Raw genomic sequence first — 144,179 nt, forward strand, 5'->3', positions numbered from 1 at the left:
TCAGTGGTTCTGCAAATGTTGCATCCATGAAACCTTTATCGAAGACAGGAACTTGGCATATGAGATTAGGCCATATTAGTGAAAGGGGTATGGTCGAATTGGGGAAACAAAATCTACTTGGTGGAGACAAAGTCAAAAAGTTGAAGTTTTGTGAACCCCGTGTACTTGGAAAATCTTGTAGAGTGAAGTTCAATAAAGACAAACAAAGAACACATGGATCCCTTGATTACATCCATGCTGATCTTTGGGGGCCTGCGAGGTGTCTATCACTTTAAGGAGCAAGGTATTTTCTATCCATAATTGATGATTATTCTAGAAAGTTATGGGTATTCATCTAGAAGACTAAGGATGAAACTTTTGAGAACTTCAAAAGTTTGAAGACTCTGATCAAAAATCAGACTGGCAAGAAGGTCTAGAGGTTGAGAACTGATAATAGTCTTGAATTTTTCAATGAGGCGTTCGACCATTTTTATGCAACCTCTAGTATTGCAAGGCACCGAACTACTGCATGTACTCCCCAATAAAATGGTTTGGCTGAAAGGTTTAATCGAACCATTTTATAAAGAGTTAGATACATGTTTGCTGGTGTTGGGTTAAAGAATATATTTTGGCCAGAGGCTATTTCGACAACAACATATTTGATAAACAGATGTCCTTCGACTGCGTTAGATATGAAGACACCTGAAGAAATTTGGTCGGGACATCCACCGGATCTCGACAAACTTAGAGTATTTGGATGCATAGCATATTCTCACGTTAGGCAGGACAAGGTCGAACCTAGAGCTCTGAGATGCATGTTCATGGGATACCCTGAAGGAGCCAGAGCTTATAGGCTATAGTGCCTAGAGATAGATCACAAGAGGTGTATCATTAGTCGATATATAGTTTTCAATGAAGTTGAGATGAATTTCAAGAAAACTGACGACATTAGTCGAAGTACATAGATATCTAAAGAAGAGATGGAACAAGAAGAGATTCCTGTTGAGGTGAAGCATGTCGATGCTGAATTGCGTATCCCAGATCAAGTTGAAGAAGAAGCACAAAATGCTAAAGTAATTGAGGAAGATGAGGAAACTGTCGATGACTACCTGTTGGCAAGAGATAAGCCGAGAAGAGTCATCAAGCTACCTCAAAGACTTGGGTATGTCGACTCTGATTATGCAGGTTGTATGGATTCCAGAAAATCTATTTCTGGATATGTGCTCACTATGTTTGGCACAACAATTAGTTAGAAACCAACACTTCAGAAGGTTGTTGCCTTATCAACCACTGAAGCCGAATATATTTCCCTCATTGAAGTTGTGAAAGAAACATCGTGGCTTGAAGGTTTGGCTAGGGAGCTGCAACTTCAAGGTCGAGTTATCACTGTGAAATGTGATAGTCAAAGTGCTATACACTTGGCTAAAAATTCGTCCTAGTATGGTTGAAGGGTAGCTTCTTGGTTCGACAATTCGACATGACCTTAGCATGTCGTCGAAGTTTGTTCACATGCTATAGTCGAAGTATGCTAGGATTGTTAGCAAGTCGAATTGAGCCTGCTTGTTATGCCCATTTGTTTAAGTTAGCTTGTTGTCTAAGTTAACTTGTTTAATGGGCTGTAGCAGGAAATTCATGATATTCAAGCTATTGACAAGCTAGAGATCAAATAACAAGAGTCACCACTGCGCTGTTATTGTTTCCAAAGGGAAAGGGAAAAAGTACGAACAAAACCCAAAAGTAAGAAGTTTTAAAATCAAAACTAATAAAAAGTCAGATATCACAAGTAAGGGGGTTGGTTACACAGAGGGAAGGTGTTAGCACCCAAAGTGTCCTAGGTACTCCTAGGGAGCCCTTTTTGTGTGCGTATATATTTTGTACAAAGTGATGTTTACAAACAAATAGAATAGGGGGGATGAGAAAATAATTCATTAATTATATTTTTGTGTTTGACAATACCTTCGATCTTGTGCCTACGTACCAACATAAAAATGAGGGATCAAAACCTCGTAGTTCGTGATACCAATTTCAATGTGGATGCATTGTTTTTAACAAAAATTTAGTTTGAAAGGCACAAAGGCCTAAAATGGTTTGAATGAGTTAGTTCTTTTTGGCTTTTTGAAAGTTTAAGTCAAGTAAAGTTAAGTTTATTTACAAGTTTGATTTAAGAAAAAAAGTTTGAAAATGCAATGGCATAAGGCCAAAGTTTAAGTCAAGTATAGTTAAGTTTATTTGCAAAAGTGGTCAAAGTTTTAGAACAAAAATAGTTCACACAAAGAAGATTTTGAAAAATGGAGGGATAGATTTTAAAATTAAATAAATGGGGAGAAGATGAAGTAATTATCCTATGTACAAAATTAAAAGTCTAGAGTTGAAAAGATCTGACCAAGTGGGCAGCAATCCAATAGACAAGTATGTCAATAGAAACCCAGAATTCCCTTGGACTTTTAGAATCAAGTAACACACAAATGCACAATTATATTATCTTGAAGAGCAAGGCATCAAATAAAGATGGCCACATCCAAGCATATCCATTCCATGATCTTCTTCAAAATAGCCCATGTAACAGAAGAATTCCACAAGTCACAGGTTCAAAATAACAGCTTCACAATGATCATGTTGTAGATGAACTTAGAGATGTCTTCACAAATGTATCAGATGAATTTCAAATTGCAAGCACTTGGTTTCTCAGCAAGTTGGCATTGGCCAAGTCCTTTAGCTTAGGAAGGTTGCCTAGATTCTAAGTCCATTTGTCCAAGATCAAGCCAACAGTCCACTCAAAAGTTTTTTTAGGGTTTTTGTTATTATTATGTACATTAATGGTCAAAGACCACACAAACAAGCAATGTATACACAAACAAAATATATCACACAATATGGTCCAAATGGACAAAGGGAAAATTGAATTAACATAAACAATTAGAATGATATGAACAATGGCAAATGAAATAGAGTGCTAAAAGTAAATTGCATTAAAATAAAAGCTTGAAATTAAAAGTTAGTATTGTTTTGCTTTTGCTTTTAATTTCAAGACAATCTTTGGAGAACACTCAACCCACTTATCACAAGCATGAATCCTTGAACCAAAACATCTTCCAAAGGAAGGAAAGAAGGCCAAGTTTCCACACAATACCATGAAAGAGGGGAGACTTACAATCTCACTAACTAGAATGCTTATGCCTTTTATGTCACAAATTTAGCGCTATGTTAAGCAATCGTAATTGGACTTATGTAGAAGTCACAACTATTTGAGGTCGGACAATAGAATTTTGGTGTTAATGCATGTTAGAGACATAGTATAATGAACTATGCTCATGAAACATACCACACACAAAAAGAATATGCAAAAGGTGTGGCCTAATCTCATCCATACTCATGTCAATTTTTCAATCAACTAGCATTAGGACTTTGAGATGTCATAGGCCAAATGGAATGAATGAATGAAGAAGAGGAATGAGATGAAGAGGGAGGGGAATGGATCAAAACACAAATTGGTCAAAGGAGGACTTTTACGAAATTAATATCATCCATTCATTTTGGGAGATGGAATGTACATTCCATCAATCCCCTAAATCCAATGATATTAATTTGACAAAGTCAAATCAACCTTGACCAAGGCCCAACAACAAGTGTTAAACATAAACAAGTCATCACAATTGGTCAACAAATTTATTTGGCATTTATTCAAATTAAAAATACTAAAATAGTGCATTTAAATTAAATATGGTTTGTCCAATTCCTAAAATCTCATCAAAACACCAAAGAAACGGCCATGAGATTTATCATAGGTCAAGCAAGGTCAAAGGACCTTGGAGAAAAAATTTCATAATTTTTGGACATTTAAAAATATTTTTAAACAATTAAAAACAAAGCAAGATCAATTAATTCATGAAAAATATTAAAATGATCCAAAAAATAATTTTAATTCAGAATATGAAAGAGAAAAATATTTGAATTTTTTTTGTGAAAATCCAATATTTTTTGGATCAATATTGAATTTAATATGAATTATTGAAAATAGTGCAATTAAAATGAAAATTAAAATATCAGAAAAAAACGTGGACCACTTGATCTCCCTCATTAATTGAGGTGGCAGATCAAGTGGCTAGAAACGCGCGTTCCATCGTGCACCTGAGTCAGCGCGCCACAACATTGGTATTTAAAAAGAACGCACGAGTTTAAAACAACTTACATGGATCCTATGGCTGTGAGACATGCCAGCGCATGACTGGAGCTATAGCTCCGGTCTTCTTCTCCGGTGGACCTCACCGGACTGGTCCACCATCAACCATCACCAAAATTAAAAACAAGGGCATGATTTCAAAGTAAAAATGGCACTGAGCTCGAATCTGGCCTCAATTCACTCTAACTCCAAGTATATTGAGAGATACATGGAGTTGAAATTTGAGGTACATGAACTGAGTTGCTTCGATTTGACCTCAAAGCAACTCAATCTTTTTGCCTACATTGGTAGGACTTCAGACAACCAAAGAATCAATAGAATGGAGCAAGAATTTGAGATAATCTAAGAGATCAAAATTTCTGGAAAATACCTTCAATGGAGGTCTGGATTCAATTGATCTTGATCTTGCTTGTGCTTTGTTGAAAGAGTATATCTTTGGCAAATATTTTTGTATCGTATCCACAGAGATTAGGTGATATTACCGCCGTTCGATAATTCAAATGTTTTAAGTTTAGAAAGTAACAGGTTTGTTTTGTTTGGAAAAATATCTTGTTAATCAATTTTTAACATAAACTATTAAGTGGTTTTAGACAAATATAAAAGCTTGGCAAGATTGGAGTTCACTATTTCAAATATCTATGATTCCCTATGATACATAATTAGATTCAAGATTATTGATGATGTTCAAATATCCTCTCAAAGTCATTTATGTCTAAATGATATCGTGATAATTACTATATTGATCCTTAGACGATCTCTCCACCTAACTATCAATATAGTAACCTTGAATGTTCAATATCCAAGAATAGTAATGAATAAATCTATCTCTACAACTTATTCATTACTTGAAAATCTGTTTTATGTCTAAACTCGAGTAATCTCTCTCGACAACTACTCAAATCTGGTTTTCAAAGTAAAGCAAAAACAGTTCCAATACATCAACAATCTTTATCTCATATATAAATCAAAGTGAATACATAGATAGATGAGAATAGCTACTACCTCCAATCTTGACAAAAGGGAGTTTAGCTCCTCATCACCATTGTTACAAAGCAGAAAGATTTAGAAGAAAACTCTGGTTTTTCTCTATTACAAAAGCTCCACAGCACAATGTGTGAATCAATGGAATAATGTCTCAATACCCTAGGTTAAACTATTTTGTCTCTACCAAAAAGGTTGATATTTCCCCATTTGGACATTGTCATCAGCAGCAGAAAAGCACTTTCCAGGCAGACATCAAAATGGCAATTACTTTTTCTGCACAGCAGCACATTTGACCCTTGGTCAGCTTGCTGGATCCGCAGCCTTCGCGGCGCGAAGGGAGTTCGCGGCGCGAACTGTAGCTTTCCCAGCTTCCTTGTTTGGCAAGCTTCCTCCAAAATGCCATGTTGAAACCAAGGTCTTGCTTATCCAAAATTCTACACAACTAACAAAAAATGTGAAATAACTATTCAAAACAAAATAAATTAAACCTAATTGCATTTATACAAATTAATGAAGAAAAAAGTGTGTAATTACATCAAAACTTGGTAAAAGGGACCAATAAAAAGGTATAAAAAGTAGTACAAATTGGTCCCTAACAACTCTCCCCAACTTAGCATTTTGTTTGTCCCTAAACAAAAGTTTCCACCCTCACAACCAAGATCATGACACAAAAGATTTAAACAAGCATTTATCAAGGACATTCAAATGGTTCAAAAGTGTTTGGCCTCTTCTCAATTCACCTCTCTCAATTCTAGACAAACATGAATAAGGGAAATGGTAAAGTGCAAAAATCATTCCAAGTATCTCAAAGCTATACATGTCAAAATTGAATCAAGCTTACGCACACATCAATGTTGATGAATAACATGAAGGGTTACTTTCACTCATCCAAGCAGTTAAATCAACAACAAATCGAATCATGCGGCTATCACAACAAGTACCAAATCATGTGAAAAATGAGAATCAAGAGGTCTTTCAAAGGTTGTAATTTGGCTTAGGTTGCAAGAAAGGATATGATTAAGAGAATTCAAAAAGGTTGCCTATCCTAAGGGAGCATTCCCAAAGATTCAACTCTACCAATTTCCTTTTCCTTGGTTCCTATCTTTTCTTTTCAAATCCACACAACCATGAGCATATAAATTTATTTTTTTTTTTTTTTTTTTTTTTTTTATATGCTCTATGGTTTCAAGGGTGATTTCTTTTTCTTGTTTCTTTTCATATTCTTACCCTTCCAAAGAAACTCACTATTCCAAGTTCCCTATCAACTCTTCACTTTACTCTCCCCAACTTTAGATTCCACAACCGATTTATTCAATAATGCTCCCTACTTAAGAGTAAGCAAAAGGCAAAATTTTTGCAAACAACTCGGTTTGAGGTTTCAACTGATACGAAAGAAATTAGGATTCATTTATTCCACAATTTTCAATTGATTTTACAATGATCAATCAAATGAATCCTAACAAGCTCAAAGGGGGTTAACTAAGGATTACTCCTCACAAGGTTCGTTGATTTAAGCTTTTGGTCAAGTGGTTTTTCTCACAAAAATTGCCTCTATCATTTTCAAAAATTTCACACAACATTAGATTGATGCATGATTTAGCATGATAAGAATGAGTCAAAATAATGCTCGGTTTCCCGCTTTTTTTAGTGCACAATGGAAAGTTTCCTCACAAATGGTTAAGTCCTATTTTGATTCAAAACTGACATATACTTCAATGAATTTATGAAATGGAATTTGCACACAACATCAACCTACTCATGTTAAGTCTAGAAAGCGATAAAGTGTACCTTGAAATTGCCGACACTAATTCTTATCATCACCACTCGAAGTATCCTATGCTTCTTTCTTTGCGAACAACTCTTGGTTGCTTTAGGCTTGACTTAAGCGTAAGAACAATTAACTAGAGCTGTTGGTAAACCAATTTGATTAAAAACACACTTAAATTTCACAAAGTACTCATGCAATTAAAAAAAAACTAAAGAAAAATTAAAGTGCTAAGATAAAGTCACGGTGAACTAGAGCCACCAAAAAGTACATTACAAAATTCCCAAAACAAAAACAGAATTAGTCAAACGAAATTCAAACAAACAATTCTCTTCAAAACTCCACAAATTCAATTCTCTTCCTCTTCATCACCACCTACACCTCCGAGAACATCTTCCATCTCCTCATTTGGGTCAGCACTACCTCCTGCACCCCCCATAAAATTTGGCCTGCCCACAGGCCAATTAGCATAAGCTGCATAGTCAGCTTGCGATGGAAAAGTACGGGCCTCTGGTGCCAGAAACGTGTTCTGGAACTGCTGCTGCATGGCATCAAAAAGAAATGATTGAGACCTCCTGGAGGCCTCAAAGTTCTCACAGCAGTAGTTGGCAAAAGCCATCTGATCAAAACCTGGGGTACTCTGAGGTTGAGGTTGAGGACGGGACCTGGCTCGGGACCGAGAGGAAGAAGTACCAGATGCATCAGTCTTCTCATTCGGGTTCTGCAGAAACCTGTTCAAATAAGCGTCACTGATCACACTGGTGATCGAGTAGTGCACTTCCTCAGGAATGTGAACATTGGCCCTACAGCACAATCCCATGATGAGTCCTGGATAAGCTAGCACACCAGCTTTGCCCCCGAAATTTGTTCCACTTAACACAATCTTTCTCATCTCGCATGAAATGAGGGCTGCAACATCCACCGTCTTCCCGATCATGATGCAGTACAAGAGACACCCGACATCCATAGGAATTGTGGTAGTGTGGCTTCTTGGTCTGATATTGGTTAACAGTAGCACCAAAAAAGCTCTAGCGTCCAAATTGAAATTCTCCCTCTTCCATAATTTCGGATGCCCTTGGTCGTTCACTTCATAAGATTTTCCTCTGAGACAAAGGGTGGCATTGACTGCTTCTAGGTTCCATCTGTCAGCTGCTACCATGGTATTGTACTCACAACTCTCCCCCTCTCCAAGAGTTAAGGGATGACCTAGATAAGAATTAATGTCATCCCTTCCAAATGACACAATCTTTCCCCTTACCCTGGACTGGTGAATGAAGGTCGTACCTTCCTCACGATGCATCGCATTCGCGTAGAATTCTCGGACAAGGTCGTAGTTGATTGCGGCTTCCGGCTCACACAACTTCATCCATTTTCTTTGCTCGAAAACCTCAACCACTCTGTGATACACTCCAGTTGGAGCCAGGCGGATAAACCTTTCCGGTAGAATAGTCCTCTTGACAAGACTCTCAAAGCGCGCTTCGTGCTCCTCACTGATGAACCTTCGGGGCGCACGGGCCTGAGGAGGTGCTGTGGTCTTAGTTCTCTTAGACATCTGCAATCAAAACCAGCACAACCACAAAACACAAATAACAGCATTAGTCAAAAAACAAAAAGAAAATGGTTGCTGGAATTCACAGTTCACGGCGCGAAGGGAGGTTCGCGGCGCGAACCCTGCGATTTCAGGAAATCCCCAATTGCTTCCTAGGGTTTCTCCAAAGAGGGATTTAACATACCCAAACAGTCAAAATGCACAACCCTAACCTAATCCTATTCTATTTCACACAAGCATAGCAATTCCAAACAGCATTCACAGAAAAATACATCTCTAACCAACCCTAAATTGAAAAACCCCAAAAAGGGATTGGAAAAGAGGAAAAGAAGATTACATACCTTTAGAATCTCTACACTTGCAGAAAGAAGAAGATTGGAAGAGTGAAATACTGAAAAACGTTGAGAAATGGTGGAATTTGGGGGTTGGGATGAAAGCGCGGCAAAAGGGTTTGAAAAGAGGAAGTTTGAAATGAAACTGAATTGACCTAAACAGTATTTAAATGAATTCTGTCACGCAAAGTTCGCGGCGCGAACTGGGGGTCGCGGCGCGAACTGCAGAAAACAGAACCAATTAAAATTTTTTCATTCAGTTCGCGGCGCGAACAGGGGGTCGCGGCGCGAACTGTAAAAAACAGAAAGCACTCAAATTTATTCAATCAGTTCGCGGCGCGAACAGGAGGTCGCGGCGCGAACTGCAAAAAACAGAACTTCAAAAATTTTTTAAAACTTCAATCAGAGCTAAGAATCACACAACAGAGAAATTTAAATTGCACACAAACAACGTTGGGTTGCCTCCCAACCAGCGCTTTGTTTAACGTCGTTAAGAGCTCGACGGTACCTCAATTAACTTGATCCAGATAATGAAAGGACACACACATCACGGGTTATGTCACCGCTATGATAGACCTTCAGTCTTTGCCCATTGACAGTCCAGCTTTCTTGCGACTTTGGGTCCTCTATCACAATGGCACCATAATTCCGTACTTCTTTGACAACAAATGGTCCAGACCATTTGGACTTCAATTTACCCGGAAACAACTTTAACCTTGAATTAAAAAGCAATACCATCTGGCCAACATGAAACTCTTTTGGGCGGACCTTCCCATCATGGTAGGCTTTTGTCTTCTCCTTGTACAACTTATTGGAATGATATGCATTGTTCCTTAGTTCCTCCAACTCATGGAGTTGACCTTTCCTTCTCTCTCCAGCTAGAGTGGAGTCGAAGTTCAAGAACTTAAGAGCCCATAATGCTCTATGCTCCATTTCAACTGGAAGATGACAAGTCTTCCCATACACCAGTTGAAACGGAGTCAGCCCAATAGGTGCTTTGTAAGCAGTGCGATATGCCCACAAAGCCTCATCAAGTTTTAAGGACCAATCCTTTCTTGAGTTTGAAACAGTCTTCTCAAGTATCCGTTTGATTTCCCGGTTTGAAACCTCAGTTTGACCGTTCGCTTGTGGGTGGTAGGGAGTGGTCACTTTATGCTTTACACCATAATGTTGCAAAACTTTTTCTAATGGTGTATTGCAGAAGTGTGAGCCTCCATCACTCACCAACACTCGAGGCACACCAAAACGTGAAAATATGTTCTTCTTTAAAAATTTGATCACGGTTTTGGCATCGGCCTTGGGTGAGGCACTTGCTTCCACCCACTTCGAAACATAATCGACAGCAACTAAAATGTACTCATTAGAGAAAGAAGAGGGGAATGGGCCAACGAAATCAATACCCCAACAGTCAAAAACTTCTACTTCTAGCATGTTGGTTAGAGGCATTTCATCCCGTTTTCCTATTCCGCCACTCCGTTGGCATGCATCACAACTCTTCGCATGTTCGTGCGCATCTTTGAATAAAGATGGCCAATAAAAACCCGATTGGAGTACTTTAGTGGCTGTTCTCAAACCACTATAGTGACCTCCATACGGAGAGTTGTGACAGTGCCACAGAATGTCTCTTGATTCCTCTATTGTTACACACCTTCTCAAAATATTGTCTGCCCCTACTTTAAAAAGGTAAGGGTCATCCCAGACATAGTATTTTGCATCAGCTAAAAATTTCCTTCTTTGATTGCAAGTGAGGTCTTCCGGTGTTAAACTAGTTGCTTTGTAGTTAGCAAAATCAGCAAACCAAGGCCTCACTTGAATCGCATAGAGTTTTTCATCTGGAAATTCTTCTCTCACCTCTTCTTCTTTGTTTGTAATTTCCACATTGACCAATCGAGACAAATGATCTGCTACCAAGTTCTCGGACCCTTTTTTATCCCGAATTTCTAGATCAAACTCTTGTAATAAAAGGATCCAACGAATAAGCCTTTGTTTTGAATCCGGCTTGGTAAGCAGATATTTTATTGCAGAATGGTCAGTGTAGATTACAACTCTTGAACCAATCAAATAAGCTCTAAATTTTTCCAATGCATACACTATGGCTAGCAATTCTTTTTCAGTTGTTGCGTAATTAACTTGGGCGTCATTCAACACCTTACTGGCATAGTGTATGGCATGGAAAACTTTATCGCTTCTTTGTCCTAACACCGCACCCACTGCATAATCGCTAGCATCACACATGAGTTCAAAGTCAAGTTTCCAGTTTGGTGCTACGATTATTGGTGCGGTGATCAACTTTTGTTTCAAATCTAAGAAGGCTTTAAGACATGACTCATCAAAAAGAAAAGGCGTACCTTTGTTGAGTAAATTACTCAATGGCTTTGCGATCTTTGAGAAGTCTTGTATGAATCTCCGGTAGAACCCGGCATGTCCTAGAAAGCTTCTTATTCCTTTGATGTTGGTTGGAGGTGGCAGCTTTTCAATAATTTCCACCTTGGCCTTGTCCACCTCTAGCCCTTCAGAAGAAATCTTGTGACCAAGCACTATACCCTCAGTTACCATAAAATTGCATTTTTCCCAGTTGAGCACTAGGTTGGTCTCCACGCATCTCTCTAGAACTACATCAAGATGCTTCAAGCACACTTCAAAAGATGATCCATAAACAGAAAAATCGTCCATGAACACCTCGATGCATTCTTCTATCAGGTCTGAAAAGATAGCTTGCATACACCGTTGAAACGTGGCCGGTGCGTTACATAATCCAAAAGGCATTCTTCGGTAAGCAAAAATGCCGAAGGGACATGTAAAAGCTGTTTTCTCATGGTCTGCCGGATTTACTGAAATTTGATTATACCCCGAATATCCGTCCAAGAAACAGTAGAAGTTTTTGCCGGCGAGCCGCTCCAACATTTGATCCATGAAAGGTAGTGGGAAATGATCCTTCCTTGTGGCTTGGTTCAACCTTCTATAGTCGATGCACATCCTCCACCCTGTCACTGTTCTCGTCGGAATCAACTCGTTTTTATCGTTTTTAATCACCGTCATTCCGCCTTTCTTGGGTACCACCTGTACCGGACTAACCCATGCACTATCGGATATGGGGTAAATCATTCCGGCTTCTAAAAGTTTGACAACTTCTTTACGAACCACCTCTTTCATTGATGGATTCAAACGCCTCTGAGGTTGCGCAACCGGTTTGAAGTTCTCCTCCATCATTATCTTGTGCATGCAATATGCTGGACTAATACCTTTCAAATCGGATAAAACCCAACCTATCGCACCTTGGTTCTTTTTCAAAACTTGAATCAACTTATCTTCCTCTTGCGTGGACAATGTGTTGCTTATAATCACCGGTTTGGTGCAATCATCTCCAAGAAACACATACTTCAAATGTGACGGAAGCATCTTCAATTCTAACTTTTGCTCTTCAATTTCCTTCTTTGCATCCAAATCTTCCACTAATTCTTCTTGATAGGCCAGCTCACCACAAGATTCTAACTCGTGCAACATCGCTTCGATCTCTCGTTCCTCGTTGTCAGTTAGCACATTGTATGCTCCGATAAGGGATCTTTCCAAAGGATTAGAAATATGGATTTGACTCACGACCTCCACTACTTCCTCTTCACTTGCATCAATTCGAAAAGAATCATGCTTGTCAGTTGGATGTTTCATTGCTTCGAAAAGGTTAAAAGTCACCTCTTCATCTTGTACTCTAACCTTCATTAACCCATCATCTATGTCGATCATCATCCGAGCGGTCTTCATAAAAGGTCTTCCAAGGATTAGGGGTACATCGCGGTCTTCATCCATCTCTACTATTTCAAAATCCACAGGAAACAAAAATTTATCCACTTTTACGAGCATGTCTTGAGCAATTCCGTATGGTGAGGTTGTAGACTTGTCTGCTAATTGTAGGGTCATTCTTGTTGATTTAATCTCCACATTCCCAATCGTTTGACAATAGAAAGGGGGATTAAATTTATACTAGAGCCCAAATCTATCAAACCATTCCCAACGTATGTGCTTCCAATGGTTACCGGTAGAACAACCCGTCCTGGGTCGGATTCCTTCCGAGGTAAAGTCTTCTGGATGATTGCGCTACACCGTGCATCAAGAATGATGGTCTCATCTTCCACATGTCGCCTTTTCTTGGTAAGAATGTCTTTCATAAATTTAGCATATCGTGGCATTTGTTCTAGTGCATCAGAAAATGGAATGTTGATTTGGAGTTGCTTGAAAATGTCCATGAATCGTGCATAGTGCCTAGCATTGTCTTTCCTTGATGGAGCATGTGGGTAGGGTAGATGTTGAGTTGGGATGACATTCACTCCCTTCTCAGATTTCTTCTTTTTCTTCGATTCAGCATCTTTTTTCTCCTCACAATCAGTCTGTATAGCAGTGGGCAGAACCTGCTCTTTTCGCGGCGCGAAGGTGGTTCGCGGCGCGAACTGAGCATTTCCAGAATCATTTTTTCTCTCACCAACTATATCTGTTTCTTCCAGAATCCCATCAGTGGTGTTCTCTTCTACAATTTCTTCACCTTTTTCACTTACCAACGCTTTACCGCTCCTTGTGACAACTGCTTTGCAATGCTCCTTTGGATTTGGTTGAGTGTTAGCAGAAAAAGAAGGCCCTGCATTTTGTTCCGACAGCTGCTTCGCGAGTTGGCCTACTTGATTTTCCAGATTTTTAATTGCCGCCTCATTACTTTTCTGATTTGCCATAGAAGCTTGCATGAACTGTTGAAGAGTGTCTTCTAGCTTGGAATTTCCTCCTTGCGACTGCTGACCTTGAGAATTTGGTTGTTGGTAAGGGCTTTGCTGTTGATAATTCTGGTTGTTGAACCTTGACGGTTGGTACCCTTGATTGTTTCTCGGTTGATAACCTTGATTGTTAGGCTGTTGTCTTTGATATCCCTGGTTTTGGTTGTTCACATAACTGACTTCTTCTTGGGGTGGGGGACAAAACCAGTAGGATGATCCCCTTGACACAACTCACAACATGCTACTTGATGCTGAACTTGAAAACCTTGAATCTCTTTTATTTGCTGTGGAAGCTTGGCCATTTGTTGAGTAAGAAGCTCCACTTGCTGAGAGAGTAGCTTATTCTGTGCAAGGATGGCATCATTGGTATTCAACTCTAAAACTCCGGGCTTACGTTGTGAAGGGCTACGATCATGTTGACCTTGATGATCATTACGGGCCATCCGTTCAATAATGACTTTAGCCTCCTCCGCAGTTTTTGATATAAGCGAACCACCCGCGGTGGCGTCCAGAAGTGTCTTATGGGTTGATTGGAGACCATTCAAAAAGATGTGAATTTGAGTAAGCTCATCAAAACCATGTCCCTTACACTTCCTCAACATTGATTTGAATCTCTCCCAAGCTTCATTTAGAGATTCGTTTCCTCCTTGAGTAAATACAGCTATAGCCGTCTTGGCTTCCATGAATCGGGATTGAGGGAAGTATCTTTCTAAGAATTTTTCTTCTAATAGATTCCAATCCGTCATCACTCTCGATTCTTGATCAAGGTACCACTCCTTTGCTTTTCCCACTAATGAGTGTGGGAACATCCTCTTGAATAACGTCTCTTCACCCGCCTCATCTATTCCCGTAGAGCCCGCAATCTCATAGAATTTGATGAGATGGGTATACGGATCTTCGTGATCCATTCCGGTGAATGGAGTTGCATAGAGAAGTTGGAGGATTCCGGTCTTCATCTCCGTATTTCTTCCTCCACGGGCAAATTGAGCGTTCCTTCTAGGACTATTAGCGGACATTTCGGTACGATTATCCTCCGTCATGTTTCCTTCACAAGCTTCTACAACCACTTCTTCGATTGGAACAAGTGCGGAAGTAGATGCTTCTTCTCTCCGGTTCCTCTCTTCGGCTAGTTTCCTTCTTCTTCGTGTTTTGCTATTGAGCTTCCGAAGTGTTCTTTCAATTTCAGGATCGAATTGAAGTTGCTCCTCGGTTACTTTTCCTCGCATGCACTAGAATCTACAAAACTAACAAACCAAGTGAAACAAAAGAGGGATAACAATAAAAGTAACAAACTTAAAACAATGAATTATTGCAATGCTTGTAATATCGACACCAATCCCCGGCAACGGCGCCAATTTGTTGAAAGAGTATATCTTTGGCAAATATTTTTGTATCGTATCCACAGAGATTAGGTGATATTACCGCCGTTCGATAATTCAAATGTTTTAAGTTTAGAAAGTAACAGGTTTGTTTTGTTTGGAAAAATATCTTGTTAATCAATTTTTAACATAAACTATTAAGTGGTTTTAGACAAATATAAAAGCTTGGCAAGATTGGAGTTCACTATTTCAAATATCTATGATTCCCTATGATACATAATTAGATTCAAGATTATTGATGATGTTCAAATATCCTCTCAAAGTCATTTATGTCTAAATGATATCGTGATAATTACTATATTGATCCTTAGACGATCTCTCCACCTAACTATCAATATAGTAACCTTGAATGTTCAATATCCAAGAATAGTAATGAATAAATCTATCTCTACAACTTATTCATTACTTGAAAATCTGTTTTATGTCTAAACTCGAGTAATCTCTCTCGACAACTACTCAAATCTGGTTTTCAAAGTAAAGCAAAAACAGTTCCAATACATCAACAATCTTTATCTCATATATAAATCAAAGTGAATACATAGATAGATGAGAATAGCTACTACCTCCAATCTTGACAAAAGGGAGTTTAGCTCCTCATCACCATTGTTACAAAGCAGAAAGATTTAGAAGAAAACTCTGGTTTTTCTCTATTACAAAAGCTCCACAGCACAATGTGTGAATCAATGGAATAATGTCTCAATACCCTAGGTTAAACTATTTTGTCTCTACCAAAAAGGTTGATATTTCCCCATTTGGACATTGTCATCAGCAGCAGAAAAGCACTTTCCAGGCAGACATCAAAATGGCAATTACTTTTTCTGCACAGCAGCACATTTGACCCTTGGTCAGCTTGCTGGATCCGCAGCCTTCGCGGCGCGAAGGGAGTTCGCGGCGCGAACTGTAGCTTTCCCAGCTTCCTTGTTTGGCAAGCTTCCTCCAAAATGCCATGTTGAAACCAAGGTCTTGCTTATCCAAAATTCTACACAACTAACAAAAAATGTGAAATAACTATTCAAAACAAAATAAATTAAACCTAATTGCATTTATACAAATTAATGAAGAAAAAAGTGTGTAATTACATCAAAACTTGGTAAAAGGGACCAATAAAAAGGTATAAAAAGTAGTACAAATTGGTCCCTAACATGCTTGATCTTGCTCCACTTGCTTGCAGAAGAAAGGATTGGATGCTTACAAGGCTGTGGATTCCTGGAGATTTGAATTTAAAAACAGTGGAAATTCAACCTCAAATTCAAAAGAATTTCTCAGGTTTATCCTTTGCAAAGTGAGGGTTTGAGATGGGGGATCAAAGCTGGCGCGAATGTGTGTGAAATTCTGAGCATATGAGGCTCTATTTATAGCTGAAACCATTGATATTTGCACACTTGAAATCACTTTCCAAATTTGGTCATTGATGATGCATGGGTGCATGGGCACGCATAAGCCCATAAAATCATTTCAATAAGTCCATAAAATGAATGTTAGATAGTTTGAATTCAGCTTGGATTGCAAGGCAAGTGTGCATTTGAATTTGAAGTTGGATCATTGCCAAGTGATGTCACCACGTTCATGCCATGCACAACCTATGCATTCCTTGTCGAAAATTAATGAATTTGAGCTCTTTGAAAAGGTGAGATCAAGAGGAACAACTTTCATGTTCAACACTTTTTCATTTGGAGCTTGGAACTTGGAGAAATTTGAGGTGGAAGTTTGGAAATTTTTGACATATCAAAATTTTTCTAAGTGTCAAGTCATATGTCTCAATATTCCACCTTGCTTAACTTTTTTTATGAGATTCAAATGAGAAAAGTGTCTTTATCAGAGTTGTAGCTATCTCAAAGACATTCAAAATGGTAACCAATTTCATGTAATTTGGATTTAAAATGATAGAGTTATTCATTTTTGAAGTTTGGAAAAACCACTTGATCAATGGTATAGGTCAAAAGTGACCTATAATGTAACCTCATATCACATGCTCAAAAAAGTTGAATTAGCTCCCACTCCAAACATAAAAGTTGAAGTAGACACATTGAATGTGACTGTGCAACTTGGAAATTTTTTATCTCATAAAATTTGAGCAAGTTATGGCCTTGGGAAGTTGACTTTCAAATTAGGGTTTAGACAAAATGACCTATAATGTTTCAGCATAGAAAATGATTTTCCAAGCAAAACAAGCTCTATTTATAAAATTTAAAGTTGTTTGGAATGTCATTTAGAGTAAGTTTTATCTTTGAATCATTTTCATATGGTGAAAATTGTAGGAGATAGGGTCTAGGGAGGCCCAGTTTTGATCAGATGAATCCATCTGGCCAACCACCATCAACCAACTTGCTAACTTCCAATTCTTTTGACTTTATTGGCTCATGGTAGATCATATATGCATAAGATGATTAACTTTGAAGTGTCCCTTGAGAAATTTGATCAATTGGTGAGATAGCTTATTGGAGAAGTTACTCAAGATACCCAGTCAAACTAGGGTTTCCAAGGCAAATCACCCTCAAACTCTTGAAGAAAACTTGATCAATATAACATGTAGTAATCATTGGGACTCTTATATGATGCTTATAACCATTATTGGATCAATTCTTGGTTGTGCTCTTTGTTCATGAGGGTCTTAAACCCTAGATGTGAACTTGATGAATCAATGGAATCATGCCCTTCCTACAAAATAGTTAGACAAATGCAAAGACATATTTTTGGTATTTTAGTTAGTGAAATGATAAAATACAAGTATGATACAATCACGAAGTACTTGGTGATCTCTCCCAAAACAAACCCAATGAAAGAGGGGTGAGGAGGATGCCAAGATATGATCCCAATGCTAATGCTTATGATGGAATTACATGAGGGATATTAGGGTCAAAATTGGGGTCTTACAGCTGCCCCTATTTAAGGACATTCTAACTGAGGAGGCGAAGGTTAAAATCTTCATGTCGACTCGGTAGAATGGGCTTAAATAACAACATATAGAAACAAGTTTTGGTCCCTAAGAGACCTCATGATGCATATGACGTGAATGCAAAAGTTAATACTCTGTGGGGAAATATTTCCACAAAGGAAAAAGAAATCAGAGAGACCAAAAATCTACAAGAGCACAATGCATTCTGTACGAAAAACTCACTGGGGAGACAGAGACTCTAGGGAAAAAGGAGTTATGCATAGGCCAGGCTACGACTTAAAAGTACTGGGGAACTCGAGGGATTCCATGCAAACATGGAAAAGACTCATCCAGGGAAATAACAACATTTGCAGGGGATACGAGTAAGTCAGGATAAAACTGAAATACTCGACTCATGCAGGAAAAGCGATTTCACTAAGGAAATGCGCACTCAACTCAACTGGGGAAGATAAACTTCAACACAGGAGGAGCATAAATCTATTATCTACTACCTGTTACTGGATAAGGAGATAATAAAGATCTAGAAAAGAGAACATCCTTCATCGGTTAGGATGAATATATCAAGGATGACTCGCTGAGGATTCTAGGAGGGAATATTCATTACCGATTACTGGGTAAGAATAGCCTTGCTGGGAAAAACTGCAGAAAAGATAGGATTTACAACTACCAGTTACTGGGCAGAAGACCAAGGGTGAGAGTATTCATCATCGGTTAGGATGAACATATCAAGGATAAACTCAACAGGGAAGAAAATCCGTCACCGGTTAAGATGAACATATCAAGGATAGACTTTCCTGAAAATGCCAAGGAGGATATTCGTCATCGGTTAGGATGAACATATCAAGGATATACCAACTGAACAAAAAAGGGTAGGAATTACATCTATCAAAAGCTGGATAGAAAACCGTCGGAGAGAAAATCCGTCACCGGTTAGGATGAACATATCAAGGATTAACTCTGCGAGGGGACAAAGTAGGATTTACAACTACCGGTTACTGGGTAGAAAACCAATCAAAGAGAAAATCCGTCACCGGTTATGATGAACATATCAAGGATAGACTCTGAAAAGGGGATAAAGTGGGATTTACAACTACCTTACTGGGTAGAAAACCAAACAAAGAGAAGACCCATCATCAGTTAGGATGAACGGATCAAGGATCGACTTTGATGAGAAGCAAAAATAGGGATTATATCTATCAGTTACTGGATAGAATACCATAGAAGAGAAAATCCGTCACCGGTTAGGATGAACATATCAAGGATAGACTCCGCACAACTACCAGTTACTAGGTAGAAAACCACAAGGAGAAGAAAACCCGTCATCGGTTAAGATGAACATATCAAGGATTAACTCTATGAGGAACAAAATAGGGTTTACAACTACCTTTTTACTGGGTAGAATACCAAAAATGAGAATATTCATCACTGGTTAAAGTGAACATATCAAGGATAGACTCAGGAAGAGGAATGAAAGATATCTGTCACCGGTTAGGATGAACATATCAAGGATATACTTCCTAGGGACTCTACTGAGGAGAAAAAAGGGTACTTTTTCCGGGTGTTGGGCAAGAAGTAACAAACTACAAACTAAGAATAATATTACCAGTGTAAGACCCTAATTTTGACCCTAAGATCTCTCATGGAATCATATCATTGCTCAGTGCATTGCCTCAAGGATCATAGCATGTTTGGCTCCTTAACCCTAGGGTTAGGACTTGTGTGACTGGTTTGAGATCACCAAGAATGCTTGTATTGTATATTATGGCTTTTCTTATTTTTATTACTAACCAAAATCACAAAAATATGTCACTAACTCTTTTTGTTTTGAAGCTCAAGTGATCATATGTTCCCATGCTCCTAGGAGACTCCTAAGCCCAATGCAATGGCTAGATAAAGATGAGAAAAAGCATGACAATGGTCCACAAATCTCCTAGTCATCATATATATCTCCCAAGTATCTCAATTTTCCAATTTGATCAAGATAACCCAAAGGGCTTAAGGATTGTTTCCCAGGGAAATCCTAATTCAACTGTGCTTTGACTATGCCTTGCCCATGAAGCAACCTCAAATTATGATCAAATTTAATCAAGGTAAGTTATTTCATTCATTATTTTATGAATATGTGAGATTATTTGAGGATCCTCAATCATTCATTCATCAAGATTGGAAGTTTGGCCTTGAAAAGTTGACCATTCAAATCATCTAACTAAGCTGAGCACCATTGAGATATAACTTTTTATGTGTTTGTCAAATGAAGATTACCCCAATAGAAACAAATTTCTTAAGAGCCATATGAACAACTTTCATGTTCATCAAAAATCCATTTGAATCTTGGAAGGTCATCTTTCATTTCAATACATTATAGGTCATTTTGACTGAAACCCTAATTTTGGGTCAACCTACCAAGGGCACAACTTACTTATTTTTTATGATTTTAAAGTGATACCAAATGAATTGGAAATCTTGAGATGTCTACTTCAAATGTTATGTTGGACAAAATATCATAATCCTAAAATAAATACATGTGATAATACAAAACATTATAGGTCACATTGGACCTAATCCATTGAATTTGAAAAAGTACCCAACTTCAAATTCCCATAACTTTCTCATTAAAAATCCAAATGATTCAAACTTTGAGTCTAAATTGATCATCTTAAAAAAGATATACAACTTTGATGTTGGAGGTTTTTCCATTTGAAGCTTGCATCATGAAAACAGAGGGGTTTGAATAGGCTTACTTTTGGTGAAAATTTTCAAAGGTAACTTAAACATGTTTTGTACTTGGTTTTTCACATCCAGTTTTCATTAATTTCCAAATTCCAAATGAATTTTTTCCCAACATGACTTTTGTTCCTTATTTCAAGGGCTTTCCAACCATTACTCACATTACTTTTTTGGACTTACCATTGGTGAGTTTCAAATAGCTCTTCATTTATGTTCATTTTGGCATTTCATGATGAAACTTAATGTGCAAGCTAGTTCCACTTCATGTACACGTCCAAATCCATTCAAAATAACTCAGCATGGTTTTGCACCCATCATTGGGCCTCACATGCGCCTGTACAGGCCCATGCATGTCCATTTTCAAATGCCATGCACACGAGGGAAGCATGATGCACAACCAATTTCAGCTATAAATAAGCACTCCTTCTCATTTATTCATCAACCTTTTGGAGATCTGAAATGCTGCAGCATTGAAACCATAGCCATACCAAAGGAATTTTCCAGAAATTTTTCTCACTTTCAAGCTTGAAATTCAACATCATTAGTTGATTTTCAAAGGTCAAATCCTTAGCCTATCATCTCCACTGCATCCCTAGAGCAAAGAGGAGCCAAGATCTTGAAGGTTTCGTGGCTTGAAGAGCTTCAATTCAGAGGTAGAACTTCAAACTTTTTGGATCTAGAACATGCAATTCAATGTGATATCCTTGTGTTTGTGTGGTTCTCTGAAGTCCTCACACTTGAGGCAAACCAATGGTGGTTTCAATTTTCCATTTCGTGCACTTTCAGTTTGAACACCATGATCTTCCAATTCACATTTCTCTCAATATAGGAAGAGTGAGGAAGATCCATGGATACATTGGTGATCTACATCACACGAGCTTCAATTTGATGTCCTTTTTCCATTTTTGTTAAACTTCTTTCTCTGCAACTGGTGGCCGGATTCTGTTGGCTCACCGGAGAAGGCAGTGGTTTCCACCACAACCATTGACGTGTCTTACTTCCTGACCCTTGGATCTGAATGCCACGTTCTAATCTCATTCATCCATTATGTTTATTTTATTTAATTCAAAGTGTTGCGCGTTTGACATGGTTACACCGTGTTCCTCATGATCTAGATCGTTTCTCCGTGCCACGTCAATTAATGAATCTGATCCTGTGGCGCTGGTTTTTTCTATTATTTTTATTTTCTTGTATTTTCAGTTAATTCCTTTTATTTTCAAAAATTCATAAAAAATGTATTTGAAGTCATAAAAATATGAGACCAACTCCAAAAAAATTCTTAAAAAATCTAGTTTCATATTTTGATTTTTAATTATTTTTGTGACTTCATTTAATATTTTTTGTGAATTATTTGGTTTTTATTAGTTTTATTTCATTTAAAAATACTTTCTGATATTTGAAAAATCCAAAAATATTTTCCTAGCATTTATGGATCATGATAAGTCAATGAAAAATAGTCTCATCAATTTCTTATTTGATTTGAGATTTATTTGAGATTTTAATCCATTTTATGTTATTTTTAATATTTTTTAATTGTTTTTAATTGCTTTCTGATTTCAAAAATTGTTAAGAAAATTAGTCAAAGCTTGTTTGACCATGTTAGGTCTATGAGAATTTAATTGGACTTGTTTAAGTTGATTTGAATTGAATTTGAGGTTTGACCTTATTTTTTTATTTTTATTTTCATTTTATTTTAATTCAAAAAAATATCAAAAAAATTTTGTTGACTTGTTGACTTGTATTCTTCATTTATTTTCTGTTTGGTGTTGGTTGATGTTATCTTGGTTCACATTTGACCAATTGGAATTGATTGATGTATTCTTTTCCCCTCCCTTTCATCTTCATCCCATTCTTTCCATCAATGGCCAATGAGTTAAGTTCTTATGGTTGGTCTTGACAAATGAGAGGTTTAACCTTCTTTGATCCAAACCAAACTCAACTTGATCCATGATCAAGTGAGTTGTTTTGTGTCCAAGATAGGTTGCTTCTTGGTCAAGCAAATAACCTAAAGACAATACAAGGCCCTTCCCCTTTTGCTTTGGCATGACAAGTTTATGGAGCTTGGCTTACTAGTCATGATCTCTAACTTTTGTTCTTTGCCTATATTTTTATTGACCGGCCTCAGATAGGTGTGAGTACTACATTAGTCCACTTACGATTGCTTAAAATAGCTCTACATTGTCTTATGACAAGCTAACATAACTCCACTAATTACTAACTTTAATTTGAGCATTTAATTTCTTGCCATTTACTTTTAATGCCATTTATTTCTTGCTCATTATTCATATTGCTTTTCATTTTGCTCACTTGAACACATATTTTATGTTTATGTCATTTTTCTTTTGCTCATTTGAGCCCATTATTGTATATAAATATATTGCCATCTTGTGTTTGTTTTTGTGTTTGCTTTGTGTGAACCTAATGCAAAAGGAGAAAGGACTTAGAATTAGGACCTACCTATGCTTAAAGGAGTTCAAGAGCAACTAGGCCTCATGCTTTTAGAATGCTAAATCTGTTGAAGAGCAACTAGGCCTCATGCCTTTAGAATGCTAAAATCCAAAGTTGACTTCAAAGGACTTTCTCATCCAAACTTATTCTTTGTCCATTCCCCTTATATGTGTTGTGAACTTTTTGATGTTTTCTCTTATGTGATAGGGATCCTACCTTGAGATTATGAAAAGAGGACCATTGTCATGAGTAGCCAAGTTAAGAGACAAGCCAAATGGAGATCCTAGGAGCTTGATTTCAAATTGTTTGATTGCTTGATTGTGTGCTAAGTCCAAAAGAAAGGAGCATCTTGAATCATCTTTATGATTTCAAGAAAAGGAACTCCAAGGGTTTATCTTTTCTCTCTTATCGTTGTATGCTTTAGGACTAGCCCTTCTCTTCTTCTCTCCACTTTAACCCAAGCCAAAATCATTTTCTAAACTTTGACTTTGTTTCCAATTAGAAACCTAGGCCTTATGCCTTTGACTTTTTCAAAACTATTTTCATCAATACTCATTGTGAATAAATCTTAATCCAACTTTGACTTCATTTGGTAAATAAATCTAATTTGTAAATATAACTCATTTCAAGTTGTTTTGTGGTTCCAATGGCCACTTGTTAAAACCTTTTCAAAAACATTAGTCATAGGTTTGAGTTATCATAGTGGTTGATGTAAATCTCACCTCATCCTTAGTGATTGGATTATAAGTCTTCCATGCTTATTGTAGGGTTAACCCCTCACTAGTATGTTGAAGCCTTCCTCACGTGGTGGATTGTTGGTTTAGGTTGAGTTTTCTCCCTTTGATAACAAAAGACCTTAACGCTTTTGGTCAAATCAATTCACCAATCTTTGAGATTTTTACCCCGAAATATGAGGTTTTGATCCTACCTTTGTGATGGTACGTAGGCAATGGGTTCATCCATTCAAACAACAAAATTTGTAAATATAATTTGTTCTCTTCTCATCCCTCCAATCCTTTGTACAAATCTTTTCACAAATACCAACCTACAACACATATTTGCAAAAAAGGGTTCCCTTAAAGTACTAAGGATGTTTTGGGTGCGTAAAACCTTCCCATTTCATAACCAACCCCCTTACCCAGATCTCTGGCATTTTTATTAGTTTTTTATTTGAAAAACTTCTTACCTTGGCTTTTGTTCGCTTTTTAGCCTTTCCTTTGGACAAATAAAAGTGCGGTGGCGACTCGAATTGTATGTTGACTTTTGGTTTAGTCAATAAACCTAAAGGTAACGAAAACGCCGCTACAACCAGTTACTGGGTAATAGACTCTTAGGGGACCAAAGCATCTATCTAGGTAAGAGCTAGAAAGAAACAATCAATCAAGACTCAACCCAATAAGGACATAACTCAAGGGGTGTAATTCCATCCAGAAAATCTACTGGAGAGGAAACTGAAATAACAATCATCCACGAGGAAACAACTTAGTGGGGAAATAGAGAAAGGTTAAAGTCTTTCTGCTTAAGGGGTTGACACTCTACAATTGAAGGAGGACAGACACCATATTTGGGTATGGGGATAAAATACCGCCATAACAGAGAATAAGAATCTCAAACAAATATGAAGATGCAGGATATGCAAATTATGAAATTATACGAATGTATATGTATATGTATATGTATATGTATATGTATATATGATGATTATGCTGACAAAACAATCATAAAGGATACAAAGGTGTCGCAAAGAATTTGAACCACCGGTACAATCCTCGGTCAATCCACAAAACATGGAGACAACTGTTGGAAAACAGAGAGATCAACATCCCAAAGGCTCAAACTTGACTGGGGAAGGAGGAGATCTGCTGAGGATAGAACATCCAATCTGTAGGGAATTTTAGGTCAACACCATAAAAATGGGAGACAACCCTACAGAGAACAATCATAACAAAAGCTGCTAGAAACCAGGAGGAAACTCTGACTAGGAGCAAGTTGAATAGCGATTGGTGGGGACACCAAAGCAATCCAATGGGGAAGATCAAACATCTCTGAAGATCAACCTTGCTGAGGAAATACGAACTTCGCTAGGGAAGGCAGAAACTCTGTCGGGGAAAACAACACACCGCAGGGTATCTGAATCAACCAAATCAGTCGGGGACAAAGAAATTCCACTGAGGATCAAACACTCCACCGAGGAACTGAATCAACACTAATGTATAGGGATACCCGAAGGGTTAACTTCTTGGGGAACCTCTGATGCTTCACACTTAAGGACTTGCTATCCATTGAAATGCTGTTGATATTCCTTTTACTTGCTTTGGAAAAATTCTTGCTTTTATATATTAAAGAAAACTTGATTTTGATTTAAAAATTTAATTTCAAAATGATCATAATCAAATTTAAAACTATTGGCTGAAGTAAATAAGAGTAGAAACAATTTGGATAAAAACTCAACTTTATTTAATAGAATGGTAGTCTGTAAATGACAAGACTCCATAGATTTTACAAAGTTGAGAATGGTAATTTACATGGAAAAGGGTTACATTGAATACAAATGATCCTTAATCCTTCTACCAACTCTTGATATCCACTGTGCTCTTGACCGTTGCTGGGGTGATGAATTGATGTGAACCCCTTATGCTCAAACAAGCCCTCAAAATCACTGAAGATCAGCAGAATGCAGTTACTTTCCATAATCCCTAATTTTTGCATAAGTTGCCCCAAGGTGGGGTACTTAACTTATCGGGAAATTATTTCTGTTTTATGTCTCTAATTTTTGCCTGGATCGCCCTTTCGGGTTTTTAATCCACCGAGACGCTCATTTTTGCCTAAGCCACCCTTTCGGGTTTTCAACTTAGCGAGTTGTTCTTTTCTTTTTAGGCGAAGTATTTCTTGACTGCATCTGCATTCACATGACGAGGGAACTCTTCACCATCCATTGTTGTAAGAATCAATGTACCGCCTGAAAAGGCTCTCTTAACAACATATGTGCCTTCATAATTGGGAGTCCATTTTCCTCTAGAATCTGGTTTGAATGTCAAAATCTTCTTGAGCACAAGGTCACCTTCTCTGAACACTCGAGGTTTGACCTTCTTATCAAAAGCCTTCTTCATTCTCTGCTGATATAACTGACCATGACACAAGGCAGTTAATCTCTTCTCTTCAATTAAATTCAACTGGTCAAACCTGGTCTGACACCATTCAACTTCAGTCAACTTGGCTTCCATGAGCACGCGCAATGAAGGAATCTCAACCTCTACGGGGAGCACTGCTTCCATACCATCTACAAGAGAGAAAGGGGTTGCCCCTGTTGAAGTGTGGCCGGATGTACGATACCGATGAAAAGCAAATGTGAGCATCTCATGCCAATCCTTATATGTGACAACCATCTTCTGGATAATCTTCTTGATGTTCTTATTTGCAGCTTCAACATCCCCATTCATCTTGGGTCTGTAGGAAGAAGAATTATGATGTGCAATCTTGAAGACTTTGCAAAGAGCTTCCACCATATTGTTATTCAAGTTTGATCCATTATCAGTAATGATCTTACTCGGCACACCATAACGACATATGATCTGATTCTTGATAAACCTTACAATATCTTGCTTGGTAACATTTGCATACGATGCCGCTTCAACCTATTTTGTGAAGTAGTCAATTGCCACCAAAATGAAACGATGTACATTCGAAGCTTTGGGCTCAATCATCCCAATCATATCAATTCCCCACATGGAGAAGGGCCATGGGGTAGAGATAACATTCAAAAGTGTCGGAGGAACATGGATCTTATCAGCATAAATTTGACACTTGTGGCACTTCTTCACAAATTTGCAACAGTCAGATTCCATTGTCAGCCAATAGTAACCTACTCGCAACATCTTCTTCGCCATTGCATGTCCATTGGAATGAGTACCAAAGGAACCTTCATGCACTTCAGTCATCAACAAATCTGCTTCGTGTCTATCCACACATCTGACCAAAACCATGTCGAAGTTTCTCTTGTATAGTATATCACCATTCAATTAGAAATTACCGGCTAATCTTCTCAAAGTCTTCTTATCTTTCAAAGATGCCCTAGGCGGGTAAATCTGACTTTGGAGGAAACATTAGATGTCGTAACACCACGGCTTCTCGTCTTTGATCTCTTCAACAACAAACACATGAGATGGCCTATCAAGACGCATCACAGATAAATTGGGACCTTCATTCCAATACTTCACTACAATCATTTACGCCAACGTTGCAAGAGCATCTGTCATCCGGTTCTCATCTCGAGGGATATGATGAAACTCAAATTTTGTAAAGAAAGTTGAAATCCTCCTTGCATAATCTCTATATGGTATTAAACTAGGTTGATTTGTCTCCCATTCACCTTTGATCCGATTCACAACCAAAGCGGAATCTCCAAAGATATCCAAATACTTGATTCTAAGATTCATGGCCTCTTCAAGCCCCATAATGCAAGCTTCATATTTTGCCATGTTGTTCGTACACTTGAAAGTCAATCTAGCTGTAAATGGTAGATGTGTGCCTTGAGGAGTAATGATCACTGCCCCAATTCCCTTTCCATATTAATTAACAGCTCCATCAAATACCATGCCCCAACGGGAACCAGGTTTTGGCCCTTCTTCAAGCAATGGTTCATCATAATCTTTCATTTTCAAGTACAAAATCTCTTCATCAGGAAAATCATACTGCACTGACTGATAATCTTCAATTGGTTGGTGAGCCAAATTGTCAGCCAATATACTTCCTTTGATTGCTTTCTGAGATCGGTATTCGATATCATACTCTGATAACAACATCTGCCAACGGGAAATTCTCCCAGTTAAAGCAGGCTTCTCAAATATATACTTGATCGGATCTATTTTGGATATCAAACAAGTGGTATGATTCTAAATATACTGATGCAGACGCTTAGCAGCCCAAGCCAATGCGCAACAAGTCTTCTCAAGCATAGAATACCGAGTCTCACAGTCGGTGAACTTCTTACTGAGGTAGTAAATTGCAAATTCTTTCTTTCCAGTCTCATCTTGCTGACCAAGAACACAACCCATACTACCTTCGAGCACAGTCAAATACATGATCAATGGTCTTCCTTCAACAGGTGGAGACAAAATAGGAGGTTCAAGCAAATATTCTTTGATACTGTCAAAATATTTCTGGCAGTCTTCGGTCCAATCACAAGACTGATCTTTCCGAAGAAGCTTGAATATAGGTGCACATGTGGCAGTCATGTGGGAAACGAATCTGGAAATATAATTCAAGCGGCCGAGAAAACCTCTGACTTGCTTCTCGGTTTTGGGCGCAGGCATTTCTTGTATTTCTTTCACCTTGGCAGGATCAACTTCAATACCCTTCTCGCTGACAATGAAGCCCAACAACTTACTAGAACGAACACCAAAAGTACACTTATTGGGATTCAAGTGGAGTTTATACTTCCTCAAACGCTGGAATAGCTTCAACAAATGATCAACATGTTCATCTTTATCAATTGATTTAGCAATCATGTCATTGACATAATCTTCAATCTCTTTATGCATCATATTATGAAAAAGAGTAGTCATTGCTCTCTGGTAAGTTGCACCAGCATTCTTTAAACCGAAAGGCATCACTCTATAACAGAATGTTCCCTAGGGTGTAATGAATGTGGTCTTCTCCATATCTTCGGGTGCCATTTTGATCTGATTATATCCGGAAAATCCATCCATAAACGAAAAGACTTTGAATTTAGCAGTATTGTCTACCAACATATCAATTTGTGGTAGAGGGAAATCATCTTTCGGACTGGCTTTATTCAAATCTCTATAGTCGATACACATGCAGACTTTTCCATCTTTCTTCGGCACTGGCACAATATTGGCCACCCATTATGGATACTCAGCGGTCACAAGGAAACCGGCATCAATATGCTTTTGCACTTCCTCTTTGATCTTCACAGCCATATCAGGATGCGTTCTTCTCAACTTCTGCTTAACTGGCGGGCATTCTGGCTTCAACGGAAATCTATGCTCCACAATCTCAGAATCCAACCCAGGCATGTATTGATAGGACCAAGCAAACACACCTGAATATTCTCGAAGAAGATCAATCAACCCCTTCTTAGCATCTGGACACAGTCGAGATCCAGTCTTGACTTCTTTCACATCATCCTCGGAACCCAAGTTGACTAGCTCAATCTGCTCTTCAAACGGCTGAATAATCTTTTCATCTTGCTCAATAAGACGAGATAATTCATCACTCACTTCTATATCACTTTCCTCCTCTGCCTCAAACACAGGGAATTCAAAATTTGGAGAAGGATAAGGATCATTGTATTCAATGGGGTTAGGAACCAACCTGCATAATGATTTGATATTTTGATTTTAGAGAAGTGAATTTGTGACCAAATATTATGCAGATGGACAATTATATTGTTTATTTATGTTTTTTGTGAATACCATTTTCAGAATAAAGAAAAAAGTAAAAATAAACATCAAAGATGTGGATGAATAGAATTAATTTTATTGATGATCAATTTAAAATGCCCAAACAATGTTCACTTCTCCCTTAGGCATAGGAGAAGAATTTTAAAATATAAAAGCAATTACTTAGATCGATGCAAAATAACAGGAATATCAACAGCAGTCCAATTGTTGCATGTCTTTCCATGCGTTACAAAGTTGGTGTAGTCTTCCTCTTCGCTATCCTCTAGCACGACAACTAAGTGTTGTTCATTGCCCTGAATGAACCCTCCATTACGGAAGCTAAGTTGCATATCTTCAGATCTTGCAATTGATGAGCCTTTCTGGAACCCCAAATCGGTTCTGCCTTTATTATCGGAGACCTCTACCATGCTCCCCCACTGATCAACAGTGCCTTCTTCCACAATCTTCTTGGCATCTTTCAACGAGGACATAGGTGCCCCAACTCTCTTCTCAGCAACAATAGATAAGGCTTGTAACGGAGTTCCAACCTCATCCTCAGCTTCAACATACGAGAAAGACGACAGATGGCTAACCAACAACGCATTCTCTCCTCCAACAATCACAAGCTTGCCATTCTTGACAAATTTCAATTTCTGATGCAGAGTAGAGGTAACAGCCCCTGCCTCATGAATCCATGGCCTTCCCAATAAACAGTTGTAGGCCGGGTGGATATCCATTACTTGAAAAGTAATATGAAAATCACTCAGACCTATCTTGACTGGAAGGTCCACTTCACCAATTACTGTCTTGCGCGAACCATCAAAGGCTTTGACAATTAGACCGCTATACCTCATGGGAGCTCCTTGGTAAGATAGCTTTGACAAAGTTTACTTTGGAAGCACATTCAGTTACGAACCGGTGTCAACAAGAACATTTTACAAAGCATCTTCCTTACAGTTCATTGAAATATGCAAAGCCAGGTTGTGATTTCTTCCCTCCTCGGGGAGTTCTTCATTGCAAAAGCTCAGATTATTGCATGAAGTGATGTTAGCCATGATGTGATCAAACTGATCCACATTAACATCATGCTCTATGTATGCTTGTTCGAGAACTCTCTATAGTGCTTCTCTGTGCGCTTTGGAATTCAAAAACAGAGACAACACTGAAATTTTTGAGGGGGTCTAGAGCAGCTGCTCAACCACATCAAATTCGCTCCTCTTTATCAATCGGAGTACCTCATCATCATCATTGGCTTTCAAGTTGCTGGATCCACCAGACTTATCTTTTGAACAACCAACTGGATCTACATTAGGCACCTCCACCTTCTTACCAACAATTGTTTCCTCTTTGTTTTCTGGGAACACCGGCCCAAACACTCGACCACTGCGGGTCACCTTCGTTACATCGGCAATGCTCACTACTGAACTAGTCGTAGGTAACAGGACCTCTTGACCATTCTTTATCATTGTAGCATTGTACTAGTACGGTACAGCCTTATCAGATGAATACGGGACTGGGCCCGCTAACCATATTACCAACGGCGATACTGATCTTTGATTGACGTTATTATTATTGCTACTATCATATTGAACTACCAACCGCTCTTGTTGTTTGAAAACGGGCACTATGACATTGACGTCGTCATCTACCTGACGAGATTAAACAATTTGGATCATGCCTTCATCCATCAGACCTTGGATGTCCCTTTTCACTACATCACACCCTCTTGGGTTCACACTACAAATAACACAACCATCATAGTCATGTTCACAGTCACTCACCAAACAGATATCCTTGTGCATATGCACCAAAGATCTTCGGATAAACCGGACGTCAAAAACCTTGAATTCTCCAGGACAACTGTCCACCATATTCACTAAAGAGTTCCCATGAGCGGGAAAAGGGTTTGCTTTCACATTTGGCGCGCGGTCCTCAAAGGACACCATACCACTCTTCATAAGCTTTTGAACGTCATACTTAAATGGATAACAGATTTCAATATCATGTCCGGGTGCTCCTTGGTGAAAAGCACAAAGGAGTTCAGGTTTATACCACCAGGGAAGTGGTTCTGGGATCTGCGGTGGGTTCCTCATTTGAATTAAGTTCTTGAGAACTAGCGAGGGATACATCTCTGAATACGACATAGGAATCGGGTCAAAAGAGACCTTCTTCCTCTCAAAGTTCTGCTGATGATGATTGTTGTTGGTATTGTTGTTATAGTAGGTGTTCGTTCTTTCTTGCGGTTGTTGTTGTTGACGTTGATGTTGTTGTTGAATTGGTATTGCTTGTTGATTAGAAAATACCGAAATTACTGCTGACACTTGATGATGATGATGTTGACGGGGTGGTGGATTTCTTCTGATCTGAGCTTTTGCAATGCCTCCCACTGATTACTGCATTGGTATCACTATCCTTCTTCTTACCAAAGTTGCTATCATACCTCTTGCTTGTTGACGCCTCATCTCTTGACAACCGTCCTTCACGGACTCCTTCCTCAAGTCTCATCCCCATATTTACCATTTCGGTAAAATCGCTGGGGGCACTAGCGATCATGCGTTCATAATAAAATGAACTCAGGGTTTTCAAGAAGATCTTTGTCATTTCCTTCTCCTCTAAAGGAGGAGTGATCTGGGCAGCCAACTCCCTCAATCTTTGCGCATATTCTTCAAATGTCTCTTTGTCCTTCTGAGACATAGACCTTAACTGGTCTCTATCCGGCGCCATGTCCACATTATACTTGTATTGCTTCACAAAAGTCTCTCCCAAGTTGTTGAAAGTGTGAATGCTTGCACTATCCAACCCCATGTACCAACGGAGTGCAGCACCAGTTAGGCTATCCTGGAAGTATTGAATAAGCAATTGATCATTGTCAGTCTGAGTAGACATCTTGTGGGCATACATCATAAGATGACTGAGTGGACAAGAGTTCCCCTTATACTTTTCAAAGTCAGTAACTTTGAATTTCACCGGGGTTTTGACATTGGGTACCAAACACAACTCGGCATGATTCTTCCCAAACAGATCTTTACCTCTCAACGTCTTCAATTCCTTGCGCAACTCAAGAAACTGATCTTTCATCTCGTCCATCTTCTCATAAACATCCGTACCCTCAGACGGCTCGGAATGATAGATGGTATCCTCTACATGAGGCAAAGTGTGCACAACGGGAGGTGGCACGGACATGACCGGGCTAGATGTCGGCATGAAAGCGAATGTAGGTGCAAAGCCTTCGGGCACAAAGTTGGGTGACATTCCCCACGGGAATCCGGAAGGCATATTCGGCGCGAAGTGGGCGGTAGCAGCAGGCATGGTAGAGGTATCTACCTCTGAAATAACAGTCCTCGCAGGAGGAGTTGCAGGTGTTGAAGAGGCTTGGTTCTGAGCAGCAAGAACTGACTCCATCATGGAAGTCAGGCGGGCGATCTCGTCCTTCAGCTCTCTGTTCTCTTGCTCTAAATGTTCCATGATTTTCTTATGATTGGCTCGAGTATTGTACCGGTGAGTCAGCTTGGCTAAAACACAGAAGAAACACCAATCAGACATCTGGCAAAAACCTGCTTATGCAAATGATGCATGAAATGCAAATGCTTGATTATTTTTATTTTTAAGGAAATTACTATATCATTTGCAAATATATAATATTTGAATGGCAATTGCAACAATTTGATATAACCAAAAATCTCTTTTTATTTATATAAATTGGAAGGATTACACTGAGTACAATTTCAGAAACCAAAATAAAAAGATACAAGAGAAAAGGAGACTAGTCATCCTAAGGATCCCTAACAACAATGTCAGAAGATCTGGCTGTAGGCGCGTACTTCCTTCAAATGCGACGGATCTCGGTCTCAACAAAAGCCTTCATCTGAGTCTTCTCGAGGACAAGCTGATCTACAATCTTCTTCCAAGCAATAGAAGGCTGAGGCATGCTAGAGGATGGAACCTATGGCTCTCTCTCTCTGTCTCTTTGTTACTCGGTCCTCAAGTAGCTCAATAAGTGCATCTTTGTCCTTAGACTCCAATTGCAACTCTTCCTGCTTCTTGCTCAAAGCATGGAAACGCTCTTCCCGCATATCCTTCTCTTGCTTCATCTTGGCGAGCGCGTCTTCCAACTCCTCTACATCTTGGTTAGGGACAGTTCATGGCTCAACCACAACCATAGATATGGGTCTTTCATAAGGATAAGGCATCTTCAACTCCATAGCTCTCTTCTTCTCCCAAAGAGTGTAAGCTTCCAAAGCTACACAATTGCGCGGACCAAGCTCGGATCTTCCTTTCCTATGCATATTATGCCAAGCATGCACAATCTTTTGCTTCAAATGTTGGGGATCTTTACCCTCTTGATAGAAAAGACCTTCTAACAAAATGTTATTAGGTTTGTCTCTCAAGGGGAACCCAAGTTGACGACGAGCCAAAGCAGGGTTGTAGTTAATTCCTCCTTGTGTACCAATGAGAGGCACATTAGAGAATTCACCACAACTATCAATAATCTTCAAACTGCTTAAAGACGGATCATACCAAACTATATCATCATTAGTGAGAGACATAAGTCTCTGAGACCACCTTAGACATTGTTTGTTCTTCACAAAAGCAGGCGTCTGAGGCAAGTGCGAAATAAACCACTTGTACAGAAGAGGAATACAACAGACAATCATTCCACCACCCTTAGAATTCCTTAGAAACATGTATCCCCAAAAGATGAGAATACTCCTTCAAGGTAGGCACAAGCTGAAAATCTGGGAAAGTGAAACAATGGTAGAGAGGATCATAGAATTGCACTGGCACACTCAAAAGTCCTTCAACCACATTAGTAGACAAGATGGACAGAAGCTTTCCATGACGTTGTTTGAATTCCAAGGGATCTAATACAAAAGATGCTATCTTCCTTAACTCTTTCAAGTCGGGACATCTGAAACTGTACTTCTTAGTGTTCCTTCGTCCACAATCCATGATCTGAAAATATTTGCAAATGATACCATAGTTCCTTAAAATTTTCATGTGATGAATGTTATGATGCGCATGAATGCATGAATGCAACAATCACAAATAAGGTATCACACACAAGGCAAACAAAGGTCAAGGGATGAATCAAGTCATTGTCAAGATCAATCATCCATTTTGGTGGATTATGGCTTTCACCTTATCAACACCCAAGTTCCATTGATATTGACAAGACTTGATTGGATCAACCAAGAATCAAGGGTTTGTTGCAAGTCACGAGCATGAAGCCTGGGTAAGAACTATCCCAAAGGAGTGAACTAAGGATAAAAACCTGTAGATCATAATCTAAAAAGTTCCCAGAGTCTTAACTCCATCTATCAAATATTACCGGTTAAGATGACTGACTCATCGACCCATAATATTCTCAAGAAAAACTCGTCTGAGTGTAGTATCGCGTAACAATTGCTATCAAGTCTACGCTTGAACAGTTTCCGCACTACGTCCTAAAAAGGCCAAGATGGGTTAAATGTTCTAAGGTCCTCAGCTTCTCGGACCCAATTAGAAATAGTAATGCCTAACCACAAATACTTGTGTGACATTTCCATATCCAAAGGAGTCTCCACTGAGAAGATGGATCTCAAGCCAACTTGTTAAGGACTACTCCACACAAGTCGAACATGACTATACCATCCTCCTATCTTAATTGCACTCAAGTTCGGGTTAGAACTTATCTCACCACTCAGAGATCACCAAGCACAACAAGCAAATTATATCATACATACATATATACAAACATCACATATATACAAATATATTCACACAAAAAGTAGGCTAAACCCACTGGAGACTTTATCCCCAGCAGAGTCGCCACTTAATTTTTGTAGCGGGAAATTCATGATCATCAAGCTATTGACAAGCTAGATATCAAATAACAAGAGTCGCCACCGCGCTTTTATTGTTTCCAAAGGAAAAGGGAAAAAGTACGAACAAAACCCAAAAGTAAGAAGTTTTCAAATCAAAACTAATAAAAAGTCAGAGATCACAGGTAAGGGGGTTGGTTACACAGAGGGAAGGTGTTAGCACCCAAAGTGTCTTAGGTACTCCTAGGGAGCCCTTTTTGTGTGCGTATGTATTTTGTACAAAGTGATGTTTACAAACAAATAAAATAGGGGGGATGAGAAAAGAATTCATTAATTATATTTTTGTGTTTGACAAGACCTTCGGTCTTGTGCCTACGTACCAACATAAAAATGAGGGATCAAAACCTCATAGTTCGTGATACAAATTTCAAAGTGGATGCATTGTTTTTAACAAAAATTTAGTTTGAAAGGCACAAAGGCCTAAAATGGTTTGAATGAGTTAGTTCTTTTTGGATTTTTGAAAGTTTAAGTCAAGTATAGTTAAGTTTATTTACAAGTTTGACTTAAGAAAAGAAGTTTGAAAATGCAATGGCATAAGGCCAAAGTTTCTATCTTTTTGCGAAAGTGGTCAAAGTTTTAGAACAAAAATAGTTCACACAAAGAAGATTTTGAAAAATGGAGGGAGAGATTTTGAAATTAAAGAAATGGGGAGAAGATGAAGTGACTATCCTATGTACAAAATTAAACGTCTAAAGTTGAAAAGATCTGACCAAGTGGGTAGCAATCCAATAGACAAGTATGTCAATAGAAACCCAGAATTCCCTTGGACTTTTAGAATCAAGCAACACACAAATGCATAATTATATTATCTTGAAGAGCAAGACATCAAATAAAGATATCCACATCCAAGCTTATCCATTCCATGATCTTCTTCAAAATAGCTCATGTAATAGGTGAATTCCATAATTCACAGGTTCAAAATAATAGCTTCACAATGATCATGTAGTAGATGAACTTAGAGATGTCTTCAAAGATGTATCAAATGAATTTCAAATTGCAAGCACTTAGTTTCTCAGCAAGTTGGCATTGGCCAAGTCCTTTAGCTTAGGAAGGTTGCCTAGATTCTAAGTCCATTTGTCCAAGATCAAGCCAACAGTCAACTCAAAAGCTTTTTTAGGGTTTTTGTTATTATTATGTACATTAATGGTCAAAGACCACACAAACAAGCAAAGTATACACAAACAAAATATATCACACAATATGGTCCAAATGGACAAAGTGAAAATTACATTAACATAAATAATTAGAATAATATGAACAATGGCAAATGAAATAGAGTGCTAAAAGTAAATTGCATTAAAGTAAAAGCTTGAAATTAAAAGTTAGTAGTTAATTGGTTAGAAGTTAGTATTGTTTTGCTTTTGCTTTTCATTTACGGACATTCTTTGGAGAACACTCAACCCACTTATCACAATCATGAATCCTTGAACCAAAACATCTTCCAAAGAAAGGAAAGAAGGCCAAGTTTCCATACAATACCATGAAAGAGGGGAGACTTACAATCTCACTAACTAGAATGCTTATGCCTTTTATGTCACAAATTTAGCGCTATGTTAAGCAATCGTAATTGGACTTATGTAGAAGTCACAACTATTTGAGGTCGGACAATAGAATTTTGGTGTTAATGCATGTTAGAGACATAGTATAACGAACATGCTCATGAAACATACCACACACAAAAAGAATATGCAAAAGGTGTGGCCTAATCTCATCCATACTCATGTCAATTTTTCAATTAACTAGCATTAGGACTTTGAGATGTTATAGGCCAAATGGAATGAATGAATGAAGAAGAGGAATGAGATGAAGAGGGAGGGGAACAGATCAAAACACAAATTGGTCAAAGGAGGACTTTTACCAAATTAATATCATCCATTCATTTTGGGAGATGGAATGTTCATTCCATCAATCCCCTAAATCCAATGATATTAATTTGACAAAGTCAAATCAACCTTGATCAAGGCCCAACAATAAGAGTTAAACATAAACAAGTCATCACAATTGGTCAACAAATTTATTTGGCATTTATTCAAATTAAAAATACTAAAATAATACATTTAAATTAAATATGGTTTGTCCAATTCCTAAAATCCCATCAAAACACCAAAGAAATGGCCATGAGATTTATCATAAGTCAAACAAGGTCAAAGGACCTTGGAGAAAAATTTTCATAATTTTTGGACATTTAAAAATATTTTTAAACAATTAAAAACAAATGCAAAATCAATTAATTCATGAAAAATATTAATAATGATCCAAAAAATAATTTAAATTCAGAATATGAAAGAGAAAAATATTTGAAATTTTTTGGTGAAAGTCCCATATTTTTTGGATCAATATTGAATTATTGAAAATAATGCAATTAAAATAAAAATGAAAATATCAGAAAAAATGTGGACCACTTGATCTCCCTCATTAATTGAGGTGGCCAGAAACGCGCGTTCCACCGTGCACCTGAGTCAGCGCGCCACAACATTGGTATTTAAAAAGAACGCACGAGTTTAAAACAACTTACATGGATCCTATGGCTGTGAGACATGTCAGCGCATGACTGGAGCTGTAGCTCCGGTCTTCTTCTCCGGTGGACCTCACCGGACTGGTCCACCATCAACCATCACCAAAATTAAAAACAAGGACATGATTTCAAAGTAAAAATGGCACTAAGCTCGAATCTGGCCTCAATTCACTCTAAATCTAAGTATATTGAGAGATACATGGAGTGTAAATTTGAGGTACATGAACTGAGTTGCTTCGATTTGACCTCAAAGCAACTCAATTTTCTTGCCTACATTGGTAGGACTTCAGACAACCAAATAATCAATAGAATTGAGCAAGAATTTAAGAGAATCGAAGAGATCAAAATTTCTGGAAAATACCTTCAATGGAGGTCTGGATTCAATTGATCTTGATCTTGCTTGTGCTTGATCTTGCTCCATCTGCTTGTAGAAGAAGGATTGGATGCTTACAAGGCTGTGGATTCCTAGAGATTTGAATTTCAAAACAGTGGAAATTCAACATCAAATTCAAAAGAATTTATCAAGTTTATCCTTTGCAAAGTGAGGGTTTGAGATGGGGGATTAAAGCAGGAGCGAATGTGTGTGAAATTCTGAGCATATGAGGCTCTATTTATAGCTGAAATCATTGATATTTGCACACTTGAAATCACTTTCCAAATTTGGTCATTGATGATGCATGGATGCATGGGCGCGCATAGGCCCATAAAATCATTGCCATAAGTCCACAAATGAATGTTAGATAGTCTGAATTCAGCTTGGATTGCAAGGCAAGTGTGCATTTGAATTTAAAGTTTGATCTTTGCCAAGTGATGTCACCATATTCATGCCATGTGCAACCTATGCATTCCTTATCCAAAATGAATGAATTTGAGCTCTTTGAAAAGGTGAGATCAAGAGGAACAACTTTCATGTTCAACACTTTTTCATTTGGAGCTTGGAACTTGGAGAAATTTGAGGTGGAAGTTTGGAAATTTTTGACATATCAAAATTTTTCTAAGTGTCAAGTCATATGTCTCAATATTCCACCTTGTTTAACTTTTTATATGTGATTCAAATGAGAAACGTGTCTTCATCAAAGTTGTAGCTATCTCAAAGACCTTCAAAATGGTCAAAAATGTCATGTCATTTGGGTTTAAAATGATAGAGTTATGCATTTTTGAAGTTTGGAAAAATCACTTGACCAATGGTATAGGTCAAAAGTGACCTATAATGTAACCTCATGTCACATGCTCAAAAAAGTTGAATTAGCTCCCACTCCAAACATAAAAGTTGAATTAGACACATTGAATTTGATTGTTCAACTTGGAAATCTTTCATCTCATAAAAATTGAGCAAGTTATGATCTTGGGAAGTTGACTTTCAAATTAGGGTTTAGACAAAATGACCTATAATGTTTCAACATAGAAAATGATTTTCCAAGAAAAACTAGCTCTAGTTCTCAACATGAAATTTGTTTGGAATGTCATTTAGAGTAAGTTTTATCTTGGAATCATTTTCATATGGTGAAAATTGTAGGAGATAGGGTCTAGGGAGACCCAGTTTTGATCAAATGAATCCATCTGGCCAACCACCATCAACCAACTTGCTAACTTCCAATTCTCTTGATTTTATTGGCTCATGGTATATCATATATTCATAAGATGATGAACTTTGAAGTGTCCTTTGAGAAATTTGATCAATTGGTGAGATAGCTTGTTGGAGAAGTTACTCAAGATACATAGTCAAACTAGGGTTTCCAAGGGAAATCACCATCAAACTCTTGAAGAAAACTTGATTAATATAACATGTAGTAATCATTGGGACTCATATATGATGCTTATAACCATTATTGGATCAATTCTTGGTTGTGCTCTTTGTTCATGAGGGTCTCAAACCCTAGATGTGAACTTGATGAATCAATGGAATCATGCCCTTCCTACAAAAGAGTTAGACAAATGCAAAGACATATTTTTGGTATTTTGGTTAGTGAAATGATAAAATACAAGTATGATACAATCACAAAGTACTTGGTGATCTCTCCCAAAACAAACCCAATGAAAGAGGGGTGAGGAGGATGCCAAGATATGATCTCAATGCTAATGTTTATGATGGAATTACATGAGGGATCTTATGGTCAAAATTGGGGTCTTACATGGACCTGTGTGTAAAAGTCAATTAGTTTAGTATGTTGGTTTTCTTATAAATAGCATACTAGTCTCTCATCATTGCATAACGCAAATCCTAATTAGGGTGAGAGAGGTTATTTGCTATTCTGTAACACTTGTAGTCTTGTTTCAAAGAGAAAGTAAAGAATAGAAGTTTATAACAAATTTCATTGTGTTCTTATTGTTTTTCTTCGTTTCTACCCTTGTGAGTTTCTTACCGATCAAGAAAACAATTATACTTTGTAATTTCAGCATCTTTTTCACAACAGATAAAAATGTATAAAAGAGATTGATTTGATTGATTGTGTATTTGAAATGACTATGAAGTCTAATATTTTTAATCAAACACTAGACATATTTGTCGAATCATGTTTGGACTATAGAGTTTTGTCTTGCTCGACTATTCATACAAGTAGCGCATAAATCCTCTTTTATGAGAATGTTGGCCCACATTCAACTCATTGTATTTTATTTCTTGAGATGTTTTGTTGATATATCCCTATGTGCTCAACCTTTTTAAGTTTGGCTTTCCTCAATCCCTATGGAACATTATTGTAATGTCCATTTGACCAGTTTTATTTTGTTGTAACTAGGTTTAAAGTCTTGGTGCCTATGATAGACCTAGTAAGCTTGATAAATATCCGATTGAATCATGTTCAATTGTGTTCATACTCGTCAAACTTTTGTTATAGAACGTAGAGAGTTTGTATAACTATTAATCGCATGGCATACAACTTTTAACGTACAATAAAATTATTTCATGTGTAAACAAAATTTTCACGCGTTACATTAATCATTAATAGATGATATCATGTAATCAATAATTACTCATCATAATTAAGATTAATGTTAAATAAAAAATTTAGTCGTAAGAAATCCTACGTTGGCTTGTGATCGTTCAAAACATCCTAACTATAGCTGATTCAATTATGCAATGGTAATTTTGACTTTTCAACTTCTAATTCAGAATTGTCGTTGAATAATTCTTACTTATAAATATTACTTGTCGAGTACGTTTTTCCTATTCACTCTGTGCTTTCTTTTTTCTTATTATATTCTTCTTTCATACTTTCATTTTCCCTTATCACTCACTTTTACTATTTAATAAAGTTGTGAATTCTAATTAACTATTTTTCTTAGAGGCAAAAAAAGATTACATATACCTAATTTGTATCACTTGGACCAACCACTTTTTATATTGTCAAGTTAAATGAATAAGAATATTGTGCAAATATGATCTCGATAGTAAATACAAAATCCAAATCCAATGTTAATGATAGGCATAATGATTACTTAAGAACTTAGCATACGAACACTAGCCACGTATCTATCCAATGCACAACAATTAGATATTCTTGGTTGATTGAGTTATGTTACAATTAGATATGCTTATGTACAAATTTTCTTAAGATAATATTCATTTGAAAAGTAATTTAAACATGTATATACCAGTTTTGAATTTGAGATATTTGTCGGGATTGTGTTACTTCTGTTGATTTCAACTAACTCTCTTACTGGCTACAATTTTCATAAAATAATACGATTGAGAAGATGGTTTTGTATGTATATAGCAAAATGATGGAAATCCATGTGCAAGAGAAGATAAAGTATAGATCTGTATGTAGTTAATATGGTGAATCTTAATGCAACGTGATTGAAGGGATTATATGACGAATGTGCGGCTACTTCAGCCTCTAATGTTGAGACAAGTATCAAACAATGGTCTCACCATATATGTATCCTACCACACTTTTATTTTATTCTTGTTTTATCATAAACCTATAATTGAGACCTAGTTGTGGACTTCATACTAGCTCCTAGCTAGAGTCTAGATCCTTTATTTAACTTGATGATGAAAATAACATATATGTATCCAACATGCATGATTGGCTGGAAAGAATCCAAATTGATCTATTTGTTGACGAAAAATAATATTTATTGCATGACTCATCTCATACATTAGAATTAATTGGCTATTTTTCTATGTAGTGGAACATATATGAGATCATAAATACGATGAGACCATCTTCTTAAATGAATCTTTAGATGACAAAAGCATAATCTAGAGGAGAGAGAATAATAGATTGGGAAAAAGGTATGACTAATTAAGTTATAATAATTTTCAGTCAAGGACTGCATTAGGGTTAATTCTAACACTTAATTGTGTGTTAGGTGGAACAAAAAGCAAAAGTTGGTAAAGAAGCTCAATGTCAAGAAAGTACTCTTCCTATACTAACTTAATATTTACCAAAATGTAATAGAGGCAGCCAAGAAATTAATGACTAATTGGATTATTGTCTACAAGGACGTTTACAAGGACGTGGTTGATCAATTGACTAATATGCATCTTCCCCGACATGAATAATTTTTAAAGAAGGTATGGGGAATCTAGAGTAATTAATTTACTACTACGTGAGACAGGAATGTGATGATGATCTTTAATTGTTAACAGCTGTGACAAATCAAAGTGAACAAGTGGAGAAGAGCCAAGATAAATTAGCACTTTTTCTTTTGTTTAAAATAAGTTATTGTACCAATAATAGATTGATTCAACTAGTAAATATTTGAAACTATTTATAAATAAGTAGTTAGATGTGGAAACGAAAATTGGGAATGTGTTGGTGAAATTTGTCGTGATGTAAATCTAGTAGATAGAGGTGTGTATATAATTTAGCATTACAACTCTAAAAGTTAACGAGATTGGAGAGATATAACTTGTAAGAATAGAATAAATATTCACTATGTTGTGGCATATATATATATATATATATATATATATATATATATATATATATATATATATATATATATATATATATATATATATATATATATATATATATATATATATATGAATCGGTCTAGTGTAAAATATGAGAGATACTATGATTGACTCTAACAACTGAGATAAGTGTGATGCATGAATTTAGAATAAATATTCACTATGTTGTGGCATATATATATATATATATATATATATATATATATATATATATATATATATATATATATATATATATATATATATATATATATATATATATGAATCGGTCTAGTGTAAAATATGAGAGATACTATGATTGACTCTAACAACTGAGATAAGTGTGATGCATGAATTTAGTGTACAACTCTTCAGTGGGAGTCTACTTGTAAATCAGTTTAAGCGTGCGAAGTTCTGGATTGGGCCTTTATTGGGGGGGTTCTTATTTGGTCGTTTGACCGGTACATAACAGTTTGTCTCCAAAGTCCTTGTTATTGGATACATAACTAGGATTGTTATATAATTATTTAGACTGACCTTAAGAAGGCTTCACTTTGAAATTTCGTGGTCTTTGTTCGGTTCCTTGAGCCGAGGAATAGATTAGTGGTAACTTGAGTAAGTGCAAGTGATCTTGGGAAAAACATCAAATGTCTTTCTTGTTACTGAAACGTTTCATTGTGGAAGTTCCCCACGTGATCTTGGACCTCTAAGATAATAGGACGTCACTAGAGCACTTAGTGTACAAGAGTATCGCTAAGGAATCAAGATTGAACTTGGATCGTCGATTGCTTCTTTTATTGTCCCATTGATTCCATACTATAGACCTAGACACCTTTGACTTCCTATAAATTGGTGGAATGTAATCATTCGCTCGTCTTGCTTCTTTTGCTTCAAATTTTCACATCCCTCTGTCTTTCCTGCAATCTTCATTTTCCAGTAATCTTCCCACTTTCTTCAATCTTCACCTTTGTTTGTGCAACATTTATAGGTCTTCGCTGGTTTTATTTCTTATTTCCTCAAATCGAACCCTGCAAATAATCAAGGTACCATTATGTTTCTTTAGCTTTTTAGTTGTTTGCATTTATTTCTATATATGACCAATATACAAAACCCAAACATTCCCTTCGTAGACTTACTGAGTTACAATGAGACACATGATGCCTCTTCACCAACCACATTGATAAACAAGGAAATATCATAAGTGTTTTTTGTAGATGTAAGGCGTAAATCTAGAGATTTTATAGAGATCGGTGAAATTTAAATTATTGTAGAAAGTTCAAACGAGTATGCTAAGGACTTGGAAGGCCCCATGGAAGCGGAAAATTCTGGAACAAGTATGGTTGATAGGAGGAAGTTTCTCCCTTTAGGATTGACACCAAGCAAGTTGATCATAATTTCTCCTTCCCTAAGCTCCTTATGCTAAACAAGGAGATTGTAGATGTGTATGTGGATGGGTCAAAGGTATGTGTTGATATTAAGGCTTATATGTGCCTTCATGGCCATGAACTGAGCGAAAACAAGGTTAGGTGGTGGGTAGAATCCTAATCACACTTTAATACACATGTTCGTAGTTTTTTTATCAGTTAATAGTGAGGCCAAGATGTTATGAAGGGGACATCTAACTCTTGAGCTCTCCGTTGATGGATATTAGTTCTTCTGGATGGAACGAGATGTCTAAGGTACAACATTTTTTCTAATAAGGTGTGTATGATAAACAAATGCCTAATGGGATGTAGGCTCATCCTGTGACCGGGTTATTTCACACATCGATCCCAGTAAGAAACTATGCAGTCGTTTTGACGGGTGCAAGTTTCCCCTTCATGAATGTTTGTTCTCTAGAGCGGAGGCTAAGCTTCTTTTCAACGAGTTCGGGGTCGGAGTCATGAATTACTTGGGAATTTCCACTTCGTAAGTGCACCTCGTGAGTTGGTCATATGTTCAAGCATGTCAGTATTAATGTGAATACATAAACAATGTCCCCACCCTAAATTTCTTCTCCCACCTTTTAAACATACAACCCACATCGACTATGACAAATCAAGATCAAGTATTGTTCTCTTTCAAGAAGGGGAATAGGATGTCTGAAGTTTATATTGATAGTTTTAAGAATTTTAAAGATAAGTACTATCTAGTTACCCCATCAACCACGATCAATATGAAAAATTGTCCATTATACTAGAGGATCATATGGACTTAAGAGACTCCGTCACATGGTGTACATCTTTTTTTTCCTCAATATGTTTGACGACTCCGAAGTGTTTGGACAAGTTTCATATGTATTGAAGGAACAATCAAATTTTGGAGAGTCTGGACACATATATCTTAATGTTTTATTATATTTCTCTAGGGGAGGAAAGCTTAAAGACCAATCTTGTCATGTTTTGGGAAGATCTAGGCTTTTCCACTGAAGTGGGTCCTTCAAACTTCAAGACTCCAACTATGAATGTGTGGAAAATAGAAAGCCAATTGTTGGTAGAGGCGACAACCAAAGAAGAAATGCAGTAATTTTCGGTGAGTAGAGGAACTTTATATCACTCATTACTTTCAATATTGCATGTTTTTCCATATATTTTCATCATTTATTATTTTTTCATGCAAATAACATGAGTATTCATAATGTGATGGTGGAAATGAAGAGGAATTTTAGAAAAAGTATGTCTCATCCTATGCATCCTCTTCTAGAGTAGCTCGTGGAGGTGGCAATAAAGGCCTAAAGAACGGATGAGCAAGGAGATGTACAACATGCTTCAGAGCTTCCAAAAGGTTAACCCAAAGGAGATAAATTAAAGGGTGTACATAACCAAGACCCTCCAATTTCTAAGGGTCAAAGTAAAAAGTCTCATGATCAATTGAAAAACCATGATTATATTCGATCTACTTCTAGGAAAATTAAGGAGGACTCTTCCACACGGGCTGACCAAAAAGAAGCTTAAGTCGGATGTGCTAGAGTCAGGAAAATAGATGATAGGTAGGACTCAAAGTACGTTGCTTACTTATGCCATTAATTTTTTCCCTCTAAATATTGGCCACAGGACGACAAAATACATTCAATTTAACCTCTTAGATAATGACTATAACTACTTTGCTCGCTTGACTGAGTCGAGCAACCGAGAAGAGATAGTGGAAATGCCTTATCATTTGTATCGAGTAGACAATGCGATATTTATTTGTGTTTCCAGAAAAGGGAGAGGTCCTAGCTCTAGACAGTCTTAGGAAAGAAAAAGAGGTTATGCGAAATGGCCTAACTTTGACCCTTTGAAAATAGATAGTCTTTTGGAAGAGCTTGCTCATGTGAGGAAGCTCTTAGAGGCTACACAAGAAGAGATGAAGGAGTATGGCTCTAATAAACTTTTAGAAATTGTAATAAATCGTATCGAAGTAATAAAATTAAATTTGTATCCACAAAGATTATTTTATTTTTATTAAAATAATTATCTTTATATGACAATAAAATTGGGGGATTTTCAGGATTTATATTTGATACAAAAATGCATAAATAAAAGAATAAAAATTTATCAGATTAAATGTAATTAGGATTTGTTTCGAATCAGATGTATGTTGTTGTTAATGTCGGTGTCTATTTGTCCTAAGTTGATTTATCAGAGATTACGATGGTTTAACCCAACCGTTTTACCCAATCCCTTGGTGTATAACTCATTATTCTACACTACAACTCCTTAATCCCTTAGGTCAGTTTGCAATAAAAATTGGAAATTAAAATGTTAAACGTTTAAGTCACAAGTTATAATTTTGTATTCCTAACCAATTACTAAGTTGAAATGTTAATCTCGATCGGAATCACAGAGTTAGGGCCAATAATCCCAATAACTCTAGGTTTGATATATGAGTTCGTCAACACATACAACAATTAACTGAATAACAAATATTGATTAATCAATATGTTCAAATAGTACAAACTCAAACATATGTCCCAACAGGTTCATCTAAAAAATTTCTAATCAAAAGAAATTATCTACTCACATTGAAATAAGTCATAACATTAGAAGTATGTAAAAGTATATGAATTTTTTATAGAAGATTGTCTTCCAATGATAAAAAAAAACCTTTTTTCCTGAAGCTCTACTTTGGTCTTCCGTCAAAAAAATCCGTTCCATGAAAAAGATCAAAAGATTCCTCTAAAATGCATATTTTCCATTTTATAGAATTCAACATGCGTCCAAATCAGAGTCATATCACTTTATGATACCTTTGGATCGTGACACAATGTAATGTGTATTGGTTGGATTGCGCCACAGTCACTTTACATCGTGGCGTGATCTGTCTCTTTACAGCAGTTCATGCCACTATCCTGGCATGATTTTTTCATGGATGGGTGTTTATTTTTCTTCACAAATTCCTTGTTTTTTTCTAAGTTTCTCACACTTCATTGTATTTCCTCATTTTCTTCACTAAACTAAAGTAAATTAATCTAAAACATGACTAAAACAACTGTAAATGCTTAATGAACTTACATAATTACATGGTGTCACCAGGATCCCCTTCTTCTCTAGATGAAATGGTAAAATATTTGAAGAGTATGGTGAAAGAGGGGGAGAAAACCCTAGGTGAGATTCAGATCTATTTGTCCGGCACTAAAGTTGTTTTGGCCGAGGATAAGTAGTCGCTCAAGATGGCCAACAAAGCAATGGAAGATACGCATATCATTGCAAAAGAGGTGAAGGAAATCTATTTAAAAGAGGTTAAAAATATGAAGGGGTAGTTGAAGAAGGTGAAGGAATAAAGAGACTACCGGAATAATGAGTTTATCAGAGCAATTCATCGTGGTAGCCATATCATGCAAGCCTCATTTCATAATTCTCTAAACCAAGTGGAACTAATTTTTCCTATAGTGAAAATCCTGAGGGATAAACTCCATGTTAAACAAGAGGTTGTAAAAGGAAATTTGATCCCTCTCAGCGAAGTTACAACATTATATTTTCTACTTCGGGTTCCCTTTTATTATGCAACCATGTTGGTTTTCTTTGTTTGATTTTCATCAGCTTGCATCGTATTAGAAAGTGGTTGTGCTTGTTGATTATTTTATGAATGATTTTATTTTATTATTTATCATGGTATTATGTTTCCATTATCTTATCTTTGGTGGTGGTTGTCCTTTGGTTCTTTACGACTGTTTTAGGGAGTCAACCTTTAACTCATTTGACACTTTTGGGGATTGCACCTGCCCAAGGGAATTTTCACGTTCCCTTCCCCTATATGAAAACTTGGTTCAAGGCTTACATGAATAGGGCTCCACCACCTGCGCTCTAGAGTGTCTAGTTACCAATAAGGGGCGTGCCTAGTGCGACGTTCCGCCTTTGTCATATGTGACGTCTTTAAACATTCACTATTGTCACCTTCAAGGTTCGGTGCTCCTTTCCTTCACTTTTGAAGATTGGCGTCATCGAGGATAAAGGTGTTAAATATTTTCCCTTTAGTCTACAAAAGTGATAATGCTAATCAAATTTAGTGAAAATCATATGCAATAAATTATTTTTCAAAGGGTTACATTTGTAGATGTTTAATAAGTGTTCTAAATTTAAAACAATGAAACCATTTGTCTATAGTAACACTTCAATTTTGTAGCATTTTAGATCCATCAGATAAGTTCCATGTGAATGGTGTAAGATCTCTTGTCTGTGCTAGTTCAGACTCGGTACAATCTTTCCCGATTGGGAGCAAGTTTCCCTTCTCCGAAGTTTCATCCCCAATGTCAGCCCTTTGGAGTATGAGGTCACTAGGATGGAAATACATGGGATTGGCCTTTTTGTTGCACTTGGGAGCAATGACTTGTTTGAAGTCGGATTCTGCGAGAGCCACGAATCATCTATTATTATCTAAGAAATTTAGATCTTCCCTTATTTCTTGTGAATTATCTTCTCCTTGTGGATATGTCCTCCTCCATCTGATTTTCTTACCTCGACGGGAATAACGACCTCAGTGTAATAAGTGAGTATGAAAGGTGTCTCATTGGTTGTCGCACAAGGTTTAGTATTGTATGCCCAAAGAACGTATTGGAGTGTCCTCTCAAATACTCTTGACAATACCATATTGGCAGATTTAGCTTTTCTATTGGTCTAAAGACGCTCTACTGATGTGAAATGGTGTTTAACTCTGAGACCCTCGAAGAGATTCTTTAAATTATTATCTATAAACTAAGTTCGGTTATATGTGATTACAAATTAGGAAATGATATATCTTTCTAGAACATTCCTCTTGAAGAATTTTTGAATATTGGTTATTGTGATATTTTCTAGAGCTTTTTGTTTGATCTACTCTGTGAAATATTTTATAGCTACAAATAGGAATGACAATGGGCAAGGTTTGGGTAGGGTACTATAGTACTCGTTCCCATACCCATAGTTGAAAAAATTCTTCGTACCCGAGCTCATACCCGCTTGGGTACCAACATTGGCACCCGTGTCCGTACCTTATGGGTATGTAAGTGCCCGTACCCGTACCCGTTACCCGCATTTCTAATAAAAATAAATATGTCAAGTATAAAATATCATATTATTTTAAGTTTTTAGCAACATTAAAAAGTTTTAAAAAAAATTTACGGTTGAATTATGAAATAAATGATCACTTATATTAAACATGTAGTAGTTTAAAATTGATGTATTTTTAAAAATTGACACACATTTATTTTTATATAATAATATAAATTAAAATATATAAATATATATTGTGCGGGTATGGGGCGGGTTGGGTACTAAGGTGCCCATCACCGCACCCATCCCTGCTTATTTAAGTGGGTAATTACCCGAACTTATGCCTGTACCCATGTATGCGGGTTTTTATCCTACCCGTTGTGGGTACCCACTGGGGATGGGTCTCAAATTATCATCCCTAGCTACAAACAAAAAATTTATCTACGCTGGAGCTAATGGGAGGGTCCCAAACATGTCTTATTGGGAGAATAAACATGGTAAAATTAACGTGTTGAGATCTAACAAATGGGCGACGTGAACATCATTTTTCTTTCGAAATTATTCACATTTCATGACGTAATTTTTGGAATCTTGGACTATTGAAGACTGATAGTGTCCAATCATGAGAACCATTTTAGCAAGGATTTCCCCCCTGGGTGTTTCCCATACATACATTCATGAACTTCAGATAGGGTGTACCCATATTCCTCCCCTATAGACATTTTAGTATGAGATTGAGAGAAATCTTTTATGCAAATTTCCTCCTATGAGTGAATATGAACATGCTCACTTCTTCACCATACTGGCTTCAGAAGGATATGCTTGAAGGAATGTGGTTTCAATATATGCGAATATCTATTTTGTCAATGACATATGTGTGGTACCGCATGTCATGGTGGCCACATCGCCCAGTGTCACAAGTATAGGTTTTTAGAGTGTCTTCTAGATGAAAGAATAGTTGATGCCTCCCACTCTCATACATTTAGTTTGGAAAGAACATTTGCCCTCGTGTTCTATTCCTGAGGTACGTGTGCAATATGATATTCTTTAAACAATATCATATTATCTTTTATTAAGGTGACATATTTCTGTAACAAGGGGTCCTTGTCTTGTTCTCCCCCTCATGAATTGAGAAACTATGATTTATGAGTACGTGCACAATTTAACTTCCTATGCTCCTATATCAGATGCCAAGGTAAGGCTGGCGGTGAAGGCTTCATACCCGACCAGATTGTTTGTAGTAGGGAATTTAAAGCGCAATGATGGTTCTACTACCATCACTTCATCGCTCTCAAGGATAAACCATGTGTCGCTTTCCCTATTGTTTGACGACAAGATGATCTACTTGATGTACAGTTCTAATGTTTGTGGTTTCATTTCTATAATAAAGTCTGCGAAGACTTGATATTTAACAATCTTTATGGGTGTGAAGGAGATGTCAAACTTAGAGATATCAATAGACCACTTCGTCATTAGAGTTTAGTCTGTTTATACTACTATTAAGTGTATAAAAAGTAGTGTCATAAATTTGAATGCTTCATATTTCTCTGACGAGAACATACTACCTTGGCATATATATCAAGATAGAGGAATAAGGTATCCCCGACTAAGGTTCTGGATAGGACCAGAGGGATGAAAATGGAGATATTTAGTAACACGAAGGCTTGCTCATATACTAGGGTCCAACCGGACTACACTTCTTTCCTTATGGAGTTTGTAGAATGCAAGATCATGTTGGGATGACCTTGAAATTATTATTTTTAGAGTAGCGAGTATTCCGTTCAACTTCATTATCTTCTCCTTTGTGGTTTGGGGTTTCCATCTTGATAATTGCATCACATTTTTCAAGGTTAGTTTTGATGCCTCAGTAAAATATAATCCCAAAACTTTCTAACTCTAACGCCAATGGTGCACTTCTCTAAATTGAGTCTCATGTTATATTGTTTAACATAGTTGAACATATTACTGAGGTCAAATTTGTGTAACTTTTCTTCCTTGGATTTGACGATCGTGTCATCTATATAAACCTCTATCATTTTATTGATATCTTCTTCAAAGATCATGTTTATCATTCTTTGATATGTCATGCATGCATTTTTTAGCCCAAAGGGCAATGCATTTGTATCTCTAATTGATGTACCCCGTCATGGAGATGGTATTGTTCCTGTCTACTTCATGCATAGGATCTTTATTGTACCTAGAATAGGAATCCATGAATGATAACAATTTATATTTGTCATGAAGATATTAATGAAAACCTTGAGAAACTTGGCAAGGTTTCTTTCCATGGAGTCAGGGAGATTGGTGTATATATTTATCGTTCTAGAAGGATTTCCATCTAGTTATACGACTATGAACTCATCGTCTAGGATTCGTCTAGAAATACTCATTATAGCTTGCACCGAAAGTTTGTGTTCAACATCCGACATGGTTTTATCTAAACATGAGTATAAATGTTTTATGTTGACGTCTGACGAGCGTTGCTTAAGGCTACCTCTTTTCATCTTCTTTTCTTACTGGACGGTTGTTGCAGTATGGTCTTTTAGCGGTGCTTCATTTTTTTAAAGGCTTTTGTTAAGTCATCATGGATGGTTATAGGTTCGTACATAACTTTATGATACTTCATATTCAAGTGGATGGGAGAAGCGGTCGTGTAAAGATTTACTAAGAAAGTTCTCCCCAAAATACAATTGTAAATATTTTTGCAGGGGACCACTATAAATTGTATGTCTACTATCATCACAAATCTTCCTTCTCCAAGAGTGGTCATCAACACTATGATGCCTCAAGGGTGTTTTAGAGAGTCATTCAAATCGTGTAGACAGGTGCCGGCGTAGGGAGACTGATCTCTCCAGTAGCTTGGACTTTGATCCTGCGAGGATCTATTGATCAGTAATGTTGATGAATTGTTTATGTTGTATGTTTCTTTCTTTGGTAGTATGTTTTCTTCTTTTGTTCACTACGCCAAATAAGGGAAAAGAGGGCGCTTATTTTGGCCTATAACAGCGCTTTTAAGCGCCCTCTAATCTGGCGCTGGCATAGGTAAAGACAACGCTTTGTTTTCCTGGAGAAAGCGCTGTCTAAAGTGGCCACATTATAGTGCGCTTTCAGAAAAAAGCGCCCTCTGGAGTGGTCCATAAAGGGACACCTTAGAGGGCGCTTTCTGGAAAAAGCGCCCTCTAAAGTTGTCAATGTAAAGTGTTTAGAGGGCGCTTTCAGGAAAAAGCGCCCTCTAAAGTTGTCAATGTAAAGTGTTTAGAGGGCGCTTTCAGGAAAAAGCGCCCTCTAAAGTTGTCAATGTAAAGTGTTTAGAGGGCGCTTTCTGGACAAAGCGCCCTCTAAAGTGTTAGTTATTTTAAAAAAAATTGTTTGAAAAACAGTGGATATTTAATTGGTAACCTATTCGCATGCTGCAAAAGTGTAAAATTCATATTGATTTCATCCTTTAATCCAATGTTATACACCATTAATCCATTGATATATACAACATGAATCCATTTATATACAACATTAATCCTCCATATATACAACATTAATATATGATTCTTTGATCAACAATATACAACAACATATTCATGATTTAGTAAAAGTACAACAACATATATACAACATATATACAACATATTCTTCATACTCGGATATTTACTCCAATCACTCGATAACGAATCGAGATAATACACTATTAGTCTCGAAAGATCCATAGCAACCAACACCCAGTGACCACTGTATCCAAAAGCTGTCTAGTAGTTCTAACCAATACTAAACAAAATAACGCCCATCCACCCATGGTGAATAATAGCAAGTGTGCATAATAGGCAGGAGGAACTGCATACAAGATAACATTTTTGTTAAACTAAAGTTTTGTATAGCCTAAAACAAAAACAAGCAAAGGGAATCGAGTAACAAACCTATTGAGACAGATCGAGTACACCTCGCATAACTGAATGGAAAAAAATAGTATCAGAAGGCTTCTAAAATTAAATGAAAACAGTACAAGTTTAGAAAACATTAATTAAGATTAAAAAAGCAAATCATATCATTACGTGTAGCACAAGTTATTGGTCAAACTCTGTAGCTGGTCTGCAGTGAATTTATTTTCATCATACAGCACATGATAATGCGTTGGTCGACTAGTCCCCTGCAAAAAGAACACGTCCAAATGCAAATAACACAGAACTGTCAAAAGGCGATTGAGCAACAAATAGTAAACAATGGCATAAAGTTAAATGACATAGCTAATATTACCTGAATTCCTGCATGGCTGTTAAGGTAAAAATCAAATTCCCTAGGGTGACAAATGCTGGTGTCTACCACGGTTCCTTTGACAATTTAGAACAACAAAATCAGCAAAAAGTGATAAATTCAAATGATAATATATACCAGTTGCGTTGAGAAATATATTGAAAAAACCTGGCATAATATTTCCACTTCTATCGGTCTCTTTGGGGTTGACAGGAAAGAGACGGGTGTGATGTCTCTTTTGGACCACTACAAAAGTAACTTTAGGTAGATACCCATCCTCTATTGAGACACAAGCCTGATGAAAAAAATTAGTTGGTCTTCAGCACTCCAATGTACTTCAAATTTTACACCCTTGTCTCTTGCACGAATGATTGACTTCATAATAGCCATTTTACCTGTAATAAAGAAAATAATTAAAATCAGATGACAAATGTAAAAACAATTAAAATCATAAAAGTCATTTTACCTGTAATAAAGAAAACATTTAAAATCATTTGACCTGTACCTTTTTCACTAAGTTCTCTTTCTTTTCTTGGTTGGAATATGTTCTACATGTCTCTTAGCAACACGGACGGTTGGATTGATCCAAATACCCTCATTATGATCATTTCTAATATATGAATCATTTGATATAATATTCTCATCTTGATCATTTCTGGTAAACGATTCAATCTCAACATCAATATCACCTTGATCTCCAATGTTTTCATCAATTACTTTGTTGGAAAAAAGAACTATAGACCATTTCGTACTTTTCAGATCATTGACATAGAACACTTGTCTAGCTTGAGAGGCTAGAATAAAAGACTCATCTTTGTATCCCACCCTATTAAGATCCACTTGCAAAAATCCTGACTTATCCATTCGAATGCCGTTATTATTTTCAACCCACTTACAACCAAATATAGGAATCTGAAACTTCTCATAATCAAACACCCAAATGCGCTCGATAACACCAAAATACGACAGATTTGCAAATTTGGGGTTTAAGTCCTTCACACTTGATATGTGCATTGCTTCAGCTACCACGGTGACACCACTATTCTGCATAGTACTTTTATCATCTTGTTCTTTGGTATAAAATGTGTATCCATTAATCGCGTATGCGCTATAAGAAAAAACATGGAAACTTGGACCATATGCTAAGCATCTCAACCTTTCTGTTATTGAAGCGGGATCTGAATAATACTTTGAATAAATATGATCCTTAAACCAAGGTATAAAACATCGATTGTGCTCTCGTACTATCCAATTTTCATTTCTATTGGGATTTAAACCTCGGAGAACATCCTTGTGAATTTCAACATACGGCTCAACCTCATTCTCATTGTGCAGAACATACAAATGCACTTGATCCCGTTTGACCCTTGATACTGTCACGATTTTATTTCCAATTAGATTTTTTCCTTCTTTCTTTTCGACAAGCTGAGACTTGGGGAGTCCGATTGACTGAACATTAGACAAATATTCAGTACAAAACTCAATCGCTTCTTCAACAATGTATCTTTCAACCATACAACCTTCTGGTCGACTTCGGTTCTTCACGTACCCTTTTAATATTTTCATATAACGTTCAACAGGGTACATCCATCTCATATAAGCTGGTCCACACAATTGTGTCTCTTTCACAAGATGAACAACTAGATGTACCATTATGTCAAAAAATGATGGAGGAAAAAACATTTCAAGCTCACACAAAGTAATAACGATATCTTTTTGCAACATTGGTAAGATCGCAGGATTGATCACCTTACTGCAAATTGACTTGAAGAAAGAACACAACTTAGTTATAGAGCTTCTTACTTTTTCTGGAAGAATAGAACGTATACCTATTGGGAGAAAATGTTCCATTATAACATGGCAATCATGGGTCTTTAAACTCTTTAACTTGAGGTCTTTCATAGACACAAGTCTTCTAATATCTGAAGAGTACCCTTCTGGAACTTTAACTTCACTTAGAAACTTACACAATGTTTTTTTCTCCTTTCTAGATAGAGTATAAGCAGCAGGAGGTAGATATGTTCGTTTTCCTTTCTTCAAGGGTCCTAATTCAGTTCTTATTCCCATCGCTATCAAGTCCTTTCTTGCCTTAAGGTCATCCTTAGACTTTCCTTGTATATTGAGTAACGTGCCAATAACACTTTCAAATACATTTTTTTCAATATGCATAACATCAAGAAAATGTCTCACATACAAGGACTTCCAATACGGCAATTCAAAAAAAACTGACCTCTTCTTCCACCCACTTTTGACAAGTGTGTAGGCAAAAGGCTTGCCAAACTGAGTATCCAAATCTTTCACCTTTTCAAAAATTTGATCACCCGTCAATACAGGTGGAGCTTTGCCTTGTTCTGTCTCTCCATTCAACGCCTTTCTCCATCCACGGTAGTGATGATTTGAATTTAAGAATCTCCGATGACCGAGAAAGACATTCTTCTGACCAAAATCCAAGCGCTTCTAATCTATTTTATCTTCACAAATAGGACACGCACATTGACCTTTTATGCTATACCCTGATAGATTTCCGTATGCTGGAAAATCATTAATTGTGCCAAACAACATCGCCCTCAAGTTGAAACTTTCTTTCCTATATCCATCATAAACCTCCACACCGGTCTCCCACAAAATCTTTAAATCTTCGATTAAGGGCTTCAAGTACACGTCTATGTCATTCCCTGGTTGTTTAGGTCCAGAAATCAACATAGACAACATCATGTACTTACGCTTCATACATAGCCATGGAGGTAGGTTATAAATCATAATAATCACAGGCCATGTACTGTGTGAGATACTCTGGATACCGTGTGGGTTCATTCCATCAGTAGATAATGCCAAGCGAAGGTTTCTTGATTCTTCTCCAAATTCAGGATAATCATTATCAATTTTCAACCACTGTGGTGAATCTGCCGGATGTCGATACTTTCCATCTATAATTCTTTCATCTGCATGCCAGGTCAAGTGTCTTGAATCGGTTTCACTACGAAACATGCGTCTAAATCTCGGAATAACAGGAAAATACCACAAGACTTTTGCTGGAGACAACTTGTTCTTATATCGCGAGACACCGCATTTAGGACACTCATTTAACGATGCATACTCATTTCGAAACAAAACGCAATCGTTTGGACATGCATGTATCTTATCATAGCTCATGCCAATAGAGCACAACATCTTTTTGGTCTCATATGTTCGATTGGGAAGAACATTATCCTCAAGAAGCATATCTTTCAAAAGGGCTAATAACTCTGTGAAACTTTTATCCGACCACCCATTGCCCGCCTTTAAGTTGTACAACTTTAATACCGCAGACAATCTTGTGAATTTTTTGCAACCATCATACAAAGGTTTCTCAGCATCACTTACCAACCTCTCAAACATTTCGGGACAATCCTTAAGATCTCCTTCAAGTGCTTCTGCAATCTCTTCAACTCGATCACAATCGTATGTATCTGCGCCACTATAGTTTGAGGCATAGGTCGTACTATCCCCCGGTTCAACATTCTCGTTACTTTTCTCACCATGCAAATTCCAACATGTATAACTTCGATCAATTCCATGCCTCATTAGATGCGATGTCAACTGAACTGCGTCAACCCGTTTCCCATAACAACAACCCAAGCAAGGACATATCATTCTACTGGGGTCTTCGGCGTGCGCAACGGCAAACTTAACGAATTCTGATACCCCATTCTCGTACTCTCTCGACAATCGATTGGAAGACATCCATGTATTATCCATTACTAATTAGAATAAACAAAAAACAATTTCAGAAGAGTTCAAACACATTCGGACCTAGGTTTCTAATGATACTGGTATTGACACAAAATCATATGTTCATAGGTCGTATAACCCTAACTACTGGGTAATGTAGTCCCATTGCATGCGCTATCATGGTCACTAAAAACCAACCGTCAATTTCCTATTGCATGCGCTATCATGGTCGAAACAAACGTAGAAGGAGGAAACGCGCAGTAATAATGTAAAACAGAAATTGGGCAAAGCTAAAACAAAGCAATAACATAAAACAGAAATTGGGAAAAGCGTGTACCTTTGATTGGTAGAAGGAGGAAACGCGCAGTAATAATGTAGATCTAACAGAGGTGGAAGGAAAACGCCTTAGAACCCTAACGTGAAAAAGAACGAAAATAACAAAACGCGCAGTATGTTATAATTTTAATGTTTACTAAAGGGGACATTAGAGGGCGCTTGTGGAAAAAAAGCGCCCTCTAAAGGGGGCCTAAGAGGGCGCTTATGAAAGCGCTCTCTAAGGCTTTCCAGAAGCGCTTTATAAGCTGGAAATGCACATGGACTTATAACAGCGCTTTATTAAAAGCGCCCTCTAAGGGTAACCTTAGAGGGCGCTTTCTAAAAAGCGCCATGTATTGTTGTCCCTCTATCTCCTCCTTATTTTTTCGTTTCACCTTAGAGGGCGCTTGTGGAAACAAAGCACCCTCTAAAGGGGGCCTAAGAGGGCGCTTATGAAAGCGCTCTCTAAGGCTTTCCAGAAGCGCTTTATAAGCTGGAAATGCACATGGACTTATAACAGCGCTTTATTAAAAGCGCCCTCTAAGGGTAACCTTAGAGGGCGCTTTCTAGAAAGCGCCATGTATTGTTGTCCCTCTATCTCCTCCTTATTTTTTCGCTTCACCTTAGAGGGCGCTTTGTTACAAAAGCGCCCTTTAAAGTGCGCTGTCTATTGCTCCTTATTTTTCGCTTCACTTTAGAGAGCGCTTTTGTAATAAAGCGTCCTCTAAGGTGCGCTGTCTATTCCAGTTTTTGGCATAGTGGTTGCACTTTGGCACATCTCACGCGCTTCGTGGTTTCCTTTGTTGTATTTATGTGATTATTCCCTCTCATTATATTATATTATATTATTATTTCTATTTAAAAATACTTATGTAAGAGATCCAGATTAATTTTTCCAAATACTTAGATAATTTTTTTGCCACCAATTAGATTGATATATATTGTCGAATTATTACTCCTCTTTTAAAGTTTGCTCTGTATGAACTAGGCTCAACACAGAAATTATTGGCACCTAGCAAGATTTGCATTCTAACATGTAGTCTATTATCTGATCTTTCCCTTCACTCTGCCTCTTTTTCTAGATGGGGACTTGCGACTGGTTCGCCGAGCGGGAGTGACATGATTTTTTCTATCTATGTTGGTTCGGGAGTCAAGCAACACTCGTGAGATCTTGAACACTCTTGAAATCTTGAGAGTAATACACTTTTAGAATCCAAGTCATCACCACTAAATCAATCTCTATTTAAATATGGGTAATGCTAACTTGTGCCCGAAGGGCACATGTTAAAAAACTCATAAATAGAAAATTCATATTGAAAAAAACAATAAAAATATAGTTATAAAATTTTATTAAATTTAAGACACAATTTCCAATAATTTTTTATTATATTTATCTCTTAACTTGTGCCCCTTAGCATTACCCTTTAAATATTTACAAATTATTATGGTTTAATTTTTATAATATTGAACCATGACCTAGTATATATAAACATTAAGAAATGGAGTTCATATTTGTACTTAAGTGTACTTAAGTATCTAAGCACGGCTTGACCTTGATCATGTGACCCGCTAAATACTATGTTAATGAATTATGATTAGTGCTAATCATAATCTTCTCAATTAGAGGGCATATGAATCTTCTCAAAAGATATATAACCAATAAGAGGAAGTATTTGCTCAAGTCATGCTAGGATTGTGTTTAAGAGAAATAAGTATAGAATATTGAGTAGGTAGAATAATAGACATGCATATTAATATTTCTAGATTCTGTTTTATTCTTTATTTTTTTCTTTTAAACTATTTGCTTTGTTTTAAAGAGTCCACCAATAAAACTCACGACTCAATATTAAAATAGAATTACGGATTTTAAATGCGTTTTAGCATATTAAATATCTCTAAAACTTTTATTATTTGAGATATAGTTATGAAGCTTTCCTTTAATTTATATTTGTTTGATTTGTATTGATCTAGCTATATATATATTTTTTAAATAATTTAGTGACTGAATTCTTATTAAAAGTAACAAATATTTAAACACCGTCTTTGTATCCGATGTCTCTATATTATTAAACTACTAAAAAAAGCTATATATATTTTTTGAAAGTGTTGAGTTGCACCTTGTAAATTAATATACTAACAATTATCTTGCATGTGTTTGTATACACGTTTGAATGGACAAATATTAAACGGAATACTATTTGAGAAAGTCCAACAAAGCTCCCAATTTACTCAAACATGACAGCCAAATGTCTATGGACGATAAATGCATGCTACATATTAATTTCCTCTTGGTTTATTATATAATGCATAACTATACACTACCACACATATGGACAAATTTTGTTGTTAATGTCTCATGTTTTTTGCTATTATTGTAAACCAAAAAGTGTGGCCTAATCTCTTCCACATGTTATTTTTTTACCCTTAAAAATATATGGATATATCTAAATCATTAGCTCTTCCTATGTGGTAAATGGTCGACCATTACATTTATACGTAGATTTTTTTTTCATGTCCAATATCAGTTTTTTAAAGATTTTTAACATTGGAGGCAAATGGTGGTTTTGAGTTTTGAGAAGATGAGTCAATTTGAACAGTGTGTTTAATTTTATGTTATAAAGTTAATTGTTAGACTAATAATTGAAAATTCAGTGTTTTTTTTAATGTATTCGTATTTTGTGTTGAGCATTGTAAATGATTTGTTGCAACTTAAATGACTATTATTGATATGAGAATCACACCAGAATTATTCTAAATATACCTCATTTCATTTATGATCAAAATATATGGTATAATTAATAAAAGAGAAATGTTAACTAGCGTCTGAGATACAGATTAAGTATCTTTAATTATAATACGGCTCTTTGAGTATTAAAAAATTTATTTAAGACAACAAAAAATTATTTTTTTCTAAATCAATAATAAATAAATGTTAGTCGTTAAAACATTAACTGATATTATTATTTTATATTTTTATTTAATATTGTTTAATGCTTATCATATTTAATTTCATTGCCTGTAATTTTTTAATTTCAAAAAAATACTATTTTTCTTTCCATAGCTAGTCTAAAGAATGATAGTGGATCAAATGTATATTATGTCGGCTAAACTTTGATGTTTTACGTATAGGTACGTTTTATTTGTTCTTTTTTTTTTTGGAATATATTCTATTTGTTTTTTTTAATATTATATCTATTTGTTTATTTATAATTTTTTAATATGATATGTATTTTTATTTGTTTATTTTTTTAAAATATGATTTATTTATTTTTAGATATTTTTTTTATTCTTCAACACTTACAATAGTATTTTATAATTTATTTGTAATTATTTTCATTTGTAGCTAATAAACAATTGATGTTATTAATAAAAAATAAATTTAATTTGAATGAATGTCGAGTAGAAGATTTTTTTTTAGAGAATGGTTATTCCGAAACAATTGTAGACCATTTTGATCATAATATAATGGAGAAAGACATGTTAAAAGTTGAAAAAATTTGGAACTTTTGAAAATGGAAATCCTATACTAAGTCAGAATATTGTGATTAATAATTTTTCAGAAGAAGTCGATAAAGATGAAGTTTGTGGTCGGACAAATATGGTACATTTTATTGGTCAAATTTTTCTTAGTAAAGAAGAATCATTTATTTTTTTTACCAGAGACATGCATATTATCATGGATTCTCAATTCTAAAAGGTAGATTCGTAAAAAAAACAAAGATGGAATTATTGGTCGGTATGATTTTTTTTTGTCATCGTAGAATTTCCTCGAAAGACATAGATCCATCAAAAGAATAGAGAAAAAGAGAATCAATAAAGTATGAGTGTAAAGCTCATTTACGAATTAAACTACAAAAATCTCAAGATATATTTCCAAATGAGTGGCGAGTTACAGCGTTTGTTGTTGAACATAATCATAATTTACGAACCCAATCAGAGATGCGTTTTTTACCATGTTATCGAACTATCTTAGAAAATGATTATGATTGCATTTTCTTATTAAAAGAAGGTGGACTTTCGGTCAGACAAATAATGTGTGTCTTAGAGTTAGAGAAAAATGTTAAGCATGAATATCTTCTCTTTATTGAAAAAGACGTTCCCAATCTTTTTTTGAAATCCAGTAAAAAAATGTTGAAGGAATTGATGTATGGATCTTCTAAAGTATTGTGAGAATGCAAAAAGGAGTTGCTTAAAGTTTCAATATTCTTATACACTTGATGAAGAAAAAAGGTTAGACATATTTTTTGGTCATCTTTTTCTTATTTTGATTGGTATAAAAAATATGGTGATGTTGTTGTATTTGATACTACATACAAGGTAAACTCTTACGAAATGCCATTTGGGATTTTTGTGAGTATCAATAGTCATGGAAAGACTATACTATTTGGATGTGCACTTTTACGGAATGAAGCAATGTATGTATTTCGTTGATAAATGAAGGTAACTATTGCTTTGTTTCTTTGTTTATTCGATGATTTGATCTCTTTTCTTTAATTTGTTTATTTGTTCCTTCTTATAGACTTTTATAGATTTGATGAAGAAGTCACCGATGACTATATTAACGGATTAAGATCCGTGGATGAAAGAATTAATCACAAAAGAAATGTCATTAACAAAATATAACTTTTGTATATGGAACATAACTTTCAAGTTTAGTTCTTGGTTTAATGCTATACTTCGAGACAAATATGCAAAATGGTGTTCTGATTTTTATGGATTGTATAAGTTGGAAATATGTGAAGAATTTGAGCATCAATGGCCCGAAGTTGTTTCTAAGTATAACTTCCAGACAAATAAACATGTGAAAGGATTGTACGAGATTAGAAATTATTGAGCACTCGCTTATCTTCGTGAATATTTTTTTGGTGGAATGACAACCAATGGAAGATCAAAGAGTACTAACACATTTGTTAAGAGATTCATCAATTCTCACACAAGTTTAGCTGACTTTGCAAACCAGGTATGACATATTTTCAACTATATTAGTACTTATCATTTATGAATTTTTGTATTAGAAAATTTAAATTCATTTCAGGTTGATATAACAATTGATGATATTAGGCAAAAAGAAGAGCTTGATATAATGTTAGAAAAGTGCAAAAGGTCAAATATGAAGATGATGTCACCATTACAAGAGCAAGCTTATAGTGTTCTAACACATTTTTCTTTTCAGATGTTTCAATACGAGTTTGAAAGGTCCATACAATATTCAATTCATCATAAGAATGATAATGTGTTAATATTGGAATATTATAAAGATGATAATAATCTGAAACATGAAGTCTTTTGGGATGGTAAGATAGCTACATGTAGTTGCAAGCTATTTAAATTTTGGAGGATATTGTGTCGCCACGTTCTTAGTATTTTTCTTCATAAGTATTATCATGAAATTCCTTCTGACTACTTGTCATCACGGTGGCGGCTTCAAGCATTACACAAAGATGATGATGTAGTTAGGGATCAAATAATGGATTGCAACAATGAAGTTGATTCACAATAAATTGTTCATTGTCCTCCATGTAGCACCTCAAATTTGCACCTCCCATTTTGTATATACATTTTCATTTTAGGTCATTAACATTGCATTGACATTGCATAGTCCATCATGCCATCAGGCAAGACTGGTTAGGAGATTCAACTGTGCAAGGCAACAAGAGCATTCTCCATGAGATCAAAGCCCTAGGGTTGGTACAATGAGTTCATGTAACCCAATGATCATTTTGAAGTGATTTGGCCAAGAATTGAAGGCTCAAAGATCATAAGTACATGGGCAAATCATCTGAAATCCTAAAAAGTCAACAAAAGTCAACCGTCAGTTCAATTGTGGATTTGGAGGTGGGAGATGGTTAGAGATGCCTCATTCATGTGCTAACAAGTCTCATTTGACATTCCAAACATCAACATTGAAGAATTTGAAGTCAGATCAAGACTTTCCAAAAATAGCAGGTGACCTGTAATTTGAACTTTCCAAAAATGGAAAGGTTTTGGACCAACTTCAACTCAAGATTACATCATCAATAAGGCTTCAAATGAAATTTTGTCCAACATGAAAGTTGAAGATCTTTCTCTCCCATTTCCAAAAAGTCCAAGATCATGAATTTCTCATGTGTGGTTGAAGAGATATGATCAAAACATGGCAAGGTGTACTTGAAGATTCAAATGGGCATAACTTCTCAACCAAAGCTCCAAACTGGATGGCTCTTTTTGCATTCTTCTCCTTGTGACCTCTAATTTTCAAATCTTGCATCACATTACATAATTTGTCTTCATATCATCACTTGCAAATTCTTGGAGGGAAATTTCAATATTCAAAATTGGTGCATTATTTAGACATTTTGCCTTCACCAATGATTTTAAAAATGCATTTTAGGTGAAAATAAATAGAATTCGTGTACTGTTCATTCATGATTTTCATGCATAAGGGTGAAAAACCAAATTTGCCAAAACACCTTGAAACTTAATCCATTCCATTAGCATTTGGTTTAGGCTTAATTAAACATGATTAGGGAGAGGTATAAAAGCCAAACCCTAACTGTTTTTCAGGGGAGGGACTCATAATTTCAGATCTAGATAAAAAATTTTCACACTTTTTCTCTCAATTTTTCTTTCAAATTCTTCAAACAAATTGCATTTCCTTTGGTTGAATCATCATCTGGAAGCATCTTTGAGCAAGTTTGAAGGAAGAACCAAGAGAATCCCTGCCTGTTTGTTCATGCTTGAAGCTTGGAAGCAACAATGGTGAATCCAAATTCTGGTTGAATCACGAGCAATTGAACCTCAAGCCTTCATCCAATCAACTCTACAAGCTGCATAGAAGAAGTTTGGAGCATTGCAAGGCCTGAATCACACGAATTCCAAATCTGCACTTCAAGAGGTCACCAAATCGAATTTCTCTTTTCTCAAATTTGTTATGTCATTGTTGTAGATCTTAATGTGCTGATTAAACTGAGCTTTGAACCATGAAATTCCATACAATATTCACTGAGTTAGGTTGATTTAAAGTTCCATGCATGAAATTAGTTTTGCTCGATTTGATCTTAACATGATGATTTAAGCTTAGCCATGCGTTGATTTGTGATCTATGATGAATATGCAACATGATGATATGCTTAATCTTGAATTCTGGAAAAAAAATTCTTGATGATTGATGAACTTCAACTGTTCATGAGCTGTGCGTTGAAGAAGATGAAATGCAGGCTTTAGGCAACGCTTTGTTTGATTCAATTGCCACGCAAATCCGTTGCTGAAAGTGTTTTAGGGCTTAAACGCGATTGGCTCATGCGTTTAGCCATGCACGCATCTGATTGGTCCATACCTTGCCTTGACCGCGCGTTGACTTGCCAACAAATAAATGAAATGTCACGTTTAGCAGCCTAGCGCCTTAATTCAAATTTTCAAATTAATATTTCACTTAATTCATTTTAATTGTCACATATTCATTTCATTTTATTTCAATCTTTAAAAAATCATAACAAATTGAATGTCGATCCAAAAAATACCAGGTTTTTTGTATTGTGATCCTTATTTTCTCTAGTTCTTTATCATCATAAGTTTGCAAGTTGTGCTTGGCTGGATATTTTTTGGTGCTAGGATGTTTGAGTACATGTCCATACTTGACCTTGCCATGCTATATCATTTGTGAAATGCTGGTTTTTGATCCACTGATTATGAAATTTTGCATGATGAAAATAGACATCTTGCTTGACATTTTGGTGTTGATTTGGTATTTTTATCAATTACCATTGTTGTTTTATGAATGTGCTAATTTAGGTGTGACAATTTGTGTCACACCTTGTGATGTTCAACTTGATTGATGAGTTTGCCATGCCAAATGATATCCAATTGCCTTGATTTTTTGTATGATGCATAGTATGGATGTTGTGATTGAGCATGACTTTTGTTGGAATTTTTGGGATCATTTCTGATTTAATTGAGATTTTTCCTTCTGGATGGTCACATTTGAGCTTTAAAATTGCTTTGAACTTCATTTGATTGTGAAATGCTTGTTCCTTATCCAATGCTTCTAAATTTTTGCACACTATTTCTAGACATGTTGAGTGTTGTTTTGGTTTTGGTTTGAGGTTTTTATCATGATCCATCTCTGTTTTATGCCTATGCTAACTTGGTGTGATAATTTGTATCACACATGTGCTTGTCTTGTGCTTGTCTTGACTTATGCTATGTGATTGCCATGCCTAACGATGTCCAATGCTTCTAATTTTTTGTGTGATGATCATGTTGTATGTCCTATTTACTCATGAATTTTGCCAAGATTATTTGAATCATTTTTGATTTAATGTGCATTTATTTCTTCTGATGTCACAATGTGGTCACAATTTGCATACCTTGCCATGTTTGGTTCATGAAATGCTTTTGGTTAATGGTACTGATATGGGACCTTTTGGAATTTGTTCTTGATTGAATGAAGTTGATTCATGTTAAATTTCATGTTCTGTTTTTGAATGTTTGACCCTCTTTTGACCCTAGGCTTGGACCTAGTGGTTTGGACTCACTGTTTGGATTGTGGATTTCAGGTTAAGAAGCACATTGCCATGATTGGAGTTGCTCACTCATTTGAGTTGATTAATTGGTTGATGTTGGCTAACCTTGAGTTGTTTTGTAGGCTTTGAGACCAAGTGGCTTAATAGCTTGGGCCTTGCACATTGATGCTTGATGCTTTGTCTGTCTGTATGATTGACTGTTGTCTGTTTGATTGATTGAATTGTGTACTGATTGGGTTAGATTTTTTCAGGTACCTAAGTTGCTTTGAGTTCTTTTGAACTTGCTTTTGCTTTGCTTGGTTGCTTAACCACTGAGGTATAACTCTCTGACTTCATGTAGTCTGGAAGACCTGTCCTGTTATGTGGGCAGGCACCTGTCTGAAGCCCTCCTTAAGAGGCAATGCTTGTGAATGTTTATCTTTGTGCCAAGCAGGTAAAGACCTCTTAAGAGGCAATTGGCAGATAAAAGAGATGTGCAATCCATCTCCTGCTATTCGTTGTGTCATTCACCTTGCTCACACCATTGTGTTGATGCATTGTGGATAATAACCCAAGATCTTTGTTGTGTCAGTCATATGTGGAGAAGAGTTCCTACTTTCTGAACTCCCACACTTTCATTTGTCTGAAGCTCTCCCAGACCTGGGATAAGAGCTGTGAGGTCTTACCCTCACTTCCCATTTCATCTGCTTCACCCTAACTCTCAATGTTAGGGTTAATAGCTAACTACACCCGATTCCAGTTGGCTTGTGTTTCACAGCCTAACCTTGTATGAGCCCAACTGATTGCATATAGTGTGTGTGATTGTTTATTGTGCTTGTGTTGTTTGACTGTGCTGTTTAGGATAGCTTGCTCCCTGTGCAAGTTAGATAGAAACCTCAACCTAGGACCATGGTGAATTTACATAATAACTATTAGGCTCGAGTCAGTCTCCCTTCTAGTTTGTCATTTCCCAGTCTCTGGTTAGGTTAGAAGTTCTTTCCCTGCGTAGGGGAACTACGTCGCCCTAATCCTCATACCAGATGAGGTACGTAGGTAGGAGATGAGCTGATCTCTCTGGGCGCCCTTAGTCTTTTTCAACCTCTTTGTGTGTGTTTGGAGTCTGACGTAAGTCCAGCGATTGGCAGTCGGTTTCCTGTGTCTTGTTTGCCTGTTTGTGTGGAGTCTGACGTAAGTCCAGCGATTGGCAGTCGGTTTCCTGTGTCTTGTTTGCCTGTTTGTGTGGAGCCTGACGTAAGTCCAACGATTGGCAGTCGGTTTCCTGTGTGGTTTTGTTTGGCGTGCGTTAGCCGAGCTACGAGTGCTCTGATTCTTCTCCGGTCAGAGAAGATACGTATGCATGGGATGCGACATCCTAGCGAGCACGTTTCCCCTGTCCCGAACTACGTCGACTCTGATGTCTGTGCCCTTCAGACTACGTAGGCCCAGGATGCGATATCTTGCCGAGTTAGTTTATGTTATCTTTCTGTGTCTCCTTCCAGCCTGTGTGCGCAGTTTGTGATCAATTTTTAGCAACCTTATCCTTTCTTTTGAGCGTGGATCTCGTCGAGTACGACGGATGCGTAGGGGTGCTAATACCTTCCCTTCGCATAACCGACTCCCGATCCCATCTCTCTCTGGTCGCGAGACCATGTCTTTTCCAGGTTTACTTCGAGCGTTTCCTTTCCCGCCTTTGGGATAAATAACGCACGGTGGCGGCTCTGTTGTTTCGTTTTCCCGCCGGTTTTTTCGCGTAATGCGACAGCTGGCGACTCTGCTGGGGATACTAGAGAAGTTGACCTCTTGCTGGTCCATCTTCCCTAAGTGAGTCAGTCCTAGCGCTCTGTAGGATAGGGCTTGGTTGCTTTTGCTGCTTTATTTATTGCATTTATTTGTTTATGTTTGCATTTATGTTTGCATGCATCATATTATCATCATGTTGGATTCTGTACAGGTTGTTCCTCTGATTTGGGGTGGGTGTTCTGAGTGGGGCTAAAACCCAGGCCCGAGTATACACCTAGGATTAGCGTGGTCTCATGTTGCCTCTCATGTTAGGTCAACATGTTTTTTGGCAACGTGACATACCACAAGCCGGACGAGGTTCTTTTGAGGGAGCTCTTCCTTTGTGGAGTATCCACTATGGTTGAGTCACTTCATCTGAGCTGTTGACTTCGGTGACCGTTCTTTCCCGGATCTTTGGTTTAGATGATCTCAAGAGAGCTGCAACGGCACACCCGAAAGGGCAAACCCGTTGAGTATCTTTGCCCGATTGTCGAGACCATTATCCGCCTTAGGATGACCTTGTTAGAATTCACCTGTGAGGGGAGGGTTTGATCCTTACAGATACAGTTTCCGTCAGTGGTTATGTGATGGTGACTTTGGTACAGTGGATTTTTGGATCTTTATTTCTGGACGCCGGAGGTTTGTCCGTGGTATTTATCAGCGGGTTCCGTTTATTTCAGATCCCCAGGTTGAAGTTGAAGGTACTTGTTCAGAGGATTGTGATGTCATCCGTTCAGTGGATTCCCTGTGATGAGGGTGATATAACCTCCAGTTCCGTTTATTTCGGAACTCCCCAAGTTGGATTTGTGGTTACTCGGGCCCTCAGATGATTGTGATTAGTTCAGAGACCGGTCTAGTACAGTTGATCCTCAGATGACTTGGAGGATGCACAGTGACTTGCATTCATGCATCTGCATCATTCCCATTTTGCATTCATCCACATTTAACTCACGTCTATCCGTACTCAGGGTCTGTTTTTGATTGAGATTCTGATCGAGAGACATCCTGATGTCAGAATATTATTGTTAAAATATTATTTGTCTCAATGAAACCAGAATCAAAGGACAATGCCTCATACGGATAGACATTGCATGTGTGAGTCATATTAACCTGTTTGCTGTTTTGTAGGTGATAGCTATTCCGTTCAGATATCCAGCCAGACTCAACAAACTCAGACTGATGGATCCGTCTAACGCCGACATTCTCGAATTGAAAGAGATGATGAGAGAGCGGTTCAAAGTCGTGCAAGGGCTCGCCTTGGGGAAGAAAGCAATTGCTGAGAGGTTGGAGAGGATTGAAAGCTGGATGATAAAGGAGAAAGTTCAGGGAAAGGCTCTGTCATCCGTAGTAAAGAAGCCCTCTGATAATGGTCAGCTCAAGAAGGAGGTTGAATTAGGTGGTATGCAGGCCAAAGAAGAACGCGGTAAGGATCGTTACCACCCTTATGCTACCACTGTAACCACTCCTGTTGGTAATCCATATGTACAGCAACAACCGCTACCTCAACAGAAGGCACCGAAAGCTAAGGGCCAAGTGAAGAAGGGGACGACGGATCATCAGTTTGATAAGCCACCCGTGACTTATGCCTTTCTGTTCAAGAGGTTGAGGGATCTTGGGTTAGTTCGGCCGAGGATATCGGTTCCTGTAGAATTGCATCGGAGGCTTGCAAATTACGACGAGAATGCCAGGTGCGAGTTCCATGCTGGGGCACCCGGACATAACATTGAAGGTTGTAGAGCTTTTAAGCATGCCGTCCAAGATATGATGGATTCTAAGGCTATCAGTTTGGCACAGATACTGAATGATAATGTTAACCCCGTGCCAATGCATGATACTGTAGAGATGAAAGTAATGTCAAAGGACAAGAGAGGAATAGAGGTGACTAATGGAGATCAGTTAAAAACCCCAATGTCTGTGGTCCTGAAGCATATGATAAAGAGTGGAGCTTTCCCTGATGGTGGCAATTGTTGTGCGACCGTCGCTACCAATGGGTGTGCAATGATGAGGGAAACAATTCAGGGAATGATTGAAGTAGGAATGGGCGGTGTAAAATTTGAAATGCCAAGTCAGGCAGTTGAAACCGTCGAGGCTGAGAAAGAGAAGAAGTTGTCCATTTCTTCTTACAAACAGGCCATGGAAGTGGTGAAGAGCGGAGAAGCCCTAGGATGGGGGAAGATCATAGACATTGTGGTGAAGGCGGATATGTTCAGGATTGGCTATCAGCCAGACCAAGAGTCGTCTAGACAAAACAGAGGACGTCGTCAACCGTTCACATTCATCAGTGCCAGAATGCTGGATCCAGGTCACGCCTGTACAGCGGGTGAAGAGATTAACTGTGACCGCGAGCTTGAGTCGTGGATAAAATCGTGCATACCAGGGAACTGGAAGGCCTCCAAGATCATCACCGTCACTCATCATGAAGAGTAGTATTTCTGTATTTCAATTCTGTTTGCATGAAAGCCATACGTTTTGCCCGAAACGTAATGGTCCATTGTAAGGGCCATCTCATGTGTTTCATTGTGTAACATTTTGCATCATTAATAAATGGATGTTTTGTAGTAAAAGCGGTGCTCCCTGTCTTTCATTTATTTTTGCAGTTTAAAAAATAAAAATGGGAATGTTTATTTTCATTTTTCTTTCCTTTTGATTTGTCTTGTTCCGACCTCAAAAGCGACTATCCTCCTGATCTCATTGATAACAATTCGGTTACACCGCTGTATGACTTCGACAATCCGATCTATCATGCCGAAGAAGAAGGCGAAGAAGATTGTGATCTGCTGGAAGATTAGCCAGGTCGTTGAAACAAGAGGAGAAGGTGATTCAATCGCACGAGGAGCGATTCAAGATTGTTATTCCAGGCACCGCCGAGGGCAAAAAAGAAGTAAAAGTTGGGGCCGCTTCAGAGGCAAATGTCAAGAGCAGAATGGTAGCACTGTAGAAAGAGCACGTTGATATCTTCGTCTGGTTGTATTAGGATATGCCAGGGTCGGATACTGATATCGAGGTACACAAGCTGCCATTAAGAGAAGACTGTCCTCCAGTGAAGCAGAAGCCGATGCCAAGAAAGGATGAGAAGGTGAGAATGTGTGTGGACTACTGAGATGTGAGCAGAGCTAGTCCGAAAGATGAATTCCCGGTACTTCACATTGATGTATTGGTGGATAATACTGCTCAGTTCTCGGTTTTTACCTTCATGGATGGCTTTTTTGGCCAAAATCAAATTGGATTGTTGCCATGGAGTAAACAATGTTCATCACACCAGGGGGCCCTTTGAGTTATAAGATGATGCCATTCAGTCTCAAGAAGGCCGGTGCCACGTATCAAAGGTCTATGGTGACTTTGTTTCATGATATGATTCATCATGATGACATGACAGCAAAGTCCCAAACAGAAGAGGGGCATCCGGTAGACCGGGGCAAGTTGTTTGACCGGTTGAGACAACTCAGACTGAGGTTGAGTCCGAATCAGTGCACTCGTAAAGTGTTGTCCGGCAAATTGACGAGGCATATTATGAGCTGATAAGAGGAATCGAGGTCGATCCTGCTAAAAAAAAAAGAAAAAGAAAAGAAGAGATATAAAGAAGAAAAAGCAATGCAAGAAATGCCTGAACCAAAAACAAAAGAGATCAAACGGTCAGGTGGATAATGATTGCCAAGGGGCATTGAAAGATAAAAGATTAAGTTGCAGGAACCTCTGATTCTGATGCCTCCCGTGGAAGGAACAACTATTAATCTGGTACTTGACAGCCCTCGAGGGGTCTATGAGGTGCGTATTGTGTCAGCATGACGAGTCTGGTCGAAAAGAGCACGCAATTTACCTTAGCAAAAAGTTTATCGACTGTGAAACAATACATTCACTGCTCGAGAAAACTTGTTGTACTTTGGCATAGGCTGCTCGCCGACTGAGACAGTATGTGCTGGTTCATACCACTTTGTGGATTTCCAAGATGGATCTGATCAAGTATGTGGTTGAGAAGCTAGCATTGACCGGACGGGTTGCGAGAGGGCAAATGATGTTGATTGAATACGATATTCAGTATACCTCTCAGAAAGCAATCAAGGGGAGTGTACTGTCTGATTACTTCGCTCAGCAACCCGTTGAGGATTATCAACCAAGGAAGTTTGAGTTCCCTGATGAGGACATCTCGAGGTGCTCAGATCGAAAGATTGTGAGGAACCGATCCCGGAGGAGGGGCCTGACTCTGAATCCGAACGGATTCTGATGTCTGATGGGGGGAAGTTAATGTGGATGAGTTAGTGCCGTTTTGGGTTACGCCAAAAAGATCCCACATTCCTTTTGTTGCCCGGATAACATTTGAATGCACCAAAAATGGCGGCTGAGTACGAAGCTTGTATCCTGGGTATCGATCTTCGGTGCGTACGTCTACTGGGGCAACGCCACGCTCGCTCGTGTATGGGATAGAAGTGGTATTACTTACTGAGGTCTAGATCCCATTGTGGAAAGTCCTAATGGATGAGAAATTAGAGAAGGCTGGGTGGATAAGGACTCGATATGACGCGTTGAGCCTGACTGAGGAAAAAGGGCTGACAGTTACTTATCATGGGGCAGTTGTACCCAGTGAATGAAGCGCGTTGTTAACCGAGAAGTGCGACCTCGTGCGTACCACGTGGGGGAGCTGGTATTGAAAAGGATCCTTCCTCCTCAAGACGATCATGGGGCAAGTAGATATACGGTTATGAATGTCCATCCGCGGTCAAGAAGGTTTTCTCTGGCAGAGCTTTGTTGTCAACAACCACGGATGACGAAGATTTTCCATCCTTGGGAATGCGGACGCAGTTAAAAGATACTTCGTAAAAGAGACCCGCTGGACGAAAAGAACAAAAGAGTCCAGGCAAAAAAGGGCATCCCGGCGAACCAAAGAAAAAGGAAAAGGTTCGGGCAAAAATTAGGGATAAAAGAAAAAAATTGTACACCCGGCAAGTCGAAAACCTGAAAGGGCGACTTGGGCAAAAAAAGAGTATCCCGGTGGACTCAAAACCTGAAAGGGCGGTCCAGGCAAAAGAGGGAATGAAACGAACAACTTCGTCTAGCATGATCGTTTGTGCTTTGGATATGACTTGGATAATCCCTGACAGAGATCGATCGTAAGCGTCTTGTTCAGAAGACAGAAAGTGCGGAAAGTCTTGAGGACATATGGGGTGTAACCGGGTTGGAACCCGATGAGATCACGGTTTCACATTGCCATTAGGATAGATTTTTCCTTTTGTGCGCGATCACCTCTTTTCAGGGATTACTTCCTGTGTGTTGCTCGGTTCTGTGCGAAAACATCCGTTTATTTTTTATAAGAATATTTGCATTTTGAAACATAGAGGTCCTTTCCGATGCATGCTTATAAGATTGGAATCTGGAAATCTTATTCGGAAGTTTGAGTGACCTAGGTGTTGAAATGTTGGCACGCCTGGGGCACGCTTTTATCTAACGATCTCTTGTGCAGGTGCTGTTAGATATCTTCATTCACTTACAGTTGGTAATAGGTAACCTTTTGACAAGAGATCCCCGCAGAGTCCAATCAGGGGCAAGGGATAGAAGAACGGTGAAAAGAAGGCGAAAGAAGGACGACGATCCTAGAGGGTAATCAAGAAGACTCTTCAAAGTCTGAAGATTAAAGTAGCCCGGATCTGAGGAGCAATTGTCTCGAAGCAAAGAAAAGACGAGAATACTAGGTGATGAATCAGAAAAGACCCGATTAATCGGGGAGTCCTCAAGAGAGGAAAGTTGACACGGTGGTTGGATGGGGAAGGCCAGTGTTCGTCGAATCGAAGGGTGTTCCATGTCAAATAAGTCGTATCTCCCCAGTGGATTTGGGAGTGTTATCTCCACAGCAGACTCGAGATTGGGGTCCCCCCCAACGAGCTTGAAGATTGCCATATCCCCAGCGGGGGTGTCTGTAGGACTTGTCTCCCCAGCATAGTCAGGATCAGGGATTCCTCAGCAGGGTTGAGAGTGATTCTCCAGCAGGCTTGAGAGTGGCCGTTTCCCCAAGCAAGTCTGAAAGCTATTAGAACTATTTTTCCCAACAGAGGTATCATTGAGTAGTTTATTCCCCAGCAGTCTGGGTTGAAGTACTGCTATCCCCAGCGTGGTCGTGAACGCTTGTCCCCGGCAGGGTTGTGGATGTCTATCCCCAGTGTGGCCTAGTATATTATTTCCTCAGCAGAGTGGTGTAGGCCTTTCCCTAACAAAGTTATGCATTTCCCCATCAGGGTGTGGAGTGTTTTCCCCTAGTGGATCTCCATAGCAGAGGGTTTGTGTTGATGGTTTTTTCCCAGCAAGTTCCCCGAGTGGATCAGGTCCGGTGAAAATTATCTCCAGCAGAACTTATTCTACGTGGATGGGTCGTCCCCTATAAGTCGCATTGGTTGTGTCCCTAGCGGAATCCCCGAGTGGATTGGGTCCAGTGAAGGTCATCCCCGGTGGGATTCTTTCCCCAGCAGCAAGGCTATTCTCCAACACGGTTGAGAAGTTGGGTGTTCCTCAGACAGAGTCTCCCCGGAGTTGACTTGGTTTCCTCTACCGTCTCCAGAGTATCAGATCAGCAAAGCACCCCTAGCAGTGCATCTCCCCACCGAGTCGGAGAATCTAATCAGATGTGTGTACTCAGAGCAGCAACATGTGCTCCCCAACAGGAGTTTTCATCATTTGCATCTTGCATGTAGTGATCATTGCATCCTCAAATAGCGTAGCATTTCCATTCAACATGGAGCATTACGCCATAGAAAAATTCAAACATATGCATTCATGTGTTAAACCCGATTAGACCATATCCCCGGCAGAGGTGAATCATTGTTCAACATCTATACGGCACATTTGCTACAAGTGCTCTTGACAGATAGCATTCAAGAGTGGTAATTCCCCAGAAGTTTATTTCCTCACCCGCAGGTGAGAGGAAAGCTTGATTCTCCCCAGTGAGATCCTCAGCAAGTGTCTGGCCTTGCCTTGACAAACGTAGATTTCATCCTTGTGATACCCGTGAGTGTCGTGGTTATTCTCGTGTGGGTTTTGTTTTGGTGTCCGTAGACATCATCTTTCGATGTGCGTAACATCCTCTATCCCTTTATTCCATTCATCCGTTGATGTCTGGTCACCTCTCCATTGGTGTCGATAAACGTCGAGCTTCTCCCGTTTGTCCGTTGACGTCTGGTCGAGTCCCTTCCCAGTTCATCCGTTGATGTCTGGTCACCTCTCCGTTGGTTTCGATAAACGTTGAGTTTTCCCATTCGTCCGTTGATGTCTGGTTGTACATTTCTTTCTCCATTCATCCGTTGATGTTTGGTCACCTCTCCGTTGGTTTCGATAAACGTTGAGTTTTTCCCATTCGTCCGTTGACGTCTGGTTGTACATTTCTTTCTCCATTCATCCGTTGATGTCTAGTCACCTCTCCGTTGGTGTCGATAAACGTTGAGTTTTTCCCATTCGTCCGTTGACGTCTGGTTGTACATTTCTTTCTCCATTCATCCGTTGATGTCTGGTCACCTCTCCGTTGGTGTCGATAAACGTTGAGTTTTTCCCATTCGTCCGTTGACGTTTAGTTGTACATTTCTTTCTCCATTCATCCGTTGATGTCTGGTCACCGCTCCGTTGGTTTCGATAAACGTTGAGTTTTTCCCATTCGTCCGTTGACGTCTGGTTGTACATTTCTTTCTCCATTCATCCGTTGATGTCTGGTCACCTCTCCGTTGGTTTCGATAAACGTTGAGTTTTTCCCATTCGTCCGTTGACGTCTGGTTGTACATTTCTTTCTCCATTCATCCGTTGATGTTTGGTCACCTCTCCGTTGGTTTCGATAAACGTTGAGTTTTTCCCATTCGTCCGTTGACGTATTGTTGTATCTCTTTCTCCCAGTTCATCCGTTGATGTCTGGTCACCTCTCCGTTGGTGTCGATAAACGTCGAGCTTCTCCCTTGCATCCGTTGACGTCTGGTCGAGTCTTCCCATTCATCCGTTGATGTCTGGTCACCTCTCCGTTGGTGTCGATAAACGTCGAGCTTCTCCCTTGCGTCCGTTGACGTCTGGTCGAGTCTTCCCATTAATCCGTTGATGTCTGGTCACCTCTCCGTTGGTTTCGATAAACGTTGAGTTTTTCCTAGTCGTCCGTTGGCGTCTAGTTGTGATTTCTGTTTCTATTCATCGTCCTTCTATGTCTGGTTATGGTCCTTTTTTCGAAAAAAATCAAAATCCCCGGTGGAGTCGTTGGTAAACATCTTGATTGGTTCAGTGACAAATATCAGACCCCAGTGGAAGCTTCCGTTGGTGAATTTTCCTTTCTTGGATCCTCGCAGAGTGCAAATTTCTACGGTTCTTCGGTATTCAATCCCTGCTTACCTTGAAGGTCTGACAGTTGTTGCTCTCATCCGTTCAGGTTCCCAGTTTATTGAATAGGGGCAGCTGTAGCACCTCAAATTTGCACCTCCCATTTTGTATATACATTTTCATTTTAGGTCATTAACATTGCATTGACATTGCATAGTCCATCATGCCATCAGGCAAGACTGGTTAGGAGATTCAACTGTGCAAGGCAACAAGAGCATTCTCCATGAGATCAAAGCCCTAGGGTTGGTACAATAAGTTCATGTAACCCAAGGATCATTTTGAAGTGATTTGGCCAAGAATTGAAGGCTCAAAGATCATAAGTACATGGGCAAATCATCTGTACCCTAAAAAGTCAACAGAAGTCAACCGTCAGTTCAACTGTGGATTTGGAGGTGGGAGATGGTTAGAGATGCCTCATTCATGTGCTAACAAGTCTCATTTGATATTCCAAACATCAACATTGAAGAATTTGAAGTCAGATCAAGACTTTCCAAAAATAGCAGGTGACCTGTAATTTGAACTTTCCAAAAATGGAAAGGTTTTGGACCAACTTCAACTTAATATTACATCATCAAGAAGGCTTCAAATGAAATTTTGTCCAACATGAAAGTTGAAGATCTTTCTCTCCCATTTCCAAAAAGTCCAAGATCATGAATTTCTCATGTGTGGTTGAAGAGATATGATCAAAACATGGCAAGGTGTACTTGAAGATTCAAATGGGCATAACTTCTCAAGCAAAGCTCCAAAATGGATGGCTCTTTTTGCATTCTTCTCCTTGTGACCTCTAATTTTCAAATCTTGCACCACATTACATAATTTGTCTTCATATCATCACTTGCAAATTCTTGGATTTTTGGAGGGAAATTTCAATATTCAAAATTGGTGCATTATTTAGACATTTTGCCTTCACCAATGATTTTAAAAATGCATTTTAGGTGAAAATAAATAGAATTCGTGTACTGTTCATTCATGATTTTCATGCATAAGGGTGAAAAACCAAATTTTCCAAAACACCTTGAAACTTAATCCATTCCATTAGCATTTGGTTTAGGCTTAATTAAACATGATTAGGGAGAGGTATAAAAGCCAAACCCTAACTGTTTTTCAGGGGAGGGACTCATAATTTCAGATCTAGATCAAAATTTTTCACACTTTTTCTCTCAAATTTTCTTTCAATTTCTTCAAACAAATTGCATTTCCTTTGGTTGAATCATCATCTGGAAGCATCTTTGAGCAAGTTTGAAGGAAGAACCAAGAGAATCCCTGCCTGTTTGTTCATGCTTGAAGCTTGGAAGCAACAATGGTGAATCCAAGAGAATCCCTGCCTGTTTGTTATGTCATTGTTGTAGATCTTTATGTGCTGATTAAACTGAGCTTTGAACCATGAAATTCCATGCAATATTCACTGAGTTAGGTTGATTTAAAGTTCCATGCATGAAATTAGTTTTGCTCGATTTGATCTTAACATGATGATTTAAGCTTAGCCATGCGTTGATTTGTGATCTATGATGAATATGCAACATGATGATATGCTTAATCTTGAATTCTGGAAAAAAAAATCTTGATGATTGATGAACTTCAACTGTTCATGAGCTGTGCGTTGAAGAAGATGAAATGCAGGCTTTAGGCAACGCTTTGTTTGATTCAATTGCCACGCAAATCCGTTGCTGAAAGTGTTTTAGGGCTTAAACGGGATTGGCTCATGCGTTTAGCCATGCACGCATCTGATTGGTCCATACCTTGCCTTGACCGCGCGTTGACTTGCCAACAAATAAATGAAACGCCGCGTTTAGCAGCCTGGCGCCTTAATTCAAATTTTCAAATTAATATTTCACTTAATTCATTTTAATTGTCACATATTCATTTCATTTTATTTCAATCTTTAAAAAATCATAACAAATTTAATGTTGATCCAAAAAATACCAGATTTTTTGCATTGTGATCCTTATTTTCTCTAGTTTTTTATCATCATAAGTTTACAAGTTGTGCTTGGCTGGATATTTTTTGGTGCTAGGATGTTTGAGTACATGTCCATACTTGACCTTGCCATGCTATATCATCTGTGAAATGCTGGTTTTTGATCCAATAATTATGAAATTTTGCATGATGAAAATAGACATCTTACTTGACATTTTGGTGTTGATTTGGTATTTTTATCAATTACCATTGCTGTTTTATGAATGTGCTAAGTTAGGTGTGACAATTTGTGTCACACCTTGTGATGTTCAACTTGATTGATGAGTTTGCCATGCCAAATGATATCCAATTGCCTTGATGTTTTGTATGATGCATAGTATGGATGTTGTGATTGAGCATGACTTTTGTTGGAATTTTTGGGATCATTTCTGATTTAATTGAGATTTTTCCTTCTGGATGGTCACATTTGAGCTTTAAAATTGATTTGAACTTCATTTGATTGTGAAATGCTTGTTCCTTATCCAATGCTTCTGAATTTTTGCACACTATTTCTAGACATGTTGAGTGTTGTTTTGGCTTTGGTTTGAGGTTTTTATCATGATCCATCTCTGTTTTATGCCTATGCTAACTTGGTGTGATAATTTGTGTCACACATGTGCTTGTCTTATGCTTGTCTTGACTTATGCTATGTGATTGCCATGCCTAATGATGTCCAATGCTTCTAATTTTTTGTGTGATGATCATGTTGTATGTCCTATTTACTCATGAATTTTGCCAAGATTATTTGAATCATTTTTGATTTAATGTGCATTTATTTCTTCTGATGTCACAATGTGGTCACAATTTGCATACCTTTTCATGTTTGGTTCATGAAATGCTTTTGGTTAATGATATTGATATGGGACCTTTTGGAATGTGTTCTTGATTGAATGAAGTTAATTCATGTTAGATTTCATGTTCTGTTTTTGAATGTTTGACCCTCTTTTGACCCTAGGCTTGGACCTAGTGGTTTGGACTCACTGTTTGGATTGTGGATTTCAGGTTAAGAAGCACATTGCCATGATTGGAGTTGCTCACTTATTTGAGTTGATTAATTGGTTGATGTTGGCTAACCTTGAGTTGTTTTGTAGGCTTTGAGACCAAGTGGCTTAATAGCTTGTGCCTTGCACATTGATGCTTGATGCTTTGTCTGTCTGTATGATTGACTGTTGTCTGTTTGATTGATTAAATTGTGTACTGATTGGGTTAGATTTTTTCAGGTACCTAAGTTGCTTTGAGTTCTTTTGAACTTGCTTTTGCTTTGCTTGGTTGCTTAACCACTGAGGTATAACTCTCTGACTTCATGTAGTCTGGAAGACCTGTCCTGTTATGTGGGCAGGCACCTGTCTGAAGCCCTCCTTAAGAGGCAATGCTTGTGAATGTTTATCTTTGTGCCAAGCAGGTAAAGACCTCTTAAGAGGCAATTGGCAGATAAAAGATATGTGCAATCCATCTCCTGCTATTCGTTGTGTCATTCACCTTGCTCACACCATTGTGTTGATGCATTGTGGATAATAACCCAAGATCTTTGTTGTGTCAGTCATATATGGAGAAGAGTTCCTACTTTCTGAACTCCCACACTTTCATTTGTCTGAAGCTCTCCCAGACCTGGGATAAGAGCTGTGAGGTCTTACCCTCACTTCCCATTTCATCTGCTTCACCCTAACTCTCAATGTTAGGGTTAATAGCTAACTACACCCGATTCCAGTTGGCTTGTGTTTCACAGCCTAACCTTGTATGAGCCCAACTGATTGCATATAGTGTGTGTGATTGTTTATTGTGCTTGTGTTGTTTGACTGTGCTGTTTAGGATAGCTTGCTCCCTATGCAAGTTAGATAGAAACCTCAACCTAGGACCATGGTGAATTTACATAATAACTATTAGGCTCGAGTCAGTCTCCCTTCTAGTTTGTCATTTCCCAGTCTCTGGTTAGGTTAGAAGTTCTTTCCCTACGTAGGGGAACTACGTCGCCCTAATCCTCATACCAGATGAGGTACGTAGGTAGGAGATGAGCTGATCTCTCCGGGCGCCCTTAGTCTTTTTCAACCTCTTTGTGTGTGTTTGGAGTCTGACGTAAGTCCAGCGATTGGCAGTCGGTTTCCTGTGTCTTGTTTGCCTGTTTCTGTGGAGTCTGACGTAAGTCCAGCGATTGGTAGTCGGTTTCCTGTGTCTTGTTTGCCTGTTTGTGTGGAGCCTGACGTAAGTCCAGCGATTGGCAGTCGGTTTCCTGTGTGGTTTTGTTTGGCGTGCGTTAGCCGAGCTACGAGTGCTCTGATTCTTCTTCGGTCAGAGAAGATACGTATGCATGGGATGCGATATCCTAGCGAGCACGTTTCCCCTGTCCCGAACTACGTCGACTCTGATGTCTGTGCCCGACAGACTACGTATGCCCAGGACGCGATATCCTGCCGAGTTAGTTTCTGTTGTCTTTCTGTGTCTCCTTCCAGCCTGTGTGTGCAGTTTGTGATCAGTTTTTAGCAACCTTATCCTTTCTTTTGAGCGTGGATCCCGTCGAGCACGACGGATGCGTAGGGGTGCTAATACCTTCCCTTTGCATAACCGACTCCCGATCCCATCTCTCTCTGGTCGCGAGACCATGTCTTTTCCAGGTTTACTTCAAGCGTTTCCTTTCCCGCCTTTGGGATAAATAACGCACAGTGGCGGCTCTGTTGTATCGTTTTCCTGCCGGTTTTTTCGCGTAATGCGACAGCTGGCAACTCTGCTGGGGATACTAGAGAAGTTGACCTCTTGCTGGTCCATCTTCCCTAAGCGAGTCAGTCCTAGCGCTCTGTAGGATAGAGCTTGGTTGCTTTTGCTGCTTTATTTATTGCATTTATTTGTTTATGTTTACATTTATGTTTGCATGCATCATATTATCATCATGTTGGATTCTGTACAGGTTGTTCCTCTAATTTGGGGTGGGTGTTCTGAGTGGGGCTAAAACCCAGGCCCAAGTGTACACCTAGGATTAGCGTGGTCTCATGTTGCCTCTCATGTTAGGTCAACATGTTTTTTGGCAACGTGACATACCACAAGCTGGACGAGGTTCTTTTGAGGGAGCTCTTCCTTTGTGGAGTATCCACTTTGGTTGAGTCACTTCATCTGAGTTGTTGACTTCGGTGACCGTTCTTTCCCGGATCTTTGGTTTAGATGATCTCAAGAGAGCTGTAACGGCACACCCGAAAGGGCAAACCCGTTGAGTATCTTTGCCCGATTGTCGAGACCATTATCCGCCTTAGGATGACCTTGTTAGAATTCACCTGTGAGGGGAGGGTTTGATCCTTACAGATACAGTTTCCGTCAGTGGTTATGTGATGGTGACTTTGGTACAGTGGATTTTTGGATCTTTATTTCTGGACGCCGGAGGTTTGTCCGTGGTATTTATCAGCGGGTTCCGTTTATTTCAGATCCCCGGGTTGAAGTTGAAGGTACTTGTTCAGAGGATTGTGATGTCATCCGTTCAGTGGATTCCCTGTGATAAGGGTGATATAACCTCCAGTTCCATTTATTTCGGAACTCCCCAAGTTGGATTTGTGGTTACTCGGGCCCTCAGATAATTGTGATTAGTTCAGAGACCGGTCCAGTATAGTTGATCCTCAGATGACTTGGAGGATGCACAATGACTTGCATTCATGCATCTGCATCATTCCCATTTTGCATTCATCCACATTTAACTCACGTCTATCCGTACTCAGGGTCTGTTTTTGATTGAGATTTTGATCGAGAGACATCCTGATGTCAGAATATTATTGTTAAAATATTATTTGTCTCAATGAAACCAGAATCAAAGGACAATGCCTCATACGGATAGACATTGCATGTGTGAGTCATATTAACCTGTTTGCTGTTTTGCAGGTGATAGCTATTCCGTTCAGATATCCAGCCAGACTCAACAAACTCAGACTGATGGATCCGTCTAACGCCGACATTCTTGAATTGGAAGAGATGATGAGAGAGCTGTTCAAAGTCGTGCAAGGGCTCGCCTTGGGGCAGAAAGCAATTGCTGAGAGGTTGGAGAGGATTGAAAGCTGGATGATAAAGGAGAAAGTTCAGGGAAAGGCTCTGTCATCCGTAGTAAAGAAGCCCTCTGGCAATGGTCAGCTCAAGAAGGAGGTTGAATTAGGTGGTATGCAGGCCAAAGAAGAACGCGGTAAGGATCGTTACCACCCTTATGCTGCCACTGTAACCACTCCTGTTGGTAATCCATCTGTACAGCAACAACCGCTACCTCAACAGAAGGCACCGAAAGCTAAGGGCCAAGTGAAGAAGGGGACGACGGATCGTCAGTATGATAAGCCACCCGTGACTTTTGCCTTTCTGTTCAAGAGGTTGAGGGATCTTGGGTTAGTTCGGTCAAGGATATCGGTTCGTGTAGAATTGCATCGGAGGCCTGCAAATTACGACGAGAATGCCAGGTGCGAGTTCCATGCTGGGGCACCCGGACATAACATTGAAGGTTGTAGAGCTTTTAAGCATGCCGTCCAAGATATGGTGGATTCTAAGGCTATCAGTTTGGCACAGATACTGAATGATAATGTTAACCCCGTGCCAATGCATGGTACTGTAGAGATGAAAGTAATGTCAAAGGACAAGAGAGGAATAGAGGTGACTGATGGAGATCAGTTAAAAACCCCAATGTCTGTGGTCCTGAAGCATATGATAAAGAGTGGAGCTTTCCCTGATGGTGGCAATTGTTGTGCGGCTGTCGCTACCGATGGGTGTGCAATGATGAGGGAAACAATTTTGGGAATGATTGAAGTAGGAATGGGCGGTGTAAAATTTGAAACGCCAAGTCAGGAATTTGAAACCGTCGAGGCTGAGAAAGAGAAGAAGCTGTCCATTTCTTCTTACAAACAGGCCATGGAAGTGGTGAAGAGCGGAGAAGCCCTAGGCTGGGGGAAGATCATAGACATTGTGGTGAAGGCGGATATGTTCGGGATTGGCTATCAGCCAGACCAAGAGTCGTCTAGACAAAACAGAGGACGTCGTTAACCGTTCACATTCATCAGTGCCGGAATGCTGGATCCAGGTCACGCCTGTACAACGGGTGAAGAGATTAACTGTGACCGCGAGCTTGAGTCGTGGATAAAATCGTGCGTACCAGGGAACTGGAAGGCCTCCAAGATTATCACCGTCACTCATCATGAAGAGTAGTATTTCTGTATTTCAATTCTGTTTGCATGAAAGCCATACGTTTTGCCCGAAACGTAATGGTCCATTGTAAGGGCCATCTCATGTGTTTCATTTTGCAACATTTTGCATCATTAATAAATGGATGTTTTGTAGTAAAAGCGGTGCTCCCTGTCTTTCATTTATTTTTGCAGTTTAAAAAATAAAAATGGCAATGTTTATTTTCATTTTTCTTTCCTTTTGATTTGTCTTGTTCCGACCTCAAAAGCGACTATCCTCCTGATCTCATTGATAACAATTCGGTTACACCGCTGTATGACTTCGACAATCCGATCTATCATGCCGAAGAAGAAGGCGAAGAAGATTGTGATCTGCTGGAAGATTAGCCAGGTCGTTTGTTAGATACCCAAAAGTGCTTATTTGAGCTATCAAATATGGGTATCTTTCACTCCATTTCCTTGCTAAAGTGTTCGAAACCACCTTTGTTTTAGATGAAATGCAATACAATGATAAACGATCTTGGTACCTTTGATTTGTGTGTTATTGTGCAGGAAGTAGGCATGAAATAATAGAAAATGAAGACACAAGAAATTTGGCAAAGGGATCAAATAAAACAAGCATTCATCAGCTTGCTCGCTAGGCGAGGGCTATGGCGAAGGACTCGCTAGGCGAGCGTCCAGCGAGAGCCCAGCGAAAAGCTCCAGGATTTTACAGTGGCAAACATCACCACACTCGCTAGGAGAGCTTCCAGCGAGGTGTGTGGCGAACACGTCCAGACTTGGTGAAAAGCGCAACCAGCACTCACTCGCTAGGCGAGCCTTTAGCGAGCTCCCAGCGAGCATTCCAGTAGCAAAACCTCTCAAGCTCGCTGGAGCGAAGGTTGAAGCGTGACCTTCTCTAGGCGAAGGTTTTGTTCGCTCAGCGAACATGACAGTCTGGAAATGGTTGTTTCTCTGGGCGCAGGTGCCTCAGGTGCCTCATTTAGGGGCTCGCTAGGCGAGCCATTCTGCTCGCCTAGCGAGCATGACAGCTCAGTAGCAGCTCTATAAGTAACAAGGGCTACTTTTTGGAGCCATACCTTACTTTCCATACTTTTGTACTTTTTTAGATATTTTCCAGCATTGCTCTAAGGATCTTTTGTGACCTAGAAACCATTTCTCTTCATCTCTTAACAATCTTTCACAAAAAGAAGGTGGATTCCCATCCAATCTCGATTATTCGACTCGGATGTTGATCAACCTTCTTCCGAAACTTGTTGAACAAGCTACCATGAAAATGAGTAGCTAAGTCCTTCATTTTGTCAAGGTTAGATGTAGATGATCATTAGCTTTGTGTGTAAATGTAAGGATCTTCATTTGTAAACTCTTTAATGGTGAATATATGGTGAAAACTTTGTTCTTATTGAAAACTCTTTGTGTTGGTTTATGATCGAGAGATGTTTACCAACTCTTAACCTAAGTTTTCATCCAATCTTGTTTGTTAGCTAGAGATAGTAATGAATGATTTTGTTCACCATAAGGTTGAACCAAAAAGTTGTCATTTTGATAGATTGTGTTAGAGATAAACAATGGATCAAAATGGGAAAACTCACAATGTGTGTTAGAGATAAACACATTGGGAGGACTTTGTGAAATAGTTTATCATCTAAAGGAGTTTATACTTTTTGTTGATCGAACATATACATGCAAAGTGATCGTCGAACCCTAACTTTGGCAATATTTCTCAAATATTCAAACCAAAACTTTTACCGCATTTTATTACACTTTTATGCAAGATACCCTGACAAACACCAAAACCCCATTGTTACCTTAAGCTAAGAATTAAAACAACTATCGAAAGGCGGTGATATCTCACAATCCCTGTGGAGACGATAACAAAAACCCGACACTTAAAATTACATTCAACAAAATGGCGCCGTTGCCGGGGATTGTGAATTGATATTGCGAGCATCGCAATAGTTGTTTAAGTTTTAGCTTTCGAATTTTTGACTTGTGCTTGTAATTTGTTTGGTTTAGTGTGCAGCTTACGTTTTATGCGAGGGCAAATCCCTGTGGACGAACTTCTTTTTGATCCCGAGATCGAGAGAACCGCAAGGAGGCTTAATAGCAAAACGAGACGAAGGAGGCAACAGGCTAGACAACGTCAAGAACAAGGAGAAAGTTCTTCTACCATACATCCACCACCGTTCATACCTACCATGGAACCACCACCACCGCCCATTTCCACTCCATGCATAAACAGTCCAAGAAACACTACTCAGTTTGCCAACCACACGGGAAGGCAAGCTGAGATGAAAACGGGAACTCTCAATTTATTATTTGGAAGTCCATTCACCGGAATGGACCATGAAGATCCCTTTGCTTTTCTCACAAAATTTTATGAGATAGCATTGGCGGCCGGAGTGTATCAGGCTCAGGAGCTACCGTTGTTCAGAAGATTATTTCCCCACGCTTTGCTCGGCAAAGCAAAAGATTGGTACTTAGATCAAACACCAGCCGTCATGACAGACTGGAACGTGTTAGAAGAGAAGTTCATCGAAAGATTCTTCTCCAATAACCGGTTCATGGAATCCAAGACGGCCATCTCGGTAATTGCACAAGGAATCAATGAATCCTTAAATGAAGCGTGGGAAAGATTCAAATCCATGCTTCGGAAATTTAAAGGGCATGGATTTGATGAATTGACTCAAATCCATATTTTCAAAAATGGACTTCAACCAAATTGCAAGACGTTGTTGGATGCTACCTCGGGTGGCTCTTTATTGTCTAAAAGTGCCGAAGAAGCTACAAATATCATAAATCGAATGGCTCTAAATGATCTTCAGAGTCAAAGTCGAGGCAACTCTTTGAAAAAGCCGGGAGTGCTTGAACTTGGGACGAACGATGCCATCCTTGCCCAAAACAAACTCATCTCACAACAAGTGGAACTCTTAACGCAGCAAATAAAAGAGTTGAGAGAACCTTCTAAAGCTAAACAAATAGCTTGTTGTGAGCTTTGCAAAGGTGAGCATGACACCGGATTCTGTCCACCTCCGGGGTTCAAAGACGTAAACTACATGGCAAACCAAAGGGACTACCAACCGAGACAACAACAACAACATCCTTATCAACCACACCCTCAAAATCAACAACAACATTTCCAAGGGAACCAAGGGTTCCAACCTAGGAGTAACTATTACCATAACCAAGGTTATGGAGGTGGTTCTTCTAGCCGTCAAAATCCTCCCCAAAATCCTTATCAACCTCAACAACCGCCGGTCGTAACTTCTAAGTTGGAAGAGACATTGACACAATTCATGCAAATGTCAATGGCTAACCAAAAGAGCAATGACGCGCCATAAAAAATCTCGAGACTAAAGTTGGGCAACTTGCTAAGCAACTCGCGGAACAACAACCCGGTCCTTCCTTTTCGGCAAACACGCAAATAAATCCTAAGGAACATTGTAAAGCGATCATGACGAGAAGTGGGAGGGAGTTGATCAGTGAGAATAAAAAAAGAGATGAGAAAGAAAATGAGGAGGAACTATTGGAGGAAAATATTGATGGTGAAGTGGGGGAGTGGAGTGAGGAGGAAGAAGTTGAAAAGAACGAAAAGAATGGTGAAGTTGAAAAGAAAAAAAGTGTGGAAATTGAGAAAAATAAAAGTGATGAAATAAGGGGGGAGGAAGTGAAAAAGCCTAGATGGAGGAGTTCTAGAATTGCAAAGGGAAAGGAGGTAGTGAGCACTACTCCAATCCAAAACCTTCCTTATCCTCATGCCCCGTCCAAAAGGGAGAATGAACGGCATTACGCCCGGTTCATGGATATTTTTAAACAACTACAAATCAACATTCCGTTTGCCGAAGCCTTGGAGCAAATGCCCAAGTATGCCAAATTCATGAAGGACATACTTACAAAAAAGCGGAGGTATACGGAGCCGGAGACCATCGTCCTAGATGCGAGCTGTAGTGCCATTATTCAAAGGACGCTTCCGAAAAAAGAGGTTGATCCGGGAAGAGTCACTTTGCCGGTTAAAATTGGTGATATCTATGTCGGGAAAGGACTAATTGACTTGGGGTCAAGCATTAATCTTATACCTTTGTCTATTATAAAGAGGCTTGGCAACATTGAAATTAAGTCCATCCGAATGACGTTGTAATTGGCAGATAAGTCGACTACCCATCCTCATGGCTTAGCCCAAGATGTTTTGGTTAAAGTCGACAAATTCTTTTTCCCGGTCGATTTTATTGTTATTGATATAGAAGAAGATGATGATGCTCCGCTCATCTTGGGCCGACCGTTCATGAAAACCGCGCGAATGATGATAGACGTTGATGACGGTTTGATGAAGGTGAGAGTCCAAAATGAGGAAGTTACATTCGATCTATTCGAAGCAATGAAGCATTCAAAAGATAGAAATGATAGCTTTCGCATCGATGTGATCGAAGAGGCAATTTTGGAGGTTTCTAAGCATATTCATGAGATATCTCCTATGGAGTTAGCTCTTGACGACTCATTGGAAGTTTTCACAGTTGAAGAAGAGCAAGCTCTGGAGGAATGCTTAAGGGAACTTGATGGTTTAGACGAACTACAACCGTGGGAAGTTGAGGAGGAAAACTTGAAGAAGGAGGTTAATGACGAAAAAGCGCCTATTGAATTGAAAATATTACCTTCTACTTTGAAGTATGTATTCCTAGATGAGACCGAAGCAAAGCCGGTCATCATAAGCAACCTTTTGTCAAATGATGAAGAAGCCCGCTTGATCAATGTGCTAAAAAAAATCAAGAAGCCATGGGTTGGACTCTTTCCGATCTAAAAGGAATTAGCCCTTCCTATTGCATGCACAAGATCTTGATGGAAGAGGATTTTAAGCCGGTAGCTCAACCACAACGCCGCTTAAATCCTACCATGAAGGAGGTTGTAAGAAAAGAAGTTGTAAAGTTGTTGGATGCGGGAATGATTTACCCGATTTCGGATAGTCCATGGGTTAGTCCCGTGCATGTTATTCCGAAGAAAGGTGGAATTACCGTGATCCGAAATGACAAGGATGAATTGATCCCTACTAAAGTTGCAACGGGGTGACGAATGTGTATTGATTATCGGCGGTTGAATACCGCAACTCGAAAGGATCATTTTCCACTCTCGTTCATGGATCAAATGCTCGAAAGACTCTCGGGGCAAAAATACTATTGTTTCTTGGATGGCTATTCCGGGTATAACCAAATTGCGGTTGACCCGGCCGATCATGAAAAGACGGCTTTCACATGTCCGTTTGGAGTTTTCGCATACCGAAAAATGCCCTTTGGGTTGTGCAATGCACCGGCGACTTTCCAAAGATGTGTGCAAGCCATTTTTTCCGACCTTATTGAGAAAACAATGGAAGTCTTCATGGATGACTTCTCGGTATTTGGTGGATCCTTTAGTCTATGCTTGGCAAACTTGAAAACGGTGCTTGAAAGATGTGTGAAGACCAATCTTGTGCTTAATTGGGAGAAGTGTCACTTCATGGTGACCGAGGGGATAGTGCTTGGCTATAAAGTCTCTTCAAGAGGGCTTGAAGTTGATCGTGCTAAGGTTGAAGTGATTGAAAAGTTACCTCCTCCGGTGAATGTGAAGGGAATCCGAAGCTTTTTGGGGCACGCCGGGTTCTATCGGCGCTTTATCAAAGACTTCTCAAAGGTGGCTAAGCCTTTGAGTAATTTGCTAGCTAAGGACCAGGTATTTCTCTTAACCGATGAATGTTTGCAAGCTTTTGAAACTTTGAAAGAAAAATTGGTTACCGCTCCAATTATAGTCGCTCCAAATTGGAATTTAAATTTTGAGCTAATGTGTGATGCAAGCGACTATGCAATCGGAGCGGTACTTGGCCAAAGAAAAGAGAAAAATTTTCATGCGATACATTACGCAAGTAAAGTTCTTAATGAGGCTCAAATTAACTATGCCACAACTGAAAAAGAATTACTTACGATAGTGTATGCGCTTGAAAAGTTTAGATCTTATCTTATAGGGTCTAAAGTCGTAGTGTATACCGACCACGCGACGATTAAATATTTGCTCACCAAACCGGATTCGAAGCAAAGGCTCATCCGTTGGATCCTCTTGTTGCAAGAATTTGATGTTGAAATCAAAGACAAGAAAGGATCGGAAAATTTGGTGGCGGATCATTTATCCCGCTTAGTGAATGTGGAGGTTACCGCGTCAGAGAAGGAAATCCGGGAAGAAATTCCTGATGAAAAACTGTTCAAAGTTCAAGTTAGGCCGTGGTTTGCAGACTTTGCGAACCACAAGGCTAGTGGTTTTGTGCCTCCCGACCTAACTTCGAACCAAAAAAGGAAGTTTCTTTCGGATGCCAAGTATTACGTATGGGATGACCCGTACTTGCTTAAGTTGGGTAGTGATAACCTTTTAAGGAGATGCGTTACTGGCGATGAAGCGCAGAGCATCCTTTGGCATTGTCACAACTCGCCTTACGGCGGACACTATAATAGGGTGAGAATTGCCACTAAAATCCTTCAGTCAGGATTTTATTGGCCCACTATTTTCAAAAACGCACATACCCATGCGCAAAGTTGTGATAGTTGCCATAGAAACGGTGGAATTGGTAAGAGAGACGAGATGCCTCTCCAAAACATCCAAGAGGTCGAAGTATTTGATTGTTGGGGCATTGATTTTGTAGGACCATTCCCACCCTCTTATGGTAACGAGTATATGCTTGTCGCAGTTGATTATGTTTCTAAGTGGGTTGAGGCGATTGCCTCACCTCGGGCGGATGCGAAAACGGTGATAAATTTTTTGAAGAAAAACATATTTTCCCGTTTCGGAACCCCCCGAGTGTTGAAAGTGACGGAGGGTCACACTTTTGTAATGCACCGTTGGAAAGCATTTTAAAACATTACGGTGTATCACACAGAGTGGCAACTCCGTATCACCCACAGGCTAATGGGCAAGCTGAGGTCTCTAATCGTGAGATTAAGAGAATCCTCGAAAAAACTGTGTCAAATTCGAAAAAAGAGTGGTCACAAAAATTGGATGAAGCGTTATGGGCATACCGTACCGCCTTTAAAGCTCCAATTGGCCTAACTCCTTTTCAATTGGTGTTTGGTAAAACTTGCCATTTGCCGGTCGAATTGGAGCACAAAGCCTTGTGGGCTCTGAAATTTTTAAATTTTGAGAATGATTTGGCCGGTGAGAAAAGGAAGGTGCAACTGCTTGAGTTGGAAGAGATGCGCAATGCTGCATATCACTCAAGTTGGTTGTACAAAGAGAAGGTAAAAAAATACCATGACAAAAAGCTCCGAAAGAAAGAATTTATGCCCGGACAGTTGGTCCTCTTGTTCAATTCCTGGTTGAAGTTATTCCCCGGAAAGTTGAAATCAAAATGGTCCGGGCCATTTCGGGTCAAAGAAGTTAAGGAGTACGGAGCTATTGTCATTGAGGACCTGGAAAAGAAGGACAGTTGGACCGTTAATGGCCAACGTTTGAAGGTTTATCTTGGCGGTCGTGTGGATCGCGAGAGCTGTGCTATTCCTTTGGATGCTCCTCTGTGAGCATCACACCGTCGAGCTTAGCCGACGTTAAACAAGCGCTTGTTGGGAGGCACCCCAACATTGTAAGTATTTACAGTTTTTCCGTTCTGTTGTAGTGGGATTCCAATTGTTAAAACTTGGCTGAATGTACCAGGCATGCTGTCTTTGAAATGCCAAATGCTGTCATGCTCGCTTGATGCTCGCTAGGCGAAGCAGTAGCGAGCAGATTCGCTAGCTGCTCGCTAGGCGAAGCAGCAGCGAGCGCTGCGTGACAACACTAATTTAATTCTCAGCAGGCCACTCATTTTGGGCCCAAACACATTTTCTTTTTTGCAACTCTGCGCACGAACACTCACCACACTCTCTCATTTTTCATTTCTCTCATAAACACCCAATCCCTAAACTGAAGCATTGCAAACTTCACTGCACTTCAAATTCAATCAACCCATTTTGCTAAGGTTTGCCCTAATGCCATTTCTTTATGTTTGAACTTTGTGAATTTCTGATTTGCATGTCATTTAGGGTGAATTTGGGGGAATGGGGATTGTAGGTTTTGCATGTAGGAAATTTTAGGTTTTGCATGTGGGAAATTTTAGGTTTTGCATGTGGGTTTGTAATTACATATAGCATAGAACGATTCTTTTCTTGATAGATTGTTTTGTTCTGAAATTGACACCTTGAGAACGTGGGTTTTGGGAAAATTTCACTGTAAACATTGCAGAACCCAAAAACCCGTAAGGTTCGCTAGCAACTCGCTAGGCGAACCTGGGGCGAGCATTCGCTGCCACTTCGCTAGGCGAAGCAGCAGCGAGCATGACAGTACTTTGAATTCTGGTTTTGCTGTCTAATCTATTTTGTGTGTGTGTGTTGTTTCCTCTTTATGTTTTGCAGATGGAATCCAGATCCGGAGCTTCGAAGAAGAGAAAGGGAGGGAACACTTCCCGTCCCGTAACAATACAATTTGACACCGACAAATTTGTCGGGCCGAAGCAAGCCGCAAGATACGTTGCTTTGGAGAAGCGAAAAATTCTACCGGAAAAGAGATTCATCATCAACCCTGAAGGCACGAACCGAACATTCTCCGGGTTGATTGACACCAAAAAGTGGGATCGGTTAATTTCCCCCTTGGAGCATTACGATATCGCAACGGTGCGTGAGTTCTATGCGAACGCACTTCCGGATGATGACGAGTCATTTACATGGACATCTAGAGTGTCCGGTCATCCTGTTGCTTTTGATCGGGATGCTATTAACCGCGTCCTTGGTGAACCGCTCCAACTGGGAGCCGAGGAGAGAGACACCTACCACACAGAATTAAGGCTTCACCGGGATACGGATGCAATTTCTGTTGCCCTGCTTTTGAGAGGGAAATCAGTTGAGCTGAACCCATCTGGGGTTCCCATGAGATACCATAGGGAGGACATGACTCCCTTGGCTCAACTGATCCTGTTGTTGGTTCTTACAAACATCAAACCTAAGTCCCACACTTCTACCGTGCCGATCCCAGTGGCACACTTGGTACATTGTATCCTCACTAACGTCCAGATCGATGTGGTGAGGATTATTGCTTTGGAATTAAAGTCCGTGATTGAAAGCGGGCTAAAGTCGGGGGCACGAGTGAATTGTCCCCTGGCTTTCCCTTGCCTAATCATGAGTTTGTGCATGCAAGCGAGGGTGAGACTACCCTCTAGGGGTCAAGTAAGGATCCCGCCACCCATTGATGACCGTTACGTGGCCAAGTATTGCATGGCTAAGAATGTTAGAGGTAGTTCAGCTACTGAGGGTACCCGGGCTTCTGATGGTCCTGGTACTTCTGCTCTCGGACCCGATCCTTACCAGCAGGTTGTCTGCAATTACAACTGGGACTGGATGGCGGCAACTCAGCGTGCCATGCTCGATATGCACGATTCTATGCAGCTGTTACAACTGCAGGGACGTGACCCCACCGGTGATCACTCATTGATGATGCGTGAGCAGTTTCTGCTTAACGCTAACTGGCCTGTGGACAGGCCTGTGTTTGGAGAGGGGGCGGGTGCTGATGCGTCTTCTGGTGCTGCTGATGGAGATGATGATGATGATGATGAGGCTACCGGTTCTGAGGCCGGTACTGATGAGGGTTATGAGTCCGTGGAGGGCTAAGTTATTTTATTTTTCATGTTATGTTTTATTTCTATTGTATATTCAGAATTATGTATTTTGAGTTTGGCTATGTACTTTTGGGGTGTTTTGTCCCCCATGAACAATTTTAAATTTTGAAGTTAATATTATTATTTACGTTTTAAATTTTGTTTGTTTTAATAAATTTTTGGTTGATTGAGTGGCAAACTTTCTAGATTGGTTGCTCCTCAAAGAAGTATCCAATGAAGGTGCATCCGAGCTTGGATGGCAATGATAAAAATAAACAAGTGAACAAGGCTAAGGTACATGGTTACCTCCGGCTAGAATTTTAGAATGCACTAAGAACTTTACTCTTTTTTGTAATTGAGTATTGTCTTTTTGCAACATAATTGAATGAATGTTTCATCTAGGACTTAAAACCACAAATTGTGAGGAAACCTCCATTTTACACTTAAATGCTGGATTCTAATAAGCTTTGTTGATTCATTTGATTCATGCTTTGTCTTTTATTATTGTGAATATGTGGAAGCAATTAGAAATGATCAAGGCACTTGTTATCTATCGAGCACAATCGGTTCCAAATACAACTTACCTGTGAGCAGAGAGAGTATTCGTTAACCCCTTTGAGCTTAAACAGTTGAATCTTAGCTTGAAATAAAGCGAGATTTCAAAAATCTTTTTCTTGAAACCCGGAAAATTTTGATAATTGTTCTTTTGCCATAAAAAGTCAAGAGCATTCACTTAGGGTGAGTAAGAAATAAGTTGGGGAGAACGAAAATGAGAATCGGTAAGTGCCACAACTCTTGAAAAACCGAGCAAGCATAAAAAAAAATATATATAAAATATAGAAAAGAGAAACATCTGTTTTGTAAATATGATGTGAAAAAAAATATAGAGAAAATAAAAATGAATGCTTGCTTGGAAGAAAAATAGTGAAAAACAAAATTTGAGTTGTGAAATAAGAGTTGTGAAGGTTTCAAATGAGAAATAAATGGAACGAAGTTGAGATGTGTGAATAATGTACAGTGAATGTCTCTTTTGCATCGGCAATTTCGTTTTCAATGGCCTTAGAAATGACCCTTGTTTGTTAACCTAACCAAGCTTCAACCGAAAAGCCCTTAGTGATCTTCGTGCTTCCACATTACCATTTATAATTGTTAGACATTGTATGAATTGAATTGATTTCTTCATTGTTTGTTAGAGAGTGAGATTATTCCCGCGGTTGCAAACGCGTAATTTCTTCAATCCTTATTCGAAGAGGAGAGATAGGGTGATTCATTCAAGATAATATTGTTGTAGATAGATACATATTTCGCATTGCTACTAAGTCTTAGTTCTTGTGTATTATTTTATTCGAACCGTTGGAAAATTGTATCTGCTGATTCACTTGTGTTTGAGCCGTTTTATCCAACTTCGGAGAAACCTTTCTCTTAAAGCAAATCCTCTTGTCCTTCAAGAGGCATACTTTGCTTGAGGACAAGCAAGAATCTAGTTGGGGAGAGTTGTTAGATACCCAAAAGTGCTTATTTGAGCTATCAAATATGGGTATCTTTCACTCCATTTCCTTGCTAAAGTGTTCGAAACCACCTTTGTTTTAGATGAAATGCAATACAATGATAAACGATCTTGGTACCTTTGATTTGTGTGTTATTGTGCAGGAAGTAGGCATGAAATAATAGAAAATGAAGACACAAGAAATTTGGCAAAGGGATCAAATAAAACAAGCATTCATCAGCTTGCTCGCTAGGCGAGGGCTGTGGCGAAGGACTCGCTAGGCGAGCGTCCAGCGAGAGCCCAGCAAAAAGCTCCAGGATTTTACAGTGGCAAACATCACCACACTCGCTAGGCGAGCTTCCAGCGAGGTGTGTGGCGAACACGTCCAGACTTGGTGAAAAGCGCAGCCAACACTCACTCGCTAGGCGAGCCTTTAGCGAGCTCCTAGCGAGCATTCCATTAGCAAAACCTCTCAAGCTCGCTGGAGCGAAGGTTGAAGCGTGAACTTCGCTAGGCGAAGGTTTTGTTCGCTCAGCGAACATGACAGTCTGGCAATGGTTGTTTCTCTGGGCACAGGTGCCTCAGGTGCCTCATTTAGGGGCTCGCTAGGCGAGCCATTCTGCTCGCCTAGCGAGCATGACAGCTCAGTAGCAGCTCTATAAGTAGCAAGGGCTACTTTTTGGAGCCATACCTTACTTTCCATACTTTTGTACTTTTTTAGATATTTTCCAGCATTGCTCTAAGGATCTTTTGTGACCTAGAAACCATTTCTCTTCATCTCTTAACAATCTTTCACAAAAAGAAGGTGGATTCCCATCCAATCTCGATTATTCGACTCGGATGTTGCTCAACCTTCTTCCGAAACTTGTTGAACAAGCTACCACGAAAATGAGTAGCTAAGTCCTTCATTTTATCAAGGTTAGATGTAGATGATCATTAGCTTTGTGTGTAAATGTAACGATCTTCATTTGTAAACTCTTTAATGGTGAATATATGGTGAAAACTTTGTTCTTATTGAAAACTCTTTGTGTTGGTTTATGATCGAGAGATGTTTACCAACTCTTAACCTAGGTTTTCATCCAATCTTGTTTGTTAGCTAGAGATAGTAATGAATGATTTTGTTCACCATAAGGTTGAACCAAAAAGTTGTCATTTTGATAGATTGTGTTAGAGATAAACAATGGATCAAAATGGGAAAACTCACAATGTGTGTTAGAGATAAACACATTAGGAGGACTTTGTGAAATAGTTTATCATCTAAAGGAGTTTATACTTTTTGTTGATCGAACATATACATGCAAAGTGATCGTCGAACCCTAACTTTGGCAATATTTCTCAAATATTCAAACCAAAACTTTTACCGCATTTTATTACACTTTTATGCAAGATACCGTGACAAACACCAAAACCCCATTGTTACCTTAAGCTAAGAATTAAAACAACTGTCGAAAGGCGGTGATATCTCACAATCCCTGTGGAGACGATAACAAAAACCCGACACTTAAAATTACATTCAACATCGTTGAAACAAGAGGAGAAGGTGATTCAACCGCCCGAGGAGCGATTCAAGATTGTTATTCCAGGCACCGCCGAGGGCAGAAAAGAAGTAAAAGTTGGGGCCGCTTCAGAGGCAAATGTCAAGAGCAGAATGGTAGCACTGTAGAAAGAGCACGTTGATATCTTCGTCTGGTTGTATCAGGATATGCCAGGGTCAGATACCGATATCGAGGTACACAAGCTGCCATTAAGAGAAGACTGTCCTCCAGTGAAGCAGAAGCCGGTGCCAAGGAAGGATGAGAAGGTGAGAATGTGTGTGGACTACTGAGATGTGAGCAGAGCTAGTCCGAAAGATGAATTCCCGGTACGTCACATTGATGTATTGGTGGATAATATTGCTCAGTTCTCGGTTTTTACCTTCATGGATGGCTTTTTTGGCCAAAATCAAATTGGATTGTTGCCATGGAGTAAACAGTGTTCATCACACCAGGGGGCCCTTTGAGTTATAAGATGATGCAATTCAGTCTCAAGAAGGCCGGTGCCACGTATCAAAGGTCTATGGTGACTTTGTTTCATGATATGATTCATCATGATGACATGACAGCAAAGTCCCAAACAGAAGAGGGGCATCCGGTAGACCGGGGCAAGTTGTTTGACCGGTTGAGACAACTCAGACTGAGGTTGAGTCCGAATCAGTGCACTCGTAAAGTGTTGTCCGGCAAATTGACGAGGCATATTATGAGCTGATAAGAGGAATCGAGGTCGATCCTGCTAAAAAAAAAAAAAGAAAGAAAAGAAGAGATATAAAGAAGAAAAAGCAATGCAAGAAATGCCTGAACCAAAAACAAAAGAGATCAAACGGTCAGGTGGATAATGATTGCCAAGGGGCATTGAAAGATAAAAGAATAAGTTGCAGGAACCTCTGATTCTGATGCCTCCCGTGGAAGGAACAACTGTTAATCTGGTACTTGACAGCCCTCGAGGGGTCTATGAGGTGCGTATTGTGTCAGCATGACGAGTCTGATCGAAAAGAGCACGCAATTTACCTTAGCAAAAAGTTTATCGACTGTGAAACAATACATTCACTGCTCGAGAAAACTTGCTGTACTTTGGCATAGGCTGCTCGCCGACTGAGACAGTATGTGCTGGTTCATACCACTTTGTGGATTTCCAAGATGGATCTGATCAAGTATGTGCTTGAGAAGCTAGCATTGACCGGACGGGTTGCGGGAGGGCAAATGATGTTGACTGAATACGATATTCAGTATACCTCTCAGAAAGCAATCAAGGGGAGTGTACTGTCTGATTACTTCGCTCAGCAACCCGTTGAGGATTATCAACCAAGGAAGTTTGAGTTCCCTGATGAGGACATCTCGAGGTGCTCAGATCGAAAGATTGTGAGGAACCGATCCCGGAGGAGGGGCCTGACCCTGAATCCGAACGGATTCTGATGTCTGATGGGGGGAAGTTAATGTGGATGAGTTAGTGCCGTTTTGGGTTACGCCAAAAAGATCCCACATTCCTTTTGTTGCCCGGATAACATTTGAATGCACCAAAAATGGCGGCTGAGTACGAAGCTTGTATCCTGGGTATCGATCTTCGGTGCGTACGTCTACTGGGGCAACGCCACGCTCGCTCGTGTATGGGATAGAAGTGGTATTACTTACTGAGGTCTAGATCCCATTGTGGAAATTCCTAATGGATGAGAAATTAGAGAAGGCTGGGTGGATAAGGACTCGGTATGACGCGTTGAGCCTGACTGAGGAAAAAGGGATGACAGTTACTTATCATGGGGCAGTTGTACCCAGTGAATGAAGCGCGTTGTTAACCGAGAAGTGCGACCTCGTGCGTACCACGTGGGAGAGCTGGTATTGAAAAGGATCCTTCCTCCTCAAGACGATCGTGGGGCAAGTAGATATACTGTTATGAATGTCCATCCGCGGTCAAGAAGGTTTTCTCTGGCAGAGCTTTGTTGTCAACAACCACGGATGACGAAGATTTTCCATCCTTGGGAATGCGGACGCAGTTAAAAGATACTTCGTAAAAGAGACCCGCTGGACGAAAAGAACAAAAGAGTCCAGGCAAAAAAGGGCATCCCGGCGAACCAAAGAAAAAGGAAAAGGTTCGGGCAAAAATTAGGGATAAAAGAAAAAAACTGTACACCCGGCAAGTCGAAAACCTGAAAGGGCGACTTGGGCAAAAAAAGAGTATCCCGGTGGACTGAAAACCTGAAAGGGCGGTCCAGGCAAAAGAGGGAATGAAACGAACAACTGCGTCTAGCATGATCGTTTGCGCTTTGGATATGACTTGGATAATCCCTGACAGAGATCGATCGGAAGCGTCTTGTTCAGAAGACAGAAAGTGCGGAAAGTCTTGAGGACATATGGGGTGTAACCGGGTTGGAACCCGATGAGATCACGGTTTCACATTGCCATTAGGATAGATTTTTCCTTTTGTGCGCGATCACCTCTTTTCAGGGATTGCTTCCTGTGTGTTGCTCGGTTCTGAGCCACCTTTTTTTTTTAGTCAATAAATGCATGTTCAGTCAAATAATTTTGTTTTTGTCTTCATTACCGCTTTGATTGCGAAAACAACCGTTTATTTTTTATAAGAATATTTGCATTTTGAAACATAGAGGTCCTTTCCGATGCATGCTTATAAGATTGGAATCTGGAAATCTTATTCGGAAGTTTGAGTGACCTAGGTGTTGAAATGTTGGCACGCCTGGGGCACGCTTTTATCTAACGATCTCTTGTGCATGTGCTGTTAGATATCTTCATTCACTTACAGTTGGTAATAGGTAACCTTTTGACAAGAGATCCCCGCAGAGTCCAATCAGGGGCAAGGGATAGAAGAACGGTGAAAAGAAGGCGAAAGAAGGACGACGATCCTAGAGGGTAATCAAGAAGACTCTTCAAAGTCTGAAGATTAAAGTAGCCCGGATCTGAGGAGCAATTGTCTCGAAGCAAAGAAAAGACGAGAATACTAGGTGATGAATCAGAAAAGACCCGATTAATCGGGGAGTCCTCAGGAGAGGAAAGTTGACACGGTGGTTGGATGGTGAAGGCCAGTGTTCGTCGAATCGAAGGGTGTTCCGTGTCAAATAAGTCGTATCTCCCTAGTGGATTTGGGAGTGTTATCTCCACAGCAGACTCGAGATTGGGGTCCCCCCAACGAGCTTGAATATTTCCATATCCCCAGCGGGGGTGTCTGTAGGACTTGTCTCCCCAGCATAGTCAGGATCAGGGATTCCTCAGCAGGGTTGAGAGTGATTCTCCAACAGGCTTGAGAGTGGCCGTTTCCCCAAGCAAGTCTGAAAGCTATTAGAACTATTTTTCCCAGAAGAGGTATCATTGAGTAGTTTATTTCCCAGCAGTCTGGGTTGAAGTACTGCTATCCCCAGCGTGGTCGTGAACGCTTGTCCCCGACAGGGTTGTGGATGTCTATCCCTAGTGTGGCCTAGTATATTATTTCCTCAGCAGAGTGGTGTAGGCCTTTCCCCAACAGAGTTATGCATTTCCCCATCAGGGTGTGGAGTGTTTTCCCCTAGTGGATCTCCATAGCAGAGGGTTTGTGTTGATGGTTTTTTCCCAGCAAGTTCCCCGAGTGGATCAGGTCTGGTGAAAATTATCTCCAGCAGAACTTATTCTACGTGGATGGGTCGTCCCCTATAAGTCGCATTGGTTGTGTCCCTAGCGGAATCCCCGAGTGGATTGGGTCCAGTGAAGGTCATCCCCGGTGGGATTCTTTCCCCAGCAGCAAGGCTATTCTCCAACACGGTTGAGAAGTTGGGTGTTCCTCAGACAGAGTCTCCTCGGAGTTGACTTGGTTTCCTCTGCCGTCTCCAGAGTATCAGATCAGCAAAGCACCCCCAGCAGTGCATCTCCCCACCGAGTCGGAGAATCTAATCAGATGTGTGCACTCAGAGGAGCGACCTGTGCTCCCCAGCAGAAGTTTTCATCATTTGCATCTTGCATGTAGTGATCATTGCATCCTCAAATAGCGTAGCATTTCCATTCAACATGGAGCATTACGCCATAGAAAAATCCAAACATATGCATTCATGTGTTAAACCCGATTAGACCATATCCCCGGCAGAGGTGAATCATTGTTCAACATCTATATGGCACATTTGCTACAAGTGCTCTTGACAGATAGCATTCAAGAGTGGTAATTCCCCAGAAGTTTATTTCCTCACCCGCAGGTGAGAGGAAAGCTTGATTCTCCCCAGTGAGATCCTCAGCAAGTGTCTGGCCTTGCCTTGACAAACGTAGATTTCATCCTTGTGATACCCGTGAGTGTCGTGGTTATTCTCGTGTGGGTTTTGTTTTGGTGTCCGTAGACATCATCTTTCGATATGCGTAACATCCTCTATCCCTTTATTCCATTCATCCGTTGATGTCTGGTCACCTCTCCGTTGGTGTCGATAAACGTCGAGCTTCTCCCGTTCGTCCGTTGACGTCTGGTCGGGTCCCTTCCCAGTTCATCCGTTGATGTCTGGTCACCTCTCCGTTGGTTTCGATAAACGTTGAGTTTTTCCCATTCGTCCGTTGACGTCTGGTTGTACATTTCTTCCTCCATTCATCCGTTGATGTCTGGTCACCTCTCCGTTGGTTTCGATAAACGTTGAGTTTTTCCCATTCGTCCGTTGACGTCTGGTTGTACATTTCTTTCTCCATTCATCCGTTGATGTCTGGTCACCTCTCCGTTGGTGTCGATAAACGTTGAGTTTTTCCCATTCGTCCGTTGACGTCTGGTTGTACATTTCTTTCTCCATTCATCCGTTGATGTCTGGTCACCTCTCCGTTGGTGTCGATAAACGTTGAGTTTTTCCCATTCGTCCGTTGACGTCTGGTTGTACATTTCCTTCTCCATTCATCCGTTGATGTCTGGTCACCTCTCCGTTGGTTTCGATAAACGTTGAGTTTTTCCCATTCGTCCGTTGACGTCTGGTTGTACATTTCTTTCTCCATTCATCCGTTGATGTCTGGTCACCTCTCCGTTGGTTTCGATAAACGTTGAGTTTTTCCCATTCGTCCGTTGACGTCTGGTTGTACATTTCTTTCTCCATTCATCCGTTGATGTTTGGTCACCTCTCCGTTGGTTTCGATAAACGTTGAGTTTTTCCCATTCGTCCGTTGACGTATGGTTGTATCTCTTTCTCCTAGTTCATCCTTTGATGTCTGGTCACCTCTCCGTTGGTGTCGATAAACGTCGAGCTTCTCCCTTGCGTCCGTTGACGTCTGGTCGAGTCTTCCCATTCATCCGTTGATGTCTGGTCACCTCTCCGTTGGTGTTGATAAACGTAGAGCTTCTCCCTTGCGTCCGTTGACGTCTGGTCGAGTCTTCCCATTCATCCGTTGATGTCTGGTCACCTCTCCGTTGGTTTCGATAAACGTTGAGTTTTTCCTAGTCGTCCGTTGGGGTCTAGTTGTGATTTCTGTTTCTATTCATCGTCCTTCTATGTCTGGTTGTGGTCCTTTTTTCTGAAAAAAATCAAAATCCCCAGTGGAGTCGTTGGTAAACATCTTGATTGGTTCAGTGACAAATATCAGACCCCAGTGGAAGCTTCCGTTGGTGAATTTTCCTTTCTTGGATCCTCGCAGAGTGCAAATTTCTACGGTTCTTCGGTATTCAATCCCTGCTTACCTTGAAGGTCTGACAGTTGTTGCTCTCATCCGTTCAGGTTCCCAGTTGATTGAATAGGGGCAGCTGTAGCACCTCAAATTTGCACCTCCCATTTTGTATATACATTTTCATTTTAGGTCATTAACATTGCATTGACATTGCATAGTCCATCATGCCATCAGGCAAGACTGGTTAGGAGATTCAACTATGCAAGGCAACAAGAGCATTCTCCATGAGATCAAATCCCTAGGGTTGGTACAATGAGTTCATGTAACCCAAGGATCATTTTGAAGTGATTTGGCCAAGAATTGAAGGCTCAGAGATCATAAGTACATGGGCAAATCATCTGAAACCCTAAAAAGTCAACAGAAGTCAACCGTCAGTTCAACTGTGGATTTGGAGGTGGGAGATGGTTAGAGATGCCTCATTCATGTGCTAACAAGTCTCATTTGACATTCCAAACATCAACATTGAAGAATTTGAAGTCAGATCAAGACTTTCCAAAAATAGCAGGTGACCTGTAATTTGAACTTTCCAAAAATGGAAAGGTTTTGGACCAACTTCAACTCAAGATTACATCATCAAGAAGGCTTCAAATGAAATTTTGTCCAACATGAAAGTTGAATATCTTTCTCTCCCATTTCCAAAAAGTCCAAGATCATGAATTTCTCATGTGTGATTGAAGAGATATGATCAAAACATGGCAAGGTGTACTTGAAGATTCAAATGGGCATAACTTCTCAACCAAAGCTCCAAAATGGATGGCTCTTTTTGAATTCTTCTCCTTGTGACCTCTAATTTTCAAATCTTGCATCACATTACATAATTTGTATTCATATCATCACTTGCAAATTCTTGGATTTTTTGAGGGAAATTTCAATATTCAAAATTGGTGCATTATTTAGACATTTTGCCTTCACCAATGATTTTAAAAATGCATTTTAGGTGAAAATAAATAGAATTCGTGTAGTGTTCATTCATGATTTTCATGCATAAGGGTGAAAAACCAAATTTGCCAAAACACCTTGAAACTTAATCCATTCCATTAGCATTTGGTTTAGGCTTAATTAAACATGATTAGGGAGAGGTATAAAAGCCAAACCCTAACTGTTTTTCAGGGGAGGGACTCATAATTTCAGATCTAGATCAAAAAATTTCACACTTTTTCTCTCAAATTTTCTTTCAATTTCTTCAAACAAATTGCATTTCCTTTGGTTGAATCATCATCTGGAAGCATCTTTGAGCAAGTTTGAAGGAAGAACCAAGAGAATCCGTGCCTGTTTGTTCATGCTTGAAGCTTGGAGGCAATAATGGTGAATCCAAATTCTGGTTGAATCACGAGCAATTGAACCTCAAGCCTTCATCCAATCAACTCTACAAGCTGCATAGAAGAAGTTTGGAGCATTGCAAGGCCTGAATCACACGAATTCCAAATCTGCACTTCAAGAGGTCACCAAATCGAATTTCTCTTTTCTCAAATTTGTTATGTCATTGTTGTAGATCTTAATGTGCTGATTAAACTGAGCTTTGAACCATGAAATTCCATGCAATATTCACTGAGTTAGGTTGATTTAAAGTTCCATGCATGAAATTAGTTTTGCTCGATTTGATCTTAACATGATGATTTAAGCTTAGCCATGTGTTGATTTGTGATCTATGATGAATATGCATCATGATGATATGCTTAATCTTGAATTCTGGAAAAAATGTTCTTGATGATTGATGAACTTCAACTGTTCATGAGCTGTGCGTTGAAGAAGATGAAATGCAGGCTTTAGGCAACGCTTTGTTTGATTCAATTGCCACGCAAATCCGTTGCTGAAAGTGTTTTAGGGCTTAAATGCGATTGGCTCATGCGTTTAGCCATGCACGCATCTGATTGGTCCATACCTTGCCTTGACCGTGCGTTGACTTGCCAACAAATAAATGAAACACCGTGTTTAGCAGCCTGGCGCCTTAATTCAAATTTTCAAATTAATATTTCACTTAATTCATTTTAATTGTCACATATTCATTTCATTTTATTTCAATCTTTAAAAAATCATAACAAATTTAATGTTGATCCAAAAAATACCAGGTTTTTTGCATTGTGATTCTTATTTTCTCTAGTTTTTTATCATCATAAGTTTGCAAGTTGTGCTTGGCTGGATATTTTTTGGTGCTAGGATGTTTGAGTACATGTCCATACTTGACCTTGCCATGCTATATCATCTGTGAAATGCTGGTTTTTGATCCAATGATTATGAAATTTTGCATGATGAAAATAGACATCTTGCTTGACATTTTGGTGTTGATTTGGTATTTTTATCAATTACCATTGCTGTTTTATGAATGTGCTAAGTTAGGTGTGACAATTTGTGTCACACCTTGTGATGTTCAACTTGATTGATGAGTTTGCCATGCCAAATGATATCCAATTGCCTTGATTTTTTGTATGATGCATAGTATGGATGTTGTGATTGAGCATGATGTTTGTTGGAATTTTTGGGATCATTTATGATTTAATTGAGATTTTTCCTTCTGGGTGGTCACATTTGAGCTTTAAAATTGCTTTGAACTTCATTTGATTGTGAAATGCTTGTTCCTTATCCAATGCTTCTGAATTTTTGCACACTATTTCTAGACATGTTGAGTGTTGTTTTGGCTTTGGTTTGAGGTTTTTATCATGATCCATCTCTGTTTTATGCCTATGCTAACTTGGTGTGATAATTTGTGTCACACATGTGCTTGTCTTGTGCTTGTCTTGACTTATGCTATGTGATTTCCATGCCTAATGATGTCCAATGCTTCTAATTTTTTGTGTGATGATCATGTTGTATGTCCTGTTTACTCATGAATTTTGTCAAGATTATTTGAATCATTTTTTATTTAATGTGCATTTATTTCTTCTGATGTCACAATGTGGTCACAATTTGCATACCTTGCCATGTTTGGTTCATGAAATGCTTTTGGTTAATGATATTGATATGGGACCTTTTGGAATGTGTTCTTGATTGAATGAAGTTGATTCATGTTAAATTTCATGTTCTGTTTTTGAATGTTTGACCCTCTTTTGACCCTAGGCTTGGACCTAGTGGTTTGGACTCACTGTTTGGATTGTGGATTTCAGGTTAAGAAGCACATTGCCATGATTGGAGTTGCTCACTCATTTGAGTTGATTAATTGGTTGATGTTGGCTAACCTTGAGTTGTTTTGTAGGCTTTGGGACCAAGTGGCTTAATAGCTTGTGCCTTGCACATTGATGCTTGATGCTTTGTCTGTCTGTATGATTGACTGTTGTCTGTTTGATTGATTGAATTGTGTACTGATTGGGTTAGAGTTTTTCAGGTACCTAAGTTGCTTTGAGTTCTTTTGAACTTGCTTTTGCTTTGCTTGGTTGCTTAACCACTGAGGTATAACTCTCTGACTTCATGTAGTCTGGAAGACCTGTCCTGTTATGTGGGCAGGCACCTGTCTGAAGCCCTCCTTAAGAGGCAATGCTTGTGAATGTTTATCTTTGTGCCAAGCAGGTAAAGACCTCTTAAGAGGCAATTGGCAGATAAAATAGATGTGCAATCCATCCCCTGCTATTCATTGTGTCATTCACCTTGCTCACACCATTGTGTTGATGCATTGTGGATAATAACCCAAGATCTTTGTTGTGTCAGTCATATGTGGAGAAGAGTTCCTACTTTCTGAACTCCCACACTTTCATTTGTCTGAAGCTCTCCCAGGCCTGGGATAAGAGCTGTGAGGTCTTACCCTCACTTCCCATTTCATCTGCTTCACCCTAACTCTCAATGTTAGGGTTAAGAGCTAACTACACCCGATTCCAGTTGGCTTGTGTTTCACAGCCTAACCTTGTATGAGCCCAACTGATTGCATATAGTGTGTGTGATTGTTTATTGTGCTTGTGTTGTTTGACTGTGCTGTTTAGGATAGCTTGCTCCCTGTGCAAGTTAGATAGAAACCTCAACCTAGGACCATGGTGAATTTACATGATAACTATTAGGCTCGAGTCAGTCTCCCTTCTAGTTTGTCATTTCCCAGTCTCTGGTTAGGTTAGAAGTTCTTTCCCTGCGTAGGGGAACTACGTCGCCCTGATCCTCATACCAGATGAGGTACGTAGGCAGGAGATTAGCTGATCTCTCCGGGCGCCCTTAGTCTTTTTCAACCTCTTTGTGTGTGTTTGGAGTCTGACGTAAGTCCAGCGATTGGCAGTCGGTTTCCTGTGTCTTGTTTGCCTGTTTGTGTGGAGTCTGACGTAAGTCCAGCGATTGGCAGTCGGTTTCCTGTGTCTTGTTTGCCTGTTTGTGTGGAGCCTGACGTAAGTCCAGCGATTGGCAGTCGGTTTCTTGTGTGGTTTTGTTTGGCGTGCGTTACCCGAGCTACGAGTGCTCTGATTCTTCTTCGGTCAGAGAAGATACGTATGCATGGGATGCGATATCCTAGCGAGCACGTTTCCCCTGTCCCGAACTACGTCGACTCTGATGTCTGTGCCCGACAGACTACGTAGGCCCAGGACGCGATATCCTGCCGAGTTAGTTTCTGTTGTCTTTCTGTGTCTCCTTCCAGCCTGTGTGCGCAGTTTGTGATCAGTTTTTAGCAACCTTATCCTTTCTTTTGAGCGTGGATCCCGTCGAGTACGACGGATGCGTAGGGGTGCTAATACCTTCCCTTTGCATAACCGACTCCCGATCCCATCTCTCTCTGGTCGCGAGACCATGTCTTTTCCAGGTTTACTTCGAGCGTTTCCTTTCCCGCCTTTGGGATAAATAACGCACGGTGGCGGCTCTGTTGTTTCGTTTTTCCGCCGGTTTTTTCGCGTAATGCGACACTCCAATTTCCAAAACAAAAGGTCGTCCCAAACGAACACGCATTAAAGTTGGAAAAGAGCTATCTCATAATATGAATGTTTGTGGAAATGCAAAAGTCAAGAACATAATGTTGTTACATGTCCCCTAAATAAATAAAAAAGAAGATAAGCAAGAAAAATAAAATTTGTGCTGATTTCAAATTTAAATCAAATCCTTCTTTCAAAAGTTTAGGTACACATTTATTTTTAAATTCATTAAATTTCTAATTTTAATAAGATTATGCGAATTTGTTACTAATTAACATTAACTTTTTTACTTACTTATTTTTTGACACAGGAATATGGTTCTGATATATTGTAGATTAATAAAAATTAAAGTTGGTGATACAAGTACGAAGATTAAATCATATTTGATTTTTTTTTATCAAAATATTTGAATCTTTGTATTTGAAATTTAAATTGAATATAAATTTTTATTTGAGTTTTTTTAGTAATTATTTTATTTTTTCAGTATTTTATTATTAGTTTATTTTAATTTATTTTTTTGTTTAATTTATTTCAACTCTAAATATGATGTATTTTGACGTGTATAAATTGTGTATAAATTTTATACCATGAGAAAGAAAGTGAGTGAATAAGTTATATGTTAATTTAAGTCAACTTAATATTACATATATTTAATTACCTTTTTTCAATATAATAAAATTATGATTAAAGACCATTTAATGTTTCTTATCTAGTGCCCTGGATTGCAGCACCCTTATCAAAATAGGAGATGAATCTTTTATTTAGGAAGAAAAAGTATTAACTAATCTATTAAACTAAACAACAAAGATATAAATAAATGGGTCGAAATGGATAAGTACAATAACTCTTCACAAGCTAAACTACGAATATAGTTAAAATTTGAAGATAGGGTTACAAATAACAGGACTATGTGTGGTGAAAACATTTACGATTTGAGTTATTCTAATAACCAGAAAAATGTTTGATAATGTCTTGATTGATTTGCTCTCTAATGATGAATAATTGATTTTAATGTGCTAGCTTTGAAGGTAAAGAAAAACATAAAAATATGAGAGGTTTGAATTATGTTAGTGTTTAAAAATTTCTTCTATTTTATTAAAATAAAATTCAAATAAAACACAAATCCTAAATATAAAGAGATAATGGAAAAAAGATAGATGCAAAAAATACATTCTGATTTATTCCACAACTCAAAGTTAAGTCTAGTCCTTTCACTTTTTTTCTTTTAACCCAACTAATTGACATATATTTTAGATTTCTCAAATACATTTTAGATTTCTCAAATACGACGAAATGACTTTAGCTAAGTCTATTTATTTTCTCAAAAAAAATTAGCTACAAATTAACTTCTTGAAAAAATAAAAAATAAATAATTGTTTGTGTTTATAAATATGATTCAATAGAGGATGTAAAAAAAGTTAAACACTAATAAAACTCTTTAATCTATCAAGAGAAAATGTATACAATGAAATCAAGTCACTTGATAATTTAGTTGGTTCTTTTATCAAAATATTGTTCTATTAAAAGAATTTCTTCAGTGTAGTGTAATCTTGTGTAATTTTCACTTTCTTGTTGTATAGAACTTTTTTATCACCTTCATTCTAAGAAATTTTTATTTTTTCTTATTCTATATCATTGATTATCATTTTAGGAATGTAAGGATCATTTTCAACAACATGCCACATTTATTCTCCTTGCGCTTTAAGATGTGCTTGCATACGGATCTTCCAAAAATCATAATATTCACCCACAGAATAAAAGAGGCTTATTGTTGCTACCACCATCTCTAAAACTAAATATGCGGAAACCATCTTCTAGATCTAAAGAGAAAGTTGCATATAACCTGCTCTGATGTCAATTGTTAGTATTAAGCGCGTAATCTAAGAGGGGGTGAATTAGATTTTCTGGAATTTTAGAGTGTTTAAATGATGGTTCTTATGTTATTAATTTTATGGATATATGTCGATGACCTTATGAAGTAAAATGCAGAATTTAAATGCAGAAAAATAAATAACACAAAGATGTATATTAGTTCTTCTTATCAACCAAGTGTACATCTAGTCCCATCATATCATGTGAGATGTTTTCACAATGGTTAGATCTTTGTACAAGTTTCACACCAAAACTTCTCCTAAAATATTCTAACAATAACAAAGAAACACAACACCTCCTTGAATTTAACCAAAACACTAACAAAATGGTGGACTTTGAATCTCCCCTATTCAAAGGACTTTTACACAAAAAATAGAAATTTAAGACTTCCTATTTTCCAATACTGTAGAAAGTACAAACACTTTCCTTACTGTAAAAATACCACACACTGGGTGAGTACAAGTTACAGATAAATTTATGAATACAGACAATCTATATAAATTCAATATATGAGAGTTTGGCTATTCTCTTTTCCAAATAACAATTCAATAATGAATGAACTCCAAGTGCTTATTATATGTATGAAACTTTTGTCTGATGAAATTACATTTATGCAATAAACAGATTCTGTCAAAAATGTTATGAACACAAGAATATTTTTGAAAGAGATAACTTTGAAAAACCTGATAAAATGAGATTTTATAGCATCATGATACCTTTAGAAAAAGCTGCAATGTTATGAAACAATTTTATGAAAGATTGTAATGAAGGGGTATCATGTTTGTCTCAGGTTTTTAAAAAATAATGAGAGTCCAATCAATTGAGGTGTTCCGTATAATTGATTGTACTAAGTGTAACAATAAAAAATAAATAAAAAATTTACAAAGGTGAAATCGGTTGTAGTATTCCATACAATTGATTGTATTTACTGCAACATTTAAAAATATTTTAAAAAACAAAAATATCTAATTGATTGCATCCCTCATACAATTGATTGCATCTAAGCATATTTTCCAACTTTTTTTTATTTATAAGTGTTGTCGCACCTCAAAAAATGATGAGAACACGACCTAGCGAAGCGCAATCGCACGCTCACAATGATGGGCTGAACAGAGTCGCCACCAAACTTTATTTATTACTAAAAAGGAAAGGGGAAATATTAATAAAACCTAAGAAAGAATGACAATGATTATGAGCGTCGCAACCAATATCAGGATTCGAGAGTCGATTACGTAAGGGGAAGGTATTAGCACCCCTCACATCTGTTGTACTCAATGTAAACCGTTAGGTTAGTTGTGCGAGTTAGTGTTAGCTTGAAATGTTAGGCTTCTCGAGTTATTAGGTGGGAAAGAGGAAAAGAAAAAGGAGAAAATGTTTTTGGGTTTTTAACGAAGAGGACTAAACCTATGTTTTTTATTAATTGGCCTGACAAGATTTCACAATCCTGCTCCTATGTATATCAATAGAGAACTCAAGGCACACGTAATTTTAGGTATAAAATATTTGTTTGTTGGTCGATTTTAGAGAAAGCTATCTTGTATTAATTGACGAGAAACATTGTTTTACCCAAAACAGATGAGGAGCGGACACATATATCACATTGAATGGATTTACAAATCAACATTCGAAAAAACGTCACTTATCTCAACTCAACAATTATAGCTGAAGCATTGCTTTAAATCATCTTAACAGAAGATGTCTCTCATTTATTAAAAGGTTTTTTTGATCAATTGCACGTCGGAAAAAAATAATTTGTTTGGTTGGATGTATTTTTGGGCTCGAAAGATGAGTATTTTTGACTTGCAAGCTCTTACAACTTGGGTCTAATACTCGAGATTACGTCTGGACCTTTCACCCAGGTAATCTTTTTCTTTCAATTTTATTAAGAAAACGGTTTGAATATTTATGAGTGTTTTGGAGGGAAGAAAAATACTTATGGCTTGCAAGCTCTTACAACTTGGGCTTAGCATTTGGGACTACAGTTGGACCTTTCACCCAGGTAATCTTTTTTCTTCCAATTTTAATTATGAAAATATCCTGAAATTAAATTAAAATGATTAATGTACAAAGGTTTGAAATTATTGAAAGTTAAGTTGATATTTCTTAAAAGCTCATTGTATGAAGGGTCAAGAGTAAGCCTGGGATCGAACTCATGGCCTGGTGGGAAGTAATGAATGCCTCAACCACCTGGACATCGGTGACTAGTTAACATAAGCTTACACTCATTAATACATATATAAAAAAAATACTATCCGAAAATTAAAAAAAAAGTTGGGCTAGACGATGGATCAGAGGCCCAACTAGAAAAAATAAACATTGGTCACAAGTCTGGGGCGGGTCGGATCCGACCCATCTCAACTTAACTAAAATCATTATCAGGCAAAAGGAAACCCTATAGCCCAAAATTGCCTCCCTCTTGTATGCTTCTCTTCAAACGAACATTTTTTAGAGAGAAAGAACATCAATGAAGTTCAAGCGATGGCAAACACCCTCCCTCACAATTTATTTCCCTCGTCTCACACTCGTTTCCCTCGCCTCACACTCATTGTTCTCTCTTTCTGGTCGCTTTCGTCCCTCTACACACCAAACTCGGATGAATCAGTGGCACAAACAAAACCTAAGGTTGAAACCGACTATGAATCGAGGCGACGAAACAAGCAAGTCGCACGCAACAAATCGTAAATAGGTAGTTATGGCAAACATCAACAGGCAAAGAGAGAAAATACGGAATCGTCAACCATAAAAAAAGTCTTATTTCAAATAGTCTCAGACCCTGACTTTAATATGGCCATGGAGTGAATAAAAGATTCAAAAAAAGAAAAAGATTAAAAGGTTGAAGCAGAATGTCTACCGGATGGTATGTTGCTTTGATTACTTCTCCCTGAAATGTCTTATGTTTTCTCTTCTTGTGTGCTTGTTTGTTGATTGAGTGTGGCGTATCAAGTATGTGTTACGGTCAATGGTGATTCTGCTATGTACGATTATGGTATCTTTTTTTGGAAGAGTTTCAATGCTACTAGTATGTATTCTATGCTTGGCTTTTTTTTTGTGATAAAAAAATGTGGCAATTGTTATTGTGATGTATATTTGAGAATTATGGCCAGGTTTCTCAATATGTAGTAAGTTTAAATGTTTGATTGATGGTGGCTTCGGGTCCTCTTGAGATTTTTGGTCCTGTCTGTTTTTATAATGTAGCTTCTCCTCCCCCTTTTGTTCTTTTCAACTGATGGATTTATGTGTAGAGATTAGGGCTTGGTGTGCTTATTGAAAAATGTTATTAAACCTTTTTTATAGTACAAAATTTTTTGATCAAACTAGTGTAATTCCCTGCTAAAACGTTTTTTTGATAACCTGCACCTTTACTTTTTCCTTTTGACCTAAATGGTTTACGTTCGTTTTCGGTAAAGGTGCTACTTTGCTGCCATTGTCTTAGTTTGGATAGGTCAGACATGAAAGAGAAAAGATGTTTCTACATAGAGTCTTGCACACATGAAGACAAAAGCCAAGTCAAGACAAAACAGAAAAGAGACCTACACATGGAACTGCCTTTTTTTGTGATTTTTCTATAAAATACCTCTTTCATGTAATAGAAAAATAAACTAGTATTTAAAATCTTTTTTTTTTGGTTTTATGATGTAGAAATGAAGTAAGATGTAACTTATTGTGTAATGAGAAGATTCTTTTGAAAATCAAAACTGACCTTTTTTGAAAATTGGTTTGTAACTTCAATTCAAATTTGTAAACCACACAATAAAAAAATAAAAAAATAGTTAAGACCTAAACTTGTTTTTTTTATGGAATATATAAATACAAAAAAAGTTTGACCTAAGCCAAGACTAAACTCTACTCACACAATTATTCAATGGAATGCCACAAAGTGCAAGATGCATGAATGAAATCACAAAATCCAATGATCGAAAATTATTCAACCAAAAAGATCATTAACTATCAAAATCATCAATCTAATAACTTTGATGATGTATGGTAAGAGTGTATGAACTTAAGAAAGGTAACACAACCAAATCCATCTAGTTCTTGATTAGTAGACTTGACTTATGCATGACAATGAAATATTTTATGACCGGATGAAATGGTCATAAGATATTAAATTCGAACAATGGTATGTAGATGAATAGGATACTTGCAAATGAATGAAAAATAACTGAACCCAAATGAACTTAGTGCTAATGAATGAATGCAGATAAAATAATGTCGAGCGGATGGATTCAAATGAAATAGTTAGGGAAAATTTTGGGGTGTGACAGTTGCCCCTATTTAAATTTCTTTACCTGATAACATGAGCGATAATAGTCCTCATGGAATTAGGGTAACAAGTATTTAAATATAGAAGACCCGAATTTTGCCCCTAGATGTGATGACATGTCGTGATATATGATGAAGGACTTCTTTTTAGTTTGTTGGGGATATGATGAACCCTAACATGATTTTTATGATGGATGATGAACGGACCTGTGGGGAATGATGGAAATACGTAATGGTGATATACAAGAAATGTCAAAGGCAATGGGTGAAGGCTCATTGGGGATGACAATTTGCTAGGGAAAAGACACTAGGAACATTCAAAGTACAATTTATCAATAGGTTCAGACATGACCTGACACTTTAGAATGTATCTGATAGTTCTATATATATCTCATAAAAATTCATCCAAGGTATGTTTTATCAAACAGGTTCAGACATGACCTAACCCTTTAGAATATAACCGAGAATTCTGGAGGCTTCTCGTAGAAAACTCATTCAATCAAATATTTTTGGAGATTCCTAACATGGAATTTATCCAAGGAAAAATAAATGGGAGTCTTCTTACGAGAAGATCATCCTCACAACATAATGGAGTTTTCTTACTTGAAAATTATCCACACAGACCATATTAGGAGTCTTCTTACGAGAAGATCCTCCATGTAAAAAGCTAAGATGACTCTTTAAAAAGAAATCAATCAAGGCAAACATCATTGGAGTTATTTCTAACTAGAATAACATCCAAGCTTCTGGGAACTCCTTAAAATGACGAGTCATATATGAATTTATAGGAAATATCAGGAAAGACAGGGTAATCAATCTCTCTATATATGCCAACAATAATTGGACTTGGACCGTAAGCAATGGGTTACAACCATCTTATAACAAATTGGTGACAACTTCAACTAGACTTTAAATGATGTTGGCGATAACCAAACTTCAGGTACTAATTATGCTTGGATTTTCAAATGGAGTGTCGGTTATAACTGGACTTTTGGAGAAAGCCAACAACAATCAGATTTCAAGAATAAAGCGCCAGTTACTACCGGACCTTAAATATATACCGATGACAATAGTATTTTGAAAAGATACTAGTAGCTACTGGATTTTTTATGATAATTCCAGTAACAACTGGATTTTGGAGATGCCAATGATAATTGAATTCTTGAAATAATACTAGTGACAACCAGATTTTAAGGGTACCAAATAACAATTGGATTTCTAACAAGATACCACTGACAATTGAACTTTGGGTATACCAATAACAATTGTATGGTAGACAACACCAGGGAGAACTGACTTTTCATGTTGCCAATTGTGATTGGACTCCTGACAGAGTGCCAACAAAAACTGGACTTTGGGTTCAGGGATAACAATCAACAACGAGGCCATGGGTCAATGCAAATGAGTGTAAAGTACACTTTGAACCATGCATAATTTGACTTTGGTTTTATGCATGGTATATGAATAATCATGATATGTAATGCTGACGCTAGGCAGATTGGCAGTTTGTAGAGACTATTTACAGAGGTCCTGATTCCTCAACACCAATAGCTCAACCAAGTACAAGTAATAGGCGCATTCAAAGGAGAATCTATCAAGAGACAATTACAACTAGCCAATGGGATCCTTCTATAGGATTAATAGGTTGTTCTCCATGGAGATTCTTATTGGTGATCTAGGAGTGCTTCTGTAATCTTGAGACTTTCGGGAAAACAAATGATTTTCTCTTGATTTTCACATATGTCAAAGCAATTTTGTGTTTTTTTTCAATACGTTTTTTAATTCTTTTCAAGTTTCAAAATTTCATTATTAACAAATAAATGACATTTTGCATAACAAAGAAAAATAAATAAGAACATAATTGACAGTGATTGATAGGCAAAATTTTTATTTTATTCAAGAATAGTAGCATACAAATGGTGTAGCTCCATGGAATATTACAAATCTTGAAATGGCAATGGGGAAAGGTTTACATTAAACCCAATGACTACTACCATCCCTAATAAACATGATTCCACAAAACCTTGCTTCTAAAGTGAGTAACTGGATTTATCTTCAACCTCTGATTCTTTTGTGTTGATCAGTAACAACTGATGCATTTTATTCCTTTTATCCCTAATTTTTTTCCTGAATCGCCCTTTCGAGTTTTCAATCCACCAGGACGCTCTTTTTTTTGCCTAAGTCTCCCTTTCGGGTTTTTAACTTAGCGAGCTATCATTTTTTATTATTATCCCTAACTTTCTCCTGAACCGCTCTTTCGGGTTTTCGGTCCACTGGGATACCCATTTTTGTCCAAGTCGCCCTTTCGGGTTTTCGACTTAGTGAGTTCTTATTAGGCATAATATGTTTTAAATGCATCAGAGTCCACAGGGTGTGGGAGCTCTTCATCATCCATAGTTATAAGAATCAAGGCACCTTCGGAGAAGGCTTTCTTTACAACATATGGGCCTTCATAATTGGGAGTCCATTTCCCACGTGAGCCCTTGTGTAATGGCAAGATATTCTTGAGCACGAGGTCCCCTTCTCTGAATTCCCGGACATGTACTTTCTTGTCGAAATCCCTCTTGATCCGTTTCTGATACAACTATCCATGGCACAGAGAGGTCATTCTTTTCTCATCTATGAGGTTTAACTGATCAAATCTGTTTTGGATCCATTCAACCTCTTCTAGCTTGGTCTCCATCTAGATTCTCATTGAAGGTATCTCCACCTCGATTGGGAGAACTGCCTCCATCCCATATACTACAGAAAATGGGGTTGCCCATGTTGAAGTGTGAACGGAAGGTTGGTATCCATGCCGTGCAAAGGCTAACATTTCATGCCAATCCTTGTAGGTTTTCACCATTTTCTGCAGGATCTTCTTGATGTTTTTATTAGCAGCTTCAAAACGTCATTCATCTTTGGGAGATATGGTGAAGAGTTATGGTGCTCAATCTTGAAGTTTTTGTATAATTCTTTCATTGTCTTATTATTTAGATTCGTCCCATTTTCTGTAATGATCCGGCTTGGAATTCCATAGCGGAAAATAATCTCTTTCTTGAGGAAACGAGTGACCACTTGTTTTGTCACATTGGAATAAGAGGCGGCTTCTACCCGTTTGGTAAAGTAATCAATGGCAACCAGGATGAAGCAGTGACCGTTGGAAGATTTAGCCTCGATGGCGCCAATCATGTCAATGCCCCATATTGAGAATGACCAAGGTGATGGCAAAACATTTAGCAGTGTTGGCAGCACATGTACCTTTTCAACATAAATTTGGCATTTATGACATCTTCTATCATAATTGAAGCACTCAGATTCCATGGTCAACCAATAATAACCAGCTCTCAAAATCTTCATGGCCATGGCATGCCCATTCACATAAGTTCCAAAGGATCCTTCATGAATCTCTTTGATTAAAAGGCCTGCTTCGTGTCCATCCATGCATCTAAGCAGAACCATGTCGTGGTTTCTCTTGTATAACACCCCATTGCTTAAGAAGAATTTGGATGCTAACTTCCTCAAAGTTTTCTTGTCAAGGGTTGTTGCATCTTTTGGATATTCTTGGTTTTGCAAATAGCATCTGATGTCGTGAAACCAAGGTTTACCATCGGCCTCCCCTTCAACCAACTGACAATAAGCAGACTCAACTTTCTGCTCTATCCGGATGAGAGGTGGTTCATTATGGAATCTAACTTGGTATATTGAAGCCAACATAGCCAGAGCTTCAACTATTTGATTCTCAGTTCTCGGGATATGACGGAAAGTGATTTCGTCAAAGTATTTTATCAGCTCCACGACATAGGAACAATATGGGATTAACTTGGTATCACGGGTTTCCCATTCGCCTTTGACTTGGTAGATCACCAAGGCTGAGTCTCCACATACTTAAAGGATTTTGATTCGGAGGTCGATTGCTGCTTCAATGCCTAGGATAACAAGTGTGTATAAGGGATAATAGGGTTTTTTTCTCTTGATCGTAAATTATAGAAAGTGGGGTGCTTTCTTACTTGTGTTAGAATTTTGTAAAGAGAGTCCTAGTGGTAAACTGTAACAAGAATTTAGACATAGTGAAAATCTCTCACGGGGTGTGAGGGGACTAGACTACCCTTGATTGGAAAAGGGAACTAGGATATATCATTGTAAAATTTACTTTACTGCTTTTAATTTTCTACAAATTAATTCATTCATTTAACCAGAAAAATAAGCCATCACTTTATTGATATAAACTAGTAAAAGTAAACCAGTAAAAATTTCAATATTAAAAGTTTGTCACATACTCTATAAAATATCTAAAAACCTAATTCACCCTCCTCTTAGGTTGCATTCTGATCTTACAAGAGTTATTCTAGAAAATGAACCTGAATCGGAGAAACTTCTTACCATATGAAGGATCATAACTTCAAGCATTCAAATGAACCAAAACCCATCCTTGGGGATATGTAGAACTAATAGTTTTCGTTGGCAGCGGAGAAGACGTCTGAGCGATAAATTCTCAATTAATTTGTGTTCCTTGCAGGAGTGTTTACAACTATATCTTGGGACAACCATTTATGGCCATGTTAGATGTTATTGCCTCGCCAACCCATCTCAAATTTAAATACCACAACCTACATGAAGAACCAAACACCACAAAGGGCCATGGAGATCAAGCGGCGGCTAGACAGCTTAGTTATGTTCCATATTTTTAATCATATAAGAACATTATGCTTGAATCATTTACCCCTTTTATACATACATTGCTACCAATAGTAAAATAAAGTGATGTTTTCTAAAATAATTATTTTCTATATGACTATTCATATTGACAGGAAAATCTGGGTACGACCAAAGGTATCAATGCCCGACACACATGAATTCAGGGGATGCTTAGGAGATTCTTTGTACGTCTAGATAAAGAAATCAATTCCCCACATAAAGTCAGGGATGCTGTCAGAGACGCTTTGTATGTCCGGCTAAAGCAATGAGTGTTGCTAGAGACGCTTTATGCTTCATATAAATTAATAAACCCCCATATAAAGTTAGAGGTTCCATCAAAGACATTTTTTACGTTTGGCTAGAGCAATCAATCCTCCACATAAAGTCAGGAGCCTTGTCGGAGACACTTTGTATGTCTGGCTAGAGCAATCAATTCCCCACAGGAAATAAAGGTCTAACCCCGTATGGCAACTAGTCACACGTTTACCTTTGACCGGGTTTTCATCTAGTAGGGGGAAGGGAACCAGCCCTTGGCTAGGAACGGACCCATTGACATCCAATAAACTTCTAGAGAAGACCTCGTTAGTTCATAAAGATTCAGAGTTGTGCACTCGGGATCACGTTAGATACCTCAAAATAGGTACCAAAAAGTAATAAAACTGATTTTTCCTTTTTGTCATTATCGCAGCTGCATCTAATCAACTTCAAGTGAAGACCTCATAAGTTCATAAAAACCCAGAGTTATGCACTCGAGATCATTAAAAATGCATTAAAATGAAGGCATCTAATAATATTCAAGGGAATACCTCATAAGCTCGGAAAAATCCAAAGCCATGTACTTAGGATCATACAAAAAAACCTTAAACAAGTAAAAAAAAGGCATTTCATTCAATAAATAATTATTTTATACATACTTTTCCAATACAAGGTACTATCAAAAAAGTACCACAAAAAAAGGTGGTATAGAACCCCGACAAGCCTGCTTTCGCAGAGAAACCATCTTCCCATCAATGACATTTTCGTCCACTCGAATTTTCTCCCTAGAAAGTGTCAAAGGATGGTGAAAATACTCTACTTAATCCAAAGCATTTTCAAAATATTACGAAACCGCCTTATGAGCCGAACTCGTACAGTTAACCAACTGTTGGGTTAATAAAGCATTCTGAGAGCGTAAGAGCTCTAATTCCTTGTGACCGTCCCCTACATTTCTTTGAAGAACAAACAACGCTTGGTATTTCATCTCAATGGTCATTACCAACTGAGTCACTTGGTCTAGAAAAGGACAAACGAGCTTCAAGGGAAGCAAACCGTTATTTATCCCAAAGAGAAAAGAGAGAGAGAGAGAGAGAGAGAGAGAGAGAGAGAGAGAGAGAGAGAGAGAGAAGTTTCCTTTGTTTCATGTAGGTACCTATCTCAATGGAGCTTCAGGTCATGGAAGTTGTGCTCCATCTATTTCTTTTCAGCACAGTGCCCGTCAAACAAGAAAGCCTCCCAGTTACAGGATGCACCAAGGGCCAAAGCAGTCTAAGCGCGTCGAGCATACCTAGATAGAGTGCCCATTTTTTCCTCTAGAACAGGATCAAAGAGGTTATCCAGGTAAGATCAATCCTCATCCAAAGGGTGGAGTTGGCGACCTTCGACAAAGCGAGATCCAAATCTCGTCAGTAAAGGGAAAGTAGTCTGACCCGAGACGTTTGATCAAGCTTGTAGGTTCTCCGTATTGACTATCTTTTACCGCCTAAGAAGTCAGAGATGCTCTTCATTAACCATGAATTATGCACAATCACGAGTAAAAGACATACATTAGAGGCATATAGTTAAAAAAATACCATAAAACTAAAAGGATTTGAAGCTTACCAAAAATGGTTTTTCTTTCTTCCCGGGAACGAGCTTTTATCAACAATTGGACGTCAATAAGATGCTTTAAACGTTTTTTATCAATCTTTATCACCGGGGTTGCCCCCTACACATCCCAGATTATTGACAAACTTCACCAAACGATCTATTTGATAATGAGACTCTTTAGAGAAATCCTTTTCAATATATACAAAAAAGTTGTTGCCCAGCAAAAAGTGACCCTCGGTCCAATACTTGGAGAATAGGTAGGCGCGTCTACCTTCACTCTATTAGCGATGTCACAAATTACAACATGAGTTTTAGGACTGACGAGAGCTACTAGAAAGAACAAATCTTCAAAGGCCGAGAGCTTTAAAAGAGGTTCGAACCCATGAGTAATTGGCTTGAGTCGTAGTAATCTTCTACCTCTAGCCGAGTATGCCAAATTCATAAATATATTTAAAGAGGTAAAGGAAAAGGAACACACAGTGGCTTTCATTCACATATTCATACCAATACTGGTAGAATCTCATATATACCCACTATGAAGGGTGAAGTTGCGAAGGAGCCATGAAAATATGTTTCAAAACCTCTATATAAAAGTAGTAAAAGAGACAGAAAGGCGCATAGTGGAGAAAACACATTCATAAAGAGGAATGATGCACGCATCATACCCGTTGCATATTCTCTCATACTTATAAGGACTTATGGTTCCCCAACCAGAAGATGAATCGACTTCTATAAAAGCATCGTTAAGATTTCCTGGTATGGAAAAAACAAAATTAGTAGGAGAATAAATAGGATCCATCCAAGAAGATGGAATACCCTTTTGAGTCTTGCGAACACGTTTAGGTGATTTCTTATTCATAGTACACTAACTTTTAAATTGCATAAAATAAAATGCAGAAGAGCGAAATGATTAAACTGTTAAACTGGAAAAAGGAAAGCTCAAAAGTAGAAGAGGGTACTTATTCCCATAAAAAACAATGTTCTGGAAGGCAAAAAGCTTCACCAAACACGTCTAAGTTTCAGTTTCCAAGAACAATAATAATGATATCTATGAAAAGACATTTTGAAGTATGGTGCATTAAATGCATGGTTCCTTAAAATAGCTGAAATGGTTCCCATCTATTTGTCTTTAAAATAACCAGGAGTTAGTCAATATCCGGGGTTGTAACATCAAGCTCCCACCATCCTACATTACGGCAAGGGCTTATGGACAACTGTTTTAGGTTGGACGGATCGATCCTGGATGAACTTAAGCGGACCATACCAGTCCCGGTCATTAGTCAAATAAAGGTCCCACTTCTTTGAGAATCTTCCTAAATGCGTGAAGATAATCATTATACTCATCATCAAAGGTCTCAGATGTAAAGCATCCAACGGCTCTCTGCAATCACTCCTAACTAATAGAAAGTTAGTTATTCCTTATCTACTATATATAGAGAAGGTGCCAAAATCAAATAACAAGTTTCAAATACAAATTTATTTCTCTCTTCTTCCTCATATACCGACTTGCGTTTGAGTTCTAACCTTGCAGGTCCCTCACTCCTCTATGGCGGAAGCTACAATCCATCATCACCATCATTTAACCTTTGATTTCGGGTTCCCGAACAAAACACATTCCACACACAATTGTGTATCTAATACATACTTAACTCATTTCAGCGATTCTCATATGGCTTATGCATATTTCTCACATGAATGTCTATCTGATACAGGCTTAACGCACTTATGCGATCCTGACAAGGGTTAAACACATTCTATTCCTAATTGTGTATCTGATACAGACTAACCATATTTCTACAATTTTGGTACGACACAACTGTGTAACTCATATGACTCATCATCCAAGGCATATTACATGCATCTCTACATAGCTGGCGAACCCCTCCCCCACCCACCCTTTGGATCTAGCCAATCCAAGGTCAAATATGGTGGATCCTGGAGATGTCCACCTCAATCCGAGCCTAGCCTCATGGACAGGGATGTGGATCATGCTTTTGGTCGAGGAACGAACCTCTATGATGCGAAACACAAAACAAAAGTATGACAATATCACATTGATTTCGCTAATCCCAGGCCTTGCCCTGGGAAACTCAAACAAATTTCCAAACGTGATATATAAATCAATAATTTACAAATAACAACACTAAATATATCAAGCGAGTATAGTAACCACAAATGGTAGATAACATCATTCGATGTGCTAAGTCCCGTAGGGAAATTCCAAAGGCATATCTGCCACTTCACTATAATAAAATGCGCTAATTTCCTTCGTAAAGCAAGTAGTTAGGGTTCTCACACGAAAAATAAATATCCCGCCATAGTCAATGAACGTCAGTGGTCTGACCTAAATAAATAAACTTTGCACGGTAAAAGAGCTAGCCGTTTTAAACATGCTATGGGAAAGCTCAAAAGCCAGTTTGATCTTAACCCCCTAAGGGAGATTTTAAACGAATGATAAATCCAATGTTAAAATAGTAGTGGCAGCCTCCTTAGAAGTGCAGGGAAGCCAAGAAGAAAAGACAACTGATATCTTAATTAAGGGATTTATATCCTCGTAAGCACCGCCCTTAGTAACACGAATCCGTTTTGGAAAACCCTTGTTCTGGGGGATTGGTATTCTTCATCTCGGGTCCTCTATGTCTAAACCGGAGGCGGGGTTGATTTTACCATTGTTATAGTGATCGCAATTTCCATAAGTTGACATGCCTTAGGAACAGTAGGAATCTATACAATCAGGGTAGGAGAAGGGATCATAGTTGGAACAGTGGTTTCCTGAGGAACATGTTCAGAAGTGGTAGTATCTATATTCACTACAACCCGAATACCTTGAGCATCTTCAAGGTTGTAGAACATATTCAATTTGTTCACCTTGTCCATGCTATGTACAAAACACAATCACACATGTAAAAAAAACATGAAGACTCTGCCCTCACCAAAAATATTTTTCCTTTCCTCGTGGCTAACTACACTCAAGATAGCATGAGTATTAATTTGTCTCTTTTTCACCTTAGTGTGGGGCATCTCATAGGGGTCGAACCCTTCCTCATAGCCAAGCCCTTGAAACCAAGACTTAATTTCTCCTTCATTATCACCTCGTCCAGAGAAAGAAAACCCGACTTCATATAGTAGGAGCGAGCATCCTGGTTAAAATGGATCTTAGACTAGTACTTTGGATACAAAATCTGACATAAGAGAGGAAAATTGGCAGGGATATAGCAGAAAATAAGATGGGTCACGGGTGTATGGGGCTTTACCAGTAAAAAAACTCCAAGAAGTATCCTCAATCCAGAGCAAAAAGGTTGATCCAAGGATTGACCTAGTGGAAGTAAATAAGCCCCTAACTACGGAATGTGTCTTGGGAAGTGCGCCTCAGATGGAAAAGATCAAAGACTAATCTAAGGGGAGGCTTCCAAGATTTGTGCTCAACACACAACTGAAACACCCTCATGTATGCCTATGACCCCTTATGAAGCTAAGAAGGAGAAAATATTAAATATTTCAGGACAACTACCTCAAGTTCAGAAAAAGGAAGCTGAAGTCATATTCTTGTAAATAAACACTCGTAGAATATGACCACACAATCTTCAACATAATTACATCACATTTTCCCCTTAAACTGGAAGGATTAACCACTCCAAAGGATCACTGACCTCAACTTCGATCGCATTTGTAGCAGCCTCAATGCTTAGAACCAATGAAGTACACGCTAATTTTGAATCCACCCAGTCGTACTCAACCGCATCTGACTAGGATCGAAGATCTAAATGAGCCTTAACTTCAGTGTGATTAGGCTCTCAATTATCGATCCTCAGATAATGTTGAATATAACTTTTAACATGTTCTATCATCTGTGGATTAGCTTGCACCTCCTGATCGAATAAAATGCGACGAGGCATAAGGATCTCGACGTAATTTATTCCTCCAACAACATTTGATATAAGGGAATCTAATGAGCTAAAGAATGAGGTTTCTTCCTCTAAAAAATACCTAGACACTCTTTCTAAGTCATAATCATTAGATATGGATATGGTTTCATGTTCTAGGTAACCGCTGCTACAAAAAAGGGAGATGAGAATCAAGAGATGTCCCCATTATAGAAGCAAACGGTGTTTCAACTTCAGAATCACTCACTAAGTCAAGCGCATTGTCACTCATCCTGACTAAAAAACAAGAAATACCAAATATAAAAGCTTAAGTTAGAAGGGTACCTAGTTATGTGGGATTAATGAAGCGGGGGAATAGAAAAAAGGTGAAAGCTTTCAGGGAAGCACTGAAATCTCTTCTATTGATACTCTCGAGTAAGAAGAAACAAAAACTTTTTCTGAAAAGTAACTGTAAGTTTGAATGCTAAAGGTTGCGAAAAAACTTCCAAATACTCAATTTAACCTATTTATATGCAACATAAACTAAAAGGATTATATCAACTATAAAAAGAAATCACAAGATCAACAACTAGATTTTCACTCTTGGATACACGCCAAACCGAATGCACTCAAGTACTCTGTAAACCGCACCATCATTGGCTGGTCACATCACTGCACGTATCAGAAAAAGGTGACAAAGCGTTGCAATGATGGAATCACATTAAATGTGCATGTTCTCCATTACTTTTTAAGAACTGTTCCCAAGTGTTTCAGTTCCATTTCACATCAGACTACATCATGAAGACCGTTCAATGATACTTAAGTCTTCCCCTCACTTCAAGGCTCAATCTATCTCAAATGCATTACACTTAACCTAAGGTATAAAATTAGTCCACACACAAGAGTAAGATACAATCTCTGATCTCCACTTTTCACTATACTCATCTTGAATCTTGAACTTACTTAGGTGTTGGAGTGCTAACCATGCAGGTCCACCCCACACCACCGTAAAGGAGATTGGAGCCAACATTCAAGATCATCAGTTTTTCAACTGCATCCATTTCTAGTTCCCGAGCTGAATAATTTCTAAATGCTGGTATAACCCATCAAAAGCTTGGGTTCTTGATTCACTCTCTACCTTCTTGATCTTTTTCTTATATTTCTTATACTTTTTTCCAAATTTCAGAATTTTTACACCTTAACCATTCTAAAATAAGCCTTATAAATTCTCCTAAATTTTTACTTTAAATGATTGTGTTAACCCAACGTGAGGTGTATAAGCACTAATAACATTAAAAATGTCTTGTTCTACTACAAATTACAGAGCTATGATTCTCCTACTCTTTTCACATCCTCAATATCCCACTTCTACTCTTTTGTCAACAATAATCTCCACCTCATTTCTTGATTTAACTTTGTCAATGTATCAAAGTTTAAAAAGCATAATTCTCGAGCTCTCTAATTTTTTTCCTTTTGTCCGTCCACTTAGTTATTTAGATGTCGATTGTCTAACACAATTCAATCATTTTGATCAATATCACATATATTCGATAAAATTTATGTTAGATGTCGACTTTCTAACACAACTTTTTCTTTTTGACCGGACTTGAAAATGTCTATGCATAGTGACTAATAAGTTGTTTTATATTTTATTTCTATTGAAGTAAAAAATCATCTATCAAAATTTATAAATAGTTTTTGAGAAAAGCTACCAAAAACAACTTTTCATTTAAAACAGTTTTTAGCTTACATTTTTTTAATTCTCTTTTTTTAATAAATGAAACAAACTTTTGAAAACTTCCAAATCCAATTTTTTTTAACCTTGAAGGACATGATGGGAAGAACTAAAACACTATCTGATTTTTGGATGCTTCCTATGTGCTGGGATAATGCACCAAAAATAGCCTTTTTGTGTGATAATTAATTTTCTATATGACATTCATGCAATGATGCAAGTGTGACACTTCTTTAGTTTCTCTTCCATCAATTAACTTCATCTATAACATTTTGAAACTTCCCGTACTACTTGATTATGTCACCAAATGCCAATTTGCAATATTTGTTTTATGAGTTCTTGCATTCCCTATGTTGGTGACTATGGCAGCTCCATAAAGGCTATATATGATGGACATTACCAATTACTTTCTTTAATTTATCCACCATAATATTAATATCATAGACATGCGCGACAAAATATATTGCTTAGAAATTCTATGTATTTTTTTCATTATAATCATAACCTTTTAATTTATTTATTATTATTTCATCCAATTGGTAGTATGTTTCCATGATAAAAGTTAAGTCCAGCTATATGCCAACCAAGCAAAACTCAGCTATAACTGTTGTTGTTGTTGCATATCCATAATCATATTTCTATATTGGAACTCATGAAACAATTTTTATAACTTTATCATTGGTGTATTATGTATATACTACTCTTTAGCTTTAGATAATGTTTTTTAAATATTTGAAAACTTGCATGTCCACCCGCAGTTAATGAAATATGAATATTATGTCGAGGGGTAAGTATTCCTGTTTTATTTATCTGAGTTCCGATATTTTTAGGTTGATTGAGGTATCTTTAAAGTAATAGGAAAAACATTGTAAAAAAAATTTATGTTCACAAATTAGTGAACGTTCCACTTATATCATATATGTGTCGTGGATAAGTGTGAGTTAGAAATCCCATATTATTTTGAAAAATGGAGATTGAGTATTTTATTAGGGAGAGAACTCATATACCTATTATCTTAAAATTTTGGATGAATATATGATGTATCTCTCACTTATGTGTTGCTCCTGATCCAATCTGGATGTTCCTCATGATGATCCAATAGTGGTATTAGAACCGATGGTTCAATTAAGGGACATTGTATTGAAAATTTTCTTGATAATGTGGTCGTCAGACGGCGTGTTCCATTGTTGTGCTTGCAACGGCGGTACGAGTATATGTGGATGAAAGAGCTTCTCCTTGAGGATGAGCATAATGAATGGACTCACACTTGAGGGAGAAATTATTGTGTACAAGCGTGACTTGGAAGTCTCACATTGTTTAGAAATATGGAGGTTGAACACTTTATAAGTGAGAGGATGCATATATCGATCACTTTAAGGTTTTTGGTGAATATTTGGTGTCTCTCTAACTTGTGTGTTGCTCTTAACCCAATATAGATGCTCCTCGTGATGATCCAACAGTTTGAATAATTTCATATATACATATTTATGTTGAAAATATTTTACATCGTACAAGAGAGCTATGTAACGGTACTACACTTAAAAATTAGTAAACGTTGTACTTATATGATATATAAATAATTTGATATTTATGTTAGAAAATAATTTGTGTCGGTTATGGCTATTTGCGGCAGTTGTAAATGTCTTAATCTTATGATTTTTATTTTTAGTCACTTTTATGCCTGTTATAACTATCACAAAATTATAACATAATATTTTTTTGCTAAAAAGTATAATGACGGACAACCGCTTGTTCTGTATGGTTGTCTGAGAGTTATTTGATTTTTTTACAAGACATTGGATCATTTCTCCATTCAAGGAACGAGATATACAAGAAGGCTTCTTGTACCTGGACTGGATGACTATAAGGGCGATTTTTCTATATTTTCGGTCAACAACATGGGAACATGGGAAGACCTTACTCTTACCCAGATAATAGGGGAGTGTTTTCTCCTATGACTCATTCATATAGCTGGTTAGTGATTGGAAACCTCATTAGTCACGAATGGTGAGTGAATGGATTGCTTTAGATAGATCGGACCCAATTGGGCGACATATCTCCACATTATTAGGAGACTTCTTTCCCATTTCAGGTGGCCTCTCGGATTATTTCATGTGGCATGTCACCATGTAGTGAGAGCTTGCCATGAGTTGAGAAAATTGGCTTATATCATATACTCATAGACCTTCCTTCCTAATGCCAAATAAAATTATCATAGTACAATATTGAATAGTAAAATAGGAAAAAAGAATTTCAATTTTTTTATTAACAATTAAAATTGTTATAAAAAATATTAAAGTTAAAGTTCACCATCAGTTTAAACCATTTAAAAAAAAGAAATTGAGATAGTTTGAACTATCACAAACTCACATTTGAGACAACTAGTAACTGTCGTAATAGACCTTTAAAATTTTTGTCAAATAAAATTAATGAAAGTTATAACGATCGCAATTATATTTTGGAGGAAGTTTTAAAACCGTCGTAATGTGTTACGACAGTTGGGGTGATGCTTTTTCAAATTATCATAGAACATGCTCGTGACACAAGGTTTTGCAACTGTTGATAAACTATCACAACCTAGAACTGGCGACTGTTAGAACCACCGCAACATTCAAAATAAATTATCTCCAAATCCTTTTTTCTCATAGCTTATAAATGTGCATGGTTGAAGCATATCCAAAAATATTTTTAATGAAGCAGAGTAGGAGGTTGCTTTTGTAAAACTTGAAATGGAGATTTGGTTTTCAAAAGAGCATTAGGGATTCTATAGATGATATGAACAACATGCATAACACTTAAATTCAAAAAAGTTTTTGGGTATTTTATATTGAAAAGGAAAGTTTTTAGTTACATTTTTAGTTACTTAGGCGATATTTCTCTGTTTTATCCTTCCCAAGGAAGCTTTAAGTCCTTCAGGAGAGATTTTAGCTAGTTTGGGAAATCTAAGTCTCTCAGGAAAAGTTATATGTAGCATGGTTGATGAGACTGTAAGTCCCTCATGCAAGGAATTGGACCTCTCGGACGAGACTTCAGTCGAGTTCTCAGACAAGACTTATGACTAAGTCTCTTAGGCAAGACTTCGGTTGCGCCTCTTTGGGCGATATTTCTACGTTTAATCTTGTTCGAGGAATCTCTAAGTCCCTTTGGCGAGAGTTTAACTATCTTGGGAAATCTAAGTCCCTAAGGCGAAGTTATAAGTAGTCTGGTTGATGAGACTATAAGTCCCTTAGATGAAGCGTTAGACCTCTTGAGGGGGACTTCTATTAAGCCCTCAGATAAGACTTTAGACTAAGTCTCTAAGGCTAGACTTCGGTCGCGCCTCTTTGTGCGATATTTCTATGTTTAATCCCATCCAAAGAAGCTCTAAGTCCCTTAAGAGAGAGTTTAACTAGCCTTAAAATTTTAATTACCTCAAGTGAAGTTATATGTAGTCTGAATGATGCGACTATAAGTCCCTTAAGAAAAGGTATCTATAGTTTGGATGATGAGACTAAAAGTCCCTCAAACGATATGTTGGACCTCTCGGGTGGGAGTTCTATCAAACCCTCAAAAAAATTGTGACTAAGTCTCTTAAGCTAGACTTTGGTCGTGCCTCTTAGGCGATATTTCTAAGTCCTTCGGGCGAGAGTTTAACTAGCTTTGGGAATCTAAATCCCTCGGGCGAAGTTATATTTAACATGGATGATGAGACTATAAGTTCCTCAAGAAAAATTATATGTAGTATGGTTGATGAGACTATAAGTCCCTCAGGAGAGACGTTGGTCTTATCAGGTGGAACTTCTATTGATCCCTCATACAAGACTTGAGATAAGTCTCTTCGGCTATACTTTAGTTGTGTCTCTTGGGTAAGATTTCTATGTTTAATCCTGTCCTAGAAAGCTCTAAATCCCTAGAGGAGAGTTTAACTAGCCTGCGAAATAGAAGTGCCTCCAACAAAGTTATTTGTAGCCTAGCTGATGAGACTACAAATCCCTTTGGTGAGGCATTGAATAGCTTATTTGTGTTGCACCGAGGAGCAACAAGGATATTTGCCATGAATTTCAGCATAAAAACATTGCCTCAAGGGGCAAAAAGGATCTTCTCCATAAAGTCCATCATAAAAACATTGCCTCAAAGGGTGAAAAGGATCTTCACCATGAAGTCCAGCATAAAAACATTGCCTCAAGGGGCGCCAAGGATCTTCGACATGAAGTCCAGCATAAAAACATCGTTTTAAAAGGTGACAAGGATCTTCACCATGATGTCCAGTATAAAAAAATATTTCCTCAAGGGGCGACAATGATCTTCGTCGGGAAGTCTAACATACAAAATATTTAGAAAAATGTTCTCGTTGGTCATAAACGCTCGAGAAATAGTTCACAGATACGTAATCACGATGTATATTAGGAAATTGCAAAAAATCTAACTTTAATAATATTTAAGATGGAAAGCGTTCCAGGTTCTGGGCAAGAGGGGTCCTTCCAACTCCTGTAACTTGTACGTTCCATGAGGGAGCTTCTGGAATATGTGATATGGCAACTCCAATTTGGGTTGTAGTTTTCCCTACTGTGTGGGTAGAACCACTTTATTTAATACCAGGTCGCCTTCTTGCATCTCTCTTGCTTGACTTTTGAGGTATATCTTCTGGAGGCTCTATGCTTGGAGGTGAACCCTCAGACATGGGCGACTTCTCTCAATTCGTCGATCAGGTCCATCGCACATTCCTATGCGATCTTATTTGCTTCTTGATTAAATTGGAATCGTCTTCACGAGGGCATGTCAATCTCAACATGAAGCATGATGTTCTCTCCATACCATGGAAAATAAAGTTTCCTTGATGGTGGTGTGGTATGACCACAATATCTCATGAAAAAAATTATTTCCATAAACCCTAGGCATCATCAACTTTCTTCTTGAGTTCCTTCAAAATTACTTTGTTTGTTGATTATGCCTGCCCATTGGCATGCAGGTGTACAACGGATACAAGCCTAATCTACACTACCAAATCTTTTCAAAATTCAATGACCATAGCATTGGAAAAGTGAGTTCTATTGTCGGAGACGATAGCTCTGGGATGTTCATACCTACACATAATTTTCTACCAATAGAAATGTTGAACTCTCCCCGCTGTGATTTTATCAGCAGCCTATGCCTCTACCCATTTGGTGAAATAATTAACTCCTACTACCAAGAATTTTAGTTGGCCTGGCGCCAGGGGGTTGAAACCAAGATGTCCACGCCCCACTGGTAAAAAGGTCGGAGCGAAGTCATCGACCGAAGAAGTTAAGCTGGGACATATGGTCATCGCCTTATCTGGAGGACGACTTATAGTCATCGCCCTTGCTAGGTAATTTACAAAATATAGCACTACACCTTTTAAAATATAAAAATCAGACATAAAAATTTCAACACCATTATCACTTATTGAACATTTTAACTTAACACTAAATTGAGTATCAATGTAGGAAATAAATTTTATAAGATCTTGTTTAATTCCACTTTTATGTTTCGGTAAAATAATCCAAGTAAATCTAATAAAATTATCAATAATGGTTAAAAAAGTATTTGTGATCAGAAATAGAAGGAATGACATATAGACTCCATGTATGAATATGTAAGTGTAAATATAGTTAATGTTATCATACGGAAGATATTTTTTTTTAGACAAATGACATGTATCCCATGGGAAACAAGAATTATAAGCTACAAAGAAACTGAATAATGACACATGTATGTACGCAAGAGATTGAAATTACATAGTTTTTGGAACATTTTGAGAATTTTCTAAAGCTTAATAACACTTAAATCATGCAAAGAAGTATTATTGTGTTCAAATTCTTCTTCAAAAAACCAGTCAGTGTTGGTAGCAGGATTTGGAGATTATTTTGTATTTCGTGACGAGTATCATGAGGGTAAACCATGTTTGAAGTTCACAATGGTGTGATTTTTTATTTGGATATGAGTGAAAATATCTTTTGTGCCATGACCAATTCCATTACCAATCATGTCTCGTCCTTGGGATGAAAATAACCACGACCATAAAAAATTGTGAGAAATATTCAATGCCACAATCGGCTTGTGAGCAATTGTACAATCAAGAGTGGGTGCAAAATTTATAATTTCTTTACACATGTAAGTAAATGTGGTAAAGTGATTAGAAATATATATAGTTTACCTTGTTGAAATATGGTGAGGTTATCTTGAATATCTGTGATTTTGAAGATGTTACTTTGAGAGAATTTGAGAGAATCTTTGTTTACGAATCTTTCAAACAATTGTAGACTTGTTAATCCAAAAAATCAATTTAGTGATGCTTTTTGAAATTGATCATTGGATCCAAGATAATACCTTTTTTTTACATTAAATTCATTGTTCGTAGAAAAGATTGTTTGTGAAGGTTGGGTGAACATTATGTCCACAAATGGATTGTTTGTGAAGGTTGGATGAACATTATGTCCACAAATTTAATAATAATCTTTGAAATTAGTGAAACCTTAATCGCTATACAACAAAAATTGTAATTCTTATTATCCACCAATGGTGTGACAAGAATGATAAAATCCTTTTCATTAGGATATAGGTAATATGAATTCGGTGAATTTGTTGCAAAATCGGAGAAATTCATTGAGAAGCGAGAAACAAAGAAATATTGAACGATTAAGAGTAAGATAGAAATTGAGTTGGGGTTTTGATGAGAAGGTGAAATTTATTATGAAAATTTTTGTATGAAAATGGTCTAAACTTTAAAAACCAGTAGATGCATTTGTCATATTTTAATTTACCTCCCGACCGAATATTAGATCACCATGACTCACTTATTCCAAAAATTAGAGGATTAATTAAGACAACAACAAAATAATACGCTCTTTGATTCTATTTATAAAGAAAATTGATTTTTAAGATTAATTGAATAAATAATGTATCAAGATAAAATATAGACCTGATCTATTAATTATTTGATGAATCTAAAAAACATTTTTTTTCTTATAAATAGTATGTAACTTGTATTTCCTTATAATATCATGTTTGTATTTGGAGGGAGGGAGGGAGAGAGAGAGAGAGAGAGAGAGAGAGAAAGAGATCACAAGATAAAATTTAAACCAAAATTGGTTTTGAAAATTTTATAGCGCATAAGCAAGTTTCAAAAAAAAATCGGATCAAAAATCATATAATCGAACCTACTATCAAAAAGCATGGATATGCGTAGAGGTGTAAATGAAATGATAATAATCCAGAAGTCAATCAACAACAATTAATCATAATTAGTTGAATATAGTACAATAGGCAAAGTCTATCTTCAACGATCAACACACACAAAAACTTAAGTCAAGCAATTTGTCAAACACTTAGTGTGCGATCAATAATGTTTAGAAGGTTATGTAGGGTTTGTTGTTCTTAGAAATCCAATCACAAGAAAATGGTTTATGATCTACACAACAATACAAAACTCAAAATACATTCAAAATTTTGATTCAAACACTATTGGTCAAATGATCAATGCAGTCAACAATTTGCAAACTACAAAAATAAAAGAGAGAGAGAGAGTATACAATGATTTGTTTAGGCAGTTCCCTAATCGACCTCACTATTGGTATGTCTGCCCTCAATTAAAATTCGAATTGAGATATTATAATAAATCTTACTTTTCCAAATATGTGTATACAAGAGATGAAGAAATCGAACTCTACAAACCCTAAGTTTGATGTTGACTCTACCACCTCCAAAACCCTTGATAAAATGTTAATCAAGTAACCAATAATGCCGCTTCAATTCACATGTTCTTGCTACTTCCTTGCAAGACACTCCTTATCCCAAGGCTTTCACCCGGTTGAATTAATCCCTAGTACACACTTGTTGAAACCCAAGATTTGTCAACTCGATCGACCTCCTCACGCTACTCCCTTGCAAGGCACCCCTTGTAGGCTTTCACTCGATCAGATCCGAATTGCACAATCTTGTACAAAACCTTCAAACCCTAAACGAACTTGAAGGGAAACCCCAACTAGTTTTTTTGATTTGAATCCCTCAAAGTTCTCGACCCAATATTCTCGGTACAATAAACCTAATTGGACATTATCAACCTTAATCTATATGGTACCCAATCAAAAAGTGATTATGTGTAGTTTGATTGTGTGTGCATAAATGGAGTTAAATATGATGAGAATTCTTTGAAATCCTAGATTCATGTAGGTTTTATTCACTCTAGAAAATGATGCATGTATGAAGTATTTAAATGCATGTGTGATATAGGGTAAAAAGGAATGCAAAGACATCGGATAGGTCGACCAATAAAAGTCATGTGTCAACCTAGTCGATGCATAGGTCGACCTGTCTAAAGTCATGTGTCGACCTATGACTGTTATGCGCTCCCTATATGGTGACCTGAAGTGTCGGCACATGAGACAGAAGCCACATGCTTTAATATTGTAACATACGTATCGATTTATAGAATGCATGTGTCGACCTATAGCCAATAATTTTTTTCCATAGGTCGACCTGTAATTGCATGTGTCGACCTGTAATGTTGTTTTTCACAAAAATTGTTTTTTCATGCAATTTTGATGCATGAGACCTTTTCCAAGTTGTTTCCAAATACTTGTATGCTTCCTAATGCTAAGATGCACTTAGAGAACCAGAGGATACCATCCAATATACATTAACTCTAAAGTATCCTAGTTTTGACATCATACAAAACACATCTAATTGAAGACGCACTCACAAACACTTTCCAAGATCGACCCGTTATATTTATGGATTTACAAAGGATTTTTAAGTAATATATTTTTAAGTGTGGGTGTAATGAAAAATGAGATTATTTAAAGTAAGTTGTAAATATATTAGTTACATGTGCATTTTAAAATAAAATAAACAATCAATTTATTTTTCAAAATATAAGTTGTATGCTTCAGAGTTGGTTGGACTGAAGATCTAGTTAGAAGATTTGCTTGAGAAAAAAATCGTCATACCAAGTATGTCACCCTGGGAGATCTAGTGTTATTAGTGAAGAAGGAAGACGACAATATAAGATTATGTGTTGATTATCGTCAGCTGAATAAGGTCACCATCAAGGATAAGTATCCTTTTCCAAGAATCGACGACCTTATGGCTCAGTTTGTGGGTGCCTGTGTTTTCAGTAGGATCGACTTGAGATCAGATTATCATCAAGTTTGAGTGAACGATGAAGATATCTCGAAGAATACATTCAAGATACGATACAGTCACTATGAGTACTCGAGGATGTTGTTCGGTATGTCTAATGCTCCTGGTGTGTTTATGGAGTATATGAATAAGATCTTCATCCCCATTTGGATCAATTTGTAGTGGTGTTTATTGATGATATTCTTGTGTATTCTAGAGCAGATGAAGACCATGTTGGACATTTGTGTACTATACTACAGGTGTTTAAATAGAAGAAGTTATATGACAAGTTATCAAAATGTGAGTTTTGGCTGCGAAAAGTGAGTTTTCTCGGCCATGTGATTTCCAGTGGCGGTATAACGGTGGACCCTTCTAAGGTATATGCAGTGCTACAGTGGAAGGCTCCAAAATCAGTTACTGAGATCATAAGTTTATTAGGGTTGGCTGGTTATTATAAAAGATTTATCGAATATTTTTCTAAGTTAGCTCTACCTTTGATTCAATTGACTCGAAAAGGTCAATCCTTTGTGTATGGCATGTTGTCTGAGGAGAATTTTATGGAATTGAAAAAGAAGTTGATAATGGCGCCAATGTTAATATTGTCAGATCTGGAGGAACCTTTTGTTGTATATCACGATGCATCCAAGTTGGGTTTGGGTGGTGTGCTTATTCAGAGTGGGTAGGTTATAACTTATGTTTTGAGACAGTTAAAGGTTCATGAGAGGAACTACTCTACTCGTGATCTAGAGTTATCCATTATAGTTTTATGTTGAAGTTGTGGAGACATTATTTGTATGTTTTTATATTCGAGGTATTCAGTGACCACAAGAGTTTAAAGTATTTGTTTATTAAGAAGGAGCTGAATATGAGGCAGAGAAGATGGTTGGAATTTTTTAAGGATGACTAATTTGGATTGAACTACCATCCCAGTAAAGCCAATGTTATAGCAGATTCTTTGAGTCAGAACTCCTTGCACATGGATACGTTGATGGTTAGAGAGTTGGACTTAATTGAACCATTCAGAGATTTGAGTTTGGTTCGCAAGGTGATTGTAGATAGTACGAAATTGGGTATGTTGAAGCTGACTAGTGATTTTCTTGATGAGGCCAGGGTGAGTCAGAAGATGGATGTATCCTTGGTTGATCATTTTTCATCAGCTAATGAAGACGGAGATTTTAGATTCAATGAGAATGGAATTTTAAAGTTTTAGGATGAAGTGTGTGTACCTGATGCGTTAGAACTTAAGAAAACTATTTTGGAGGAGAGTTAACGAAGTGGCTTGAGTATTCACCACGGGGCTACCAAAATGTACCAAGACCTAAAGAAGATGTTTTGGTGGCCATGAATGAAAAGAGATGTTGCACAATTTGTATATTCATGCCTGACTTGAAAAAATTCAAAGATTGAGCACCAAAAACAATCTGGGCGGATGCCACCATTCAATATTCCCGAATGGAAGTGGGATAGTATATCAATTGATTTTGTGATTGGGTTTCTGAATAATTCTATAGGGTTCGATGTGATTTGGGTGATTGTAGATAGGATGACTAAATTGGCACACTTCATTCCAATTAAGATCAGTTTTCCATTGCAGAAGCTAGCTGAGATTTACATTATGGTAATTGTGAAGCTTCATGGTATTACATCAAGTATCGTGTCGGATAGAGATTTGAGCTCCACCTCCAGGTTTTTGAAGATCTTACATGAAGATTTGGGTACTAAGTTGAAGTTAAGTTCTACTTATCATCCACAAACTGATGGTCAGACTGAGAGGACTATCCAGTCTTTGGAGGATCTTTTGAGAGCTAATGTCTTAGAGCAATGAGGTGCTTAGGACATTTTTCTTCCATCGAATTAGTTTACTTATGATAATAGCTATAACTCAAGTATTAGAATAACATCATTCGAAGCGTTGTATTGGAAAAAGGTGTAGGACTTCTCTATGTTGGTATGAGTATGGAGAGAGTGTTATTCTTGGACTAGATATTATCCAACAAACTACATAGAAAGTGAAGAAGATCCAAGAGAAGATGAAGGCATGTCAGAGTAGGCAGAAAAGCTATCACGATAAGCGATGGGAGGCTCTTGAATTCCGAGAGAGAGATCATGTGTTTTTTAGAGTCACACATGTGATTGGTGTTGGGAAAGCTTTGAAGTCTAAGAAGTTCACTCCTTATTTTATTGGTCCCAATCAGATTTCCTAGAGGATTGGAGTTTTTGCTTATAGGGTGGCCCTACTACCGTCCCTTTCGAATCTAGATGATATTTTCCATGTGTCTCAGCTTCGAAAGTAAATTCCAAATATGTTCCATATAATTTAGATGGGTTATGTGCAGTTGAGAGAGAACCTGATTGTCAAAGCATTGCCCAAAAGGATAGAGGGTCGAGAGGTGAAGCAACTTAGAGGGAAGGAGATTGCTTTAGAGTAGGTGGTCTGGGGAGGACATGCTGGAGGGAGTATGGCTTGGGAGCTAGAGATTCGAAAGAGGGAATCATATTTGGATTTGTTTTCTCCAGGTAATTTTCGAGGGCAAAAATCATTTTAAGTGGGGGAGAGTTGCAACACCCCAACTTTTAAATAGGGTATACTATCTAATTATTGGTGTGAATTATTTTATTAAATTGATTTTGATGTTTTCGATGTATATAGGTATTTTAGTGCTGGTGGTTTGATATCTAAGAGCAGATAAAATAATTTTATCATTGAATTATAATAGATAATTGGGCATAATTAATTATTTTGTAATAAGATAAAATAATAGAAATTATATAATCCTGATTAAATAATTATTTGAGTTAATTATTTATTTAATATAAATATTTATTTAATTTAAATAATAATTTAATTAATTAAATAGGAGAATGGGTAATTTGTGTAATTAGAGTAGAGTATGAGGCGAGAAGAGAGAAGTGGAGATTAAATTGGGCAAAAAGTTTAAATTTGAGAATTAAGGCCCATATAAATACTAAAGTATGGGGAGAAGCTAGGTTTTAAAAATTCATGGCATACATGGAAAAGAGGAAGGAAGAGCAAAGACAATTTTGGGAAGGAGAATGAAGTTTGTGAAGAGGAATCCAAAAGCTGTTGGAATCATCCTTCCTGCAATTCTAAGGTAAGGGGGGACTTTCTACTAATGGGTCACTTAGGCATGAAGGGGTTGTATGCTTTATCCTTAATTTTTCCCCTTTATCGTATGATTTGTTTGATTTGGCCAATAAGGTTTAGACAAAACCTTATTGGTGCGATTGTTGATACTTTTTGTATTTTTTGCCTTTAGACCTAAAAAGAGGATAACTGATATTGTTTCTAGGGTTATAACCATGTATTGATAATAATTTGATAGTATAATTGCTTTTGGGTTGAATGTTGTTGACTTGGGATTTTGCCCCCGGGAATTCAAACGACCCCGTTTGGGTTGTTTGATTTTCCAAATACGTGATTTTGAAATCCTATGTTGTTTTCCCCTAAAATTTCCTTGAATTGATTATTTCAGAAAAATTTCCCAAAATCCATAAAACTATAATTTTGGCAGAAACAAAAGAAATTGGAAAATCGGTTTTTGAAATATCAGACTTTTGGCAAAAAATTGGAAAACTTGATTCAGAAGGTGGGTGTTGGTGGCGGCGGCGGTCGGGCCACGCCGCAAAAACGGTGGTCGAAGATTATCGTTAACGCAACCATGCGGAAATTACCGTGACGACGAAAAGATTGGGCCGGAAAGGCGGTGGCCACACGATTTCTTGATAATGCGATTTACCAATTTCCAATTTCTGTAATTTCCGTTGGAAAGGCGTATGCCACGTGATTTCTCGGAAAGGTGACGAAAGCCGGCGGTCGGTCGTTCTCGACTATGATTTTTGACTTTAGTTGTTTTCAAACTTTTTCGAGTTTCTGGGAGTTTTGGGACTTTTTCGAGTTCGAGAGTCCTGCGGGGATTATATTGAACAATTTTTCATGGTAGAGTCCTTTTGGTGACGTTAGAGTCACTTTTGAGTAAATTGAAGAAACACTGTCGAGTAGAGTTATCAGTGTGAATCTTTACCCTTAGAGTGTTTGGGTTCTTTAGAGTACTTTTGGGATACTCGAAGGTTATTTTAAAAATTATGAGTTTTTGAGTGTCGCATCTCAAAAAATACGACATCACGAAGCGCATCACACACTTACTGATGACTAACAGAGTCGCCAACATTATTTATTTATTCCTAAGAAAAAGGGAAATAACAATAAAACCATAAGGAAAAAAGGAATAAGATGGTCATCGCAACCAAATTAGGGTTCGAGAGTCGGTTATACGAGGGGAAGGTATTAGTATCTCTCACATCCGTTGTACTCAACAAGAACCTTCTCTAATTCTAGGGTTGATTGTTTGCTAAGGGTATGTTTGTTTTAATTTTATATTATTTATGAAAATATTTTACAAGAACATAAACTAATTATAAAAAGAAAAGAGAAAAAAGAAAGTTTTTAATTATTGAGCTCGCCGAGGTTTCAAAACCTCGTGCCTACGTAATCTCAAAGTGAAGTGAGAAAATCAGAGCTTCGTAGTTTGTTCAAAAAAAGTTGTGTATTGGTTTATTTTATAGAATAATGTTAGGTCACATTTTAGCGGTTGAACATATGCTTGTATGCTCGCACGATAGAGGCTTAGACGTTGTTTGTATTTGTGTTAACCAGACCAGACTATTCTTTTATGAAAATGTTTGTTTTGACTTAAGTGCACAAAGGCACAAAAAGATTTGATGGGTGAAGATTGTAACACCCACATATAATATATGTCTAGAATACATATTATACATAGTGTAATACTGGTACTGAAATACATAAGCACCTAGCGGTAACAGTGTACATATTACATGCCCAAAAGAAAACACTACATGACACTAAATATACACAAAGGTGCCTAAAATAAAACTAGGAACTAGATCATTGTAGAATGATCTCAAAAATTATCTATACAGTGGAGAAGCCATCCAAAACATCAGGTAAGCAAGGGCATCACTCTATCTTGTCCTTACCCTTCTCCTGATCAGAACTACTTGAAAAATAATCAACAACATGGGGTGAGATAATAATCCCAGTGGGTTCCCTATCTTATAGGTCCACTCGGCTCTACAGGATTTTCAAATCAATATCCAACTTAAGTTAACAAGGGAGGAAGACTTAAGCGATGGGGAAAAGTCTCGCAATGTATGGCAACATGCTCCTGACTTCTCACAACTCAAATAAATCGCTATTCAGATTCACGAAACATCAATCCCTGAGTGGACCTACGTCTAGGGCAACCCCAGTTCATGCATGCTCGTATGATTCGACTTTCACGGTGGATATCGGGTCCTCTATGAGTCTCAAGCTCAATCTAAGCGATTGTCACCCGTATGGGCTTCTAACCCACTTAGGGTATCTTTCACCGTATGGGCCTCTAACCCACTTTGGTATCCACCTATCCCCCATGTCCGCCATGGTTGGGGCTCAAACCCAATTGAGGCACAAATCATTCGTGTCACATCCTATTACTTACTCATCTAAGCATATCAAATAGGGATGTACATCATCAAGGGTAAAACATTCTGAATACGTGATTAACTCCATAAAACATAACTAGAATCAACATGCAATTCTCACATTTAACATTGATTTAATACAAGTATAACATAACAAGTGATTAATAGTTGATGAAATACATTTAGAAACATTAAAGAAATGAAATTTGGATTTTTAGGCATCAACCAATCGGTTGGTTGGGGAAGCCCAATCAATTGGTCTATCTCATATTTCTATTTTTCAAAGAATGCAAAGGATCAATCGTTTGATGCTGAGTGTCAATCGATTGACAGCTGAACGAATTTCCAATTTTCAAATTCAGTAAGTTCATGCAATCGATTGGAGTCCAATGTCAATTGATTGGTTCCTGCAAAATTCGATTTTCTTCAAAACAGAAAGACAATACAATCGATTGATGTTAAGTGTCAATCGATTGGTTTTTTCATAAACTTCCAATCCTTCCACATTTGTGAGTGTATCTGATCGATTGGCTTGGGGAAAAAAGCCTAGGACCAATCGATTGGTCCTTGTTATCTTCTCAAAAATTCCTTCTGTAACATTTGGATTTCCACCTGCATAATCTTGTTTCCTTTCTAATAGCTAAACCCACTAATTCTTCAAACAAAATCCATCATACAACATATATATATATATATATATATATATATATATATATATATATATATATATATATATATATATATATATATATATATATATATATATATATCATGGATTTCAAGTTTATAACAACAACCATAATCAATCATTTAGTCACAATAATCATGAAGAGTATATCAAAACACTTGTTCATGGAATCATGACAATCAAGAGGAAACATTCATCATATAACATGGATTCTTATAATTAACCTATGATTCTACAACCTTAATCTCTATAAATTTAGGGTTTCTAACTAGAACCCACCTTAGGAATGGAAGAGAAGAAGTTGTTGAGGATGAGATGATGATATGAAGATGATGACAGTGATTCCAAGCTCTTGATTTCTCCAAGCTTTTCTTCTTCTTCTTCTTCTTCGTCTCACAAGTTCTCTATATCCTTTCCATGTTATCCTTAGATTTTCCATGTCTTCTTTTCCCTTTGATAACTTCTACTGATAACTAGATATTACAAGGCAAGTGGAGTTATAACATGTGGTGGTGAATGATCCATAGAGTTAGAAACAAGTAGCCATGAGTGGTCTTAGAAGGTAAATGGATAGGATTTGTGGATAGAAACAAATATGATAGTAGAAACAAATATCCCAAGTATTCCTAACCATAATATTTGTTCTACTAGAGAAATTGACCCATTATTAATGTTATCAAAATGTCCTAATTAATAAAAGGTCAGTCCCAAATAATATTAATTAAGTCAATCTAAATTCACTATTCACTCTATTTATCCCAATTGATAACTTTTAGAGCACATAGGAACTCGATTGATCTCAACTAATATGAATTTGAGTATTTAAGAAAATACGGGGTATTACATCCTCACCCCCTTAAATAAAAATTCCTCCTCGAATTTAAATATTACCTGGAAGAGATGAGGGTAAACTTCTCACATTTCAGACTCCAGCTCCCAAGTTACATCACCCAGATTTGATTCATCCCAATGAACCGTAATAAGAGGAATCTTCTTATTTTTCAATATCTTATTTTCCCATCCTACAATACGACTTGGTTGAGGTTCGAAAGTTAGGTATGATTCTACTTCTACTGAATCAGGAAGAATAGGCTGAAGAGAATCAGGAATGAACTTTCAAAGTTGAGATACGTGAAAAACATCATGCATCTCTGATAAATAAGGTGGTGAGGCTAATTTGTAAGCTACTTCATCTATCCTCTCTATAATCTGAAATGGTCCTACGTATCTCAGACTTAATTTGCGTGACTTAAACGGTCCTTTCAGTCTTAACCTTGGAGTCACCTTCAAATACATGATCACCTTCCTCAAATTCTAATGGTTTATTCTATTATCTGCATAACTCTTTTGGCGATCTTGTGTTTTCTTCATCTTAACACGAGCCATTCTGATCCCTTCTATAATCTCTTGAATAATCTTCGGTCCTAAAATTATTTCTTCACCAACTTCTGTCCAACACGAAGGTGATCTACATTTACGTCCATACAAGGCTTCATAAGGAACCATTCTGATACTTGCGTGGTAACTATTATTGTATGAAAATTCAATAAGTGGTAAGAGATCCTTCCAATTTCCTCCATTATCAACTACACAAGCTCTTAACATATCCTCCAATATTTGTATCGTCCTCTCAATCTGACCATCCGTCTGAGGATGATTAGACGTACTCAAACACAACCTCGATCCCATAACTTATTGAAATTCTCTCCAAGATCTTGAAGTAAACTTTTGATATCGGTCAGACATAATACTAGTTTGGGACACCATGCAGTCTTACAATTTCTGAGATGGACAACCGTGTAAGATGACTTGCCATATAAGTAGTTTCCACGACCAAGAAGTGAACGGACTTAGTTAACCGATCCACCATCATCCATATTAAATCATAACCCCCTTATGTCCGAGGTAACCCTACTGCAAAGTCTATTAAAATACTATCACATTTCCATACTGGAATCTCTAAAGGCCGCAATAAACCACTCGACTTCTGATGTTCAATGTTTACTTGTTGGCACACTATACATTCAGACACATATTCTGCAATATCCTTTTTCATTCCAGGCCACCAGTAGTCCTTCTTTAAGTATTGATACATCTTCGATGAACCTGGATGTATAGTAAATGCACCCCTCTGAGATTCTCCTAAAACTTTTCTTTTCAGCTCGACATTATTCGAGACACAAATCCTTTGATTAAAAAGAAGAACTCCATCTGGTGATTGAGTGAAACCTGGTTGAGTCAACATTAGAATTTCCCATTATCACACCATTTTGAGTCCAAGTAAACTGAAGGTTAAAATCTCCAAACTTCCCCGATAATGCATACTCTAACATCATCAACTCAGCTTTGTGTATATCTTCCCTGCTCATTGCATATGCAACTCTATTCGCGTTACCTGGATGATACTCAAGCTCACGAATTAAAATCTTTCAAATTCTCCATCCATCTCTTTTGTCTCATGATCAATTACTTCTGGTCAAATAAGTATTTCAAACTCTTGTGGTCACTAAACATCTCAAAACATACTCCATACAAGTAGTGACGCCACATCTTCAATGTAAGACAACAACGACTAACTCCAAATCATGAGTTGGATAATTCTCTTCGTGAGTCTTCAACTGACGAGAGGCATATGCTACAACTTGACCATCCTGCATTAACACTCCTCATATTCCTTTCTTAAAGGCATCACAAAATACTTCATAAGACTTACTAGGATCAGGGATGATTAAAACAGAAGCAGTTGTCAATCTTCCATTCAAACTCATGAAACTTTGTTCACACTTCGAATCCCAACTAATATAAATCTCCTTTCGGGTAAGTCTAGTCATTGGTAAAGCTAACTGAGAAAATCTTGTAATAAATCTTCGATGGTAACTTGCCAAACCTAAGAAACTTATGACTTCAGAGGAATTCTTCGATCTTTCCCATTTAATAACTGCCTCAACTTTAGACGAATCCACTGATACTCCTCTTGGTGATATGACATGACCAAGAAACCTCACTTCGTTCATCCAAAATTCACATTTACTTAACTTGGCAAAAGTTGCTTCTCTTGCAGTACTGACAGAACAGTCCTTATATGTTGTCCGTGTTCTTGTGGAGTACGAGAATAAATAAGAATGTCATCAATAAAGATCACCACTAACTGGTCCAAGTAAGGTTGAAATATCCGATTCATATAGTCCATGAAAATAGCAGGGCATTCATCATACAAAAAGGCATTACAAGAAACTCATAATGGCCATATCGGGTTCTGAATGCGATCTTTGGTACATCCTAATTCTTAACTTTGATTTGATGATAGCCCGATCATAAATTAATCTTCGAGAATACACACAGTCTCCTTCCAACTGATCTAGAAAATCGTCTATCCTTTGCAGGGGGTACTTATTCTTAATGGTGACTTTATTCATCTGGAGATAATCAATAAACAACCTCATACTACCATCCTTCTTCTTCACTAGTAACATTGGAGATCCCCAAGGTGAGACACTAAGTCGAGTTTTTTGGTTGTTGAGACTCATATGTCGAGCTTTTTTTTTTTTTTCGCTGCTTATTTTCATATAACTATTTTGTGGTTGATGTTTTTATCTTATGGTGCAGTATGCGTGACACTCTAATCATGGAATTTATTTTAAATTATTTGATTAAATGTCGAGGTTAGGATTAAGGTGTTACAATAGAGAGTTAGGCAGATACCAAGGAGACTTGTAGACTTTGAGTTACTGCAGCATACTAAGATTGATTCTGGATGAGAGGTCATACAGAGTGTCATAATGGTGGTCTCTAAACTTGTTAGCATTAATAAGGCTCCCGTGAATAAAGATTCTCTCAAAGTAACATCTTCAAAATCACAGATATTTAAGATAACCTCACCATATTTCAATAAGGTAAACTATATATATTTTTAATCACTTTACCTAATTGACTTACATGTGGAAAGAAATTATAAATTTTGCCCTCTCTCTCTCTCTCTCTCTCTCTCTCTCTCTCTCTCTCTCTCTCTCTCTCTCTCTCTCTCTCTCTCTCTCTCTCTCTCTCTCTCTCTCTCTCTCTCTCTCTCTCTCTCTCTCTCTCTCTCTCTCTCTCTCTCTCTCTCTCTCTCCTTTTTTGTCTATTATCAAAATATATATATATATATATATATATATATATATATATATATATATATAAAGTGATTCGTCTCTAAAATTTAGAATATTTTATATAACTTTTGAATTTTTATTTTTTTAATTCTTTAAAAGATATTTTTGAAAGAGTCAAGATTTATCTCGTAATATAGTAAGATTCAAATAAGATTTCAAACTATGTCTATTTGAAAATATATCTCTAAACAAATACAATAATAACTAATAATAATAAACTAAATTATCCTATAAGTTATGAATGACAATAATTAATAACGTGAAAACAAGTATGTACTTAAATAGTACTATGAACTTTTTTTACTTCAACTTAAGTTCGTAAGAAGATGGACCCAACTATTTTAAATTATTA

The 144,179-nt window shown here is 37.9% G+C and overlaps 1 pseudogene; it reads left to right on the forward strand.

Moving 5' to 3' along the window:
* Positions 1-959: 959 nt before the first annotated feature.
* LOC127093143 (protein FAR1-RELATED SEQUENCE 11-like) lies at positions 960-106,259 on the forward strand (annotated as a pseudogene).
* Positions 106,260-144,179: the final 37,920 nt, after the last annotated feature.

This window comes from Lathyrus oleraceus, chromosome 1 (assembly GCF_024323335.1).
Source record: "Lathyrus oleraceus cultivar Zhongwan6 chromosome 1, CAAS_Psat_ZW6_1.0, whole genome shotgun sequence".
NCBI classification, from domain to species: Eukaryota; Viridiplantae; Streptophyta; class Magnoliopsida; order Fabales; family Fabaceae; genus Lathyrus; species Lathyrus oleraceus.